Consider the following 132,303-nt stretch of genomic DNA (forward strand, 5'->3'; position numbering starts at 1 on the left):
AATACTGAGCGTAAGCTTTTGAAGCTGCCAGTAATTATTTTTGTTTAGTTCGAGGTTGAGCTGCGTTGCTGCTGGTTAGGAGACGGCGGCAGTGCTTTAGGCTGATTCGGGCGTGTCGATAATTAGCCTCTGAATACTTGATTAGTATCAGCCTAAGTGTCTTAAAAATTAACGAATGTTATTAAGTTGACGCATTGACACATCGACCTGCGGATTTGATTTTCCCGAAAGCGATATTTTTATTTTTTTTTTATATACAAAAATAGAATTAATAAATCATATGTGATTTCTCGGTAACAATGATGCTTAGGGCAATTGAACTATTGTTGTGTCTCTTCGTCGCTGTCTACATACTGGCCGTAAACACTGGTACGTATAGGTATCCAGTCAAACCACATTGCCAATGGAGATTCCCGCTCTGTATGTGGTTGTGTGTTCGTGTTTTTCTACATTTTTCGTGATTACAGAATCTGAAGTGCTTATCAATAATAAAACTGTGTTCACATTTAATTATTCAAACGCATTAAATATTCACCCAGATGTGAATTGTAAATAAATGTGAATATACTAACCGATTCCAACTATTTTCTTCGCCCAACGATACTTTTCTAAACAAGAATCCAGATTATTTAAGAAACCAAATAATTAACTTTCGGATGTTTTTTTCGATTGGTGTGTTTTTCTCAAAATGTTGACAGTATTGAAACATCTTTAGGGAATTAAAGTTATTACTTGATTTTAAATGTCGCTGTGTTGAAAAGAATTTCTATGGAATATAAAAATATTGTGAGTATCATCGCATACCCGGAATCTAAGCAAACCTCAAAAAACCTCGAGAAGATCACACAAAAATATGGAGTAATAAGCAAAGATTATTACTGCAGTTATACCATATATGTATGTATGTACAGAAGTATAAATATCGAAGAATATCGAATGAAGGGTATTGGTAAAACATTATATTTAGCAGAAAATATTTTTACACTTTTTTATATGGCACTCGCACTTAAAAAATATTCTGAAACATTTTTGCATTGAACACCAAGCAGTTGTAACTGAAAACCCCTTTATTACAATGGGGTTTCTATTTTTGCCCACAATGAATGTTTCTCATTGCATGAACAAGTTGGCTGGGTATTTACAATTTTTTTGTTTTTGCTAATAATAAATGTTTTTATGTACGTAATTGAACAGCTAATGATGTACAAAGTTGAGCAATAAAATGAATATACAGATTTTAAGATGAACCGACCTTAAATTATTCGTTGTCTCAACCAGTATACTTATGTATATATATAAAGAATATTTTCATGATATTTTTTTAATATACATACATGTGTACTATATGTATAAGCAAGCTCAAAATGTATTGAATTTAATAACAACTTCTAAAAAGTTGTCGAGTCTCACATTGGCGTGTCAACGGACTGAGCCTGAAGAAGACGACGATGCGCCTGCTAAGACAAATAGTATATACAGGGTTTGTTCGGAAAGGGATAGGACTGATTTTCTTCCGCCGCGGCTGTACTTCGGAGCGTGCGCGCACCGACTAGATTCGGTAGACGGCGTTCCTAGCGGCTTGTCGTTGTCTCCGACCATCTGGAGAGTCAGGACAAACATTTTCGCGCTACGTGTTTCTGTGAGTGGTGTAAGCGGAAAATATAGCGTTCGTTAGAGCAAAGATATCTACGCGATCAAACTCTGTGTGAAACTCGGTAAATCTGCGACAGAGACGTTTGATATGATCTTGCTTTAGCAAGAAGTGGTGTGTCTCAGTGGCACTAGGCCTTTTTGGAAGGCCGGGAAGAGTTCACTGATGAATGAGCAAATCCAAAGTGAAAACGATGCTCATTGTCTTTTTTGTCATGATACATATTTGGATTGGATTAACCGTCAACGCCAAGTTTTACGTAGAAATCCCAAATAGACTAAAAGGAAGAGTCAATCGGGTCCGAAAAGACATCGCAGCCGATTGGAAGTTGCACCAAGACAACGCCCTGGCTCACACTGCCTTTCTTGTGAACAGCTACCTAACTTAGGCCTCCGTACCAACACTTGCGGAGCCGCCCTACATCGCAGAAAAGGCCGATAAAAAGCAAGCATTTTGACACGACAGAGGAGATCCAAGCAGCATGCACACCGGCTCTCAAGGCTATTCCGGAGAATGCCTTCTGTGACGCCTTCCATGCTTGGAAATCGCGCTGGCAGCGCTGCATCGACGCAGGAGCCTATTTTGAAAATTTTAAAGAATTGTAACGTAAAATTGTAAAATTTATTGAAATTTTTTAAAATCGACTCAGTCCTATTACTTTCCGGACAAACCCTGTTTGTATAAGCCAGCTCAAAATTAATTTTTCAAAATTAATAACAACTTCTAAAAAGTTGTCGAAACACACTTTGGCGTGTCAATGGACTGAGCCTGAAGAAGACGGTTTCGGCCGCGTAAGAAAAGTAGCATATGTTAGTTATATTAGTTATTCAAAGCATTGTCCATCTGAACCTATAACATTTTCAACGACATTTTCTGGCAATGCCTATGGCTTGGCGCCCGCTAAAAAGAGGAGTCAAGCCAACTTTTGTTGCTCTGTTCTGATATGAACCATATTTCAGAGGAAGCTTTTCGCATCGACCGGAACTATTGGTAGTCATAAGGGATAAGTTCTAGGCTATAAGGCGAATGAGGCAAACTTCCCAGTCGCGGATTTCCAAATTGTTTTTACCCGGTCTTGCAACATGAGGCCGAACGTTGTTATAATATAAAGCCATTGCCTTGTGTCTATTCGCAAGTCCTGGGAGTTTTACGGAAATCGTTTGCTTCAATTTGATGAGTTGTTGCCGCCAACGCGTTCCCGTTGATTTGGCTCGGCCAGGTTTTATATATGATTTTTTTTTATTGCATTTTGGAGTCTGTTATGGATCCCTTTTACATCAATGGGCCCAATCCGATGACAAAACAATTTCCTTTGTATCGTTTGAGCAACATTTCAAACATGCAAAATCACTTGGGTTCAATTTATTAGGAACCCAATTTACTTGCTTTTGAATCCGCCTGCGTTTAAACGTTTTGAATTAACTGATTGAGTGAATCTTAAAGGTTTTGTGAGCTCTTCTAGTCTTTGGCAATTATCTTCCTAGAGTAATGGACGTTCTTCCTCTTCCAAGTCAAAATCAACACGGTGTTTGCATGTTGCCAACCACTTTTGTCACGTTCGCTAGAGTTTGTTCTTCTTCTTTATTGGCGTAGACACCGCATACGCGATTATAGTCGAGTTTACAACGGCAGGCTGTTTTCTTTTTTCATTGGGGGTATTTTTTACGAGGTCCTAAACCCACCGCACAACCCTAGATCATGAGAACATGTCTGCCATAAACTTCCATCAATATGCGACGACTTTCGGCTGAGGTTTTCTTCATATCGAAGTAAAGAAGAAGAACAGCGGCAATGTCAATGAAATAATAACCAGGTTAAGCCATCTCTTGGCATAGACCTAATATACTCGAAAACGGCTGATTTTAAAATTCCTTTATGAAAGTGGAAGTTGAGTTTTTTCATACTGTAAATACTATGTTAGTGAGCTTTTATTTTTAAAAAATAGCGTTTTCTTTAGTTAATATAATTTTGTATCTTCTTTTAGTGTTGGTGAGTTATGGCGTTTGCAATACACCTTTCGGATTACCAGGTCATTGTGTACCGTTGTCGGACTGCCCAAGTCTATATAATCTACTCGCCCAAGCCAATGAAGACAATGATATCTTTAATCATTTGCGTAATAGCTTCTGCGGATCTGATGTTAATGCCACTTCGGGACCGGATAGGACACGCGTAAGACCATCCTATTTGATGTGAATTCAAAAAAAACTAAAGCCCGTCTACTTCTGCTTAGGTCTGCTGCCGAGATAATCCAAATGCTGAAAACAAAGATAAGGAATCGGGTAAAATGTTGCCAGCACCAGGCACTTGCGGAATCACTTTCAATATGCGAATTTTCGGCGGCGTGGAATCCCAAGTGGATGAGTTTCCTTGGTCGGCACTGATAAAGTATCAGAGACGTAAGTTCTATATATGAATAATTCATTTCTGTAGTTAGGGGAGAAAATAAAGTCATTTCGAATATTTACTGATTCTAGAGCAGAAAGAAAAAGAAACCCGGAGGTGCGATGAATGATGGGGAAATACTTTCAGGTGTTGCAAAACTTTATATTAGAAAATATTGTACAAAAATTCAACTTTAATTATTCGAAGACACCGTGAATGTATTGTAGTCGAATTTGGAATTTTATTAATTTATGAGTCAAAGACTCATTACTTTCATTACTACATTTTGCTTCGAGTCGGTCATTTTGAGTCAATATACCTGTAGTTTATGAGATATAAACTCAACCAAAGGGACTAAATTTAATACATTAGGTGTACAGGGAAAACCTCAATCAAGGGATCCAAAGTAATTTTATTAAGGCTATGTGGGTTCAGACCACATTATTTCAGCGCCAAACCACATTATTTTTAAAAAACTTCTCCACACTATTTACTTACAATATCACATACATATAATGACTGATATAAACGGTTTAAAGTTAGATCCAAAATTCTAAATCACTATAACGGGTGCATTCGGGCTATGGTAAGGTTTCGACTTATTTTCTTTCAAATATACTATACTAGAGAACATGTTTCCCGATAATTTTATGAAGATAACTGACTCTAATCTTTGTATATCTATTTAGCATACAATGCCACAGCACTGAACTGTGCCGGCGTGCTCATCAACCAACGATATGTGCTCAGCGCCGCTCACTGTCTTAGGAATCCGAGCATACCGACCACGTGGAAGCTTGACAGCGTACGCCTCGGTGAGTGGGATACCAGAACAGATCCAGATTGTTATGAAACTGCCGATGGCAATAGAAACTGTGCGCCTCCATTTGTGGAAGTAAAGATCGAACGTATTATCGTTCATGAGAAGTACATACCACATTCTCAATCGGAATTATATGACATCGCACTAATACGCATGGCGGCCAACGTTAACTATTCGGAGACCATAAAACCCATCTGTCTGCCACTTTCCAGCGATTTACGGCAAATGACATTTGTAAATGAATATGCCGATGTGGCTGGTTGGGGGCGCACAGAGGTGAGCCCCTACAGTGCTGTCAAAAGGACAATCTCACTGCTAATTTGGGATACAGACGCGTGTGCGCAAAAGTTTCAAACCATACAAATTCCAGTGAATAAGACTCTACAGTTGTGTGCAGGCGGACAGCCGATGCAGGACACATGTCAGGGCGATTCCGGGGCGCCGCTGACGATGCGTGGCCGTCTGATGAATTCACCACACTTTGTGGTGGGTATTGTATCGTTCGGTATGCAGCCTTGTGGTATGGCTTCTTGGCCAGGCATTTACACCCGCGTCACCTACTATGTTGATTGGATTTTGAACAATTTGGAGGATTAACACTTGTTGGCGCTATATGTGAAGACAAGTCGGAGCATGTGTGTGTGTGTGTATGTATGCATGAGATGTGTGTGTGTGTGTGTTTTATAGATACGCCAAAGGTAGGTGTAAATCAACAATTATGCACTTAAGCACCTCCATCCCCACAGGCATTGTTTGCAGCTTCTCGGTACTGCGCTCTCGGTCTGACAGCGTTTTCATCTTCACGAACCCTTTCCATAATAAACACTATTATCTCCCATACAATATCCATTGTTAGATGGGAAGTGAGCGTAAAAGTTACTACGTCCCTTAAATATATGGGTAGGGGTTTCCCAATTTTGCCTTTCCTTTTGGAACAGCGAACACATTCCACCACTACGTGATCTGCCGTTTCGAAACAGTTTTCGCAGTGCATGCAGAAAGGAGATTCAATATGCTTGAATTGAACTGCCGGAGCCACTTTTCAAAAATTTTTGCCAGTTCTTGTTTATGTTGGCTAGGTGATTTGTTAGCCCTGTGGGGAGTCTTCCCGATATAACATTGATTGCATCATCCGATACTGTTCTGAATGCGCAGCAGGTTCTTAATGACACCAGTCTGTGTACCGAAGCAACTCCTTTCTTGTAGGTGCTATGTCTAGTAGCAGATAACCAAATTGGCGCCGCGTATAGAATTATCGAACTCACACTTGTTAGCAGCTTTCTGACTACTTATTAATACCACTTCATTAACATTGCTAATGCTTTATTATATTCAGTGGCGTATTGAATTTGTCTTATATCTTTCTTAAAAATAGTGATAGAACTTAAAGATGCACTTTTCTAGCTTTGATCGCTGCAAAATCACATATCATTGTAATTTAAAGTTGAAGCAGTTTCACATTCTATTGAGATACTCGAAAGATTGGATAGTCTACTCTGACTCATGGTCGATCTCAAGTAAGATTTAATCAATTTAAGTTTGCTAAAAGATCTTTCACAAGTGGAACTGATACAGGTATAGTGAGTAGTATTCTTAAAGCTGTCGCTAACGTCTTGTAGGCTTCCAGTCCCATTGAAGAAATGTATAATAAAAAAATTTAAAAATTTCCTCAAAAACCGTATTGTGAGAATTTTGGAACTTCAGAATTTGCGTGGCTTCTAGTTTCTAAATTTTTTATACTTAATATCGAAGATATTTTGTAAAAATTCATTTTTGTACGTACTACCTCATGAAACTTGTAGGTAGGTAGATAAAGGGGGGCGGTAGAACATCCTTGGCCCCGGGCGCCCGAAGTTGTAGCTATGCCACTGATAACATTTGTTCCTCGCCTCGTCAAAGGTTTTCGCTATAACTACGACTGCAATCCTAATATCTTTACCGCTTTCGGCAACGCGACTCTTAGAATACCATTGCACATTACGTTCCAGAGTACAGGGCCGAGAACTGACCCTTTCGGAACATCGCCTGTAACTTTGTATGTCTCAGGTCCAAATTCTGTGTCGTATACTAGTACTCTGTTTTCGAAATAGCTTGCCACAATTCGAATAAGATAGTCAGGAACCTCACAGAATTGAAGGTTTTTTTAAAGTCACGTTACACTTTTTTAATATACAGTATATTTATAGCATTCCCTGCGCTTCGTCCTTTTCGGAAACCGAATTGCATAGGAATCTCCTTCTGTATATTTTCATGCCGCTTTCAAATACTTTTCCAGCCGTATCAAGCATACATAAGAGCCGATATGACGAAGTCCAATATTTGGGATAGTTCCCTTCCTTCAGGCAGCTTGTGTATACGTTTTGAAACAAAGTAGGCTTATCTTAAATTATACGTTTAGTAACGAAATTGGGTATTCCGTCGAGATCGGGGTGCTTTACAAATCTTAATTGTTTTCACCGCGTATTGTTTTTCTGCAAGCGGCACTTCAGTGATTTCATCGCAGTTAATTTGAAGAATTGGCACTCGCATCCTTTCGCATCTTGGAAAATAAAATATGGACTATCTTAAGTAAAACTGTGAGAGATACATGTAGGTGGGTTTCTTACTCTATTATAGTATATCTTCATTACAATTCGTAAGGCTTTTCCCCCCAACAGTCGTTTTCTACCTTTGAAATAAGTTGGTTAAATGCTTTTTTTACTGCTGCATATGGATTTAAGCAGTCATTTCCTTTTTTCCGAAAGTTTATAAGGAGTTCCGCGAAGTCATTTCTTCCTCTAGCTCGTTGCTGTCTACGTCGAAACTTGAGACATTTGGCCCTAAGTTGAGTAGTTTTTTCAGACCACCGGTATAGTGTAGCACACACACATGGTTTTGGCTGTTTGCCTCGCTATATCGCAGTCGCTCTAATATTCGCTGCTCTTGAATAACCTTTGCGGCTCAGTGCTTAACGTAGTTTCACAGCTGCGTTTGCCGCAACATGTGTGTCACTATGTTATCTGGCATAATTCTCTCACAAATTTGCGTTTCTAAAATCGTCTTATCTATCTCATACTTTGGATAGTCGAAAAAACATGTACAGCACTCTCTTTTCCATAAACACAACAAGAGCACCTCATCATAACCAGATTTGTAAAGGTACTCCCTAAAACAGGGCTGGCCACGTAGTAACTGCGTCAAGTAAAAATCAACGTCGCCATGCTTTCTGCTAACTCAACATTTCATCATTTTCAATCAACCTGTGCGTCCATCGCCCTTTGGGCGCAGAATCCCATTCCTTTTAGACTCTGCTGCCTTTCTTCCTCGCTCTCTTTAGCTGTTAGGGGCCTGCTTTTATTTTTTTTTTTTTTTTTTCGTACACTCTCTCTAACTCAAGAGTCACCATTTCAGGTGGCAGTATGCCTGAAAACACCCCTGCAGCTTCGTGAGACACCGTACGGAAAGCGCTGGCCACTCTGAGTGGACTACCGAAATAAGGATCTAACTCTTTCCCAATTCGCGTAAGCCCACACAGGCGCTGGATACATGTGTATGTATGTGATGTGTGTGTGTATGTGTGTAAGCTGTGTACGAGTATAAACAATATATTATTGTTTGACGAAAATATTGTATTTATTTTGCTTTATTATACATTCGTAGCTAAATAAAATAAATTAAACTATTTGTGTAAACTAACTTTTATGGACTGTACGCCTTTTTATTTTTAATTTATAAATTGTTTATTTATTTCTAATTGCTTCGTTTAATTGTTAATTATTACACTGTTACCATTTTCGCTCACTTTCAATTACTTGAAGAAGGAAAACATTCTTGCAGTGGCATATTTAGTTGTGATTAAATTTCATTTACGAGTTTTTTAGAAGGCAACATTCTTTGGTATATTTTTCATTACTTAGCTTCACTTCGCTTTCGCTCGATTTCTTTTTTTTTTTCGTTTTACTTTTATGTTTAACACTTTCTTAAGAATTGCAAATTAAGCCCACAACTTTCTGTTGCAACTGTATTCGGCTTCAGTTTTCTGCATAAATACATTTTTATCTATGCTGCTCATAAATACTAACATACAATACATACATATATCTTTGTAATGCCATTTTTAGGTTGGCAAATTATTATAATTAACATTAGTTAACGTTAATTTTAAATTAAACACAAGCTTCGGATAAATGATAGTGCTAAAGAGACTATGGATAACCAAAAATTGCCGTTGCCATTTGACATATAACGGTAGTATCATATGTGAGTGTAATTCAATCTCAAACCGTTACTTTGGCAAAACAACTAATATTAAAATATCAGGTGGTTGTAAACTAATTTCGCATAAATTATAAATAATAATCATCACAATCTCAAATATTCAACAATAACGGTATACCATATTTTATAAATACAATAATGAACAAATAATACTATAAACGGTGTAGTAATGCATACGTAATCTTCTTCCTTTATGAATGATAATAAACAATTTTGAATCCTAACAAATAATTAAGGGCTTTTCGATCATTGCTGCAGAAAAAATTGTGCAATCATTTACGCACCATGCATATACTTAATTATATATAATAGTTTTTTAGAATTACTAGTAATTTATTTTCCATTACAAATGCACAGAGGAGCTTTTTTGAGATTCCAAGAATTTAACAAACTCGTGACAATAATTTTGTATTCGCTTAGTGCTAAAGTATGTTATATTGTTACAATTTAGAAAAACAAATTTTCATAATTATAAACTAACATGCATATTTGTGAGTTTCAGTGTGTGACTTAAATTTATCATTTAATACTTTGCATTGATACAAAAACTAGAGATATACTATATGTTTGTATATAAATATGACAACGTTTAAGCGCATTTAAACAGCAATGCAACTGTGATTTTTACACTAAAGTTTAGTAAACGGACAGCAAGCACCATAAAATAGGCAAACTTATTAAAAGAAAAATAATAGTAATAATAATACAAAATAAATTATTCGTTTTTTTACAATTTTCAATTGTAGCATTGAAAATCTAAAGCCGTTAAGCCCGCAATAGGCACACGGTCCTCATGAACGGCGCTATTATCGCGTTCTATTCAACATTGCGCTCAGTCGCTGTTGCGTCACTTTTCCCCACTGATAGTTTACGTTCCGTTTTTAACGCTAATAATTTGGAATTGAAGGTTTCTAAGAGGCCAGCTAATGTTAAACAAAAGCCACGGCTTGCAGGTACAAGTGGAAAATCGGGTGGCGCGAACATATTTTTGGGTTCTTCAGCGTTGACTGAAATGCAAAGTTTAAATTATTTATCTACGAATCTGAACTTAAATAAGCGCTTTGCCTACCGGCATTCATATTTATTTGCTTCGGCTGGTTTATCTCCTCCGATGCAGTTTTCGCTGTAGCCTCTTCGTTTTTGTTATTTGTCGTGGCCTTGGATAATTCCATCCAACCTTTAATGCGTTCGTACATGGAAAGGCCGCGTTGATTCCAATGTTCGCATATTTCTTCTCGAAAGAGTTCTGGTGGTTGTTGCAGAAGTTTGGTGGATGACTGCACCATTTTTATAATAACCATTTCATTGTACATACGAGAGTTTTCTCTACCTTGCTGAGTGCCTATGTATGCACATTAAATGATTTACAAGCTTGGCTTACATAAGCGAATACACATACCTTTCTGTTTTTCGTAACCAGCCTCGTTGAAGTACGGTTCGGGCACCAATATGAGACCCTGTATGGACACGATCACTTGCAGGAGAGTGCTATTTGCGCCCCAAATCTCAGAGTCGCGCCCAGCCCACGTGCCTAACAAGGAGACACAAACTTTGCCGTCTTCATAAAGGTTCGGATTTAAGCGATCGGAGCAATAGCTGATGTAGTGGCACAATGGCGGACTCTTCGGATATTCGCGACCAAGTTGTATATCGAAGAAAAATAAGCCATCTTCATATGGGGTTTTCTTCGGGCCCTCAATCATGACACTTAGTAAATCCATGCGGTCTTCAAAAACTCTGCGCAGTTAAGACAAATATTACATTAAATTATATATACTTCTTTGAAGGATTGCATGCTTACTTAACCCATACACCGGGCGGCAGTGAAGTCTTTAGCATACGATGCTCACGTTGTACCGCTCTATAGTATTGTTGAGTATTATTGGGATGAAAAATAGTCAATTGGAACTTGTGAGCAGGCGGTGCTTGAGGTAAAACTTGAAAATATTCAGAGTTCGCGATCGGTGTGGAAGTTGCCTCAATCGGTGAACTTAGAACAGAATCCATGGATTTTGTCGATACACATGCATTGGCATCCGCAGGTGCGCTCATATCAACTGTGTCGGGTTTGGCAAGGTTTATCTGTTGCTTATCATCTATTGTGGACGTTTCAGTATCCTGGCCTTCCGTTGACTTTTCTTCATCTACATCTATCGGGTCCTCAATGTGTGCCTCCTCAATTCCCTCAAAACTGAATACTTCACTTAAGTTTATATTCTCGCCTTTGTAGTATTTTTCCCGAATCTGTTGTATGCATTTAACCAATTGTTCCTTTAGTAGAGCACAAAGGCGCACACAATCCATTTCGGGTGCAGCGTCTTCATTGAATTCAATGCTGCTGCAGGACATCGAGTTTTGGTCGTCATTAACTCTCACCGAACCGTTGGTGAGGTCCGAGTAGCTGGTAGAACTGCCATCACAGTTTTCAATGCGCGAACAGTTGCCAGAGTCATCCTGTAAGCACATGTATGTATACGAATTATATGTGTTTATAAATATTCAATACTTATTTATTGCTTACCTGAGATGAGGCCATTGCTGATTTTAATTGACAAGTTTTCTCAAAAGCTCTTTCAATGTTGAGCATGGCGCAGTTAAGCAATTGATTATTCTGTGCCAGTATACTCTTTTGATGCGCCATTATATTGGCGCCGCCGGTAGAGGTCTTGCTATCTGCATTACCGCTGTTATGAACACTTGGCTGTGCTTCAGTGGCATTATTAATGGCTTTCTTTACCACACCTTTTTCAGACAAAGTTTGTGTGGATGGTGCCTGTGTCACAGTAGAAATAGATGTGTTCGATTTTAATCTCAGCACAGGTAGTACTACCGGTGAAGTAATACTACTTGATGCTCCACCACCTATTCCGGACGTTGGCGATTTAAACGGTGTTGGGGAGATGTTGAAGAGTATCTTTGGCGCATATTCCTTAGATGTATTAGTGGTAGTGGTAGCAATGTCGTTTGCGCCGGCGGCGGATTTAGTATCGGATTGTGGTCTTGGCGGGGTCTTTTCTGCACTATCCAAAGGCGCAACAGCCGGATGTTTGACATTTGATGAGGTAGCTTGCACATAACTAAATAAACGATTTTTTCGGTCTTGTGCGCGCTCCGCAATTGATTGAGTTCCGCCTTTGCGTACACGCTCAATCAGACCCTTACAGGGAAAATGTTTTTATTTCATTAGTTTTATTAATCGTTAATAGGAAATTATTACCTGGAAATTGTCTTCGTGGAAGAAGCTAGTATTTAATAAGCGGTCCAAGTAGCGACACCCTTTGTAAACATTTAACAAATTACGCATAACCTAAATATGCGCACAACATGAAACTGTCACTGACCAGCACAAAAAAATATCTATTGAACTTACTTCGATATTTTGCAAATTCGGACTCATATTGAAAATTTCCTCAAGGCGTGCAATAGCTATGCGTGTTCGCTCAATGTTTGTTATTATGTGGGATTCCTCCAGCGCTATCATTGGCGTGCTTCCTCCTAGTTCACTATTTTCAGACTCAGTCTCCCATGAGTCATCCGATTCGTGTCCCCAATCAGCGTGGTCGTATTGACCAACTTCAAATAAATCTTGCGGCCAGCACATACTTATATGTCCGTCAACCCACCACACTTTCGCTCGTCCGTCAATGAAGTTATCTATGATTTGACCTGCGGTACATGCAGCATCCTCACCCACAAAGTTTGCAACGCGTATAACCATAGTTCCAGGACGATATTGAAAATCAGGGTGATCTTTTAAGTCATACACGCTAACTTCTGTCTCGCCATTGTATTTCGGTCTGTAAGTATTCTTATATTGGTATTGAGTTAATGCAGACATGCAAATAAATTCTTACCTCGGTTCATCAGCAGATGTATATGTGGTATACCATTTGACGCGTGCTGTCCGCCCCTGATGATCCACCATTTGTATAACGCCGTAGTCACGATAAGTCATATCACCATCTTCCTTGCCGCATACAACGAAATCCCCAGGGAAAAACTCCTAACAATAAACCATTAGAATTTATCTAAAGTACTACATTGTGCCAGCATACATGATTATCTAAATGATGTATGGGGTACAACTGTGTAGAAGATATGCCCGCCTCCACGGTACCATCTTGCCAAACCACTGTGGCAGTACTGTATACCAAAAGAGCTTCGGTAACTAATTCATCGCCATCTTTCGGTTGAAATTCTGGAATCATCAAAGAGGAACGTTTGGCAGGTAATTTACTTTTCTTTTTCAGTAGATGTCTTTTGCTATGTTTTGGGCTATGATGAGGAGAAGGACTTGAGCAAGTTGTAGTACTGACGCGATCCTCGCAGAAATCTTCGTTGAAATAATCATCTTCATCGTCATCCTCGTCCTCATCGTCTGTTACCCATTCTGGTTCTCCACTGGTCTTTGAGGCTTTCCTTGATGGAAAATTCGATGCATTATGTTCAACAGACGTATCGGTTGCTGTTTTGTCTCTGCTATTTGAACTGCCTAACTTATCTGTTTTTAATGTAGATTTTTTTGGCTTCGCGCTTTTCGTGTCAGCATCTATTAAACTTGACTTCTTTTTGGTTTTCTCTGTATGATGTGAACTATTGCTGCCGGCATTATTTTGACCGGAGGAACTGACTAATCCACCACACTGATTTTCGGTTTTTTGAATTTGCGCTAGCGCTATTTTAAATTTACTAGCTGAAATTAAAAGAAATAAAAATAAGCTCTATATAAGATAATAACACAAACCTTGCTCTTTCTCCCATTGTGATTTTTTTATATAGTTATCGAGTTTGGAGAATTTTAAGTAGTTGCGATCGCTTATTTGCACCATACATGATTCGAAGAGATTCAGGCGCTTTAGGCGCATCAAGTCTTCACCGCTCACACAAGGATTTGGTTGCTCTAACACGCTAGTGTCAATAGCGTTTTCTTCAGAGAGAGCCTTACATTGCCAGTGAACCCAAACCGAATCGGTCTCAACTGATTCAATAGTATACTATGGAAATTGAGTATTAAAAATATTTTCAAAAGTTTTATTCTAAATCACAATGTTATTTCTTTAGTTGTACTCACTTTTGCTTTGAAAGGTTTGCCCTTTTTGTTTTTATGTATCGGAATATTAGGAGTCAGTAGTTTCACTTCATCTAAAGATGGCAATCGACCGACTACAGTGTTGCCGGGATAAAATACATGAGGATTAAATATGCCGTGTGTATTGCGGGAATTATAGTCTGTGAAACCATAGAAATTATGTGATGAGATTTCTATGCGTGCGCCAGCTGTTGATCTGCAAAATAAAAAAGTTTAAGTATTTCTAGTTAAAGATTTGTTTCGTAAGTAACCTTAATACAGCTTTTTCTTCCACATCCTTGGTGCTTCCCACCCATGAATCCAAGCAAACGGCGCTATCGCGTTGCCAATTATTTATCGGAAGCAGTCTTTCTGTCATAACGTTTTTAATAACATACTTTGTACCCAGCACTTTAACATCGGCATGCATACTAATGTCACGACAGTAACCGCGTTGGGTGTCCTTTCCCGGCACCAAACGTCGCACGACATCACCCGGCATTAAAGTACGATCAGCTAATGCAATCTTTTTGGAAGAAAAAGAAACCAAAATTGAAAGTTTTTAATGAGTAAGCAACTCATAATTATAAAATATTTGTAACTGCAATACATACAATATAACTGTAATTCATATCAAAATTTAGTTATATGCCCCTAACCTCATCATACTTTTGTAATGTACATAAGTAAAATGTGTGAGTATATCCGTAATTAATGACGTTGAATTTTTAACTTCTGTTCATACTTTTTATTTAAAAAATGAGTATGTTTTTCTTTTTAATTGGCTGTAATCGATAAATTTATTCCACTTACCGCCCCTTCAGGCTGCACTTCCTCTTTACCATCAGGATACCATGCTACTCGTACTTCACCTTTCAGAAGGACATCATCGAAATCGTCATCTTCATCGCCGGAATATGTTTCAGACGTCTCAATTACAAGGCCAAATTTGACACGTCCCTTCTTATCAACGCGGAAAACTTCATCTTCAAAAAAGTATTGATTGTCCGCAGGCAAGTCGCCGCCAACACCAAGCTCCAACGCAGGAGTCTTTTCTCCTTCAGCATCGCTGTCAGTTGGTTTGTCGGTTGGCATTTGTTCTCGTGTAATAGGTGTTCCAAGTTTTACAGGCAAAAATTTGGATTCAACAGATTCGTCCTCTTGAACATTTGTGCAACCAATGGAATTTACGAAACAATTGTTGGAGTTTACTTCTTCTTTATTAGTAGTTGCTGCACCTTTATCATGAGGAAATTTTTCTGAATAATTAGATTGTAGCTCATGATCATGGATTTTCAACTGCTGCTCATTGTGGTCACTATCTGCATTCGTTGCCATCATATAACAACTTCGTTTTTACGTGCCTTGATCCTTAATTACAACTCACTCTACACCCACTTTACTCTCTTTTGTGTTAATTTTCGTTTTCTGGCAAATATGCACATGGGCGCTTCTTAACAATGTGTTTACCGTTTTTTTCGCTAAAAAGATTTTATAATTTTACTATTTTTTCCCTATTTGCTAATTTTTTTGTTGTTTTGTTCGATTTTTTTGTGCCAAAATTAACGGAATTAATTTTTCTGCCTTCACAAACGAATGAAAATTGAAAGCGAATGTAATTAGCAGCAAAGGGTGACACACATGGTATAACTTCATCACCATGAATTATAACTATTTCTATGAACAGCAATAATTATGTTATTTAGAGGGAATAACGAAATAAAAGTAAAGTTTTATGTTTTTTGCTTTAAAACGTAATAAGTTTTACCAAATTATCTTTATCAGTAAATGTGTGTTTTTAATGTGTAAATTGTCTTAGCAAGAGTTTATAGCATGACATATGTATGTTGTTAGTGGTATACATTTCGTTTTGTTTTTGTTCATTTGGATGGGAAATTGACAGTCAGCTGTTCACAACAAATTCAGTGTTGTATAGTGGACCAAAATACCAAAGTATTTCGGGCAATTAAATTTAAATTATTTTGGCGACAACAATTCAACAAAGGTTCGTTATTTTTCACTCTTTAATGAGTGCTGTGACAACAATAATTACGGTTTTCTTTGTACATTATTAATTTTAATATTGTAAAAAAATAGTCTTAATATCCCAACACTTGCATAGGTTAACACCAGTCTTTCCGGTTGTTAAACGATAAATGTATGTACATATACATACATATGTTTCCGAGTACTAGATATTCTCCAATTGGAATCCTTTCTTTGCCTTCGCAGTTAAAGTATTCCAAATCGTTGTTTTAAGCCTATAAAAATCATTCAAAGAATTGTCTGGTTAATAAAGGAAGTGACAACAATGAAAAGTTCAACAACTTATTTCGGTTTAGTTTATTATTTCTATATAATCAATTGTATAATCTAGTAGAACTTTCAAAACTTTTATCTTCAAAGTAAGTACCAAAATATAAGAAATATGATTTCTTCCTAATATTGCAATCACATATTATCACACTTAACAATCATTGGTGGCGCAAACTCGTTGTGTCGTATACCGAACGAGTAAGCCTGTCCAGATTTGCCGGGACGGTAGTACATTAGATCGTAATAGTTTGGACCAGGGCCAATTTGTTTGTAATAAAAGGGATTTCGTCCGGCAATTGAATACTCAGGACTACGTGGCAGTTTAACGGAGAGATTTCCAGCACCATAAGCAGCTGGTCCAGGAGAATGTTGTTTACCTGATATACCACACCGCATGCCCCTGTATTTGATATAAGTCAATGTATGTGATTACAAGGTATGTTTAGAGATTTACAAATATGTTTATCTCACATGCTGTATGCTGGAAATCCCGGTTTAATTGGTGACACATCCACACCATATGCATTGGGACCCGGTGTAGAGCTCTTGAAGTTATAGGCAGTGCGCCAAGACATAGAATATGCTGGCGCATCAGTGCCCTTAAAGAACGGCTTTAGATGTACGTCATGTGCACCAGGTCCTGGACCAAATCGTTTTTCTGCAAGCACAATATTAACGTACATAAATAATTGAAGGCACTTGCTAAAAAATAGATAAACACACACACCTTTCACATATGTTCTGCCCTGTATCGTAAATTGATTTCCACGACTTATGCCATAACGCGTCAAGGTGTCAACCTTATAGGCTCCCGGTCCTGGGCCAATCAGTTTTTCGTGCTTGTATGAGCGTGTGCCAAACGAGTACTGTGGCATACGTTGCTTACGAGCATCATGATTTTCATAGCCAACATTCGGCGGCAGCATGTAAGCGCCGGGTCCGGGACCTAAGGAGCAGAAAACCGTTAACAAGCATACATTGCAGGAAATGACCCTGCAATTGAAATACTCACCTAAAGGCCTTTTGCTCATGTTACTGTTTTTGCAATGTCAAAAGGAAATCAGATGAAAAATTTAGAATTTCGAATTTAGGAAAGATAAGATTTTTTATATATGTTTTTTAAAGTGTCGAAAACTTATTTGAATCTTTTTTTCTACATTTTATGACACTTTTTTAACCGCCGACGTTGGCAAACTCGACATGAACGAAATAATTTCGCAGGTGGATATACATTAGGAATGCGTCCAGATCGGATCCAACTTGTATTTTAACTTTTAATCGACATTTAAATGATTTACACCTAATGTATTTTGAATATTTACAATATTTTCTAAATAAACGATATAAAACATTAAATGATTTCTAATGCAAGTAGTCCTTCGCTGCATTTTTACTCAATGTCGATCGAATTGTAAAACTGTTTGTATCGAGAGTCCCGTCCGCTGTTCCTAAGCAATAGCTCGTTATGCTTTTCACGTATAATCTGGTGAAAGAAAGTTAAGAAATGTACACTCTTCATATGCATATATGTACAAGTACATAAATGTAGTTAAGTAATACATATGGTGATGCGAACGCAAGCTTCTTGTACTTATAAAAGTTAGACCGCGAAAATATATGTAATTAGAGATCTTGAATTTCAACTCAAGAATTGATCACATAGCCACGAACTGCATTTGGTCAAAATTAACTAATTTTAAGTCCATAAAATAGCGACACTTTTGGTTGACAATTCAAGTAATTGAATGGACTGATATATTCTCCTTTATTTTCTTTTTAAATACCCAAAGAAGCTCGTATTTGTATCACTTGGTGTTATTGCTCAACTATGTATTTGTAACAAAATTTACCGGTTTCAACTTACTTTCGGATTATAATTTTGATGTAGAAACACCAAAACTGGGCCGTAACATATATTGAAGAAACCGACGATGCGCATTAGCCAGGAGAAACCAAAAGTTTGTGCCAACTCCCCGCCTAGTAAAGGAGCTAGTGGGATAAAGTACTGGTATAAAGAAAATATTCCGAAATCCGAAAAGTATATACTTACCCAGGCAGTAAGCTAAGCTGACAGATGTCTGTTGAATGGCATAGACTGTACCATAGCTTGACATGGAATTGCCGCCACCAGTGTCGCCTTGCTCCTCCTGCGCTAAAGTGGCATCAACAAAAGTGGCCAACAGCGGCACCAAGGCAGCGTCAATTACACCAATGCTAAGTCCTAACCCAAAGTGTGGCAACAGTAGTTGTCTGACTGTTGTTGCGCTAGGGATCTGCGAATACACGACTTCATATATTTTAGTATTGATTCATAGGAAATTACCTACCAAGATGGATGATATGCCCACCAACAACAGGGCAATGCATGAAATTTTTACTTGTCCATATTTATAGGCGAATGTGCCAAAAAAGTTGGTACCAATAAAATATCCCACGGAATCCGGTATGAACACCGTACCTAATTGCCATTTGGTGGGGTGAAGATGTTGTAATAACCAAATGGGTAAGCACGGTTCCAATATAGCCATTGTTGAGGTTGAAAACCAAATTGCCACAACAATTGCAAGTATCATTTTACTTTCGAGCAATGGACGCCATTTTGGCCGCTGTTTATCATTGTCAATTGAAACCTAAGGAGGATGTGGAGAACACGTGTACATTTTAAAACATGAAATGCTAAATATTGACATTCGTTTATAAAAAAAAATTGTATTACCTCGGGTTGAATGGAGAGATCCATAGTTAGGAGCTGCATTCCTTATATGATAAGTATTAACAAAAAAAATAACATTATACGTTGACAGCTTGACCGAACTTAATTTCAACAAGTAAACCAGTAAAATCAGTGTCCGTTTCGTAGATCCGACTGCGTAGAAACGGGATTCATATTTAGTTTGACCAAAATTTTATACTAAATAACCATTGTACCGGTCGTACCCTTATACTCAAAGTTCATTTGAGCATTAACATTGCTTATAATTTCATCTTTAATATCTCATAATTACAGCCATCAACAAACTGTTCATTTAAAATTATGTCCGAGACTTAGTGCGGTCTATTACTGATCGTTTTCAAAAGTATGATATTTACGCCTTTAGATTTCGACATGGCCGACGCTTTATACCTAAAACTACTATATTTGAAATTATATGTCTTTCACTTACCCAAATTCAGAAATATCACTGTAGACAGTATTATAAAAGGTGCTGACTTTCCGATCAAATCATAAAGTATGCTGCCGAAAGGATATCCCAGCAACACACCCAAAGCAATGCTACCCAAAATTATGCCCATCACTTTTGAACGACGGTCTTCCTCCGGATAGTGCTACAGCATGAAATATCGAAAAATGTGGTTGCATATACATATATATTCTATTCTTCTGTTATTTACCTGAGCCACGAGACTCATGCCGCACACACCAATGCAAGCCGAACCAACTCCTTGAATAGCACGAGCTATCAACAGTTCTATGTAAGTCTCACCCACCGAGAACACTATGAGCGAAAAGTTAATACAAAATCCTTATTTTTACAACCGAAATTATAATAGCAATATTCACACATACCCAATGAAGAGAGAAGCAGCAGAAATGTGCCGGCCACAATCGGCAAACGGTAACCAAATTTGGCAGTTAGATTGCCGACGATCGGATTGAATATTAACTGCACTAGTGCCTTCATGGACAACAATATGCCAATGGCGCTATTTTCGCTAGTTAAGTTTTCATCTGAATCAGCATGTGCCTTCGTGGCCTTGCCGTCAGGGTTGCTGTCGGTGACCGTGCTTGCTGCAGTGGTACCCAGTGCTGGATTGGCGCCACTACGAGCCGCATCCTCATTAAAATTTGCTTCATCGAATTGTTTTTCTATGGGTTTATCACCGGCGCCTGTGGTATTTCCGGTGGTTGAGCTTTTTGTCAATGTCCCAGCTATAGTTCCAACCCCCGCAGCCGCGTTTGTGTAGCGCAACAGCTTGTGTTCCGCAGAAACAGACGTCGCTTTATCATCGCCATGCGGCAGCGTAAAGTTCACCATCGATTTCCCGGGTATCGGATGTTTCGTCATAATCGTTTGTATGGGTTGGTGTGCGCCATCGATGTACCGATGTGCCAAACTGGGTGGTGCCATGAAAGGACTGGCGATGCCAACGCTGGCAGCATCGTTTGTGTGGTCGTAGCCGTTGAGCATCTCCAATGGAGTGTGATGTGCCCGGTTATTTATAATCGCTAGATAATCGGGCAATATGGGCACTGCGTGTGGATTGTGTGGAGATATGATTGCATTTTGTAGAAAGATAAGATATATGTATGTTCGCAAGTGAAAAAACCGATTTTAAACACATACTATACATGAATATATTTTAGAAACGAATTCGTTGTTGTTTTGAAAACCGAACTTTATTAAACTTATAAAAAATCGTATATGAAAAAATAACGAGATTTCAATCGCTTACTTTTTACACGAACTATGGATTATTATAAGTTCAAATATCGTTGGAAAATATTAGTGAACCAGAAATGTAGTATATAGCACAAGCTCTATAACAGTTATTTGAGATGTATTAAAACAGTCTCTATTCTAACTTCTTTAAAAGGAATATGTATGGGAATTTTAACAAACCAAAGCCTCCTTCTTAGAACATATTTTAATTTCTATACTCAAGCTATTATAATTTTGTTAAAAGTTTATCTCAATTGAAGAGTATAGTATATGAGGGATTACACGTTAGATTGTTCATAAAGATTTTGATTGTAAATAAAATTTAGAAATTTATTGAATTAAAGTAATGCAATTTAATATATTTTCTGTATGCCTTGCTACTAGTGTCATTTTAAAGTTTATGCTGTAATTTATTGCTGTGTAAACTGTTGTAAATAAATAAATAATAAATAATATTTTCTGTAGTTTCCTATACCTAAACAACTAAAGGCTGATCCAAGTAGTAAAGAATGTGTTTCGCGAGCTTCGCTCAACTTATGGTCAACATAATCGGCCTACTGAGCGTACTATTCGCAACACCATCACCCATCTTGAGACCCAGCATTCATTATTGGATAATATGCGATCGAATAGACCACGTCCAGCACGAACTAAAGAAAATATACATATATACATATGTAGCAGCCGTAGCTGAAAGTGTATACGAAGACCGTTCGCAGCACTCGGACTGACGTATGAAACGACTTGGTTAATTTTACGTCGAGATCTTAAATTGAAAGCGTACAAAATACAGCTTGTGGAAGAACTAAAGCCGGTCGACCTTCCCAAGCGACATCGCCTCGGAGCAAAATATCAAGCTTTGGCCTTGGTGCAAAACATCGCGCGTGACATTCGCCAATCACTAGTCGAAATGCTCGAACGAATTATCGAAAATTGAACTCAACGAATGTACCATCTGAGACGTAGCCGCGGCCAACATTTGAAAGAGATAATCTTCGAAAAATAAATGCCAAAGAATGTTCTTTCAAATGACAATATACATTCCCCATTAAATTTAAAGTTTCTGCGTTTTTCTCTTTAAAAAAGTAATGGATCATCCTTTATAAAATTGTATACCCGCTATTTTGATTACAGAAATAATATATAAAATATAAGTTTTTCCAACAATAAAAGAATTGGAAGAGCACAATGAAAGTGATGGCCTACCAATCACAGTTAACAGCACATTATCCAGTAATAACGCCAGATAGACGATAACGGCAATTATACACCGATTTGTATTTCCGAATTTCGGCGCCGACGAGCGTCTCTCAGCTCCCGACGTGTTCAGCGCCGATGCTGTGCGAGCATCATTAGTGTGATCGTCGCCCGCTTCGGCGGATCGTTCTTCAGCCATTTTAGTTTTGCAACGCACTTAGTTGGAAACAGCTTAATTTTCTGAAATTTAATAATATGCCAACTTCAATACACACACATATGTATGTATGTATATACTTTTGTATTCAAACACACATTAATTGCGCGCCACCATGATAATTGGTTTTTATAGATTTTCTGATTGCTGCCATATGTTGGTTGAAAAATTCAATAACGGGTAATTGTTTCACGAACAAAATCACAATCAGTTGCAACAAAAGCAATTCACGCCCGTTTATTGTTACAAACAGCGGTATGGATGTCGTGGGGAAGCGCGCGTTTATCCTTCTATGCTCGGCACTCAACAGGTGTCACCGCTCCGGCTGTGGACGAACAATTGAAAAGCTTCGACACTTTGCCGAGCCATTTTATAGTGACAAGCAGGCGGCAAGACACAAGCTGACAGCCTGTTGCATGCTGCCATTCATTACAGTGCTCAGTCGGGTGTGCTTTTATGGCTTTACCCATTGACATGTTGCGTTGGGGTGGCAACAAAAACCCGTGGCGTGGAAGGAGTGTAGGAGAGTAAAGTGACCGCATACACCATAAAGCGTACATATTTACATCCACATGGGGCATGCCAAAAAGAGTGAAGATGTTTGAATTTCTGAAAATGATTATTCCTTGGCGACAATTGATGAAATTTACATATGAGGCGTGTTATTTCTTTGGGCATGCTTATTGGGCAATTGAAATAAATGTAATACTAATTTGACACTTGCTGACTGAATGCCCCAACTACTCTACATATTGAACTTCACGCCAATAGTTCTAAACTGCCACAATTTCTGTAAAGAAAGGGTTTTAAGCCAGTTTCCTTTAGTAAAAAAAAATCGTTGACTGGTCTTATGCTTTCTGTTTAAATAAAACCACACACTCTTGCTTTGGAATTCTCCTTCTGTTCAGACATACATATTTGCTCTTGTATCGAATTTCACATTAAATAGACAACAATAATCTTAGCACCACGGTATACCACAACCTTGCACTAGGCCCTTATCCTGAAGCGAGTTCATTGTTAACAGCAACACTGCCTTATTGTGTATCCTGAAGAGCAGAGTTTTAGTATTTCTTTGCCATGATTGAGGCTTGAGTAAAAAAATTAGCTGCCTATAAATACCGTACAGCACTTTTCATATCTGTGTCGGCTAACAGGGCAGATAAGTTGCATGCCGCCAGACGCCTTTGACCCACATACACACTGTGCCAAACACACATGTGTATTGTGAGAAGGTATGTGTGAATTTGCTTCTGCTCGCAATGGATCACAGCTGGCTATGGATTTCTAGTCTTCTTTTTCCGAAAGCAATTTTTCAGTTCATTTAATTTTAAAGCGCTTTGTCATCGCTGTGGAAGCAAATAATGTTGGAAAGAAAGAAGGTTATATCCGTACACTGTGGCAGATCGGGTTCTTTAAACGCAATGGAATGTGGAGTATTTTACAGCAAAACTCAACTTAAATAATAATATGCTAGGTACTATATGTTATATATACATATGTACGTACAACATATAATGGAGCTTTATATATGACCATTTTATAACCGATACCCAATTCTTTTTCAATATGAGTGGTTCCTGGTATATCGTTATTCCTTCGCTTGTAAACTTATGAAAAGTGATCTTACGTTATTTTGTATTTTAGGTTACGATATATGTATATATATTATATGTAAACATAATACAAAAACAATTAATGTCTGAACTATTTTCACTAAATGTATGTCCATACATATGTACATATAGCAGGTGGGCTGAAGAGTTCGTGGGCTGATGCTTAGATGGTACTACTAATATTAAATCCATATGATTTTTAAGAAATACATGTAAAAATTTGGCAGCTGTAGAAATGTTAGTTTATGAGATATAGCATTTTGGGTGAAGCAACATGTGTTAGTTAAAAAAATGGATCACAAGAAACTACGTGTGTTAATAAAGTATTGCTTTTTGGAGGAAAGAATACTATAGAAGCCAAGATTTGTATTGATCAAAATTATTGGAACTCTGCATCAGGGAAATCAACCGTTTAAAACTGGTTTTGCTAACCGATAGTCCGTGTAGAAGACACATGATGAACCGACATCATGGATTTTAGGTTGCAAGTGATATAATATTCATTGACTATCATCAAAAGAGAAAACTCACCAATAGTGCTTAATACATTACGTTATTGGAGCGCTTGAAGGACAAGTCGTGAAAAAACGTTCCCATTTGAAGAATTTGAAATTTCTGTTTCATAAGGCCAACGCACCGTATCACAAATCAATGAATACGATGTCAAAATTTCAAAATTATTGGGCTTCAAATTGCTTCCGCATCACCGTATTTCACGGATCTGGCTCTTAGTGACTACGTCTTATTCTCAGACATCTAGAGATTGCTCGCTGGAAATAAATTTAGCAACAATGAAGAGGTAATCGCAGAAACTGAGGCTTATTTTGAGGCTTAAGGCGAAGGTTTGATAAAAATGGTATTTTTTACCGCTATTATTGTTGTATCGCCATCGAAGACAACTATATGTGACCTGGTCTACGAAAAGGGAGCTAACGTGCGAAAACTAGTTTTCTGGGAAACAGCTGTTAAAAATAATCTTCCATCCGAATCAACTAAAAAGTGAAAATTGATTTTTTGACACCTAAGCCCCTTCTTCGTAGACCAGGTCACATATACATATATATCTATGCTAACCTATGAACTTATCAGTCCACGTGTTATTGTATGCTCTTTCATATTTTATAAAAGCATAAGAATATCTCAAATAGGATTTATTGACTGCCCAGGATTAACTGCCGTTTTCATTCACTGTGAGCAGGATGTGCGAGTGTAAAGTCATGCGTGTGTGTTCGTAAAATCAAATTAAATTTTAAATTAACTTAAACTCGAGGCTTGTTAGTGCACACACAAACATATCGATCTGCGTTCAAACTGACGTCATGGGAGAATGTACGCCTAAAAATAGATCAAAGTATTGAGCATGTCGTAAATGTCTCACTTTATTATTGTTGAATTTACCTACCAGGAGTACAAGGCTTTATAACGGAGAGTAAGAGTTACGCCTGCAATGGTAGCATATTCATACTCCACAACAACAACAACATCGAAAAAAATTAATAAACTGGCGAGTGAATATCTTTGCATATTAAATTATACTCAAAATATAAACCATTAATAATAACGTTTAAGGGAACACTTACTACAAGTTAGACTTTATTTTTATTTTTTTAGAGTAAAAACGTTTGAAATTTTGAATATTTGAATTTTAATATTTACACTTTGATTGTATAAAAATTAAGTACAGATTGGGCAACGCAACCAAATAAATGTATATATCGATATAGATATACATATCATACCGATATACATATATAATATATATAACTTATTTTTAAATATATAGAACGGTGTGAATCGAGTGTGGAGGAATTTTGAATAAAACAGCTCCGCGGTAGGTATCTTGAATACCAACATCAACACTAACGGGATTACTGGTGAAGAAATGAAAAAAGCAAAGTAAAACAGTTCAAAATTATCGCTGATATTTGAATACCGGTTTAGGATGATTACGGCCACGCTTTCATCCGCTCTCAAAAAGGCCACCACATCCACATTATCATTTTTATTTTCAGCAGCAATGCGAACTGAACCTCCGGCTATGAATTTTGTGAAATGTCCCATCGTATAGAACAACGGTTGTTTGTAAACCTCAAGGTGATCTGATCAAAGCATATACCAAATGTATTATTGAATATGTTAAGATATGTATTCGTAAAATATAAATAAATATTACTTGTGGTGTTGGCAATCATTGGCGCATCGCCACCTTCATAGTCCAACAAAATGTTGCAGTTTATCGGTTCCGTTTCATTTGAATCGGTGTTGAGGTATTTTAGTAAGGTTTGTGCGAATTTCTCACCACGCTCCCACGATCCAAAAATGGGATCGGAGTCCTCTAAATACTTCTCGCTTACGCCAAGCCCGAGAACGCGAATGAAATCGACGTTAATGCCGTGTTGCGTAAAGAAGGATCTACAAATTGAGAAGCATTCCATAAATTCGACAGAACACTTAAATGTTGATTTTTTCTCACTGATAGATATGTTTTCGCAACGTTCTTGGGAACATCTTTGAAATATTTTCTATTGAGTCGGAAATCGAGCCAATAAAGCCTTGAGTCTTCTGCCAGCGTTGCTCCCGGTCAACTTCTATCTCAATGCTCTCAGCAGTCGCTAAATGTTAAATAATTTATATAAAAGACGAAAACAATCACAAATAAAAGCAACTTACGAGCTTCCATAGATCTGGCGATGAGTTGATCGTAATCGAAAATATAATATTTTTTGTAAAGATTAAACTGGCCATGTGTCGTCGCGAAGCGCAGACCCGACTAGGAACCAAAAAAATAGTTCAGGATATTAAGTATTCCAATATATTAAGCCCAGTAGTGATCTAATTACCTTGGACGAAGAGACAACAGCAAAAACATATTCTTCGCTTGGCGTCGGATCATCCAAATAGTCACAATACTTAGAATTGCAAACACATACGAGTCCTGTGCTGTACTCTTTCAGCGCGCATGGCAGAGTCTCTTGATTGGAATGCGCTAAAGAGGTAACAATACACAGTTTATACAAGATCAATTTAGCAGTAAATATATGTATACATATATCCTTTAGATACTCACAAACAAGCATTCCAATCAAGCTGATGGCCAAGAAAAACCCAATAGAATTCGTATTCTTCGCCATTTGCTAGATAATACGCTGTGGAGTTAAGCGTCTGAGTTGCTTTTTATATATGCCTATCGCCCCCAACTGCCAATAGAAAAAGATTAAGTCTTATTTGTTTTGAACAAATTGGTTAACGTATGACTTTTTCTTAGATATGTTTTATAACTTTTTTGTTTTGCCTCTTGTACTCTACTGAGATAAGTAATAAAGTGCTAAAAAATTTTAACAAACTTATCTGAATGAATTGTTTTCGTTTTTTAATATTCGAGCACCGATAAAAGCACGGACTTATTTCAGCAAATTTTTTAGTCACAATCTCACTTATTATTCCAATCACGCTAGTTTCTCCATAACACACCGAGCTCTTACCACTTTCGCAGCACTATTTCTGAAGGCGAAAACTAAAATGTTTGTATACATGAACCAAATATGAAAGTACAACTACCCTAGAATACCCTGCAAATGGTTGTTATATAAAGTAATTGATAACAGTAAATGTACTTAACTATTGAAGATTTACAACGGTCGAAGTGCCGCCTGAATTGGCGTTGCACCAACTTGCTGGTGAAGGCGATCAAATTATCATCTTCAGTTCACTCTCTATATTTAAGTTCCGGTGTCAGAACAGCAACAACAAAGTTATATAATGTAATAAATATATAACACTTAGGAATATATGAGTAAAGTGACATAATCCTGTTCTAGATTAACTCCTGTTGTTTCATTTATACCAATTTTTTGTTCCATTCACTAAGTATCAAAATTCAACGATAGAGTTATTCATTCAACCGTAACTGCAGATTTTTCGCTCAAAGGCCTTAAGCGCAATTATTAAATAATAAATAAAAAAAGATTTCAGTAGCAGGCACGGCATGTTACCCCCTAACGTTATTTCAAATTAGCAATAAATTCCTTCACACACAGTGCCGATGTCATTAAAGTGTTTAAGTTATCAGCAACTTGTGTTTTTTATTGCCAATCTTTTTAGTCATAAGATAAGCATTTTCTATTTGTTATTTGTTATTATTGAAATGTTAACAAGTTTCTGGTATTTCTCTATTTATAGTTAAAGATTGCCAAAGCCGCAGGGTCGGCCCGAGACAATTTACCGCCCTAGACAAATGTCGAATTCTGCGGCCCTTCTAAGCCTACTTTGCCTTAACAAAAAAATTAATAATTTTTAAAAATGATTAAGGTAATTAAAAAAAGCAAGCGTAGTGGATAAAACATACTGAAGAGGAGCAAAACTTTTCAAAAATCTAATTTTACTCAAAAAGTGTATTCCTAGGTATAGTAGATTGTACCGAACCTTCAGTGGCGTAGCTACAACTTCCGGCGCCCGGGGCCAAGGATGTTCTGCCGTCCCCCTTTATCTACCTACCTACAAGTGTCATGAGGTGGTTCGATCAAAAGTGAATTTTTACAAAATATCTTCGATATTAAGTATATAAAATTTAGGAACTAGAAGCCACGCACATTCTGAAGTTCCAAAATTCTCACAATACGGTTTTTGAGGAAATTGATAGTAAATTTACAAGACATCTTATTAAAAGCCATAGAAAAAACCCATTTTCGCCTATATCTTGTACACTTTTGACACAATTTGCCGCAAATTTTTGCCCGAATTGGAGTTTTTAAATACAATTTTTGAAAATTTGGAGAAATAAAAGTATTTGTTACATTCAAAGCATAGGTTAACTGTGAGAGTGACACGTCGCTAGACAAAGCTAGAAAAGTGCATCTTTAAGTTCTATTACTATTTTTAAGAAAGATGTAAGCCAAAATATATAAGACAAATTCAAAGACTGAAGAGTATTCGAGTAAAAATTAATATTTTTCATTATTATTCAGATTATTTCATTGTGAGTGTACAACTCTTTATCTTTTATAATAAATTTTGTAAAAAAAATTGTTGAAGTATTTTTCTGAATATTAAAAAACAGCACAGCGAAGATCGTTTTGCCACCCCCAAGACGTTGCGCCCGGGGCGACGGCCACCCTAACTTCTAATAATTTAGAGGTCAACCTGCCTATTCGCAAAAATAATTATCTATTTAGAAATATTCGGCCAGAGGTAAAGACACTCCTGTTCAAAATTTAATAGAGCAATAAAGCAATAAGGTACCGTAAGTAGTCATATTTATGTGTGAAGACAAGTATATTGTGAGTACCCATGGTTCAGTGCAATAAAGTGCATAGAAATGATTACTTCGATTTTTTGATAAGATGGTATGGAGATGATTATAATTTTAAGGGATTAAGCATTGCTGGTGGGCTACGATTCGATTAGTAGGTGTGTTAAAGACATTGGGGAAACAAGCAAACTTCCTCTTAATAAAAGCAATATCGAAATGAGGAATGCACAAGGTTCTTTAAAGAACATACTTGCTCTATGCTTTTTAGCTGGTTTTGTGGGTGAGTATGGTATTTTATATACAAGTATTGCATATTGTATGAGGGTACCTGCAGAGTGAACGCCAATAGCTTCTTTCGTTTAACACTCATTAATTTTAGGTAAGACATAGCGGATGTGAGATTCAGCGTTGAATTCCGTGCGTACTTTGCTATTATACTGGTACATGTTTGCTTTTTAATTTGGTCATTTTATTTGTGCTTATGGAAGTGAAAAAATACGTTGATAAGAGGAGAGTATAGAGTACGGAATTCATCTATAAACACAAAAAGGCTTGAACTTGGCTGAATGAATTTCGCCATTTGTAAAAGATGTAAGACATTATCCGTAAAATATTCATGAATATACAATATTTTAGCTATTTGAACAGCTTTGCCCTCTTCTTTGCGCTTATCTTTGGTTAGCATCCTCTCTGTGCTGTACACACATAGTTTTGACGCTTATTTTTCGCTTTCGTCAGCAATGCGTCGGCTCGGCTTTGAACGTCCATTCTGCAAACGCCCTAAGAGCATCTGAAAATTCACACATTACGTCAGAACTAATAGAAGATTGTAAAACTATCCTCGAGTTGCACCTCGAAAAAGCTAAATACCTTAACTAACCTAACTAATTAATTACTAATTAATTCTTTTGAAATATTTAATATTTTTAGTAGCACTAAATTCTAATCTCCCTGTTGAGTGACTCTCAATTAATTCATGAATTAATTTTGTTAAGATTATCTTCATCTCTAATAATTTCAGCACTATCAAGTCAAGCAAGCACTCCATGCGCATTGAGGGAATATCCAGCTGGTCTAGTTTGTGTTTGTAACGCCACCTATTGTGACTATTTAGAGAATCCATCACTGGAGAATGAAAATGAGTTTGTCATTGTCTCCTCTTCAAAGGTAAAATTTTGAAATTTCAAGTTTATAAATTCTTCAATGAAGTATTCAACAATTATTTTACATCACTGTGATAAACAAGATTATGTTTGCTGATTTTATTTTTTTTATCGTTTACATATTATTTTATCAACTGAACTGAATCCATTCCAAAACAATACACAATTCTTTCAATTTAAAATATAATATGGTTACTCGGAGATGAAGCATTAATTCCTATGACGACTTGTCTTATCAACATTTAATTTTTTTTGAAGAATATTTTTCGAGAATCGGTAGTTTCAAATAACTGTAACACACTTCGTCTGTTGTTTTTTTTTCTTAATAATCGTCTGACTATAAGTATTTTTTATACAAACTTAAGCCAATTAACCAAAATAATCGAATCGTGTTACTCGTAAAAGGATATTTGTACAATTTGAAACTAATTTTCAGGGCGGTCTGCGTTTTGACACCACAAGCGGTACAATCAATGCTTCCGACTTTATTCAAGTTGTTGACTACAATGAGAGTCTGGAGAATGCTACTCAAGGGAAAATTGTAATTGAGAAAGGTAAATAAAAACAAAATTTATACAAATAATTTAATGTTTAAAATAAAAATTAATTTTTTTAAAAATAAAAACGTTTCACAAAAATTAGTGGATTACCCCTAGTTTCGGCAGCTCTTTAAAAAACAGAATCCTTCATATTAATTTGCATTTACTTAATATTTTCTCAGCGGCTCCTCGTACGGTGACCATTCAAGTGGATCGTGAAAAGCATTTTCAAAACATCACAGGTTTCGGTGGTTCATTTACCGGCGCCGTTAGTTACATTTTGGATAAATTGTCACAAGATATACAAGATCACATATATAAGTATAAACTCCCACCTAATATAATGTTTTTTAAATTTGTTGTAAAATTATGCCACAATTTATTTATCAGATCATTCTACTCCCCAAACGGTATTGGCTTCAATCTAATGCGCACCTCAATCGGTGGTTCTGACTTTGACCAGGCACCCTGGGCGTACAATGAACTGCCCGAAAACGATACTACCCTCAGCAATTTCACACAATTAGATTCACGTGACGAAAAGCGAATTGAACAAATTAAACGTTTGAAGCTGGTAACTAACGTGGAAAAATTGCGTATCAAAGCCGCTGCATGGAGTCCTCCACCATGGATGAAAACTAACAATAAATGGACTGGAATGAGTCGCTTGAAGAAAGAATACTATCAGACGTGGGCTGATTATCATTTACGTTGGATTGAGCTTTGGGAAAAGGCCGGGCTACCCATTTGGGCCATATCAACCGGAAATGAGCCACTAAACGGTGTACTTTTTATGATATTTATAAAATTCATGAGTTTAGGTTGGACCCCAAGTAGCCAGGTAAATATATCAAACGCTACACTCGAATTAAAACTTTCAAACACGTTCTACTGACAAATTTCTAATTTTGAGAACTCATGTTCTGAAATGTTGATCAGATTTTAGGAAATATTTAACACTTGTTTAATTAATAGGCTGTATGGGTATCTGACAATCTGGGCCCCACAATACGCTCCAAATACCAAGACTTGGTTATATTCGGAAATGATGATCAACGTTACACCTTCTCATTTTGGTTCAAAATGGTGAGTTTACACGCTAAACATCATAAAACTTTTTTTATATGCAATGCTTACACATTTTTTGTTAACAGATGAAAGCCATGCGCTCCGATTCTGTGGACTATCTCACAGGGCTGTCGGTGCATTGGTATTGGGATGATGTTTTCGAGCCTGATTTCATTGAAGTCGCTCGCAAAGAGATGCCAGACAAAATTATGCTTGTTACTGAATCCTGTATCGGTGATAAGCCATGGCAGTCGGCTGTACCCATCTTGGGTTCCTGGAAACGTGGTGAGAAGTTTGCACGTACTTTTCTGCAAAATCTTCAGCACGATTTCAATGGTTGGATCGATTGGAACATAGTTTTGGATGAACAGGGTGGACCGAATTATGTGAGCAATTTTGTCGATGCTCCGTCAATTGCCAATATGACAAGTAAAGTGTCTTTTTGTACTATTTTTGGCGAACAGTGGTTTTCATTAAGTATAATTCACTTGCAGACCTCAACGAGTTTTACAAACAACCAATGTTCTACACAATGGGTCATTTCTCAAAGTTCATACCGGAAGGTTCAACTCGTATTGCGGCGGAGCGTACAAACGTCAATGTTGATACAGTTGCCTTTTTAAGACCGGACGGCAGCGTCGCTGTTGTCATCTTCAATAGGTGTGTAGAATGCATCCATATGAGTCTGATATTGAATGTAGTGTAATGACGTTCTTTTTAACTTTCAGTGGTTATGCCAGCGTCAACGTTGAGGTTAGGGATAAGAAGCAGGGCTCAATTAAGATTAATATACCTCAGAAATCAATTCATACCATTCTTTATAATTGATCTTTTTTATATTTCTCATTTTTATAAATAAACAAGTTATTAGTTAAAGATTATTTACATATACCCATGTATATATATAATTTTATAGAGAATATGTTGTTCAATTTTATATTAGAAAGTAGTATCTCGTGAAGTTAACTCGCGAGAAAGTTAAACCTTCGGTTAAGTTGACCGACGTTGAGCGTTCACGTTAACTCTAAAAAGTTAACTTTAGGCTGTTAGCATTTGGTCAACTTTTTCCAAAGACAATAGCAAAGCTCAAATTTGCTAAATTGCACCCTGGAATAGTTTTATGCAAATAATGAATGGCTAGCAAGTTTCAAGAAAATATACCATATTCGCCACTTAAAAATAAATTCGGTTACAATTGTACTCTTTTTGAAAAAAGTCGAGCAAGAACGCGTTTCTTACCCAAAATATCTACCAAAATCACAGACTTTTTAACACTATCTTGCCGATTTTTAATATTTGTATTAGTTGAAGAGGTCGAAGGTCGTCCAGAAGGAGGCACGTCTTTAACGATCTCTCGGCTTCAAGGCTTTGTGCCACTCGTAAGCTAATGTTTTTGATAAAACTGAATCACCGTAAGCCTTTTCCAACATTCGCAATGGTTCCGCATACGAAATTTAGAAAAATCGCAACGCACTACTGAGTTTACAGTTTGTTTACACTGGTAGATCTCGCTCATATTTGGCATAGTATTAAGGGCAGTACTACCAACTTATCAAAATACATCTTTTTGAAATATCATTTACCCGACGAATTTAATTACTACTTCTGGGTGCTTTTTGTACACCTTGTATATCTATGCTAGCCTATGAACTTTTCAGCCCACCTATTATTGTATGCTCTTGGATATTTTATAAAAGCATAAGAATGTCTCAAATAGGATTTATTGACTGCCCAGATTAACTGCCGTTTTCATTCACTGTGAGCTGGATATGCGAGTGTAAACTCATGCGTGTGTGTTCGTAAAATCAAATTAAATTTTAAATTAACTTAAACTCGAGGCTTGTTAGTGCACACACAAACATATCGATCTGCGTTCAAACTGACGTCATGGGAGAAGGTACGCCTAAAAATAGATCAAAGTATTGAGCATGTCGTAAATGTCTCAATTTATTATTGTTGAATGTACCTACCAGGAGTACAAGGCTTTATAACGGAGAGTAAGAGTTACGCCTGCAATGGTAGCATATTCATACTCCACAACAACAACAACATAGGAAAAAATTAATAAACTGAAGAGTGAATATCTTTGCACATTAAATTGTGCTCAAAATATAAACCAATAAGAGTATCGTTTAAGGGAACATTTACCAAAACTTACATAGACTTTATTTCTATATTTATGTAGGTAAAGAATTTTGAAATTTTTGGTATATTTGAGATTTAATACTTTTTCACTGAAAGGTCTTCAGCATAATTATTAAAAAAAGATTTCATTAGTAAACTATTGTTACCTCCTAACGTTTATTTCAAATTAGATTCCTCCACACACAGTGCCGATGTCATAAAAGTGTTTAAGTTATCAGCAACTTGTGTTTTTATTGCCAATCTTTTCAGTCATAAGATAAGCATTTTCTACTTATTATTATAGAAATGTTAACAAGTTTCTGCTATTTCTTTATTTATAGTTAACGATTGCTAAAGCCGCAGGGCCACCCGAGACAATCTACCGTCCTAGACAAATTAACAGAGAAAGTTAATGTTTTTTTATACCCCGGGAAAGGGGCCGAAATGACTTATCTTCTCTTAAAATGTTTTAAGAATGTCATATATTTAAAAATTATTCTCTTTTTTGACTGAATCATGAAAAAAAGACTTACTGCAGATTCATAAATTATTTTCATTTAAAAATGTAAGTTTTTTTGTTAGTTTTTTTCTAAAATAGATAAAAGAACATTACAACAAACACTCCGTTCCCTTGTTGTCGGTAGTTATCAATAATTAAATAATCTTAACTGGGGCCGGCCGCAGACTGTGATATCTATGGTTGTCATAGGTTCTAAATGTTTTATGTTCGAAACACTTCGTTTAAGTATAAAGTCATTTAATAATATTTGGTGTTTCCAAATTGTAGCTTGCCTTATATAGATGCGTGATTTTTTTAAAAGCCTCAACGAATTTTTCCTTGAATAAAAATCAAACAATTTTAGTAACTTATTTCAACCGATCGTATCTTTGATCTATTGTAGAAATGCAGTATCGATAATGATAAAATAGAAATTGATTTAAACATTGAATTATCTTCCCCGCCTTACTAGAACTGTCTTTTCTGTTTTCTCAAGCGAAAGGGTGCCGGCTCTAATTCGAGCGTACATTACCACTCGTACATAAATATTTGATATTTGATATTTTGTGTGCAAATCAACATACACCAAACAATAACAAACAAAATTAACAATGTTGTTTATAATTTATATAATAGAATAAGAAAATATAAAACTATGACTTCTATATATTACATACAAATAAAATAAATGAAGTAATTTTGCACATAGTTTTTATTTTATTTAATTTAAAAACAAGTAAGGAAGGGCTAAGTTCGGGTGTCACCGAACATTTTATACTCTCGCATGATAAAGTGATAATCGAGATTTCATTATCCGTCATTTACAGAATTTTCAAATACCGTATTTGTGTAAAGTTTTATTCCGCTATCATCATTGGTTCCTAATGTATGTATATATTATACAGAGAAGACATCAGATGGAATTCAAAATAGAGTTATATTGGAGGAAGGCGTGGTTGAGAACCGATTTCACCTATATTTCGTACATGTCATCAGGGTGTTCAGAAAATATTATATACCGAATTTCATTGAAATCAGTCGAGTAGTTTCTGAGATATGGTTTTTGGTCCATAAGTGGCCGACGCCACGCCCTTTTCAATTTAAAAAAAAAGCCTGGGTGCAGCTTCCTTATGCCATTTCTTCCGTAAAATTTAGTGTTTCTGACGTTTTTTGTTAGTCGGTTAACGTACTTTTAGTGATTTTCAACATAACCTTTGTATGGGAGGTGGGCGTGGTTATTATCCGATTTCTTCCATTTTTGAACTGTATATGGAAATGCCTGAAGGAAACGACTCTATAGAGTTTGGTTGACATAGCTATAGTAATTTCCGAGATATGTACAAAAAACTTAGTAGGGGGCGGGGCCACGCCCACTTTTCCAAAATAATTACGTCCAAATATGTCCCTCCCTAAAGCGATCCTTTGCGCTAAATTTAACTTTAATATATTTATTTATAGTTTAGTTATGACACTTTATAGGTTTTCGGTTTCCGCCATTTTGTGGGCGTGGCAGTGGGCCGATTTTGCCCATCTTCGAACTTAATCGTCTTATGCAGCCAAGAAATACGTGTACCAAGTTTCATCATGATATCTTAATTTTTACTCAAGTTACAGCTTGCACGGACGGACGGACGGACAGACAGACATCCGGATTTCAACTCTACTCGTCACCCTGATCACTTTGGTATATATAACCCTATATCTAACTCTTTTAGTTTTAGGACTTACAAAATCCGTTATGTGAATAAAACTATAATACTCTCCTTAGCAACTTTGTTGCGAGAGTATAAAAAGTATGATAAGAAAATTTGCCAAATGCCGCCCTAAAATTCTGGCGTCAAACATTTTTAGAGTTCTTTTGAGTAATTGGAAATTTGCAAGTAAGCTTTGCGATCAATATCGGTTCGTTTATTGCCGGCAGCTGCACGGAAGTTTAATTGTTTTGATTAAATTTATGGAAACACGTAATTCGTTTTTTATTGCTTTTCTGATCAACTTTTAGAACGCTTAACCCCACTTTTCTCTTCGAATTGAAATGTTGAAATCTTGCATTTTTTTAAATGAAATTAATATGTGTGTAAATACACTATTTTAAACATGTAAATACTTATATAGGCCATATATAATTACACAGACTGTGTTTGGTTTACCAAACCCTGGAGAGTAGTGATTCGACGAACAATTGGTAAAAACTATTTACTTACTCTCGATCCATAGCAGCCAGCTAGTATCATAAATTTTGGTTGCTGGGGTTGCCTTATAATGAAGGTACGTTTGGGTAGTAATTAATACCAACATAACTTCGCTGAACTTATAAATTGCTATTTCTTAATTACAAATCTTATCTGCTGGTATGCGATGTGTGAAAACAAGCAGAGACGCCGCCGAAACATTCCGTTCGAAACATGTTCACTGAATACATCTGTACTTTATTCAAGTTCAAACATTAGTTTAACTTTCTACTGGAATATATTTGTGCTATGACTTTATATTCGAAGTTCTACAGAAAAACTTTGTAAACAAAGTTATATTTTTAAACTCAAAAATATAGTCATGAAAGAGAAATCTGAAAGGACATTCAATTACTTTTACAGAATTTAAAATTACTAAAAAAACATTAACTACTTATTTAAAGGCAGGTTATACTCGCAAACCTTCTATTTAGAAAAATTCTACCAAACATGTCAAAATGTTTAAGAGGTAAAAACACACCTGTTCAAAATGTAATAAACCAATAAAGCAATAAGGTACCGTAAATAGACATACATATGTATGTGTGAACACAAGTACATTATGAGTACCCATGGTTCAGTGCAATAAAGTACATAGTAATGATTACTTCGATTTTTTGATAAGATGGTGTGGAAATGATTATAATTTTAAGGGATTAAGCATTGGATTTGGGCTACGATTCGATTAGTAGGTGTGTTAAAGGCATTGTGGAAACAGGCAAACCTTCCTCTTAATAAAAGCAATATCGAAATGAGAGATGCACAAGGTTCTTTAAAGAACTTACTTGCTCTATGCTTTTTAGCTGGTTTTGTAGGTAAGTTTTTTTATACTACTGTGATCAGATTGAAAGGTGAACTTTTAATGTATACTTCGCATGTTTTTCGGATCGGTAAATTCATTTTTCTGTAAGTTGGTAGTACAGTTAGTTACACCTATGCTAAATTACACGTCAAATATTTATTAGTTTTGGGATACGCGTCGTTTTGTGAGGCTCTAAAAGTGAATTCCTCGATTTTTACTATAACTGAATTTATGGGACAAAGAAGTGCGATAATGCACCAATGAACTGCATTGGTTATTCGTGATAATTTTCAACTAATATCGTGACGCAATCACCGCATTCCCCTGATTTACCTTCGTGTAACTTCTGGCTATTCAGCAAATTCACATGACCACTCCGAGGACACCGTTTTGACTCAATTAAGGATATAAAAGCTGAATCGAAGAAGACTCTGATGGCCAACACGACGAGGATTTTTCCAAGTGCTATGATGACTGGGAAATTCGTTGGCATAAGTATATTGCAGCCGAAAGGGATTACTTTGAAGAAGATGAAATGGATAAAATTCAACTTTCAACTTGATCACAGTAGTATTTTCTTATTCGAGTCAAGTAAGTGAAGTGAAGAGCTTCACTTCATCTCCCTGTTGAGTGATCTCAATAAATTCATGAGTTAATTTTGTTAAGATTATCTTCTCCTCTACTAATTTCAGCACTATCAAGTCAAGTAAGCACTCCATGCGCATTGAGGGAATATCCAGCTGGTCTAGTTTGTGTTTGTAACGCCACCTATTGTGACTATTTAGAGAATCCATCACCGGAGAATGAAAATGAGTTTGTCATTGTCTCCTCTTCAAAGGTAAAATTTTAATTTTATAAATTCTTTAATGAAGGATTCAACAATTATTTTACATCCCTGTGATAAACAAGGTTATGTTTGCCAAAACAAAATACAACGTTCTTATGGTTCTTAAGGGCTCTTATATATGTATATGGGAAAAATACTAAAATTAATAAATTGGATATATAATATGGTCATCGGAACTTTTTATCATTTTTAGTCGTCGACTTGTCTTATCAACATTTAATTTTTCTGAAGAATTTTTTCTAGAATCGGTAGTTTCAAATAACTGTAACACACTTCGTCTGTTGTTTTTTTCTTAATAATCGTCAGACTATAAGTATTTTTTCTACAAACTTAAGCCAATTAACCAAAATAATCGAATCGTGTTACTCGTAAAAGGATATTTGTACAATTTAAAACTAATTTTCAGGGCGGTCTGCGTTTTGACACCACAAGCGGTACAATCAATGCTTCCGACTTTACTCAAGTTGTTGACTACAATGAGAGTCTGGAGAATGCCACTCAAGGGAAAATTGTATTTGAGAAAGGTAAAAAAAACAAAATTTATACAAATAATTTAATGTTTAAAATAAAAATTAAATTTTTTAAAAATAAACATTTTGCAATTAACTTAATATTCTCTCAGCGGCGCCTCGTACGGTGACCATTCAAGTGGATCGTGAGAAGCATTTTCAAAACATCACAGGTTTCGGTGGTTCGTTTACCGGCGCCGTTAGTTATATTTTGGATAATTTGTCACAAGATGTACAAGACCATATATATAAGTATGAACTCCCACCTAATAATAATGAGTTGTAAAATTATGCCACAATTTATATATCAGATCATTCTACTCCCCACACGGTATTGGCTTCAATCTTATGCGCACATCAATTGGTGGTTCTGACTTTGAACTGGCCCCCTGGGCGTACAATGAACTGCCCGAAAACGATACTACCCTCAGCAATTTCACACAATTAGATTCACGTGACGAAAAGCGAATTGAACAAATTAAACGTTTGAAGCTGGTAACTAACGTGGAAAATTTGCGTATCAAAGCCGCTGCATGGAGTCCTCCACCATGGATGAAAAGCAACAATAAATGGACTGGAACGAGTCGCTTGAAGGAAGAATACTATCAGACGTGGGCTGATTATCATTTACGTTGGCTTGAGCTTTGGGAAAAGGCCGGGCTACCCATTTGGGCCATATCGACCGGAAATGAACCATCAAACGGTGTAATTTTTATGTTTTTTGCAAAATTTATGAGTTTAGGTTGGACCCCAAGGAAACAGGTAAATATAAAACGCTGCCTCTGTCGATCCGCTTATGGAATATAATAATAATATATGTACATACTAAGTTCGAATGAAAATTGTTACACTGACAAATTTCTAATTTTAAAAATTTGAGTTCTGAAAGTTTGATCAGATTTTAGGAAATACTTGTTTAATTAATAGGCTGTATGGGTATCTGACAATCTGGGCCCCACAATACGCTCCAAATACCAAGACTTGGTTATATTCGGAAATGATGATCAACGTTACACCTTCTCATTTTGGTTCAAAATGGTGAGTTTACACGCTAAACTTCATAAAACTTTTTTATATGCAATGCTTACACATTTTTTGTTTACAGATGAAAGCCATGCGCTCAGATTCTGTGGATTATCTCACAGGGCTGTCGGTGCATTGGTATTGGGATGAAATCTTCGAGCCTGCTTTCATTGACGTCGCTCGCAAGGAGATGCCAGACAAAATTATGCTTGTTACTGAATCCTGTATCGGTGATAAGCCGTGGCAGTCGGCTGTACCCATTTTGGGTTCCTGGAAACGTGGTGAGAAGTTTGCACGCAATTTTCTGCAAAATCTTCAGCATGATTTCAATGGGTGGATCGATTGGAACATAGTTTTGGATGAACAGGGTGGACCGAATTATGTGAGCAATTTTGTCGATGCTCCGTCAATTGCCAATATGACAAGTAAAGTGTCTTTTTGTATTATTTTTGATGAATAGTTATTTTTATTAAGTATGATTCACTTGCAGGCCTCAACGAGTTTTACAAACAACCAATGTTCTACACAATGGGTCATTTCTCAAAGTTCATACCGGAAGGTTCAACTCGTATTGCGGCGGAGCGTACAAATGTCAATGTTGATACAGTTGCCTTTTTAAGACCGGACGGCAGCGTCGCTGTTGTCATCTTCAATAGGTGTGTAGAATGCATCCATATGAGTCTGATATTGAATGTAGTGTAATGACGTTCTTTTTAACTTTCAGTGGTTACGCCAGCGTCAACGTTGAGGTTAGGGATAAGAAGCAGGGCTCAATTAAGATTAATATACCTCAGAAATCAATACATACCATTCTTTATAATTGATATTTTATATTTCTCATTTTTTATAAATAAACAAATTATTAGTTAAAGATTATTTACATATACATATGTATATATATTTATAATTATATAGAGAATATGTCTTTCAAATATATGTTATACTATATAAGCTTACGGAAATTTCAATTAACGTTTTCGTGACTTAAAATATCGCGGAAAATTAGCTCAAACTATTACATGTGCAGCATGTTGAGAATTTCCATATTCGTTAATTAATATTATTCAGAGCAATTTAGTCTTGTATAAATGCTCAGCGTGCGGAGTTGCCTTGTACGTCTGTCTGTCTCTATTTATGCGAACTAGTCTTTCAGTTTTTGAGATTTCGATCTAAAACATTGCACACGCAATTTTCTCACTAAGCAACGGTTCGAAATTTCGAAACACTGATATCGGACCACTATAGAATATAGCTGCCATATAAACTAAATGATCACAATCAAGTTTTTGTAGAGACAACTTTTTTATTTGATAAGATATCTTCGTTCCTCTTCCATTGATCGCGGCCCTTTGCCCCTTGCGCAGCCGTGGGTTACAATATATGTATACTATTATAAAGCAACGCCTTAATCTCCGAATAAATTTTAAGATCGCACCTATGGTATATTAGGCGTCATTCAAAGTGACGGTTCAAATGTGGAAAAATCCCAAAAACAACCATATTTGGTTAATAAGGAACTCATTGCTTGGCGTCTGCGCTGAGCATATGTACATATATGCTCATATTATTTAAAAAACTATAATGAGGAATATAAGTGATGGGAGCGGATATCTTTCTATTCAACAAAAAAACCGAAGTCTGCCCAAATACTTTCCGGCAAGTTCTATAAATTAGCGTTAACATCTCTAATTTATAGACAATAAAACAATAAAATTTTAAAAAGTGGTTTGGTTTGAAGGGGTATTTTACTCTAGAAGCATGAATTTCAGGTAATTTTTAAAGTGTGGTAAAAAAAGGGCAATTAATATTTTTATTATCCATTTTTGTATGGTGTTTTTATTGATATCTTAAGAATACAGAAAAAAATTTTACTAAAAAATATTAAAAATTAAAATAATTAGAGGGCGGGAGAGACAGGTGTAAAAAAATAACGCATCCTGGTGACATTGATCCTGACTCTCTTGGTAGTCTGAAAAAAAATAAAAAAAAAATCTTAATCAGTAAGGATGCTGCATAGTCCCAATTTCAGGGAACACGAAAATTTTTTTTTTGAAAAATGGCGACTCCCTGAAAATAAAAATCATTTTTTATGCTTTTTTTGAAATTCCTGAATTTTTGTAAAATAATTAAAACAAAAAATTTTGACACGATGCTGGTAGGAATGATAAAGGATTATATCAAGGATTTCAAGTAAATCGGTTGCATAGAAATTGAGATAATGCCGGTAACGTGTGGAAAAAAGTAGTTTCGAGAAAAACGCGTTTAAAAAATTCTATACGGCCGAACCGGGCTAGGTACTGCGTCACTAAAGTAACTGTAGCTCTTAAAATAATTTTAATTTTTAAAAATCCTTTAGAGGATATGTTCTTAAGAGTCTAAAATTTAAATATATGAAAAAAAATCGAATTTTTCAAAATTCTAGAGTAGAACAAGGAACAAGTTATCAATGTAAGAAAATTACATAGTTTAGGATTGATTAAAAAATAAATATTTAAAAACAAGCATTATGTGTGCAAAATTAGATTCAGGATGTGTTCTAACTTTCTCGCCATCAAAGTACTCGCCGTAAGTATTTTAGTCGTTAATTTTAAAAAGTATCGCCAGCGTAATGAAACGAATACGAATACCTGCGAACCATATTACTCTCCAGCACGAAAAAGGTTATCAAAACAAAAGCCATTAAAACAAATAAATATGGAAAAGTAAAGGTGAGCGAAGTGGAAAGTGAGTAAAGTAACAATAACAAACGTAGAGATAATGAATTGATAAGCCAAAGTGTAGCCGTCTGAGAGAGCTATGACGCCAGTAGGTATTGAATTGCGAACGAGTGTGGGTTGTACGAATCGCTTGTTCACAATTATTCAAAGATCTACGTTTTTCGAGTGAAGTCGTGTTTGCTCCGAAACTAATGAATTACATAAAAAGCAGACGAAGTGTGAAAATGATTTATAAAATATTTTTTTTATTGGTCTTAAGTTTCAACTACGATATATTTACTGGTAAAAATATTTGATATAGAAGGTTTGATAGTGTAAATATTAAAGTGGTTTTGTAATTTCAGCTAACGCGAGCAGTGATTGTACACCCCGCCGGACCAAGTACGGCTTAGTGTGTGTTTGCACGGTGGATCACTGCGATTATTTGGAGAATCCCCAGCCCAGCTCAAACGAGCTTGTAGTAATTTCTTCAAGCAAGGTACCAGCCAATGTTTATATGAAATTAAAAGAAAATCTTAATTAATTTACTCTCCTTTACTCTCCCACTCTCTTATATTATGTAAAACTTTTATATTTCTTGTACACACCTACCAACCCCCTCGCAGGAAGGCCTACGCTTTGCTGTAAGTAAGTTAAGCTTTGGCGAAATCAATACAAAAACAAATACAGAGACAAGTTTAAATGAAAGCAACGTCGATTTCGAAAATTCAGCGGTGATCGTCGATAGTCGACAAACTTTTGCACAGCTTTTGATCGATACGGGCGAACGTAAGTTTTGCATTTAGAAATTCGTTTTTCCTTTTTTATTAAATAGTGTTCATCACAGTTTTAACTTCCAGATTTACAGCGAACAATCCACTTAAACTACGAGTAAATCGCTCAGTGGAATATCAAAAAATCACAGGCTTTGGTGGTGCATTCACCGGTACGGTTTCACATTTATTGGGACAATTGGATCAGAAGCTTCAAGATCACATTTATAAGTACGCTTCAATTATTTGAACAACTGACCTTTCTAAAGCTTTCGAAATAAATAATTTTAATATTACAATTTGCTTACTGTAGGTCATATTATCATAAGGATGGTATCGGCTTCAATATGCTACGCACCCCAATTGGTGGCTGTGATTTTGATCTTGCACCTTGGGCTTATAATGAGGAGCCTCGTGATGATCCCAAACTCTCAAATTTTCAAAAGTTAGATCCCCGCGATGAAATTAAAGTCCAACAAATGGAGCGTTTAAAGTCAGCATCCGATTTGGAAAACTTAAAAATCATGGCTGTGGCTTGGAGTTCGCCAACTTGGATGAAGACAAACGGACAGTGGTCAGGCATAGGATTGTTGAAGACTGAATATTATCAGGCTTGGGCTGATTATCATCTGCGGTGAGTTGAAATATTATATACACATAATATATATATTTATCTAAGGTTTCATCCAGGGTCATGGTAGTCATAAAAGTTAGTCCTTTATGTTGATGTTGTTATTGTAAGGGCAGAAAACATTCCTGAAGTAATTTCGACGAATGGTGCCAAGTTGACAGTCCTTGGACGGACTTTCGTAGGAATCTAAGGTTTCAGGAGGTTTAAATACCTTTTCCGCGGTCATGGTGGTCATAATAGTTAGTCCTTCATGTAGGAACTCCTGAAGTAATTTCGATGAATGGTGCCAAGTTGACGGTTCTTGGCCGGATGAAAATTCGGGTTCGCCCCGATTATTTAGACCAGAGTGTCGTGAGAATCTAAGGCTTCAGAAGGTTAAATTACCTCTTCCGGTGTCATGGTAGTGATAAAAAATAGTTCTTCATCTCAAAATCGGATTTAGAAATGCCCAAAAATCGAGTTAGTCCATTCTGCTTAAACGATTCAGATACATATACCTATAATTAAATATCCTAAAATGTTCGAAGAAAGGGTTGTTATGCTCAAACATTCATCATACCTGTAAACTTGGTTAAATATTCCTCTTTTTGCAGATTTATAGAGTTAATGGATGCTAAAAATATGCCGATATGGGCCATATCAACCGGTAATGAGCCGCTTAACGGAATCGCCTTTTTCTTTTTCGTCCACTTCATGAGCCTTGGTTGGATACCAAGGAACCAGGTACTTTTTAAACATTTATTCCAAAGACTAACATATACATACAATTTGTTATAAATTGCACTCGTTTAGGCAGTTTGGCTGAATGACTTTCTTGGACCTACAATTCGAAAATCGAAATTCAAAAATGTTCTGATATTCGGAAATGACGATCAACGATATTCTTACCCTTCGTGGTTTATTCAAGTGAGTACGAGAATATAAAATGTTATTTTCAATCGAACTAGACTGAACAATCTTCTCACGAACTGACTATAACAACGAATGTATGCACCAAACAATTTGTGAGAACTTTTATTTTATAAGTAACGTCCAAACTTTTGAAAGAGTACTTATCTCTTTGCTCATACACTCGTATAAAACCGTCATCTATTCAACTATAATCAATAGAAGTCGGACTGGATAAATATCGACACGTTTTCAACGGCGCTTGAACTTTCTTGTATAAAATAATGATGTTCGACCATAGTATTTTATCCATAATATCGCATCGTGACAAAATAATTAAGACCAGTAACTCTCCAGTCTTTTATTCACATATATACTTTGTTTATATTTTTAAACTAACACCTCACTGCTTTATTTCTGTTAAGATGAATCGCACTCGCCCAGGTGTTCTTAACTACCTGGACGGCTTAGCGGTACATTGGTATTGGGATGAAATGTTTGCACCCAATCTAGTAGATTTAACAGTTGCGCAGTTGCCGGGCAAAATTGTGCTGAACACTGAATCCTCAATAGGAGACAAGCCATGGCAAACCCATGGACCCGAACTTGGTTCGTGGGAACGCGGTGAACAGTACGCACGTGATATCTTGCACAACCTGCAACATTCCTACAATGGCTGGATCGATTGGAATATCGTTTTAGATGAGCAAGGTGGGCCGAATTACGTGAATAATTATGTGGACGCGGCTGTGATTGTGAATGCCACAAGTAAGTGCGAATATTTAAATGAACGTTTTTTTTTTTCCAATTGAAATCTGATGTTTTCTTAACAGATCGCGCTGAGATATACAAACAGCCCATATTCTACGGCATGGGTCACTTTTCGAAATTCCTGCCCGAGGGTTCGGTGCGTATTGAGGCGAGAATGCTAAGCGTGGCTGTGGAGGTGGTTGCTTTCAAGCGGCCCGATCAACGCATCGCTGTGGTGCTGCTCAATAGGTATGTGTGTCATCGCATATTTAAGTATTAAAAGATGTCTAGGTACTGTTAAGTGCTTAAAATTCGATTTATATAGCAGTGGGTGTGTTTGCCACGCGTCTTTGTGTTTATATTCAAACGCAATTTATATTCAAACGCATTTGTTGTTCGTTGTCAGTTGTTGTATTGCTACTTAACTCAATGTTAACACACTTTTATGACGAGTTTATTAAAATGCAATTAAGATGCGAAGCATTAACACACTTGTGTACTTATGCAATACACAGACAAACATATATATATATGTATATACGCCTTAATATTCGGCGTACTTACGTGCGCCCTTGATATGTTGGCATGCCTCCATCTATAAGTGCATTCCCTTGTCATTAAATTGCAATATTTTCTTAAGAGTGCTCTCTTAATATGCGTGGTATACATATATTTATGTATATACATATATATGTTATATACGTAAATTAATATATGTACTATATACATATGTTCATACGAGTTTTCGGCAATTCAGTGGTGTAAGCGCTTCCTTCTGTTCACTTTGGTTCGGTTTGTTTTGAATAAAATATGAAGTAAAGCAAAATGAGCGAAGTGCCTAAAGACAGTATTACAAGAGCTTGTTTTCTTCAAAGTTTAACAAAAACTTGAATTCTTGCTTAAATTGTTTTCAATTTCAAATTCAGCGCGGAGATATCAGACATCGGGAGAATACTAAACACTATTTGTTTGCTTTTTATTAAAAAAATAATGTTCGCAATTTAATATTTACATATCTTTGTGGTTTTTGTAATCAGTATTTTGTTGTTAAAAAGCTAAAGTGAAACTTTTGCAAAGTTGAGCATTAGTTTGCCACTTTTTGTTTTAGCCAAAAAAAAAGGCCGCTGTATATTATTAATAGGTTTAAGTGCTACAAGACACGCATCTTGTCTATGCAGAAAATTTGCATTTTATTTATTAATACATTTTTATTTAAATTGCAGCGAAAGCCGTGCCGTCGATGTGCTGCTGACTGACAGTGTGCGCGGCGAGATAAAGATCAATATACCAGCGCATTCATGGCACACGATTGTCTATAATTAAGTGCGCACACAACTACACATACTTGTACATATGTATATGCAAAACTACTTTTTAAACTAAATCATATTTCTAGACTACTTCGGGTTTTACACCAATTCGTTGAGCAAATACTATAAGTTAAAAACTTGACAAATAATTTTTGAAAATAAAATAAAATTAGTACTTAAAATTTTGCAGTTGCCTAGTTCTTATTTCTTATTTTGTTGAACAAAAATGATACTTTACTTCTTATTTATAAAGATGGAAGAAGAATTTATAAGAAAGAGGATTCACATCATTTTATTTCAAACAACACACATACCCAGCGACTTTTTCTGTGCTCAGGTCTCCAGAGAATGGTGGGAGAAAAGAAAACGGCGAAAGTAAAATCTTTTTTAAAGCCAAATTTTTGAAATGTTGAAAGATCGCTTTAACTAAAGTATATATTACTTGCTCTCTATCATCCGTGTGAAAGATAATTTGAAGAGATATGAAGATAAAAAGTGAGTCAAAAAATAAATGTTATTGATCAAGTTAAGAGTTTTTATTCCCATTTACAAGGTGTGTTCCAAAGTAAACAGGACTTAAAAAAAAAACAGAACAAATGGTTTTTTTCGGAAAAATCAATTTATTTTATTCAAAATAGTCTCCTTCTGCTTCAATACAGGTTTTTGCACGGTCCAAAAGCATGTCGAACGCGTGGTTTAGCTCGTTGGCCGGTATGGCCGCCAGTACGCCGGTGCAAGCCTTTTGAATGACCTCTACGTCTGCATTACGCTTTCCTTTCATGAGCAAATGCATTTCTCCGAAAAGGAAGAAGTCGCACGGTGCCATATCAGGTGAATACGGGGAGTGGTTAATGGTTAAAATTTGATTCTGAGCAATTTTTGGTCGTCAGTCAATTTGTGCACACACCTTTCGTAAGACCAAATGTTCGGTCAAAATGCGATAAATATTGGATATCAATGTTTTGGAGACATTCAATTCCATTTTCACGAATTTTAATGACGATTTCGGCTGATTTTTAATGAATTCACGCACAGTTTCGATGGAATTTCCGGTGATCGTCATTTATGTCCTCTTTGAAAACGTCGAAACCACTCGTGCACTCTGCTACGGGAAAGGCAATCATCACCATAAACTTGCTTCATCAACTGAAACGTTTCGGTAAAAGTTTTACCAATTTTAAAACAAAATTTAACGTTGACTCTTTGTTCGAAGCTTATTTTCGCAGCCATAAGACAAACATACTGACACTTAAAACGCCATAACTTCACTTCCAATTAATGAAATATCATGAAATTCTCACTGGATAAAGATGACAGATTTTAACGCACCAGTCAACATATAGATGGCGTCAGATTCAAAAAGTCCTGCTTACTTTGGTACGCTTATCCAGTGAATTTGAGTTCATTATCAAGCTGGAAGTTGAGGTCCATAACTATTTAAACCGATATTTGCATTAACTTAAATAGACATAATATATTTCCGATTCACCCTTTCTATGCTTCTATATAAATATACATACACAAAATATTTGATTATTCATCAATATTTATTTTGTCGCGTTCAAAGTAGTCCCCACCAGATGTAATACACTTATGCCAACGATTTTTCCATTCCTCGTAAAATTTTTCATAAGCACTTTTTGGAATAGCCTTCAGCTCCTTCAGCGAATTTAGTTACATCTTTTCGACCGAGTGAAAACGAGTTCCACGGAGCGGCAATTACAGTTTAAGGAATAAGAAAAAATCACACGAAACCAAATCTGGTAAATAGTTGGTTGATCGGTGGTATACATTGCGTTTTTGGCTTTAAATTCGGTCACAGTCATGGCTTGATGCGATGGTGCATTGTCCTTGTGTAAAATCCATGAATTGTTTTTCCACAATTTAGACCATTTTCGAAGGATGTACTCACGGAAACGCCTCAATGCGGCCAAATTGAAATCCTTATTGACTGTCCGTTCCTCCGAAATAAATTCATAATGCACCACATTACAAATACATTGATTTTTGAGCGCCTTTGTCGTAGTTTTTGTTTGGTTTTGGCTCGTTTTTTCCCTCTATTCCGATAATTATTGACTTTTTTGCATATCAAACCCATAAACCCATGTCTCATCGGCAGTTCTAATGTTCTCTATCTGGGACGGTATTCTTTAAAAAAAAAAAATCCGCTTTATCGGGACGAATCGACCAAAAACACGTTTAATACCCAAAATATACACCAAAATCATTCGAACAGCCATCTTGCCTTCTCTTTAACACTTACTTGACGACTTTTAAACACCATATCCTTCTTTTTTTTTAATATTTTTATCAGTTGGAGAAGTCGAAGATCGTCGAGAACGAGACATGTCTTCAACGATCTTGTCTTTGAAGGCTTCGTACCAATCGCAGGCTTGTGGTTTTGATAAAACATAATCGCCATAAGCATAATATTCGCAACGATTCCGCATACGAAATTTAGTTAGAAATTTTAGACAAATGCTTTGTTCGATATTTTTATCCACTGAGGTGTACTGACTTAAGCAGCTGCTGCAATCAAACGGGGTGACTGAACGCGCTCATATGTAGGTAGCTGCCATAGTAATTAAATACAATCCTACCAACTTAGCAAAACATATTTTTTTGAAATATCATTTACCCGGAAAATTTAATTACAATTTCCATGTTTTTTTCACAATGTATATCTGCATCTTGGTATGCATTCAAGCTTTGCGGTGTGTTTCCATTTCGCCTAAAATAAGCTTCTGAATAATTTTCATTACAGCATAATGAATGTAGCGTGTTTTATTGCATTCCATCCAAGAATGCGCATAAAATGCACACCATTAAGGTCGAATTCCACAGCAAGCTTTAAACTTATTTTTATGATCCAAATATTTATGCGCAAAAGTTTACACCCATAAGCACTATAATTATACAACTAAACTTACACCAAATAATTTATTAAGCTATGAAGGCCTATCACACAGGATATCAAAGAGCGAAGACGCCGCAGAGAAAGATACAGTCAAAAATATATGGAGATTTTATGGTTGAAGGAAATGCATTATTTATTGCACATTTTTCAAAAAAAAATGAAAAACGCTTCGCTCCGCTGGCAGTTGTCGCTCAACTTAATCCTTCTTGGCACACACCGAGCGTGAGATGTTTTAACGATCGCTGCATTGTCACTACTCGGCGCGGTGACGCCTTGATCGTCAAACACCCACAGAAATGAGACAGAATAGTGGAAATTCATAATTTCGTCTTTTCCGCTGCTTCCGTAACGCTTAATTATTTTTCATTGTAAACAGACGAAAGCATTTTTCATACTTACATCACATACACACATAAAAACATGATAGTTCTTAGTGGGGACCTTTTGCTATTCGCTCCCAGCGGTTGTAGGTGCATATTTTTGTTGTTGCCTAGCTTCTCGTCGTTGATATGAATTATCTGTAATATGACGTTTTTCGTTACGCAAAATTTAAAATGTTAAACAAATTTCCGTCACCGCATCTCTATGTATGAATTACATTGGCGTTGTTGTTCTCCCTCATCAATTGAGGCGATCATTTTGAATGACACTCATTCCGCCGCTTTGCTAAGCGAAATGAGCTATACACTCCTTCGGGTACGAGTGTTCTTCATATATATGTAGACATGTGTATACTTGTATGTACCTATAAGTGTATGCACACTCGCAGAATGACTTACTTTGGATGTCATTGCCTTTGTAACTAAAAATACGAGTACTTCCTTTTTCCCTATTTTCGAATATCCCGACGGAGGATATGTTGTTGAGAGTAGTTTTCAAATGCTATTGGGTCATGAGTTATTTAATCCGTGTTTTTAAAGTCATACTTACAAATGACATTGAATACTTCTAGTTACAATAATGTTGTGTGCACTGTTATCGATATGCGAAGTGCTCCTTTGAGACGTGCGGCAGCTGTCAACTCTGTGTCACTTTTCCGATTACAACATTTTTCTTCGTAACGGAATCTATCTGAGTTAGCACGTGATTTTACTTCGCTTGTGTAATAAGGAAGTGATAATTAATTTAATGGGAATTCAGTTCCACCGAACTTTCAGATCAGATCGGAATCCAAGAAATTTTAAATATATGTACATATACTACACTGACCGACATATTCGGCATAAGGTTTATTAGAAAAAGAAATCATTATATGTAGTACTTGCATATGAGAGTTGGGTTAGTATCGAGCCGATTTATCTATTTTGCCCAATACCAAATACTAAAAAACCAATCATATAGAGTAAAGTCAGCAGGATGTTCGAAAATCCTGATATTAATTTTATTGGGGCCAGACCAAGTTTTCGCTCAAAGTAATCTATTTTAGGCACAAAGGTACACTATTATGAATAAATAAGAAGTATAGCTTCAAAAACGTTCGCACATTTGCATTGAGATAATTCACATATTGGTCGATATATGCGGTACAGAGACACCCGGAAGTTCGAAAATCCTGATGTTAGATATATGGGGGCTCCGAGAAGTACTGACCCAATTCAACCCATTTTTGATACACAGAATTACGATTATCAGGAAAGGATTCTGAATTTCCATTATATATCTTACACATTGACCGATATTTTCGATCAAAAGTCAACTATAGGTATTGGGGTCCCAATATTTGGTACCTGGGAGCTTGAACACTTTTGGTTGCATTTGAACAATTTTCTTGCAAAATTTTAATTGTTTCTTGATTTGTGTACTGGAAAGTAAAATAATCAAGTGGAATTTAAAATTTTGCTATATGCGAAGTACGCATGGTAGTAGTCCGAACTCGCTCATTTTCGCAATGTGGCATAAGAATATAAGAAAAATATCAAGTACAAAATTATATTGACATCGGTCGGTCGGGTCCCGAGATATGGGTTTTCATCAAAAAGTGGTCAGTGCCACGCCCATCGTCCAATTTTTACACCGGCTCCCATAAAGCTATTTCATACCATCTCGGAGGTAAAATTTAATGTCTCTGGCGTATTAAGTTATTGATGTATTGCACTTTTAGTAGTTTTTGAGAGCACCGTTATATGAATAACCCCGATAATTCACCGATTTCTTCCAATTTCACACTTTCGGTAAGAGTTCTTATAATATTCGTGCTGAGCGAATTTGGTTATTGTAGCTTTATTGGCTTAGAAAATATGTCCGCTCACAGGTGCCCCTTATTACCGCGATCTCCTGTGCCAAATTGGAGTTTTATAGCTTAATTTAGTCTTTAGTTGGCCCTTTATAGGTTTTCGGTTAATGGCTTTTTGTGCGGGTGGCAGTGCCGCGCTTACGCTCATCTACGATCTCGTAATTGGTTTTTTGTTCTAAGGAACCCGCATACCAACTTTCATCAAGATATCTCAATTTTTATTCAAATTACAGCTAGCACGGGCGGACCGCCGACAGGCAGATAGTCACCCGGATTTCAACTCTTCTCATTGTCCTGATCATTTGTATATATGTACATCACCCTATATCTATCTCGCTTAATTTTAGATGATACCTACAACCGTGGACCAAACTATAGGACTCTATAGCCACAAGTTGGAAGAGTATAAAAATACTTCACGTCAAGGAGTTTAAAGGAAAATATTTCAAAAACTCACCAGTGGCGCGGGGGCGGGGCTTTAGGACATCATTGTTCGTTATATGTTCTTTTGGAAAACTGATTCTTCTTCTGAAGGTAAACAAACTTCTTAAGATCCAATGGTCAATTTAACCGAAACTCATGTGTATGTGTGCTCGTTCATCCGTTTCTTACGAGTTGCACGGTGTGCATGTGTTAGCTTCCGCGCTAGTTCCTTCAATGTATTGGACTTTCGGTAGTCGCGACTTCCTGGGGATTCTTATAACCTTCTGGCAGCAATAATATAGTTATATTGCATGGTTTAAATAGAATTCTTAGCCAGTAATAACGAAGTGCAACTGATATCACTTCAATTCGTTTACCAAATCCAAATTTTGGACCATTTATGCGCCATTTAGGAACGTCACTACTGAAAAATTCTTAAACTTTTACAGCCACTTAAATGCTGTGTCACATCTGATTAGCGCACTAATGTGCTGCAACAAACAAACAACAGCAACAAAAGTAAAGTGGACACATCCGGCTAATGGCAATCAACCGGGACACTTAGCACCCTCACATTCGAAGCGCCGAAAAACAGTGTGTGCAGTAGCGTATTTGGAGAGCATTCGGCGCATTAAGAGAGTGCCAGCGATATAGCGCCGTTGAGGAAATATACTATACATATATTTATATTACTCTTTTGTGGATGCAACAGCGCCTTTGAAATGTGATCGGCATTTTATGCTTGAAATGCAGCTGACAATTAAGCGAGTGAGCGTGTAAATGTGAGTGAGTGCGCGTCAACTCGGCAGCTTGACAGTGTGTTGTTGAGCACTCAATTTACGATTCGACATGGGAGCACTCGAAAACCGTGGAAAAAACAAAGTCCAACGTTCATACATACACATACCCTGTAGTTTGTAGACGCATCAGCGGCGCTGACAAGTCTGCATATCTACTTGTAGGCGTACAACCCAATGCTTTCACAAATGTATGAGTTATTGTACCAGCATATACATATACATTGGCTTCCTGAGTGGCACACCTAGGGCTTGAGTCGTAGAGACGAACATGACACGGGCACAGTCTCTGCAAATTGGTCTGACAGAATGTGTCAGCTGTTGACATGATCTTGTTGCTGTCGCGATGATTAGTGATTGCTCTTGACAACAGCAAAACGAAAACTCTACAAGCGCTCAGAGAAATGTTTTACTATATATACATATATATTGTATATACATATATATATATGCACATTTAGTTAAGTGGCAATTTTTAACATTCTGTCAAAGGACATCGCTTCGCTAGACTATCACGACCCCGCTTTATCCTCCCAACTCGAAATGTTTTTCCGTTCGAGACTTGTCTTGTTTTGCGTGCTGCGGTAGACACTATTTGTTATTTGAAATAACCTAAAACAAATAATGGAAACATGCTTTGATCTCGCTGAAAATTTGCACACACAACCGCTAAGTACATCACCATGCACTCACGCCGCATAGCACCCGCCTCTCCTGCCCACAGCGCACAGAATGCGCAGAATGCCTCCAGTGAAGTGCGACGACAGCTCATGATACTCGTATTCGGGTGTAAATTATATTAATGATGGCTCATTAGCTCCTTTCCATTCCCCTGTATGTACACATGGAGCTTCTTAGTGTTGCTCTGGTTTCTTTTTGGCGATCACTATGTGTTATTGCAGCTATGGGAGCTCAATTGAAGGGGGTAATTGACACTGCCACTACTTGTAAACATATAGCATATATTTTTTGTTATTGTTACTTTTTAAAAGTTTATTGTTGTTGTCGCTACTATGTAAGCAGAATGTTAAAGTGTTTTTTGTCGTTGACAAGTTACATTTAACGGGAAATATATGAGCATTACTTGTGTGTTCCATATGTTGGCGGTATCTTTTTACATAGTCGCTCGCGATCGGTGCAGAGATGATCTCGTCATCAGCGAAATGCCACCAACGTTTAGAGAGTTTTGAAGAAATATAAGTACATAAGTATGAAGAGGAAACAGAGGATTTGTAAATTTACAGAAGAGTGAAAAATTATAACGAGTTAGTTCGTTGTAAATATGTACATATGTCTATACTTTTACAATTGAATTTTCGAAAATTTAATCCTGAGTGCTTTAATAAAAGTTAAAATTTTTTTTGTAGTATTTTATCAATATTTATAGTATCATCGATAACCAGGAATAAAGTACAACAATTTTCTTGGTTTTATATCTTCTGGTGCTGCTTAATCGGCGGGCGGGGCCCTGCTCTATAATAAGTTTAATCAACATATATCCTAAACCACTAAACCCTAACAACCAATTTCGCTTAATGCAAATATTATAAAAATTACCAGCGACAGTGAGAAAATGGATGATTTTTAACAGTACCGTTATATGAAGAGTGAACTGCTAAAAGCGCGATAAATCAATAACTAAACACGCTAGAGGCATTAAATTTTACCACCGAGATAGTATAAGAGGGCTTTAAAGGAGCCTGCGACACCCACTTTTTGTTAAAATCACATATGTAATTCGAGATTTGCCTGACTGAATTCGGTATGTGACATTCTTCCCAACTTCGTATGTAACAGTGCGAAAATTGGAGAAATTTCTTTCGCCTTCCGGTGTTTCTTATCAATTAATATAACGAGATAACACGTTGCCTTTGCAGTGCGCCAACTTATCACAAAAAATGGTCCAAACCGAATCAAAACTGTTCAAGCCCTTGGATACCGAATATGTGGACCCCAGAACTTAAAGTTGACTTTTTACAAAATTAATAATTGAAATTCGGACACAATACCGTCCTAATGTCTGAATGTCAAAAATGGGCTTAATAGGGTCAATAAACCCATTAGCCCCATTACAGGGTTTGCCCTGAAGTAATAAGGCTGAGTCGATTTAAAAAAATGTATTGAACCAATTATTACAATTCTTTAAAAACTTTCAAAATAGGCCGTTTCTGTGTCGATGCCTGGTGTCTCCGAAACAAACTACTTCTTGCTAAAGTAACAACTGGGTAAGCCTGCTTGGTCATACCAAACGTTTATGTCGCAGATTTATCGAGTTTCACATAGAATTTAATCGCATATCTCTGCTCTAGCGAACGCTGCATTTTCGGCTTGAACCACTCACAGAAACACGTCGCACGAAAATGTTTGTCTTGACTCTCCAGGTGCTCGGAAACAACTGGCTGCTCATTCGTTAGCTAGGAAAACTCTCTACCGAATGAAAGCGGTCCCCGAACGCTCCAGAGTACAGTCGTGACGGTGGAAAATCAGTCCTATTACTTCCCGGACAAACCCTGTATACCTAATATAATATAAAATTTTTCTAATTTCCTGGTGACCATGTATCGCATATATTGGCCAATAGCCTTCCTTACTTGTTTCTGCATAGTTTTTACTTATTCTCATGGGTTTCTGCGATTCGTAAAAAAAACTTATGTCTTGAAGGCCTACCAAAAAATATTGGTCTAAAGTATGGTAGTATTGATGTTATTGAAACCTCTATATACTACTATAACGATGACTATGTTAACTATTCGACTGCTGTTTACTTTCAGGCTCATACACATAAATTCACGACTCATCTGTCACCTGTCACGATGTCATGGACATGTTTCGAAGCACTGTCATCGTATTTTTTAGCATTTTTCTCTACCAATCAAGCCGAGCCTGTTTTAAGAATGACTCGGTAAACACATTTTTTAATATTTGTAATATTGAATGTGTGCTGATCGCAAAAAATTCTTGTGATTTAATTCCATTTTTGGTCAAGACGAATATTTTAAATTACTGAAAATAACGCAACTGGCGCTCGTATTTCAAAAAGTGTATTTCTAAGTGTGTTCATCACCAAAATGTTAAACTTTAAAAACACTAGGGTTACTAAATACCGAAATGAAAAGGCAACCTTCGTACCAACAACGGGCACTTATTGGTAATGACAGAGTTGAACATCCATTTTCGCATTTTTTAGATATGTACATACATATATAGTGTAACACATACAAATATACTTATGGTACGCTTAGCTAATACGGAGCCTTAATTACATATGCGCAATTAATACAATTTTCCAGATAAATGATAAGAAGAATTATTAACACAAATTCTGTGTCAGTTTCATCATTACAAAGTTGTCATGAATTAGCGGTATTGTTATCAGTACACTAACCGAAATCATAAATAATATGCATAAACGCTTTATCACGTTAATTAGTTAATAATAGATATTGGAAATTAGTAGCAGCCCAGTTTTAACAACGTTCAGACACGCGACGATCAGAGCTTAAGCATAAATAGTAATTGGATTTGCTTTGAAATCTGAAAATTCGTCCCTTGCCACCGGAATTAGCGAAAATCGCGCGAGAGGAATTGAATGAGATACCGGAGCGTCTGCAACAAGACTTGGTTATATTGCGCACCTGGATTTATCAGCAGCGTTATTTGCATTCGCGTACATCGACGGACTTCCTGATTGCCTTCCTCAGGCGTTGTCGCTATACTTTGGAGCAGACAAAAAAGCGCATTGATGACTTTTTCACATTTCATACAAAGTGTCCGGAGATAGTGTCGAATCGGCGTGTGACAGACAAAATGTTAACCATTAATCGCTTGGGGTAAGTATCAAAATCATTGCCAGAGATACTTCTCAATTTTTCTAAGTGTAACTGGGTATATTTTTACAAATAAAGTGTGCGATCTCTATACTGAGTTCTGAAGCTCATTTTTAATAGCATTCGTTACTTGTATTTAATTAAAAATTTCCATAAAAATTTGAAGTCCCACATAAAGCGTCTCAAAAAAATTTATTCTGATCGAAAAAACATGACAATAAATGTAGAATCAGACGCACATACATACATATATACATATATTTGTAACATTTATTTATGTCTATTCCACAGACTTCAATATTTCCCGGAATTTCCTAGATGCAGTGACCACGCTGCAATTATGATTACCCGACTCAACTGTTGCCCCAAACGTTATCACATGCGCGATGTTATGGCTTACACTGCGATGGGCATGGAACTGATAGCACTAGAGAACGATAATGCTGCTATTGTCGGGGTTATTCAAATATTCGATTTATCTAATCTGGATGTTGAGCATGCGGCTCAATTGGGTGGCGGTCTCTTCAGGAAATGGTGGTATTGGATGAGCGATTGTTGCCCCTTGCGCATAAATGCAACCTATTGCTTGAACGCGCCCAAGGAACTGCAAAATTGGTTAGGTGTCTTGAGAACACTACGCGTCAAAATGCGTCCGGTAGAGTATTTGTAAAAATATCTATAAAAACTTACATTAATAAAGAAATGCCTTCTCTTTCAAGCAGCAATTCTTTATCCTGAAATCGTTGGAAGAATTGTATGAACACATACCACAAAAATGTTTACCTGAGGAATATGGTGGCGCCAATGGGCATATGCATGAGTGTGTTTCGTACATGGAAGATTTGCTAAAGAGCTATCGTGACTATTTTGAGGACGAAGTAAATTACGGCACTGTTGAACATTTACGACATGGTGAGATTATGCCATATGAGGCCGAGTTTGGCGCAGAAGGCAGCTTTCGTCAATTGATTTTCGAATAAAAATTTTTGAGATAGGTATAAATATATATTATGTGCATATGCAAATATAAAAACATATTTACATGGAAATCAAGTATTGCGAAACGGTTAACTTAAACCGTTGAGTCATTAGCAGTCAGCTTTCACTAATTGGCTCCTTATATGTATGTATTGATTAAAGATCTATTTGTGAGTTACATTAAATAAATTTTATAAATAAAAAGAAAAACCATGTATTAACTAATGTGTTTATTATATAGATTGTCGATTGTTTATCGAAAACTGAAGGCAAAGCAAGCAATATGTACAATTGTTAGGTTAGATGTCAATTTTAATGGGAAACTCACTTCAACAGCTTTGAATGCCGGTCTGTAGGGGTACCTAAAAATCATATGTAATTGTCATAAGATCCTTTTAAATCGAAAACGAGCTTTGAACCTATCATAAATTTGTTGGGGCCGGAAATCATAGTTGCGGCTAGGTCCCAAGGTTCGCTGAAATTGTGACGGCCAGGATATTATTCCTCAGTCTTGCAAAGAATGGACAATGGACAATGGAGGACATTTTTTCTTCCTAACCGTTTTCCATACAACTTTGGCAACTTAAGTACGTCCGACTAGTATGCCTACCGGATAGTGTTCAGTAAGAACTTCTACGACTGCAGCAAGATGAATTTTACTAAGAGTAAATTGATCAGTAGATTTCTAGATTAAAAAGTTCTCGACAAAAAACTGCTAAGTGCGCGCGGGGTCTATAGGTCTAGTGCCAGAACGCAAGATGACAACGGAGATTCAACTCATCCCCACTACAACGTGATCTTCAGCTCTTCCAAGCTTATCAACTTTGCAGTTATCAGCGATTCCACTAAGACCAGACACCCAAACGAGTCTGAAATGAGGACAAACACTCTTGAAATGACTCGGTTAGTAATACATATGTGTATGAACAATTAGCTAACTAACTAAATTTATTCTCAGTCCATAAATATTACTGATCGATATAAATATACCCAGGACACGTTATGTATTGCAATCTCGAAAAAAATCTAAATTTTACGAATCAGGTAGACCAATAAGCCACGCATAAACTGCTTTTGGGCCTTTGCGATAACAAATGGAGTTCATTTGCTAGGTTCATGAGGAGTAGTCATACTTTAGGATGCCTGCGCTTGACGCAAATTTTAACAGAATCTGCGACCTCACTATCGATACCTCCTCCAATCTATCATACCGTCGAGACCCCAGATGCTTACAGCGTAGACTTGCCAATGCGGGACAAGTGCACAACCAATACTCCGTTGTTTCCCAGCACCAGCCTTGCTTTAAACATTCCCTGCAGTCTTCTCGACCTGTCAGCCCCATTCTACGGACGTGTCTCGCCACCGGACAGTGACCAGTTAGTACTCCGTACACAATACAAGTATTTCTAAATATTTTCAATATTAAATGTTCTATGTTCACTATGTACTTAGCCTAAGGCGGTCTCTGTAGGGGTGAGTGTAAAAGTTTATCACAGAATAGGGTGTCATTACTAGGCGCAGAGATAAGATTAGAGAAATCGCTACACATACATACATCATGTATCTTTAAAATTGACATTCCTACGCCCACATGTATCCGACAATGTTTGCCACATTAGCTTGAAGGCGACAGTATGGTTTTAGTTGCGCGGAAGTAACAACATATGAGAATAGAAACGCATCGATCATGGGCGAAATAACTATACGTGAACTCGATCCGGTGCTTCGAGAATTGGCGCGCACAAATTGTAATGAAAATCCAGACACAGTCGTTGAACAAGTCGAAGTGATACAAGAATGGATTAGAAAGTCTCCACATCTGAAAGCATCTAATAACCCACAACTGATTTTGGCTTTCCTGCGTCGGTGTAAATTCAGTCTCGAGGAGACAAAAAAACGTATCGACAATTATTATGCCATGAAGAATGAATATCATGATGTTTTGTGTGAACGTGAATTGAGTGATGAGTTAATTGAGTTCTATCGAACAGGGTGAGTTTCAGTCTAGGATAAAAAGGAATAAAAAGATCTTTATAATGATTCGGATCGGTCAATTTATGTGGCAGCTATAAGTATAGTAGTCAGATTTGTTCGGAGATTGTAGCATTCCTTCTGTGTTTTACAAATGTTGCCAACTTAATATACCCTGCCCAGAGAATAATGAATATTCGACTACCATAGTTTTGTAAAATAAGTAAAGCTCGTGATTTTCAATTCTTTCTTATGATGGTGGAAATCTAAGAAGAAATATTTGGTGTTTTCGTGAAATAGAATATTGTAAATAACACAGATTTTATGAATTAAGATATCATCTTACTAAACACTTAACATAATCTACTGTTCCAGCATACACGTTATTCCCAACAAACCGATCGCAAACGATGGGCCTGCTGTAATGATCTCACAGTACTGTAAAATCGATTCGAAGAAATCGAACCCACGCTTAGCATTCAAATTGCTTTTTATTCTGTTCGAGACTCTGGCTATGGAAAGCGACAATGCCAGTATAGTGGGTCTAACATATATAATAGACTGCCGGGACGTTGGTCTCCATCTTATGACGCAATTTGAACCGTTTCTGCTGAAGAAAGGCTACATAGTGGCGGAGAACTGTATGCCCTTGAAGCTGAAAGAAGTCCATGTCATAAATATGAGACGCGAAGGAGTATCAGTTTTCAATTTCATATCATCATTCATGCCCAATACAATGCGTTTCAAGGTGCTTTATAATGTAAGCACACCAAGCTAGAGAGTGTTTAAAAAAGTTTTCTTTTTTTACCCTTACAGTTTGTGGCGCACAAAAAGGCAGAGGATTTGCTCGAATGCATCCCACGTGATGCTGTTACCGTCGAATATGGCGGAAACAATGGCTACCTAACGGAGGCTATCAAATCGTTTGAGACAAAGTTATTGTTATATAAGGAGCATTTCAAAAACGACGGAAACTTTGGCACAAATGAAAAACTGCGCATTGGACGTAAGAGGGAATGGGAACTGGTCGAATTGAGCGGTGCTATTGGGTCCTTCCGGAAATTAGAAGTGGATTAACAAGTTGTAAAAATTCAAAATGAAATTGTTGTTGTTTATATATTTATACAGAATTTATTAGCTAAAAATTGTACAACTTAAAAATAATGTGTTTTAAGCAACTTTAATCTAAGTAAATAAATAAATTTATTATTTTTAATATAAATTAAAAAACCGACAACTGAATTTTTATATTAACTGTAAATAACTAACTGTTCTTTGGCCTTAATTGTAATATTAAAATATTATATTTATACTTCTGTATAACCGCTGTATCCTTTACTAGTTTTTTGTTAAGCAAACGCTGTAAAACTGTGCATGAGTCATTTTATGATACTACATACACACGCACATGCTAATCAGATTTTACTGTCTATGTAAATATAGCCCTTTCAAAATAATTAATCATTTAATTCAATTTCACGTTGTGCACTTTTGCTTAAAGGTCGCATTGAGCGATGACTGCGATGAGCTTTGCGATATATTGCTGTTAATACTTGCTGCTGATGGTGAGGGCGTCACTGGCACATTGTGTGGGGCATTATGTGTATTGTTGTTGCTGCCTGCACTTAAGCTGGCGCAACTGCTAACCCCACTGCTGCCGCTACTCGTTTTGCATATGTTGTTGTTGGGCAGATTATTATTGCTTTTGTGGTTTCCCGTCACCGCTGTTGACGTGTTTTGCGTTGTAGTTCGACTGATATTCTGCACAATCAAATTCAGGCAATCCAAACTGGAACCATTCGCGGCCGACGAATCGAATTCTGTAAAAGAATTTTAATAATGACTTGAAAAATATCCAACACAATAAACAAACTCAATTAAATGTCGACAAATATTTGCGTATAAAATACGGTCCCCTTAAATATAGTATCCTCCCTTAACGGGTTACATGGGTTTACGGGTTTCAAAAATCGTTTGTTTTATTATCTTATTAAATCCTACAACATCTCTAGTACATTGCCCTAAAACTTCAAGTATCCGAGTAATAGTTTCGGAGATACAACGTTGAGAACCTATGCGCTCGAGGCTATAGGCTAAGTGCGCCGCCTTTAAACGCGTTTTTCTCGAAACTGTGTTTTTGAAATCGGTTGACAAATTTGCACAGGTCGTTGAGATACAATTATTAAAGACTTGGACAAAGGATTTTTTTCGATTACAACTATTTGAAAAAAATATCGCACGATTTCTATTTTTTTTTTGTAAAAAATTCAATTTTCAGTTTTTTCTTTCGTCCAAGTTCTGAGTTAAGGTTTTAACTAAAAGACGTAATTTTTCGCTTGAGATAATCCTGTAAGGAATTATCCTGTTAACTCGAGCGCATTTTTTCCGAGAGGTTATCGAAAATAGCGTCGAAATGTCCGGGTTTAAAGTATTTTTTTTTCAAAAATTTCAGAGTTTCTTTGATAATTGTGTAAGTTTTGAGCAATAAAAAATTTTAATAAAATATTTCATTTTTTATATGACAAAAGAATTATTGAAAAAGGACTGTTTTTTATCTGAGGTACCCCCCTAAATAAAAAATGTTGCAATGAAAAATAAAAAAGGGCTCAACAAAAAAGAACTCTTGAGTTGCATTATTGAAATGTTGAATTGAAATTCTAAAATTTTATATAATCATTTTCTGATCAGAAATATCCTCAGTTCGTTGTTTCTTTTTTTAGTTTCTTTAGTTGTTAACAGCTTCTGCATATTATGCCATACATTCAAAAACCACAACTACTTTGCAATACTTTATATAATCATTCTCTGATCAGTTCCTTCAACCACTAATATTATGCTTTGAAATTCGCCTCTCATCAGTTACGAATACTTGATTCACTATATCTCTACAGTTATTAATGCCAATGATACCCATAAATTTATCAGTGTTTTAGGTGTATTTGCATTTACTTCCAATGGCAACAAAGTGTAATTTAACCGATAAGTAAACATATATACATACATATGTAGATAGGTATTTTACTTTCGCCTCGATCGTAACACCTGTTGTGCCTTATCTAAAATCAATGACAAATTTTTTAGTGAAATAAAATAGAAAAAAATCACCGAGTCTAGTACAGGGTGAGACAACTCGTAGTTACTAGTCAAAAAATTCAAAAATATTTTAAATTCGAAATTTTTTGTTCACTAAAGATAACTGTTAAGCTGGATACACTCTCCATCAAAACCCCAGACAATATCTAATATATTTATATCTCCTTTTTCAAAAATTATGCCAAAGCATAGTTTATCATAACTCAACAATATTTTTTGATAGAGTTGAAGCTTATTCAATATAAAAAATAAAAAAAAGAAAGAACGTTAACTTCGGATACCGACCGCAGCTATAATGCCGTTGACAAATACAAAAGGTTCTCTACGAAAACTTGAATCTATTGCTATAGAAATTTCAAGGGTTAAAATGCATTTCCGACCCTATCATCAATCAAGTGCTACCATAAAATGTGAACTGTAGTAAAATACCGCAAAATGTTAAAACTTAGTGCAATCTTGTTGAACTTTGAAGTCATAAAATAATGGTCATTCAGATTTTATCAGCATCAGGCGCAAATCCACTGCCGATTTTTTTTAAGTTTGTATTTTTAAAGCTAAATTTTAATTTTAGCATATATGATTGCTTTTCTATTTTTGCATATAAACAAAAGAGTGAAGGCATTTGCCGTTTTATAGACCATACATAATTAATACCTGTGAAAATGCCGAATCTGTCCAAATCATTGTGGAAAAAATTTAACTTCTGTCGCAAATACGCACCTGAATACGAGTTCTGCAAATAGAAAAGAGAAAACAGTCAATATAAAACATTTGTGATTTTTTTAGGTAAACATACTTCTTCTTCTCACTTTTTGGCGTAGTATAAACATCTTTACATATATAAAATTACTAAGTCTATATTTAAGCCTATAACCCATAGATCTCGAACGCCAGCCCTAGTGGCACATAACTTTCTATTAGCTAAATCTACATAGCACTGCACGAACGTTTGCCCTACGATTTTGTCTGCGTTTTTGTCGGCGAGTGACAATGCAAATGACAACGTCAAAAGTTTAGGCGTCTGTGTTGTTGTCATTAGGAAACATGGCCTAATGATTGGGTTGGCAACAATGTGCACAAATTGTTGTCATTGCGCGAATTGTTTTGTGATATATACATACATACCTAAATACATAACAAGTAGCGTTGCAGCAAACATGCAGCAGCTCCTAGTGCCACCCTTTTTCGGTCTATAGCAGCACTAACAACAACAATTTGCATTAAAGCAATTAAAATGCAATGAACCTCAAAGGCTAATTATGTTGAACCGGCGAGATCGCGAGTCCAAGGGAGCACAGACACCCATCAGACTGACACGAACAACTTGCAAATTGTTGCCATTGTTTAGACGGTTGCAACAAGCGTAATTAGGGGAACCGAAAAATAAGCATTCTAATTCAATAATTAGTATAAGAGCTGAGAATAATGAAAACAAAAAATATTTAATGCGTGGCTAAGAAAGTTATTTTAGTTTTTTGGTGACACACAACCGATTTCCCAGCATATTATACCCACTACGAACTTACATATACTTATATATGAAACAAGTGAATTTTTTTGGAGTTTAGAGAGTAATCCTCGTAAGCTGTACTTTAGAGTGCATTAGCAATGGGCTTAACGAACACCAAAATCGCTTAAAATCAGGGAAAGAAAGACACAGTTATTGTAGTTATTGTATAATATTTGGTTAAGGGGTTACATGGGTTTACAGGTTTCCAAAAATCATTTTTTATTGTCATATTAAATTCTACAACAACTCTAGATTATTGTCCAAAACTTTCAAGTTGATCCGAGTAATAGTTCCTGAGCAACAGCCTTGAGAACTTGTGCGCTCGAGGCTGACAAGGCTAAGTTCGCCGTCTTTATATGCGTTTTTCTCGAAACTGTGTTTTTGAAGTCGGTTGGCAAGATTTCTCGAGAACTACTCATTCGTTCTTCACGAAATTTTACACAGATCTTTGAGGTTCAATTACATTGCAGCTATTTGTAAAAAATGTCGCGAAATTTTCCGTGAAATTTTAATTTTTTTGTAAAAATGTCTGCCAAAAATCCAATTTTCAGCTTTTTTCCTTCGTACAAGTTATAAGTTAAGGTTTTAAGTGGGTATTCTAGTCTAGAATTTTGAAAAATCGATTTTTTTTGCATATTCTTAAAGACTGGACCTTTGAGAATATATTCCTCAAAGGAATTTTTAAAATTCCTATTAGTTACCGACTTATAGCTATTTTAGTGACGCAGCGTGCAAACCGGCTCTGCCGCATGAAAATCTTTAATCGCGTTTTTCTCGAAACTACTATTTTCAACACTTCTGACATGATTTCTCAAGTTCTAATGAACCGATTAATTTGAAATTTGGTGTGGACTTTCTTTATATATCTCTCTATGGTTGGAACTAGGATTATTAAAAAATTTTGATTTTTACTATTTTTAAAAAATTTTGATCTTTGCCAAAAAACGGGCAAAAAATTCAAACATCCTAGTTCAGACGATAGCGGCATTTGTAGTGATTCAATTTTTTTTTTTCTCAGATCACCCAAAGTATTGGAATTGTGTGAGGAAGGGCGCACCCTTATTTTCAACCCCCGCCACCACGCCGCAAATAATCAAATTATCACACATTTTTGTTTTTTGTATTCTTAAAATATCAATAAATATCTGATAAAAAATTGGATAGTAAAAATGTTCTTAGTTTTTTTTTTATTGGACTTTAAAAAATGCCGTTAAGTAGCATTTCTAGACTAGAATACCCCCTTAACTAAAATACGTATTCTTTCACTTTAGATGATCCTGTAAGGAGTAGTCCTGCCAACGCGGGCGCATCTTTTTCCACCGGAACGGCGTCGAAATGGCCGAGTTTAAAATATTTTTTTCTAAAAATTTCAGAATTTCTTTGTTTATAATGTATGTTTGTAACAATAAAAAATCTGATAAAATATTTCATTTTTTATATCAGAAAAAAATTTTTGAAAAAAGCTGTTTTTTAACTGAGGAAGCCCCGGTAACAAAGCAGTAAGCAAATTGTTGTCCCCTAAAGTTTTTGAGTCATACGTTGTGAGGTTTTCCATAAGTTCTAAGCATAAAATGGCAATGTGTACTCTTAACAGACGCAATTTTTTGAAAGAAGAATAAATGATAAGTTTACTGAATCGTTTCTTATTCGCGTGTTCTGGTGAAGAGCTCGGCCAACACTGAAAGAACTGATTGAAATCTACAACAATAACATGGGTACTTTTTCTACATATTTTATCACTGATAATATTTAAATTTTTGAGTCATCGTATAGCTTGTAGACATACAAATATTTACAGGGGTTTTTTTCTTTTTATACATTTGTTTTCTTAACTTTACAAATGTCGGCTTATCAGTATTTCTGAATTGGTCAGAATGTGTGAAAAGATTGGAGGGAATCAATCATCAATTATCTACCAGACCAACACAATCACTTTATGGGAGAACTGCTATGAGAAAAACAGGCGAATTGTTTTCATCCATTTGATTTACCCAAAGTTTTCAATTCCGAAGTGCACTGTGCGGCTTGTGTATCATATGCACTGCACTTATTAGTAATTAAAATAATTTGGCTTAATTTCTGCACGCTTTGCGCTGAAGAACTTTGACATACCCAGACGATATGACAACCGCATAAACATTCGCACGACTTGCTGCGCGTTCTTATACTATAAGTATGTATATAGGGTTGTATATTTGCATATAGAGGCATCAGCTAAATAGATTTACGCACTTTCATAAAGTGAGAATGGAGATCTATGCATAAAATGATAAACTAAACTCTATTTTTGGCATTTCATTGTGTACGAGTCCTATTTGTGTAAATTCGAGACAAAGTGCTCTTTCCGGCGACCATAAATCTGCGCCATTGAAATGTTGTCTATGAATTCTGGGTGGTTCGCGGCTTGAGTGCTGGAGCCGCAACCCCAAGCACACACGTCTACCGGCTCTCCGGCTACTTTTTATTGCAGCGAATATGTGTGCACTTTGTAAGCCCCACTGCTGGCTACACCCGGCTATATAGACGCCGCTGCGAGTTGACTTACATAATCCCGCTGCCACATGCGGATATTTATACTGTCGCAGATGCTTTAATTGCATTATAATGCACAAGTGACTTTTTTAGTGCTGCCGTAAATGTTCACAGGCACAAATAGCGCATATATGCGGTATGTGGGTATGTGTGAGGGCACATGCAGCCGCTCAACAAGTGCATTAACAGCTTGGAGCTGCGTTCGCGCACATTAAAGGATCGCATGGCTGCACATGTGGTTCGGACTTTTTCAGAACGCACTTTTTCTTTTATGCGTTTTTGTTTTTCCAAATTCTTCAATGAATTTACAAATGGACTTTTATAAAACCATTCATCATGTTGGGCTTTCTGTCAGTGTTATCGTGCGCTTAACTTCCTTAGTTTACAGACGCATGATTAATATTATAAAATCTTATTTAAGATGGGTATGTTCGACAAAGTTGGTTGATATAAATTTAAATATGCCTCGGAAGGATTATTGGGATGTCATTTATTTAATGACAACGAAGAAATGTACAAGAGATGAACTAAGCGCAGCTCTTCCATTTTTTCTTTGGAATTTCACATCGTCATTGATAAAATCCTCATACCATAATGGCATATTCATTATGTCTGCGCGTACTTATTTCACGACTTTTGAATTTTAATTATTTTTTCGAACTCAAATACAAACAGCGTAATAGTAACATAAAACAGAAATCAATTCAAAATGTCAATTTTCATGAAGATATACAAATAATACAGTCTAAAAAAAATTCTATACAAATTCTTGATTTTGATCGGTGAGTTTGTATGGCAACTAGATGCTGTATTAGTCCGATCCGAAACCTGATAGTGATCCACTGGAAACGTGCCGTCCATCTATGACAACATGATGGATCTGGAACGAACTTTTCGATCCGGAGACAGCCAGGTAGCTTGATGAATTTTCTTGTGCAGGAACTAGTACTACGGACAACCATATTTCGGGCCCCTGCGAAGTCGATCAGTCTCAACCTATTTGGAGAGGTTTCGCCAAGGGGGTTGAATTTTCCGACTGATGCAACAAAGATGCCTTCTCTGCCCAACCTGGCGTTAAAGTTCACAAGCGCAATTTTTACATCTTGGCGAGGGCAGTTGTAAAATTAGTGTTATTTTGAAATTTTTTGCTGTGATGCGAATTTTGGCTAGACGCTCATCCACCGGGGTGAACGCCAAGACTCGACGACTGAGTCTTTCTCCCACCACGAATTGCTGTTGTTCCTTAGCATTGGGAGTGGGTTCTACGTGGCGGGTCCCAAACCCAGCACGCAACCTCGCGGAATGAGCAGTATAAAGCTTTATACACATTTATATAGATACACAGCCGAACCTCTGGTGAACAGACGCTGCAATTAGACTTCAACGAATACTTTAACCGAATATGTCGGAATGGCTCTCCTGAAGCTTCCTCTCTTTTAGCCGTGACCCAAGGCTCCACACGAGTTGGCTTTCGCATCTTACACAAGGGTTACTGACGTTTCCCGAGTGCGCGGCGGGAACGTAAGAGTAGAAATTTGGTATAGTTCTACGACTGCAACTGCTTACGCGGAAGCATAACTAGATCTCATTACAATCTGTAGTGTTTCCTTGGGCAATAATTTTATATAATTTTTGAAGTAAAAAAGTTTCTCATACAATAAGTGCGATCTGTTCAGTCTGTTTGTTTCACACAATAGCTATATTTGTCCGGCCTGAAAAATTTGTTCAAAAATTAGAGCTAAATTGTCAAACAAAAAAGTTTCCCATACAACAATTTAATTTTGATCGGTCAGTTTTTATGCCAGCTATATTCTATAATGACCCAATACGATGGTTCCAACAAATCAGCAGATTCTTTGTGATATCAATAACTCAAAACTGAAGGACTACAGATCACTTGCGAGTACCATAAACAAATACAGAGAGAGGGAGAGATAGTTATACAGGCAGTGATGTTGAGGTGGTATTTGGCATCTAATCTTGCGACAAAAAAACCTTAAAGTAGAGTTTGCTGCCAGCTGGCGACTCTACTCAAGGCAAAGCTTGAACGTATTTCTATCATAAAAATAGACCAATCATAAAATCGATCAGTAGTTCGAAGGCAATCAATATGACTCTTCGCTACCCGAATGGGTATAATTGCACTTCATAAACAAGAAAGGAAGTGGATCGAAGCATCTAACGCTGATATTAGCGCGACTTATAAATATACTACTGTTAGTTTTTTATATTTATGAAATGCTTTCCAAATTCTAGATACTCAAACTCAATCATGTACCAAATCCTTGCACTTAAAAATCTCAAATTAGTATCAGCAAAACCATTGAAATTGCTTTCAAAATTTAAATTCAATGCAAGAAATACATTATAGCTCATAATTCCATAAATGAAAATCTAAATCCTTAAGTAATTTGGACGACCCCAAATGAATGCTTCGTTGCAGAATGCATTTCACTCTGGCGATATGCCAAAATTCAATCAAAATCATAAAACCGAAACCATTACACTCGTATATGAATTCAAATGCGTGAACCCCTTCGGTTTCATTAGTGTTTCACCCTCCCAGTATTTGCACGCGGAATCAAACGTTTTATGGTAAATTAGCGAATTTGTACATTTTCTAATCTGAACACCAACATCCACTTTGGCAACGCGTAGGAAGTCATATGCGGCACGGGACCACGGGCTGTCGTTAGCGAGCGAATTCATGGAGAGCCAGCAATCGCTCAAGCATTCATTTGCTGCTGATTTCATTGTAGTGGAAATTTCTTCTAGTTTTTACACACGAGTGGGGCAATCTTGTGCTGCTTTGTAGGTAAAGTTCCCGTTTTTTTTTTACTTTTGGTGCCGTTACTTAACATGTATTCCTTGCTGTTGTTTTTTAAGTGCAGTCAACATTGAAAAATTATCACTCAAATGTAATTTGTAAAAGCTTAAGTTGGAAAAGGTGTGAACTGCATTTTGCCGCCCGAAAATAGCTGCTGTGTGTGCGACTCTTACTTTCTTCAGAATTAGCAACATGTTTTAATTGCAAACGATTTGTTCAGCTGTCAAATCGTCAGAGTGTAAATGCCGTCGTGCAACTGCTCGATCAATGAAGTCGTCGGCGTCTAAGAGCGCAACTACTTACAAGCACACGATTGTACACGAGCGCATGCGGCAAGTCAGAATAGGCACCGGCACGTAGGAAACATGCGTTGAGTTTGCTTGTTGTGTGCAATGTCCCATGCACAGTTACATTTCCATTTTCGGTGTCATGTTTTTCCTGTGCAATTTGTCATTAACACTGTCGCCCAACACGCCCCCGTTTCGGCATTGTCTCCTCACCGTTGCAGCGACCGAGCAGCCACGCACAAATACACATGCACTCTGTACGAGTGCGTTAATGATTGCCGACAGGCGACGCTATGCGGCGCGTTGATATCATCGATATGCTGTCGGGCGCTCAACTGTTTGCCGCAATCAAACAACCCAAAGCGCATTCTATGAATTCCGACACACTAATGTACCTTCGCGCCTATCTTTTGGCCTCCCAAATGAAACTACATGCACACATTTACACATAGTGGACGTAGCACGCGACACAGCCCATTTGCCGTGCATTCATTCAGGTCGCTCTGTGCGATGTAGTAAAATTATTTTGAACCATTTGAATTTGTTAAAATTAATTTACGGCAACGCATTTTTGTCACAAATTTTTATGCTTTATGGGCACTCCATTCGCATGCCATCAAAGGGGAGTGAGACATACACATATACATGTATACAAATGTATGCAGAAAAGCGTGAACTCGGCTCCAAAAGGTAGAAACGCTTGCTTGCGTAAGTAAATCGAGAAATAAACGCCTTAAAATATGCTTCCATAATAATTCAAGTGTTCAAGGGTTAAATCGTTGGATAGGAATGAGATATTACAATTTTCAGCCACTTTTGTAGGCAAGGAATAATGCTTACATGTTTAGGGGACTTCGTGATAAAAAGGGGTGAGACGTATTTTTATACCCTGAACAGGGTATATTAAGTTTGTCACGATGTTTGTAACACCCAGAAAGAAGCGTCGGAGACCCTATAAATTATATATATACATATAAATGATCAGTATGTTGAGCTGAGTCGATTTAACCATGCCCGTCTGTCTGTCTGTCCGTTCGTCCGTCCGTCAGTCTGTATATATACGAACTAGTCCCTCAGTTTTAAAGATATCCTTTTGAAATTTTGCAAATGCATTTTCTCTTCAAGAAGTTGCTCATTTGTCGGAACGGCCGATATCGGACCACTACTGAACGATCGGAATCAAGTTCTTGTATGGAAAACTTTCACATTTGACAATGTATCTTCACCAAATTTGGTATAGATTATTTCCTAAGGCAACAATGTAATCTCCGAAGAAATTGGTAAGATCGGTTAACTATAGCATATAGCTACCATACAAACTGAACGATCGGAATGAAGTTCTTGATGGAAAACTTTCACATTTGACAATGTATCTTCACCAAATTTGGTATAGATTATTTCCTAAGGCAACAATGTAATCTCCGAAAAAATTGTTCAGATCGGATTACTAAAGCATATAGCTTCCATACAAACTGAACACATAGTTACTAAAAGAAATGCACTTGTGAAGGGTAAATTAGCTTCGGTGCAGCCGAAGTTAACGTTTTTTCTTGTTAATTTAAAGCTTTTGAAATATTGAAATTTCTAATAAAATTCTTTTATATAAAGGTAATGGCTACTGCTAAAACATAAATCTGTAGAAATTTGTTCCAGACTGAAAACAGTGTCATGTCGTTAAATAAAACCCTTTTGAGTCAAGGGAGAATAGAAAATTCTATGCACTGCTTGTAGGCTTTGTCTAAGATTGACATTAGTTCGGGCAGTAATTATTTTTTATGATCCCTAAAACTAAAGGGAAATATCACAGATAATTCGATTGGCAAATGATATGGCTGAGAGAGGACTTTACTTCTATTTCCAATCTTCTTTACAATCTGTATTTGACCGTTAAGGACTCGTTAAGGACGAAAACACCGCAAAATTTTTTTTCATCCTTAACGCGCGAAAGATATACGACTAGCGAAAACAAAATTATTCATCATACCCAAATACTTGTGTTCTTCGCACCAGTCTCCAATTGAAAACCCAAACATAAGCAAACGAACTGAATTCTGCGCGTACCTTGCTATTATACTCGTACATATTTGGTATTTAATTTGGTCATTTTATTTAAGCTTAAGCAAGTGAAAAGAGAAGACATGGACGGTAGCAGCTCTGTGCTAAATATTAAAAAACAATATCGAAAACATCGATAAATGCAAATACGGAATAGATTTTGCAAATAACACCATTTACATAAAGATTTAAGACGTTATCAGCAAAATTTTATTTGAATATACATATGTGCGCCATTTTAGTGTGGAGCAGAGCCAAAAAACGCTTCAATACTGTTTTCTCGCATTCATCAGCTTTGCTTTCGGTTGAGCTGTCAGCATCCACTCTGCAGGCACCTTAATTCTTTAGCACCCATGTAACTAATAGAAAGAGGCTTGAGCTTCCGTGACTTTATTTCGCATATATCCGCAACAGTGAGTTATCTCAATGAGAATAAGAGAGCGTGTTTTTCTATTATCGGTGCATCCTAGCGTCTGACCTGGGGTGAAAACTTGACCTAAACCCAATATAACTTACATCAGGATTTTCAAATATCTAGTTGTCTTTATTTGCCTTAAAGAAACTCATGAAGCATCGGTTTCTCTTAATAACGTGGAATAATGCCGAAAATAGATAAAATCGGGCTTTATACTTTAACCTCTCAACTTTTGCGACGTAAGCTCGATTTGAAGTTGATATTACGTGATCAACTCATCCTAAATTGAGGTACTTGTATTAATCTGTGTCGATAGATATGCGAAATATGGAATATTTTCGCTACTTAACATACATTGGTAAGTTTGTGTGTGATCGCAAATCAATAGACTACAAATAAAGAGATTAAGAGAAAATAAGAAATATCAAAGAAATACATTCTTAGATATCAATATTTGAAAAGTATTCACACAGCCATTGATTTCTAGCAGAAATAAGCAATCATTGAAGTTGAGCAATAAATAAGGTGCCAACAATTGTAACAAGCGAAAAGAACAAGCGCGGACCGCCCAGGCGTATCGTATGCTCTATGCAAACGCTGGCAAGACGAGCGCTTCGTGCTTTCCCCAGACGTGCGTGTGCGCCTTGCACTGACACAGAAATGCCTTCATATCTTCATACAAATATATTTATAAGCATATGTACATTATTATTAGTATAGTGTGTTTGTATGTATAGGCGTTTGAATGTCCCTATATCTGGCACAGAAATAATTCATAGTTAAATGCAAACAAAAAATATCTAATTCATAAATAGGCGACACGACGATTATTAAATGTGAACGTCAGCGTAAACATAAATATTTTCCAATTGCTGGATGTTTAAATACTTGTACGATGAGGGAGAGGCGAGGGAGATGTCGGGTGTGTGAGGAGTCCAAATGGGCGGCAGCAAAACAAATTGTTTGCTTTTCCGCATTGACACCAGAAAATTTGGCAGAAAAGCTAGAAAAAAGATTATATGCTCTCACATACATACACACACTTTCACATATAATGTATAGATATTAGTTATTTATGCATTCCTGGCTTGTTTATTGTTAATGCAGCCGAAATGTTTGATAAATGCGTTTGTTTCGCAAAACATAAAGCATTTAATTAAAAAAGAAAGCGTTTATAATTTTGAGTCTATTTTCATAAATTTTAGTCATCTTTAAACGTTAATTTATCGCCTGATTGCAGTTTTCTTTTTGAAGCAACATGATCAGCTGAATGGCTGAATGGTCTGTATAAATAAAAAGTTTTGATCGATATGGGATATTTCGTGACCTCTGACACTGAACGTTTTTCTCGAAATAATGCAACGGCATGCAATAACGGCAGAAACTTTTTTCGGAAATCCTTTTCGAGATCCACCACGGGATCCAAAATTTTTCAAAATGAATTGCCGATTATTAAAGACTTCCAGAATATTCTCAAGTTCAAAACTTGTGCGTTCGAGGCTAGCCAGACTAAGTGCGCCATCTTTAAACGCGCTTTGCTCGAAACTGTGTTTTCGAAATCGGTTGGCACGATTTCTCGAGAACTACTCAACCGATCTTCATGAAATATTACACAGGTCTTTGGGATACAATTCTTAAAGACTTGAACGAATAACTTTTTTCGATTACAATTATTTGAAAAAGATTTTGAGAAATTTTCACTGAAGTTTTAATTTTTTTGAAAAATATCTGCCAAAAATTCAATTTTCAGGTTTTTTTCCTTCATACAAGTTCTAAGTTAAAGTTTTAACTAAAACACGTATTTTTTCACTTTAGATGATCTTTTTTCCGAGGGGTCACCGGAATTTGGCGTCGCAATGGCCGGGTTTAAAATATTTTTTTTCCAAAAATTTCAGAATTGCTTTGTAAATAGTATTTGTTTGTAACAACAAAGAAGTCTGATAAAGTATTTAATTTTTTATATGAGAAAAAATTTGTTTTAAAAGGCCTGTTAGGAAACCCATGTAACCCCTTAAAACACTGAAGACACTCGTCATTCAATCTCATCCCACCAAGTATTATAAAAAGTCATAATTAACTATTTTTTTGCTTAAAAGATCAACGTGTATCATCTATTCAACTATTCATCTGCATGTCAGTATTGTAAATTGAAGGAATATTTGTGGTGACAGTCTATCAATTATTTCCCCACTCATTCTATACTCAGGCAACCGAAAGCCAGGCAATACAAAGGCCCTCCGCCTCTTTGCTCTTCAGCGAAATGTGCGTGTAAGTAAACAATTGCGTATATTTTTTTGTTTTCACCAACACTCACACGCACACGTCATTTTAAGAATCAAAATAAAGAACAAAGCAACGTCAACTGAAATTAAGTAACAGAACTTACGACAACCTGACAATAAAGACTTAAAATCTTCACATTATTCGCAGTTCGGCGATGAGCTGATAGGAATCGTAATTCAGTAAACACTAAATAAAAAGACCTTAAATTTAAACATACAAATAAATAAGTTTAGAATAATCCGACAAGCATAACAATTCATTGTAGTCATTCATATACATTTTATTGTTATTATTCGCGTATTTCGTAATGTATTTTATTAGTAAATATCACTCACCAAATAGTCCTGTTGACACGCTTTCCCACTTATGCCTTCGCTAAGACAATCGATCGAACGTGTGGGTGAAGATTCCTAAAATAGAGAGAAGCGACAAAAAGTGGTCGTTTAGAACTTCGTCTGCTTAAAAATAAACTGCCATTGAAAGCTTCGTCGCATTGTGGATTTCCCAACAGCAACGCTTATGGTACATTACCTGCAACAGATCTTCGAGACTCTCAATATACTCGATGGCATTGCGCAGTATTTCAACTTTCGGTAATCTTTGGTTTGGATTCGTCGACGTGCGTCGCTTCAGCACCTCAAAAGCCTCATTTACCTGTAAAAAATTTATTATTTTTGTTAATTGTTCAGTATAAATTATTATCAGACTGAAATGTATGTAAATTCTCACATACTATGTAGATAATATTTACAAAATAATATTAGAATAAATATACTATATATCACATTGCTGGATATAATTTGCAAGACGGATAGAATTAGAAATGACGATTCGTTCCGTTTTTGGAGAGCGGTTGATTAAACATTAGTTCATAACTTCAGGGCCAAAGTAAGGGAGACAATGATTATTATGTGAATATAACAAAGCTTATCATACACTTATATTTTGACATTAATTAATCATGAATATCGGTCTTTTCATCAGCTGTTAACCTATTTCGGTAAATTTGTATATTTCGAGTGAAAAAAGGCTTCCTTGTAAAAGGTGTTTCTGGATTGCTCTGCCTTTTTTGTATACATAAATAATCCTTATTTCTTTTTTATAAATCCTTGAAAAATTTTATCTTAAAACCCGTTTAAAAGTTTAACTTTATTTTCTATGCGCATTATCGAAATGTCAAGTGAAATTACAATTAATAATACTCTGCTGAATTTAAGCGTGATCGTACAAAACTTGAAGTGACATCCAAAAAGCGCATCAACACCAGAAATCATAGCCAAAATACAGGATATGGCTTTGGAAGCTCGTCTATTGATTGAGAGAGACTTAGTAGAGGCTCTACACATCTCATTAGGCAGTGTGAGCCATATTTTAGGTGAAATTTTCGGTTTTAGAAAGCTGTGTGCACAATGGGTGCCATATTCGCTAACAATGGAACAAAAACACATTCGAATGCGACATTCTCAGCAACATTTGGAGCATTTTAAAAAGGATAAAGTGGATTTTGTGCGTCGATTCATAACTATGGAAGAGACGTCATTCGGAATATTATTGCAACCTTTTGGACCAGTTGAAGGAAAAAATTCGTGAAGAAAGAAACGGTTTGCAGAAGAAAAAATCGTTTTTCATCAGGACAATGCACCGTGCCACAAGAGAATGACAATGGCTAAACTCCATGAATTAAAGTTGGAATTGTTGGAGCGTCCACCGTATTCACCAGATTTGAGCCCAAGCGACTTCCATTTGTTTCCAGAACACAAAAAATGTTGATCTACTGAAGACGTCATAACGGCTGTTGAAGCTTATTTTGCAGACCTTCCGGATTCTCACTTCAAGGATGGGATCACAAACTGGAGGATCGTTGGTGCAAGTGTTTTAATGTTCAGGGAGATTATACTAAATAATAAAGTGTATTTTGAATCATAAAATTGTGTTTTTCTTATCAAACGACAAAACTTATTGAACAACCTGGTACGGATCACCTAAAACTAAGTGAGATAGATATAAGTAGGGTTATGTATAAGTATATCACGATCAGGATGACGTTGGATGACCAGAAGTTGAAATTCGGGTGACTGTCTCTCTGTCCGAACGTTCGTGCACGCAGTAACTTGAGTCAAAATTGAGATACCTCGATAAAACTTGCTGCGCACGTTCCTTTCTCAAAATAATAAGTTTAATGTACAAATCTCCTGAACTATTAACGATACAACAATCAAATTTGTTTAACGCAAATATTATAAGAACCGTTCCACCGACAGTGTGAGAATGGATCGGATGATAACCACGCTCACTCCTCATATAACGGTACTGTTAAAAACTACTAAGTGCGCAATAAATTAAAAATACGCCAGAAACATTAAATTCTGCCCCCGAGATGACATTACAAGACTTTAATGGAGCAGGGTTCAAAATTTTATGATGGGCGTGGTGCCACACACTTTACTACTCTTTGCTACAAATGAATTGAATCGGGTCAATACTTCCCTGAACACCTATCACCTAATATAAAGATTTTCGAACCTCCGAGTGAATATATGTACCTCATATATCGATCAATATAATCTTAATAAAATTAAGAGAAATTGTTTTACTCATAACAATGTATCTTTGTGCCTAAAATGGGTAAAATTTGTCGAAAACTTAAACTTGCCCCCATATAACTAATAATCTAATATCGGGAATTGTTTGTGAGATACTTTATGAAACCCAGAGGACATTTTTTAGTATAAGGCATGTTCATGGTATGCGGTAAAAATAGAAAAAATCGGGTCGATACTTAACATATAGTTTTAGCAGCACCTGAAGATTTACAAAATACAAGAGTATTATTATCACAAAGATTCTCGTAATTAATTTGTCAAAAACAAAATTATTCAATTTTTGTATTAGCAGAGCTACTTTAATCAGCGCCTAAGCGTTCGAAAATAAGGCGACATCGTAATTATGGGACGAATCTTTCTAGCCTTACACTGAGGCACTAAATCACAACAAAGTAGCTGCAACAGTAATTAAACGCGCACATAATTCACCTTAAAACAAGCATTAAATTCAAATAATAAAATTAACATAATTGCCGCAACACTAAAGACACTTTCGTATTAGTAAAGCCTTTCCCACAGATGCACAAACACTTACGCACACACACACTTACACATAGAGGGGAATATTTAAGGTTTCGGATAATTTCTTGCTTTATTGCCGAAACTCTCCCTTTCATAAATGATGGAGAAATTTCCCCCTTCACCATTTGTTGTATTTTTATGTTTATCCGAACGAGTTGCCCAATTTGTTTTACATTTCCTTTAGCTTGTTTGCAGCGTTTTCAGCGCTTGAAAGCAAAATCCATTAATTCATAAATGATGGAAATTAACGGGTTCATTCCATTCCACGCGCTCCACTGTTTATTGAGGACTTGTGGAGGTATTTCGGCGCAGTAAGTACTTTCCTAAAAGCGCATGTTGTTGTTGGCTCTATTTTATTACTCTTGTGGTGACTCGTAAAACTTTTAACTGTACATTTGGAAAATCGCTGACAGGAGTTTTACTCATTTGCGGTGCTCCCACATGAGCCGCCCGCCTCGCTAGTTTACATGTGTATGTGTGTGTGTGCGTTTGCTTTGCGGTGACAAGCACCGCCAATGCGGTTTAATGCATTTCTATAATTGCCTCAATTGCAATGCACTACTTAGGCTGGCATGCGCATCTCTTTACTGGCGCAAATAATTTGACAACATTGTAGCCGATTTTTCAAATTCACATAAATAGTATAGCGTTTGTGTGTGTGCGTGTGTTATGGCTCAATAAATGAAGTGCTGAAAAGTTGATGCGCTGCAAATTTTCATTAAATGTCGCGCTGACTTTATCACCCAAAAACAACGATTTCTATTTAGAAAATTGTGTATTCTTTTACAAAAACACATAAGCACACAGACGTACATACATATTTGTATGTGAAAGTTTATTATAGGCTTTTATACAGTGACATAATGTCCTTATATCTCTACAAATAGAAGATTTTATTGGACGTTTAAAATAAAGTTTTGAGCTATGCTAAATTAAATGCTTTAACTAAATAAATTTGGACTAATCAGAACAATTTGCGCTTTTAATTAGCTCGACAAATTCCCATGCGGTTCTCTAATGTGAATTAATAACAAAATATTCTAAAAATTATGTAATAAAAGGGTTATGCAGATTTCATTTAACTGGATAATATTCGACCGGATAGACGACGTCCAGCACGCGGTGAAGAAAATATGCCAACCGCAGCAACCCGGACTGACGTACGACTTCACGCATTTTACGTCGAGATCTTAAATTGAAAACGAATAAAATGCAGCTTGTGCAAGAATTACAACCGCTCGACCTTCCCAAGCGACATCGCTTCCTTATATGCGTTCTTGAAAAGTTCCAAGAAGATTCGATGTTTCCGAGCCACATTTTTTTGGCTCAAAGGGTATGAAAACAAGGAAAATTGCCACATTTCTGGACGAAAAACAAGAGTTGCCATTTCATTCGAAAAAAACAATGGTTTGGTGTGATTTGTGGGCCGGAGGAATTATCGGTCCATATTTTTCAAAAATGATGCCGTCAAGAACGTAACCGTCAATAGCGACCGTTATCGTGCCATGATAATTTCATGCCTGAAATTGAAGCTTGTGATCTCGGCAACATTTGTTTTTAACAAGACGGCGCCACTTCCCACACATTGCATCAATTAATGGATTTATTAAGAGAACGGTGAGCAGATAATTTCACGCTTTGAGCCGGTGGATTGGTCACCAAGATTATGTGATATCAATCCTGCTTCAGGCTTTGGAGCAAAACATCACGAGTGTGATTAGCCAATTACTAGTTGAAATGCTCGAACGAGTTACTGAAAATTGGACTCAACGGTTGCACCATCAAGGCACACAGCCGCGGCCAAAATTTGAAAGGGATAATCTTCAATAAATAAATGCCAAATAATGTTCCTCAAAGTCGGTGGAGAGCTCATTCTGGGCGACCTTCGACTCTTCAACTGATGAAATTATTAAAAAACATTTAAATCATCAGGAAAGGTTAGAGAGATGGTAAGAGAGTAGGATTGTGACCGAATTTAGAGCCAAAAATGCAATGAGTACCAACACTCAACCACCGTATTCACCCGATTTGGCTCAGTGTGATTTTTTACAATTTCCGGGTACTTTCTTGCCACAATATAAACTCAATATTAAACATATTCCATTCGTTGAATTTTGCTCTAAAAACTCGATTTCTGTTGTTCCCTTTTCACTTGGAACTTCCCCCAGCGGAAGCAGGGAATGAAACGCAGATTTCTCGGGGAAATTGCGCAATAAAAGGTAATAACTTATTCCAAGTTATTGAATTTTTTTTTAATCACTGAAAACTTTTTAATAATAATTCTGAGCGGTCTACAGAAGATTACTTATTTTCGCCCTTAATGTTATGAAAACAGTACGGTTATCACCTCAGTTACATCGGTTACAGGACATCTGTCTCTATTTTACAAGGTGTAGTATTCTTAAAAACTCTATCCAGCACTTACCTTCCTCAAGCGGCGACGTTCCCGCAGTGTTGCTGCTTTTCTGCGATCCACTGACACATTCTTCTTTTTGCAGGCCTTGCAGGCCCACGTCAGACACGGGCGCGATGTCTGAGCCGATGAACAAACCAGAGGTGCAAAAACATGCTCTTCCGAGCTCAAACTGTTCTCATCATAATCCGTAAAGATTGGTGACGGTGTCAAATCGGGCTTATCGCTCTCACGCGAAATGGAATAATTACAAGCAGGACCGTTATCCGCCAGAAAAGCAGTTGCCGCTACCCGATTGGTGGTGTCTCCACCAAAGTTCAAACCGACTCCAATACCGACGGCGGCGCCATAACGGCTGAAGAGTGTATGTAAATGTTGCTGGTGTGAATGTTGTTGTTTCTGACAATGCTGCTGATGTTGCTGCAGATGTTGGGTAGTTGCGCGTTGCTGATGCGTTAGCGATATCTGTTGTTGACCCTGAAGCACAGACGCATGTGGAAACGCGGTATGTTGGGCGAAGCTGCTGAATTCCTGCTTAATGCTGATGCGTTCCATGTTTGCCGAATTTGAAATACACTTATTTTTGTTTAGAAGAGAAATAGAGCTGGAGTTCGTTGATGGCACTGCACTCGAATTGTACTTCGTCATTACAATAAAAACAAAACTCGAAAATTTTATCTTAATTCAAATAAATAAAACTATAAATTCTTTTGGTTAATACTTGTTGGCACTTTTTAAACAATTTACCATAGAGCACGAGTCAACACTTTCACAAATTCTACACTAATTAGTACTTGATATCGTTGCTGGCACAGCGTAGGAGCCCTTTCGGCGGCCCAGTGTCACCTTGTGCCCGCGCGTTTTTCTTATTCATACGCGCCGATCTTCAAATTCGTTCTTCCGATACGCAAATTCGCTCCGACAACGACGGCATCCACGACACTTTTAGTTGACAAAATTTCAAAATTTTCATTTCTCATTCGCTTGGCGTTGAGTTGTTGTGTCTCGAGATCGAGCGACGCTCTGTCTTTTCATGTAGTCAAACACATTTGTACCATGTGTCCCTGCGTTGATGTCTTTTTTGTGTTTCTTTTTGAGTACTACACTCAAGATGCTGAGGAGCTGTAGTGTTTTCGAGTGGTATCTATTTATAAATCGCCGCGTTATTAGACGTTCTCTAATATGACAGAATGCAGGATTCGAGCCAATGCAGTTAGGCCACGCCTACCTTTTTAGAAATACTATATACTTAGGCATATTTATGTTTATACGTGTGCAATTAGAGTGTAAGTATTTAGAAGAATATTATGTCTTTTACTAAATATTTGCATAGATTTTGAGTGGAAACTCGGTGGTCTTCCATGAGATTTCAATGAATGAAAATTTTTGTAAAATGGTGGACAATTTAGATGAAGGTCGAAGAGTTTAATAATTAATTCAGAAGATCAAGAAATAAGCAGAGCAAAAACAAAACAATAAGTAGAATGCAAAGACATTGGTTCCGCCAGACTATTATGGGGATTTGCTTTTTGGATCTAAAACTTTATTTGGAAAGAACTATAACCCTGTTCATTTGGTATAATACGATGTTGGATACCTAACACATATTTTAAAGATAAATTATTTAGGTGAATCTTCTCACATTTTTACGAAGACTTATCGAAAAGTATGAGGAAATTATATTTTTAAGCAGAAGTGAGACTTCTTCAGTGATAACCTCTTTCACCGGCGAAATTCTCTTATTGACGAGGAGGATGAGGACTTTATGTTCATAATATAGTTCGAGAAGAACTTCTTAAGGGTCAGACTTTAGTTAACTAGAATGGCATAAGAATGAACATCTCAAATCATATTAAAATGCAAAATATATACATATGCAAAAGGTCAATTTCGAATTTATTCCAAATAATTTTTCCATTGTTTCACTTTTATTCACATTTATTCACTTCAACTCATACTGAATATCATATTCATTCGTTCGTCCAAATCACTATATTTCAGTCTTACATTTTTATAAGACAGCGCCATTTTTGAGTTCGAATATGCCATTTCTTTGCACTCGGCGTGTTGTTTTCAACAGAACAGGCTGATCATCATCAGGAAAGGTAGGCATACTAATAAACCGGAATACTTCAAGTGGTATAATACCAAAATCCACCCTATATTGACCCACACAAGCATTTCGACAACTAAAAAGCGATGCAATAAATCGTTCAGTTCTGATCAATGTGCCGCCAAAATTTGTTTTGACAAAAACCCATCCGACGCCATTTATTCAAGCATCACAACAATCTTCTTTCCAATAACTCACGACCGAGCAGAAGGCGCACAGGCAAGTATGTGTATTTGTGCAAGCAGCGACTTCTCCGAGCTTCGCCTGTTGTAAGGGCACCTGTGGAATCGCTGACGCATTACGCCTTAACATACCTAGCCCCAATCGCTGCCGCTGCTTCGATTTTTTCTCGTTGTTTGTGTAATAATTTTTACTTCGAATAAATTAAGAAAACAAAAAAGGTAATGTGACATTTTTAATGGAGCCAGCGACGGCAACTGAATGCCAGCGTTTCCGTTCCTCCAACATCCGTCAACATGATGCATAGCGGCTCTACGCCCCTGGCCCCTCACAACAGCACCCACCACCGCCCGCGTAAAGCAATCAGTTGTGGGAGTGTTGCCCACACACACACACACACCCATCTACCTAGAAGAATATACATTTCTTCCTAATAATAAGTTGGTGGATATTTATGCGCGAATGGATGTGTCTGCCGCACACTTACCGTTACACACGCGCTCATTCAAATTGAGACACTCAACCGCAACGAAAATCTCCGTGTCTGAAAATAATTTGTTTATTTATCGTTGCTCAAACAAAAAATATATCTTTGGAAATCGCCTTTAAATCTTTTCGAATCGAATTGTAAATCTTTTCAACTTTGCGACGATTTTCGGTGCATCATAGCTTTCGTTTGGTGTGCGTTGTTGCTGTTTTTGCATTTCGTTATCTCTGTCACATAAATTCAAAATGGTCGTGATAAATGTTTTGTTTTGATTGTGACAAAGTTTTCGAAAATTTCGCCCGCTGAGGAATTGGAAGAAGGAAAGAAAGTACTGAGTATTTTTTATAAAAGCTGAAGAACCATAGAAGTATGAATAATTCTTTTTGGTTGGCAATTTCAAAGGTAAGATAACATATTCAGATATAGCTCCTACTAATTATGTTAAACTTTAATTATTATCAACAAAATTTTGTAACAAAAAAAGTAAGCAATACTTTCGAAACATCTACCTAACCTCTCTACAAAATCATACGTATACTGATTTGATTCTTGTACTTAAAGTTTAATGTTAATCGTCTTTTCCTTATTATTTTTTAATTCAGTGCTTTATTTTCCAGAAAAGTGGTTGCATTTGTGTTTGCTGAGTGGAGTGACTCTTAAATAATGTTAAGTTTTGTTACATTTTTGTATCTCAACGAAGAAATTTAACACCTTTAATAAAAAAATTGTATGAAAGTTATTTCGGTTTTCCTGTTGGACAGCAAGATAAAGTGTGGATTCCACACATCTGTTGCGTTACGTGTGTAGGACTTCTTACGGGTTGGGATCTCGATCTATGCCTTTCGGAATTCCGATGATTTGGATGGAGCCGACAGACCATTCAACTAATTGTTATTTTTGTCTGACTAATACAAAAGGCATTACAATTAAAACTAAAAAACAAAATAAGTACCCTGATGTGTCATCTGCCAATCAAAACCAATTCCTCACAGTGAAGAACTACCTACACCAAAACCACCTCAGCGCTCTAATCTTTCAACTGAATCAGAGGAAACAGATAAAATAAGTACTGATCCTGATTTTCAAATTGCTTCTTCATCTATCTGTCTCCAGGAAGAAACGCCACACTTACTATCTCAAGGAGATCTTAATGATTTAGTTCGTGATTTACACTTGTCTAAACAACAAAGAGAACTTTTAGGATCTCGATTAAAAGGATGGAATTTATTGCAACCAAACACAAAAATAACTTTTTTTCGGCATTGAAATGAAGAGTTAAAAAGCTTTTTTCACAAGATAACGATTTGATATTTTGTAACAATGTCTGTGATGTTATAAATATTTTGGGAACACAACACAAAATTTAAGAGTGGCGTTTATTTATTGATTCTTCAAAAACAAGCTTGAAGGAAGTTTTGTTACATAATGGTAATAATCTTCCCTCCGTACCGGTAGGTTATGGTGCTAACATGAAAGAATCCTATGAAACAATGAAATTTTTTTAGAAAAGATTCAGTATGATGAACATAAAACAAAATTTGCGGAGATTTAAATGTTTTTGCACTTTTATGAGGATTGCAACTTGGGTATACAAAATGTTGTTGTTTTTTTTTGTGAATGAGACAGTAGGGATAGGAAGAACCATTGCGTAAAGAAAAATTGGTGCAAAAGATGATCTCTTGCTTCAGGAATAAAAAATGTGAAACATTCTCCATTAGTACAACCTGAAGATATATTTTTACCACCTCTCCATATAAAACTTGATCTGATGAAAAACTTTGTAAAAGCAATGGACAAAAATGGCGCTGGATTTCAATATCTAAAAGAAAAATTCCCTAAATCAGTGACGCCAAGATTAAAGAGGGCGTGTTTGTAGGTCTTCAAATCAAGCAAGTGATACAAGATGATTTATTTAAAAACAAGCTCAATGATCTGGAAAAACCAGCTTGGGAATCATTTATAAAAATCACTGAACATTTTCCTGGAAATCACCGATCAAATGACTATGTATTAAACTATTGTTGAGGAACTTCTAGAGAATTATAAAGCATTAGGCTGCAATATGTCCTTAGAAATACATTTTTTACATTCACATTTAGACTTTTTTCCACCAAACTTGGGTGCCGTTGGTGATGAACTCGGGGAACGATTCCACCAAGACCAACGATACCAGGGAAAATGGAGTCCAACTTTGCTTGCAGATTATTGCTGGGGATTACAGAGGGCCGCCCCTGACGCGAAATACAGGAGAAAATCATAATAAAGTGTTTATTTTAATCTTATAACATTGATAATAATGTAATTTTTGTTAAAATAATTTGTAATTTAATAAAAGTAAAAAAAATCATATTACAATAAAACTATTCGTATCTAAAATTTTAGACTACTAATTCTACTCTACTTGACCTTATTAATTATTAAGAAAAAAACAGTTGTAAGGTTTTTGGAAAGCGTTCTTAACTGGTAGTTTTGATATACACTTAAAAAATTAAAATCACGCAAACAGGAAAGAAACTTGTAATATTTTCGACACAGAAATTTGTATGCACGATTTTGGTTTGAACCCGGTACAAGTAGAAAGCTGGAGGAAATGGAATCGTCTTTTTGGTTTGTTCGTTGTAGTTTGTTTGAAACAGATCTGCTTAAAAATTGCTAGGGTTTATCTTTTAAAAAATTCCAAAAAAGTAACAACAAATCCAAAGGAAAAATTTGCGACTGAAGTACTAAGGGGTCTATGGGGTATTTAAGGTAACCTAATTACGAATTTGAGTTAAAAAAATTATTGTCATTTTAGTAAATGGGGGTGATTTGACCCCCCACCCTTTCACAACAACCAAAAAAGACTTCGTCGAATACTCTCAGAGCTGTAGGTTTTCATCCATTCAGACGACATGACCTAGCCAGCGTAGCCGCTGTCTCTTAATTCGAGATTCGAGACAATGTCGACTAGTTGTATGAGGTTAGTTATGATCGTTCCATCGATCATAAATCTTCCGCAGAACCTTTCATCGTCCATACCTCTGCACCGTATAGCAGGACAGGGATGATGAGTGACTTGTAGAATTTGGTCTTTGTTCTTTACTTTACTTCTAAATTGCCTAGTCGATTCGAAGTAGCACCTGTTGGCGGGTTTTATTCTGCGTAGGATTTCGAGGCAGACGTTGCTCTTGGTATTAATGCTGGTTGCAAGATAGATGAAATTATCTAACGAAGCTATGACTGTCAATAGTGACGTGGGACGACTGTTTGTTTATCTTCGTTCACAACCAGACGCATATGCTTCGCTTCCTTATCCAGTCTGGAGAAAGCTGACCTAACGGCGTGGTTGTTGAGGCCAATGATATCAATATCATCAGCGTACGCCAGCAGCTGTACACTCTTATAGAAAATTGTACCTTCTCTATTTAGCTTTGCAGCTGGTATTTTTTATCCAAAAGTAGATTGAAGAAGTCGCACGAAATGGAGCTTCCTTGTATGAAACCTCGCCGCTTCTGAAAGAGTTGTTGTTTACACAGACGAATTATTTCTTAATCTTCGGACCAAAGTAATTCAGTTGTACACCCCAGGGATATATACTTATCATCATATTAACAAATTTTCTTGGTAATTTATTGAACATGAAAAAATTGTTATAACGTTAAAGGGAGGGTGGGCATTTTTATTACCGAATTCCGCCCATTTCGTGTCATGGCTCTATTTATTTGAAATAATAATTTGATATACCTATAAACCTCTGAGTGAATAATATGTCATATTGGCATGATTTGGTACCAATTTAGACTTGGACAACTTATTTGTTACCCCGATGTTCGTACGAAACGGCACATATTGTCCTATTTCTATATAGTATATCTCAATTATTTACATTGCGAGCAGAAATATAGAGTTTAGAGAGTATTTGGGTATCCCAAAAACTGGATATTAATTTCTCAAAAAAAAATTACCTTTTAAAAATTATACACGCTCACTTTCAGACTTGAAAACAATTTCTCTTTTCTTAAAATGTCAATGTTAAGAATACAATTTCATTCTAATTTTCGGTGTGCTAACAGCTTCAAACTTCTTCCAAATTAATTCTTTTTTACACATACAAACATACTTGTATTTCTTAAAAGCAATCGTTGGAACAACATGAGTAGGAGACCGTTGGGTAGGTTGCAATGTGCAAAGAGTGCACAAACCTTTTTGAATTAATGTAAATTTCTTTTCTATTGATTTTTCGATTTTCTCGCTTCTCATAGGCCCCGGTCCAGGTGCTTATATGCTGCCCTCAAGCTTTGGTTACAGTAACAACGAACCAACTGGTCGACGTTCGCCTGGATACAGTTTCGGCTTACGTGGTCCCGATGACATCAAGAAAGCCGGACCAGGACCAGGTGCTTACAAAACCGATGCATTGACACGCTATGGAAAGAGTCGATATTTCAATTATTCCTAGATGATTTAAATGGTATGTATACTCGTATTTTTAATTGAAATTTCGTTTTTCGGCCGCTTTTGAATTCTGCCTTTGTATTACCAGTTGATATGCCGTAAACGTTTGACTGACTAGCCTGATGCTCTTAAACATGGATTTCTACCACAAAAGCAAATACCAAAAAAAAATTTTAAATTGTAACATCTTTTTTAATAAATACTACCGCAACTTTCTTAAAAATCTTACGAAATTTCAATTTCGGAATTTCTAACGGATTATTCAACAAATTTGTTGGGTCCCGTTATATAGTCATGAGCTCTTCCGCATGCCAACATACATATGTATATACTTAGATCACAAGCATGCACTCGTCCATATGCATGTGTGTGAATATCGGTAATTACGCACGGCCTAAAAGTATGCTACACACTTCTAACCTTCGTTCGTGTTTGTTCGATATTTAAAGTTCGTTGCCTCTGAAGTATTTCGAAATATTAGCAAAGGTATTAAGCAAGTGAAAGATAACACATAAATAACAACAACATAAATTGTGCAGAAATTGTTGGCGCATTAATTTTTGCAATCGACCAGTAGCACTGCTCTCTTAATCTTTCTCTGTCATTCGAGAGGAAGTAAGAGAAAGTGGCGTAAAAGGAGTATCTGCAAATGACATTTCCCACAAACTTCATGTTTATGTTGAAAGCTGAGGCAAGCATTGCATCAGATTTTAGTGACCAACTTACTTTGTGTTGTTGTTTGGCATCTTCGTGAGGTGTGAGAAGAGCGTAAAAGAGCAGATTTTATGCTGCACGTGTTAGTAAATGTTTGAGCATGAGCATTGCAGCTTGTAAAGCTTGCTATTACTCATGTAGTGAAAAAGGCAGCAGAAAAGCGTATTTCTACAGAACTGTTCAGCCTCTATAGATACTTTTTGAAAATATTTATAAAAGTAAAAACTAAATAAATTAAAGCATTTTTGTTAAAGTAGATATATTTTTTCTTCGTTTATTATACAGTTCTCAGTATTCTTATATAAAAAGGAGAGAGACCATTTTAATAATAATTAATGGTAATAAAAATTTACTATAAATAAAAAGATTCGAAATTTTTTTGTTTCCATTTATTTATATCTTTTTTTTAATAAATATTTCCAAATCAGAGTTCCAAAAAATTTAATTTACATATTAATTATGTTTTTTTTTTACCTATTAATCCCAAAAAGCTTTGCTAAAAATAAATATCAAATTTCTAATAATTAAGCTTTCTTTAACCAAAAAAAAAATAAATTCGGGGAATTCGAAAAAAAGTTACAGCGCTTCAAAATAGAGTGAAAATAATGAAGAAATTCGCTATATTTGGAAATTTTTGTATAAAAAAGGGAAGAATGCCAGGCAAGCCACCAATAAAATTTCTGAAGTTTACGGAGACGATGCTGCATCAGTTCGTATAGCACAACAATAGTTCGCTTGCTTCCGTTCTGGAAATTTCGAAATTTCGATTCACACTGATAAAATAATGTCACTAGCGGAAAAATGGCAAAAAATTGGTCTAACAAAAAAATATACATTTTTTTATTTATTTATTAGTATAAATATAAATAAAATAAGTTGACGTTTCATTAGAAATACGAAAAGACTTTTTCGACTACCAATAGTATTTTTAATTTAAAAAATTTTAATTAAAAACTTTCACACTCTGCTTTAAATTAACAGTAGTACATTTTGAACAAATTATTTCTCCTACAATAAACTACTAGGCGTTTTATACATTTCTATAAAATTTTAATTTAAACCTTAGTCGGAAAGTCTCAATTTTAAAGCTTAAATGTATTTAGTAGTATTTGCTACTATTGTAACACAAAGGCAAGCCGCTGTAGTCGTCGCTCTTATAACTGAAAACGCTCTCTTTCACCGGATACAATGCTCGCCATAACGCTGTCACAGTAAAAATACATAAACAACCACAAGAATATGCGAAAATTGCTGAAGAAATTATAAATAAACCATTGCGGCTGAGTGTAGAGAAGGTTTAGCGGAAAGAAAACACAATTTATTTTATATCGAAATATAGTTAAATAAAAATGTTTTTAATAAACTAGAGATGGAGCAAAATACACTACATAAAAACGCATTATTATATATGTAGTTTGTGTTCGTATGGGCATGAGTGAAGTCGGGTTGACGCTTGATATAATGTGAAAAGCGACGACGCCAAGTTTCAGTCACCACTTGGCCATCACAGTGAACACATACGAGGCCGAGAGGCGCCTAAAATTAACTGCTCTAGAACGAAAATTGTGCGCGCAAATATTTATAAACAAATTTTACAAATACATACATATGTACATATAACATTGAGATCAGGAAGAGCAAGTGAAAAGCGAAAGACACACACAAAGTGTTATCTGGCAGATTTAGCGTCTGGCGGTGAAAATTAAGAAATCCATGACAATGTGTATAAAAACACCGCTGTATTATGAATAAAATTTAAAGCAAAACTATAAAAGACACGTGTAACAAATAACAAGCAGCTGAAGAAAATTATGCACAAGTGAAACAATGAACGAAACAATAATACAAACTCAACTATGTATGTGTGAAAACTAAAAAACTAAATCTGCAAACAGTTGAGGAAATACGTCATTTCATCATTTCGTCGCATCAAAATTAACATGCAGCAGTAAAAAAAAAGTTTCTCCTATGGAAGACTCTGCGGGTAAGTGAAGAGTAAAAGAAAAGAATAATTTTTATTGAAATAAAACCATGTGCAAAAATCTTCTTGTTTCTGCGTAATTATGTGTAAAATCTTTTAGTTCCGAAAGTTCAATGATTCTTCGCTACTGGGGAAACATGTGTCACCAGAAAATTTCGCTTTTCGGCCACTTCTTGTTTTCAATGTCGTCAGCACATCTGTACCTGCTATAGTGTAAATACAACGCATTGTTGTTTATTTTTGCACATGCTCACAGCAGCTTATACATATATACACACGACCGCTGTTTAGTTGTCAGTTTTGACACTAGCTCACTGCCACTGTCATCAATGACAACATACATTGTTGACTTGTTTGAAAGTCATCAACAAGTGCAATGGTAACAGAAGTGCTTGCTCTCTTCAAATTAAACGCTTTTGTTTATAGTTTCCCACAAGTGTCTAGTTGCATTTTACGTACTGCTTTGCATACTACTGCGCACATATGCACATACATATGTAAGTACCGCATGCTGCCAAGTAAAGTAGTCGACGGGAGCAAATCATTACAATGCACGTGAACGACACATTAACCTACATAATCTCAAGTAATCTACTTATTGAAGTCAGTAGGCGACGGCACAATTATCATTATTTTTAATGAGCGCTTTTAAATACGAGTACGTAATAGTTGCAAGTGTGGTGGATTTGTGTTGCGCTTGGGAGATTGTTATTACCTGAACAGGGTGTATCAAGTTTTTCTCAAAGTATCTAACACCCTGAAATAAACGTCGGGGACGCTATAGAGAATATACATATAATTGACAAACCCGACGAGCTGTGCCAATTTAGCCGTGCCCGTCTGCCTGTATATACGCGAACCCCCTCCGTCCCTCAGTTTTTGAGAGATCGATGATGAAAATTTTTACAGATCATTTTCTCCTCCAGAAGTTGCTTATTTTTCGGCTCCATCGAAATCGGACATTATAGAATATACATAGCTGCCACTCAAACTGGCCGATCAAAATTAAGTTGAATATATTTTTATACACTTTTATGCTATAAAAAATGAACTTGTGAAGGGTATTATAGCTTCGGTGCAGCCAATGTTAGCTTTGTTCCTTGTTTGTCTTTACTTTTAAATTAATTTTCCAATTTTTACAATTAGCTCTTAGCTCGGCCTTGAAGTATAAATTTCTTGCTTTTATACATACATTTATGCATTTTTGCCTCTATTACTCAATTTACTTCCACTTAGGTCATTTCCTTCGTATTTCCCCTAATTTATCAAAATATAAAATGCCAAGTAAAATATTTGCGATTCGCTCATTGCTATTTAGGTCACAATTTGTTTATACTTACTATACTTACATATAGTACATGCACATATGTATGTATGTAAATAGTTCATTAATTTAGCGATTCCCTGTAGATAGGCAGCAGCACTGTTGTGGAAAACTAAAGTCTAGCCGATAGCGTTTTCTAAGATGTTCAAGGTTAGATTATTTTTGAATTTAGAAAACTGATAATGACGTTTTTATTGGCAGATAAGCTGCGAAAACCAGTTACTTCACATGCATTGCCAAGCGTGACGACACATTCATTTCATGTAAACAAAAATATATACTTACTTACTTACACCTGTTACTGGACTTGGTTTGTTGAACTTGAAAATCTTTTGAGCACATACATACAAACATATGTATGTATATATGTAACTGGTTCCGAATTTTATATGATCAGTATACATACATACGTACATATTATACTTATGTACGCAAAAGTAGAGATATTTGATAGAATGAAATGCTCAAATCTAGTTATTATTTGGTGTTTAAGATGTCATACCAAATTTTTTTTTAATTTTTGCGCCGAGTTAAAAAACATCTTTTAAGATTAAGATGTCATATAATATGTGAAATACCGCCAAACTTCAAATACTTCGGTACTACGAAAGCTTAATGCTTACATTGATTGAATTTGTTTTTTTGTTTCACTCGCCTGTTGCATCATCCAATCATTTGAACTGAATGAACCTGACCACTATTTTCATAGCCTCAAATATCCGCCGGTCTTGCAACGCCCCACTTCGAAACACACATATTCACATCTAAATTAGTACTATAAGCCGACTTCATCAATGAAAACACACCATTAAAAACACTTGTTCTAACATAGACATGAAATTTTTTCATCATATGGATATATGTATGTACATACATATGTATTTTTCGGCATATTTCACCATACTGCTAGCCTTTACATTTGTTTAACGCAAAATACACACATACTGCCATACAACTATCTGTTAGTATGCTAGATGGAATTGTTTATTCAAGCCAAGCTTATTTATTAGCTAGAGAAGTAATAATTTCATCAGACTCATTGGCGGGGCCATAATGCTTTGTAGATCGAAAGAGGCTTGACAGAATCTGATTTGAATATTAATGAGTTTGCTTCATCTTTCCTTTTGTTCGTGTGCAAGATGCGTTTGAAAACATGAAATAGCTTTTATTTGCAATTTTTTTACGATCAAGTGAACCAGTTCTAATACTAAAAATGTCAAGTTAGTTCACAATTTGTTATTTTCTTCTCCTTTTCTAACTGCCAAACATGCCTTTCTGATTTGGACTGTAAAATGTTTGGCATTATTACAGTTCGATCATCAGATTAGGTTTTGTCACAAGGAAAGCCATTTTTCCTTAAGTTACTGCATAGAGAATAAAATTTCAACAACATGTTTGGCTTCTCATGATTTAAAGCGTTTTGGAAAGTATTAAGTTCTAAATCGATATTAAAGTTAACTTCACTGGAACATGCTGAGTTCAAAAAACGATTTTGGTTGCCAAATAAGTTGTATCCGATTCTTCCCTGAAAACATGTTTACACCTCTCTTTTGAAAGCTATATAAGAAGACTCGCCAACATAAAAAATGCTCTACCAAAAGAAAACGCTATTTGCCTTATCCTTTGTAAAGAAAATGTGTGTTAATAAAATTAGTTTGCACTATCATGAATAATTTTAACTGATAATCAATAGCCAATTTCCTTAATGCTTATAGTTTTAGTTTACAAAACACTGTACAAATATTTGTCAATCACTTTGTATTCTCTTTGGCATTCCCACCGTGAAGTAAAGATAATATTTACGAAGGCATTATCTAATGAAAGTTTTCTCGTGGCATTGCGCTCTTTAAGCTTTTGCACGTGTGCTCACGAAAGCGAAGTGAAATATTTGAAATAAAATATTGATAAATAAATATATGTACATACATACATAGTTATATGTACATATGTATGTATATGTGCCAACTTAGGCTCTTTACTTTCTTGAAATTTGTTTGACAAAAACAGGAAAGACTTTGTTAAAAATTACTATAAAGTTTGACAGTTCGTTTTCTTTATGGCATTGTATTCTTCTCTCAATCATAAGAGTCTATCACACCCACTTTCTAATAATATAATGGAGAGATTTACAATCTTAAAGTGCTTCAAACTGCTGCTTTCATATCAGCACATTTCATTTCTCTTATGGCAGAGCTCGAAGATTGCCTGCTTGGCTGTACTACAGTATTTTAGCTTGAGCTGCACCGCTAAAAGTTAAATTAATTTATAGAACAAGTTGTGTGCATAAATTTAAATTTTGATTATATGATTAAGATCGATGCCTTGTTCACATTTTATTAGACAATAAAAAATTGATTTGAAAAACAGAAAGTAAACAAAATATTCTAACGCCGCCAAGCTCCCTCTTTCTTATAGCGAATTTCACGCCAAACCTCCTTACATATGCATAATCATCTATACTTGTATAAACATCTGTATGCCGTGTCTACACATAGCAAAGTATTTATGTACATATATACATATATACATACGTATGTACGATTGTAAACTTGTGCACTTCTGTTTACTATTCGCCTTGATTGCGAGCTTCCGAACACATGCAAACCGAAACGAAATGAAAACAAAATTGTTTGTGCGAATAATTCGGCGGCATACTTTGCAATTTGTGTGTAAATATACATATGTATGTATGTACAAATGTCTAGTATATTTTTATCACTTCTCTGTTTACCCATATACATATAAAAGTTTTATTTTTAATTTCATTGCACTTTTTCTAGTTGATATTCCTCTTACTTGCCCATTGTACACACATACAAACACACACAACGTCTACTTCTGTTAAGTTGATAAGTTTTAACCGTCCTTCATTCATTAACTGACAAATATACATACTACACAGGTGTATAAATGTTTGTGTGTGCAAAGTTAGTGACTGAGGTCAAATTAAATACATGTTTTAACAAAATTTCTTTTGTACGTATGTATGTATGTAAGAAATTAGTATTAGCCACTGACGTCCATACTTAACTGAGTCAATTTTTTATTTATTTATTATTCGACTCTTTTAAGTTCAGTACGCACATAAACGAACTTTAGTGCGTGATATCTTGGAGTTCATTTCTATGCAGACATCTTATGTTTCAGCGTTCGGTTTTAAATATTTCCTATTCGTGCGCATGGCACCCACATTTTTCGCCTACTCTCGCACAAGCACACATTAGGGCTGTTATTAACTTCGTTTTTATATTCTTCCTTACAAAAGGTTTTCTTTCTTTTCAGGTAATAAACTAAATTTTTGAAGTTCTGTGAATCTTGAACTGAATAATTAATATAATAAACAATAACTTTGAAAAACTCGACGACCCAGCAAGAACTTGATTGCCTAACAGTGAACGTTTTTCATTTTTTACAAATTTTTACTTTGATTTTTTTTTTGGTTTACATATCGATTCAAATATCTTCTCTATATATTAATACATACAATATTCTAGAAGTTACCAATCTAAATATTCTAAAATTTAGGTTGGAAAGGAACTCAACAGATTGGATATACGAGCATTCATGTCGATAGAGTGGTTCTTAAGTTATGAATGGTATAACCGATCTGTTTCGGTAATTGCAACTTTTTCAATTTGAAACAGCTGATTAATTAAGGTTTTCGAGTGAAGATTGTTTATTCAAAACTTCTTCAGAAACTGGTGATATTATTTAGGAAACGACAATAAAACTGTTTAATGAAATTTTCGGATTAAGTTCCGTCAGTTTCGATGAGACCGCAAAAAGCGGCGTTTGTGAAACAGACCACCCTTTCTCAGAGCTTAAGAATATGTTACATACATATATTTGTTTATGCATATACATAGGTACATGGTTCCGATCGGTCACATGTGGTTAGAGCGTGATGATGATGCAAATACAGACCATACACACACTTTCTACTCAAAAATCTACACCTAAATATTCTATGGGTGTGTGAATAATAATATTATTAGCAAATACAAATTAAACATTGTTTAACTTTATGGCTGCTGGCTGCTGAAGCGCACAAATAAACATCTCTGTGTGTATATAGGTATGTATGTACCTCGACCACATCACGTAATGTGATAATCAAGAAAGTGCGAAAACACAGCAAAGCGACATAAATTGAAAAGCTAAGCGAGGTGCCTATAGTGAGCCCATAGTTGAATGCATTTATGAGGAGATTTGAAATTCGCTGTTAAGCTGATATCAACAGATAGCAGATTTGTACAGACATACAGACATATGTACATATGTATGTACATAAGTACATGTGATATAGTCAGGGTAATTGACTGATAGAATAATTTGAAGATTGCCGATGTGTGAAAAATGAAAAATGAAGCAGGCGATTATGCTCGTTTGCGTGCCAACTAAAACGAAAACGCTTAACGTATTAAGCCAATTTGCGGCAGGAAAGTGGTGAATTGCTCTCTGCTACGCCGCTCAACTAACTGGCGAATATTTCAATTTGCGTAGCGCTGCCGCTGACGTTTGCAGAAGCGAGGCATTTGAGCAAACCACGTTCAGAATGCGCTATTAGCTAATGAAGTGTGTTATGCAAATATTTCATGTGCGCAAAAACGATTTAGCTCACTTGAAGTCTATAATAATGTCGCAAAATAAATTGCACAAGTTCATCCAAACTTACATTTTTGCATATATTAATAATATTAACAATGTTTAAAGCGGCAGGTTTTCATTAGGTTATATAATAACCGAGCGTTGTTTACATTTGACGACTTGTGCCATTCATGATATCGGTAATGTCGCCACATTTCTATATTTTTAGTAGCACAATTATTTTAACATTTGCGAATATTTTATCTGTTCTTACATAAAGGTTCAGTATAAAGGCAAAGCGAGGTCGTTGTCGCTTGCGCAAAGAAAGCGAAATTAAAAACAAGGTAGAGAAGTAGTTAATAATATAAACACTTATAAAGTCATATACACATAGATATGTATATGTAAGTATGTATGTATGTAAATACATCAGTGTTGGAACATTATTTGTTATTCTGATTTAAATTTTTGAAGTGCAAATTTTCAAATAGCGACAGTAGTTCCAACACGGTCAACTTTATAGAGGGCCAAAACAATGAAGGGTTAATTGCTCTAAATTCAAATTGTGAGGCGTTGAAGGGGTTACATGGGCTTAAGGGTTTCAAAAAGACACTTCTAGAAAATTCTATCCTACATTTTCAAGCTTATCCGAGTAATAGTTTCGGAGATATGGCCTTGAGGACTTGTGCGTTCAAGGCTAGCTAAGCAAAGTGCGCCGTCTTTAAACGCGTGTTTCTTGAAACTTTGTTTTTGAAATCGGTTGGCAAGATTCCTCGAACACTAATTAACCGATTTTCATGAAATTTTTTGAGATACAATTCTTAAAGACTTAGACGAAGGATTTGCTCAATTACGACTATTTGAAAAAAAAATGTCGCGAATTTTACATTTTTTTGTACAAATGCTTGCCAAAAATCCAATTTTCAGTTTTTTTCCTTCGTCTAAGTTCTAAGTTAAGATTTTAACTAAAACACGTATTTTTTCACTTTAAATAATCCTGTAAGGAGTTATAATGCCAACGCGGGCTCATCTTTTTTCCGAAGGGTCACCAGAAATGGCGTCGCTATGGTTGAGTTTAAATATTATTTTCCAAAAATTTCAGAATTTGTTTTCGTAAAACAAAAAAAAAATATTTTTTTAATAAATAATTTAATAATCTTTATCACCTAGAGAAGTTTTACTTCTATCGTCTTTAGTTGTATAACCGTATTTTGCGATATACAAATGCAAATTAAATTTACAGTACCTTCCATCAAATGAGTAAATTTTGCTACATATTTCGAGTTCAAAAATAGCTGCTTCACCCAACTGCAAATACTAGAACTCGTTTGCAGTTCGAGCACTTATACCGCCAGTACATCATATACTTTCACGAATACATTCATATTTATGTACATGCATGAGTGTGTGTATGAGTAGATTCCTTTCTTTCAGAAGTCATATTCGCATTTGTGCGTGATAAAATTTTCACAGCCTTTTGCGCATATAAATCGTGCTTCAGTGTTATATATGTACATACATACATATATACACATACACACGTAAATGTAGCTATCTTTGCGTGATTTACTTCTATATTTTATTAAATTAGGCCATACGTTTTCTTCTTTTTAGCAAACGTCCTCAGACAAATATTTCCACTGTTTATGCTCATGCGAACAGTTGTGTTTGAAAAAAGAGCAGACCCTATACGAAATGACTGCGAAAAACACAAAACACTAGAGTACGACATTTAAAACGAAACAAAATTTTAGTAACTGGTATGAGTGATTTATGATGTTAGGCACTAAAAGCACCGAAAACATATAAAAAAAAAGTTTTTTTTAACCCTAACGTATTTTTTTAACATTTTTAGCCTTATTTACATTCTGTTGTTTGGTCTAGCTCTGAAAGTAATTTGTTTACTGATAACAAATTGTGAATGTCTTTCAAAACTTTTATCTTATCTTATATGTTTGAAAGTGTGCCAGTTCTTTGCGCATTTATGTGAATTTCAAGTTAAAAGTAATGCACAAACACATACATATGTATGTATGTATGCGGACATAAGGATTTTGCGCAAGCAAATACAAGCCAAAAAGCGAAAATGCAAAAAAAAAAAAAAATCGCTTGCTTTCGTTTTTTTTCAAATTCAAATGTCGCGCACGAGTTTATGTGTTCAAAAGCGAAATAAGCACACATAAATAGTATAAGATATAAAAACAGCCATACCTACCAAATGGTAAATATTTAGAGTGACTTTTAGTTAATTTGCATACTTATGTACATACATACATATATATATGTATGCCTTGCTATCTTTGGACAGCTTTTTGGGAATAATAATATTTGCATTGTTTAAAAACTTGGAAATTTTTGGTAATTCCAGCTTGTGCCTACTGTACACATTTAGGATATATACTTACATACATATGTATGTGTATGAATGTCCTATTCGTTAAAAGCCTCCAAATTCCATGGCTTCTAAAAATCATACGAAAAAGCGGTCTATTTGTTGTTTATTTCTGCTTCATAAGTAGCTTGCGAATATAGAATAACAAACACAAATGAAAGTGCCAATTTGAATTGTTGATTTTTTTCGAAAAACCGCACCGCCAATATTTACTCGAAGTTAGAAATGAATGCATAAGACTCGAAAAAAGATGTTTACGATATTTTGGCTTCGTTAAGACATTTTCCGAAGAAAATAAATGGTTCAAAAACCGTCTTATCTATTTCCATCACTCTTGAATAATGAAAAATAAAACGGCTATAAAATTTTACGAAGTCGTTTTGCTTCTTATAAGTTATATACATATTATTATTTAGCAAAACTCACTTTCCAACACTTTTACATACATAAATACATATGTGCTGAATGAAGGCAATAATTGTCAAAACGAGAAATTAGAAACAAAACTCAAACATTCTTTAGCTGCTCTAACTTTTCTTTTTATTTTCTTTAAATTCCAGCAAAACTCATAAAGACGCCAAATTCATAGACGATGTAAACGGTCGCAACACCCTAACACATTTCGGATAAGCTAAACCAAAACAACAAAACAAAATTACATATAAACACGCAAAAAGTGAGAATCGTCCCAAAAACAAAAAAAAATGTTAAATATTTAAGAAATCTCACCTGTAACTCCAAGCGAATGACGAGCTAACAACTAACTGCATTCTCGCACAGCTCATCATAGAAAGCCGCAAGAGAGCACGCACTTCCAAAGCTATATAGTACAGCCAGAAACATCGATGTATTGCGTGCAACACACATCACAGCAACAACAAGCACTACTACAACAACAAAGTCAAAGCGTACGCGGCCTAAACGAAGCTTGGAGCGAAAACATCAAAGATCACACAAATCAACGCCAAAATCTCTCGAAAACACGCGCACTACATACATACCCCGGAATAGAAAGGTGTTCAGCCAGTGTTAGCTTAAAAAACTGCGAGTGCAGTTAACACCAGTAAGGTAATCTAAACTCAGCTGGCGCTCCACAAGCTTCCGGCAATCCCGACAGTTAACATTTGCGGTTAACGGTAAAATCTAGTCGTCACTATCAAATTCTACCACACCAAAGATGGCACACAATCATAGAGTTCCATACAACAACAACGACCCCAACAACATTGACAATCTAAATGAAAATCCAGCTGCACGTGGCGCCCCGGAATATTTTGAAAATCTTTTCTTGAATGGAAATTTCGCAGCAAACGCTGATGAGGAGATGCTGGATGCCGCGGGAGCACTAGCAGAGCACAACAACTTGGCCGAGAATGCCAATTATGAACCGTCATGTTGGGTCTTTGGCTACGGTTCGCTCTGCTGGTATCCCGGCTTCGAGTATTCCAAATGCATAACGGGCTACATTAAAGGTTTCGTGCGGCGTTTCTGGCAGGGTAATACCACGCACCGAGGCACTGATGAGATGGTGAGTATTGGGGCATTATTTTTGTGGTCCATAAAAAAACCTTAAAGCATAAAGAACGAATTTTCGAAAGTTTACTTGGCAGCTTAATTATTTTTCAATAACTACCCTAAAAGAGTTAGCGCCTTAAAGAAAGAATACAAGAAATGTGCTCTTAACTCTGAACGATTCCCATTTTCTTTTTCGCAACAAAAGTTAGCCAGTCGATTTCCGTATATGGAAAAACATTATGGTCTTACCAAAGTAGTATCGCCTACTATTATGTAACTTTTTGGCTGTATCAGTATACAAAATGTGAGTTGTTTGTTCGATTCGCCACACCTTCCTCTCACAAACAGCAGATAACAGTTTGGCGAGCAAAGAGCACTGATAAAGTGAAAATCATTTACAAATTTTCCATTATCTGCTCATTATAAAGATATCTGTATATAATTCCAAGTAAATTTAATTAGTAAATCATTTAATTAGTAACATTATAGTATACCATCAATAAAGTGGCACTTAGCCACAGCTGTTAAACTCAATTAGCGCCGTGCAATTCGATTTTGTGCTAATCAAAGCACATACACTCGCCATTAAAAGTGTGCCTACGAGACAGCAACACAAATATTTCGTGAAATGAATGCTATTTATAAAATGAATTGCTGTCTTTTAGTATTATGAAAATAAAGTACGTAAGAGATTTATTACAAGAACAAAACATTCAGGTAATTAGAAGGTGCATTCGAAGGTCCTCGAACATATAATAATACAATCTTTTTTTGTGAAATAATCGATTCATCCAACAAACTGACTGAAATAACGTTAGCTACATATTTGTCTCTCAATTTTTCTTTTAGAAAACTTGTATTATGAATTTATCGTCAAAAAGGGCTATCACATTGCCTTAATCTTAAAAGTCAGTAAAATAAATAAATAATAAAGGAATACCTTTTTGCCGGTGAATGCATTTTCAAAAGAAGACACATAGACATTTAGCAAAATGCAGTTAATAAAACTGGTTAATAGAAACGCTCACTGCAAAAAATTAATGAATATGCAATAAAAATAAGCGGCATTTATAATTGTATTATAATGTCAATGCTAATATTTACGTGAAGTCAACTTATCTATCAGACAGCAAAGCACTCCTGAAATATAAGCATTTCTACAAACATACATGTACATTATTTACATTTAGGTCCGTATATAGACACATATTCTTATATATGCAGATATTTTTATTTTTAAACACGATTTGCTGTCAGATAGAGCGAGTTTGTTTAGCACGACTTTTTTGCAAAAACATATGCATACATGCATAAGTAAATAAATAAACAATTACCGACTTCTCTTATCTCTTTCGATAAATTAACAAAACAAAGCGCAGTTGCGATTACTTTCCTTATGGACTCGAAAACAAAACAATATTTATTTCGAATAATCAATCCTTTGTGAGGTTGAGGTGTTTTGATTTTTTCGGTCTTTGTTGTTCTGCACAAATATTGTTCGGTTACTCCCTGCCAGACGATAGTCATTCGCTTCAAGGCCGTGCGGGTTTAGAGGAAAACGCCTGCTTAAGGTTGTAGAAGTGCTCGTAAATCGAAAACTAAGAAAAAATATAAATAAAAGTGCAAGCAAAAGTAAAAATGACAGGCAGCTCTTTGTTTAAATCGCACTAAATGCCTGATTATGACTGCATTTTAATGCCTACACGAGCACAAATACCTGCGCATATACAATATAATACATAAGCATTTTTAATTACACAATAAATTGTGATAAATTTGCAAAAAATATTTATTTTAATTTTATTCTATACAATTCATTACAGCCCGGCCGCGTGGCGACACTCATTGAAGACAAAGAGGTGAGTGGCGAGAATAATGTGAGTACAGCAAATATTTACACATACATATGTATGTATTTAAATAATTTTAACAATATATAGTGGAAGCACAAACAATGAGAAATCCGTAATTTTTTACTGTTTGTGTGAAAATTGTGTCAATTTATTGACATTAAAAACACCAATATTTGAGAATGCAACACTGGAAGAAAATGCTGCCTGTAAAGAATGTCACAAAAAATATAATTTGCAAAAACATGTCATTATATTGCCTCACCAAATAAAAATCCTCGGATAACACACCTTCAAACATTGAAGTGAACTAATAAAAATTGAAATAAAGTACAAAAGCACGTTGTATCAATCACAAAGACTACAAAATACAGTTCTTTGTGAACCAGAAGAAAAACTTCTGCATTTTGCAGTCTTAAGTGTGATCCCTCGGCAACTTTTTTGTGATCAGCCACCTAAGCTAAAGTAACCAAAACCATACATTTATTCAATATTTCATGTCTTCTTCATGAGAATTTTTAATGGTACGGTGCTATTCTATAATATTGCTATAATCTAATTATTATCCCTAATATTTTTTTATAATGAGAGTCTTTAGTAATTCGCGAAAAGTTGTATACGATTAAAAACAATACATAAAATACAAAAAATGCAATCTAAGTAGAATAACAAAAGCTGCCAAAATACTTTATAATTTTGTTTATATTTTTTTCTTCAACACTGTATATCATATATGCAAGCGAGATGTGTTCAGGGAAAATCTCCCAACACCCACACATACTATATTTTGAACTTTGCACAGCCGCTGACACGTGTTCGCCGGCATAATATGTATGTGTACATAAGCATAAACATAAGAAAAACATGAAACGAAAAAGAAAGAGATGTTGTGGCACGCGTCCAAATTTCCCAACGTAAGCCCCATTTCGTGTAAGAGTGTGGAAACACACTCAAACTTGTTTATGTCTAATAATTCTCTGGCACGTTTCCGTGGACACCGGACGCACGAAGACTCGATTGCTCTCTTTGTCTGTGGCGTCTGGAGGATTTCCTCGGAATAGAGGCGAAGTGCAATTTTTTACGTTGCACCGGTTTTACGCCTTGATACTTTCTATCCTAGACCCGGGGACTTTCCCCAGGGTAATATATGAGAGTTACTAAGAACTCGTGTGTGACCCCGAGAAACATGCATGAAAGATTCGAACACCCACCCATCCCTACACGTCACGCAGCACTAACTGTATTTCACACATCAATTTGCGAAAAAAGCATCTGTGAATTGAAAGATTTTCTGTTGTGAATGAAAAACAACAAAACCGTGACACATACTTCTAGGCGCCGTGTAATATACATAGAACTGTGCAGCATTAACAAATTTCGCTAATTAAGTTTAAGGACTAGTTAAAATAATTATTATAAAATAATATATACATATTAATAAAATCAAACTGCCTTTTACAAAAAGTGTCTCTTTTATTTTTATTGCAGGGCATCACTTGGGGTTGTGCCTATAAAATTACCGGCAGCACGGCGTTGGATTACCTCAAACAACGCGAATGTAAGCTAGGTAAGTCTTACCTCCCGACTATTCTCACTTCTCTACTAAATAAATGCAATTCTTCTCTTAGGCGGTTACATTGTGCTCGAAACGAAGTTCTTCCCTCGCGTCGCTTCCTTTGATACACCGTTTAGTGGTGAAGCAGTTCCTGTGTTGGTATATGTGGCTACGCCTGATAATTGCCATTGGCTGGGCGAAGATACAGCTGACAATATTGCTGAACAGATTGTGAATTGCCGCGGCCCGAGCGGGCACAACGTCGAGTATTTGTTACGATTGGCTGATTTTATCCGCGAGGAAATCCCCGACGTTGTGGATACACACCTGTTCGAGCTGGAGTTTCTGGTGCTGGAAAAATTGCACAAACGCCAAATACCTCTGTGGTCTGTGATGGGTGTGTCGCCGGAACGCATACGACGGGACTCGCACGAGGAGATCAAACGACCACCGACATTCGAATTCACTTCTCGCATTGCGGAGCGCAAGTTGCGTTGCTTGAATATTTGATTGGGGATCAATGGTATTGATAAGCGTCTAACGGAACACAAGGCTGGCTGTAATAAATTGTTGTTTTTTTGATACATACATACAAAAATTCATATGTGTATAAAATATATATAAGTTCTAGCTGAGTGCGACGATTCAAGTAGTGAGGATTCACGTGTTAAATTATAAAGAGTGCTAAAGAGTACATACATATTTATTATTATTAACAATTGGCTTTCGATGTATTCATAATGTATTTTGTTAATTTTTTTTTACTTTAGAACATTAAATTTTATAATCTTAGCAATCGTAAGAGATAAGAGAAAGAATCGAAACAATTTAATGTAAGATATGGCTTCCACGCACATTGTAATATAGTTGATATATATTTTATAACATCGCGTTTAGAAATTAATAAAAATATGATTATAGCACAACAAATTTGTACCAAATAAAACAACTAAAAAACTCGATTGCCGACTCTTTCTTAAGAAACAGAACAGGAAATGTTAACAACGTGGATTTTCATGGACGTGAAAAATATAAGACGGTTTTGCAATATAAAATCCGTTCCCACGATAGTCGGGGTTCCGTAACCTAAACGAACACTGATTTGCATCATTAATCTCAACTGAAATTTTTAACCAGATTATCATGGTTGCATCCATATACTGTTTCGATAATGAACAAAATTTCCCACAAATGCTTTCACACTCAAATATATCAGCATGTTTCGATAATATAAAATTCACATTTGTATAAGGTACTCCACAGCTATACTGCCAATGTACATTATCTTATTTATTTTAATTTTTTTTAATCTAAATTGATGTTAAAAAACACTTCAAATCGAGAATTTAATTTGTTAAGATTTCTGCGGCACGCGTTTCCATCAATTTCTCCATTGATGTTATAGACGCCATCCAATGGTCTAAGGTCGTTGCCATTCCAGCTATTTGTTTACGGCCCAATACACGCGGTTGCACCTAAAATTAGATATTGCCCATATTAAAATTTCTTTTCAAGTTCAAGTTTTATTTAAATTTTTAATACGCACCCATGACATATTCACAACACCTGCAACTTGATCTATTTCTCCGCGAACCAAGTCTTGTGCTAGTGCTTTCATTATCAGTAATTCCACTTCTTTCTGTGGCAGTGTTGTCTCTTTTGCGATTTCCTCAAATGATATTGAGCGTTGAGTGGCTGAACGTTGGAAAGTCATTTCCATTAGACAAAGAAGTGAGATTTTTTGTCGCAATTTAACTTCTTGAGCAGCCAAGTCAGGAATTTTAGACCAAATCTTTTTCATCTCATTGAATCTGTGGAATAAACAATTTATAAGGCAATATAAGAAATTTCCAATTTAATTACTTACTTCGGTATGTTGCCTGTATTGAAAGCTTTAAGTAACTCAACAAGCCACTCGTTATCTGTGCCCTTTAAGGATTCCAGGATAGGATGAGCCAACTATAATAAATAAAAAATAATTTAATTAAAAACTATTGATACCAATTGTTAATGATTCTTACCAATTCACCGATGTTATAAATGCCATCACCAAGCAATGCTGCTAGTCCTAAGAAAAATGCTTGTTGAGCCCATTGGTCTTTGGGATAATCATCCATAGAACAACCAAGGAATTGTAAACCACAACGGTAATAGTCACTGTGTTTGCCCACTCGTCGGTAGTATTGGGAAGCGAGCATATAGAATTTACCATGAACCGGTGTCACATTGCCAGCCTCTTCCAAGACTTCACGCAGCTCTTCAATGATTTTTTTCGTGGCATCCAAATCATTAAGGTTGGTTAAATAAATATTACCTTGCATCACCTAAAAAATGCACACATTTTATATTTAGATTATTAGTTTCGATTCACAGGTTTACAGGTAATTATTTCACCTTAATATACCACACCGCCTCATCGCATATATTCACTTTATCCTTCAGTTTATCCAAGAACTCTACAGCTTCCTTCTTATCTGAAATATGTTCCACAACGACTTCTAGTATTTGCACCAGCCCGTATGGATTTATTCTGTAAAAAATAAACAGTTAGTAAATTAAGTTCTCACCTCAACCAAGTCCGTATATTTATATTGACTTACTTCATTTCGAATGTAGCAATGAAGTTCTGGTACAACTGCAACAGCGCATCTTCATCTTGAAGGGCAGGATTTCGAACAAAACGCGTAAGCAATATGGTCAATTCGTTCCACAACCTGCATGTATAAAGTATTCGAAACATGAGTTAAAAAAAACAGCTAGCTAAAAAAGCCAATAGCGTTTTTTCGTTATTACTTCTCATTGTACAAATCCTCGATAGTAGTCCACTCATTCGCAAGTTCTCTGTTTGTTGTTTTCTTCTGTATTGCTAAATAAGCAGATACATTTACAGTAGGCGCTGCCATTCTTTAAATATATTTAAACTTTTGTTATCCTTTTATAAAAAATTGGAAATTTGTTCAAAATTGTTGAACAGAAAAATTGCAAATCACATATTAAACGTAATTGTCAAACAAACGTCAAAACTCGGCGATACCGCACTTCGCTTGCGTTTCGTAAAGTTCAGCTTCTTGTGGGCTTGTCAATTTCAGCTACCAACCGCGAGGGGAACACTATAGTTTATTCATTTATTAACAACTGCAAAATGTTATTATATATATTCTCTGTATAGTATTTAAAATATTTAGTGATTAATACAAACAGAGATCGCTTAAAAGTTATTGGTTAGAAGTAATATAAAGATAAATTGTTAGCTTATATTTTTCAGTTGTATCTATTGTGAATGGTTTCATTGTACAATTTCACCTAAGTTTTAAATAAATCTATCGTATATACTACTTAAGTTGGAAAATATTTATAAAATATCCTTTTAAGTTTTCTATTAGCTTTTCTTTTATAATTCCACAAGACAGTGAAAACTTTCGTAATAAAAAAGTTTAAACAAAAAAAATTGTTATCGTTATCGCACTAGTAGAATCATCTGTTTTGCGAATGACTATTCACAATGTTAACATTTTTCATTTCTCTAATTACTGCTATTCGTAAATATATTGTCGTACTTTGTGGCTAGGTTAGGTGTTGAATTCCAGATATATTGTAGTATAGTTGGTCCATTGTGCTGGCTTAAATAGGTGATAACTCGGAAGAAACAGTGTATTGAACATCCGTGGAGAAAGATAACATTTGGTAACACGTTCAATTAGCGAGCTAAACAAAGTGAAGTGAAATTACGTGTGCCGCGCGCTGAAAACGGAAGCAGTAAAAAGTGAAACTATTAGCTGTGACGACTGGCAACCAGCAAATGTATAAGAGAAAAGGCGCACACATAATAATAAAAGAAAATAAAAATTAAGGAATTTTCGCAGTCAAAATATTAATTGATAAAAAAGGCAGTGGAAAGTGTGCAAGGAGTTTTTACCAATCAATTAAGACAATAATTCAATATCGCTGTGCGCTGCACGTTCGGTCGGTTTTTAACCAAAATTTAACTTTTAATTATATAATTGATTTTTTATATTTGTTTTACAAACAATTAAAGCAATAGTTTTTCACAAGGACTTACAACGAACTTGTTTATTTGTAAATTCAGAGCGACTTCTTGAAATGACTTTTAAATGCTGTGACTGAAAGTGCAGTTCTACAATTTCTATAAGACAATCCACGGTACAAGACTTGGTGAAGTATGAACTAAAAGGACTTCAGAGCACCTGCGGCATATTTAAGTGAATTGGAACAAAAGGTTAGTAGTTCGTGTTACCACAAGCGTACACTTTTATGCACTTGTAGTGCATTTATTCACATATGTTTAGCCAGGTCAGTAGTGTCAGTCGTTGACACTAGTCCTACACTGTGCCATGGACAATGGTTGACTATTTATCAATTGAATTTTTGTCGTATGTAGCTGCTCCATCCCTCCAGACGTTTTTAAAAATATCCAATGTTTGCTATATGTTGATCCACCTTCTTCTTATATTTGCAATTTACCAAAATTCCGCTCGTATTTATGTATTTATTTTTTATAAGCATATTTAGATAGATTTAGATTAATGATTCTGTTCTGAAAGTGCTCACATTGATTTGTAGACATTGAAATCAGTAAAAACTAGTGCAAAATATGAATATTTATTTTTCAATTAAATAAAATGCGGAAAAATAACGAAAACACTAAAAAACATATTTATGCATAAGTAATGATGTATTAATTGTAGTGTTATCAATTAGTGAAAACAGACTTGAACCGTAGTATAAGGTCGGAAATCACATTTTCCATAAATTGGTTTGCACATAACGGATTTCCAAGTAAAAAATGGCGTAACTACTCCCATTGAGATTGTGGTTTTAATTTCCAGGTTTATTTTAGACTCATTAGCAAAATCCTCATAAGGATATTCGGTAGCAGCAAGGCGAAATTTATGTGGCTCTCATTATCTTAAAATTTTAGTTATGTATGTACATGAAATTGAACTTTTAAAAATATCAAGGTTTTAAGGTGATTCCTTACTTATGCTGTTTTTAAATAGAATATGTTGACATACATACATATGTACATATATTTATAAGTGCATATCTCTGTTTGAGGGTGTATACAATTCTGAGAATCGGTTAGATTAAGGAAACGAGTGATATTTTGAACAAACACAAAAAAATTTTAAATTCTGTTCCGATAAATCAGCAGCTTCTTAAAAAAATATGACGTGCGCAAAATTTCTGATTGACATCTCAAAATATTAGGGACGCACATAGTTGTTGGTATTACAAACTTCGTAGCAAACTTGTCTTTACTGTGTTTCTTCTTCTTTACCGTGTTTAGGGTTTAAAAATTAAAAATTATTTTTGATGTCAAGAATTTTTTTAATTCTTATAATTTTATACTAATACCAATTCTACTAAACATAAAAATTTGCATGTTGAACTTTTTAATGAAAAAAATCGAATTTTACTGCACATACAAAACCATTAATAAAAAAATTATACACGCAATTAAGACATGGATGTGCGACGTATTTTTAGAAAAACGCTTTCTTAAAAAAATTGATAAATTTTTGATGCATGCAAAACGGGAACCAATCCAATTTCTTGTTTTCATCACCAAGTGTTCATCGAAATGTTAATGTGTTTGTTGTTGTAGCTGCAAAAAACATTACTGAAATAATATCAAGTCATGGTGCCGAGTAGACAGTTTTTGGTCGGATAAAACTCCAGACCCGTTCCGTTTACTTAGACTCGTCTGTCATGGGAACGGAAAATAATATTAACTTCATTGCTCCTTAATGTAGGCGCAAACGAATTATTTATCAATACTCTATTGCATCAGCATAAATTGATTTGAAACTCAAAGGTGTGACATCGTTGCTGTTTTGTTGGCAGAGACACCTACCTGGGGGACTAGTGTGCCATTGCATAAATTTGTTTTCAAAATAATTTCATGTAAATATAGGCGTTATGTTATATGCATGTGTGATGTTAAGCAGATGTCTGATTTAGCACGAAAACATATGTAGAAGCATACAAAAGTGCATAAGTAATATTCCTGTACATACACGTGTAGCTATGTATGCGTGTGTATGTTTGAATATTTTTCCAACAATTTCAAGATTCTGTGTCGACTTATGGTACTATGGTATATTTACTATCACCCCTGCAATATCAATCCCAGTTCCCAAAGTACCAAACATTAGGTAGAACCACTCTTAACCTATGACTTTCATTGACTAATTTATTTTGTAAAACTTAAACGTTTTAAAATTGGTGGATATTTGGTTAGTGTCGTTTCTTTAATACCAGAAATTCTTCTAGTACGAAAGGAACTAGTAAGTAAATATGTGACTACCACACTGCTAACTGCGGTGAAGTCACTCACAAACAACAACATATGGTGACTTCCCTCCCACATATTCTTACATACATATACACCTGCACACTTACAAATGATAATGTCTATCACCCGAACTCATCCTTTGACAGCATGAAGCCAGAAATGTTCTTCAATTTCCAGTAGCGCCACGTTTCTGTCGCCTGTGCTGCTTGAGCTAAGTTGCGTTTCCGCTCTGATGTGTAAATTAAATTACGAACATCTGGTGCAGCAGCAAAGCGCAAGATAAAAATTCTTCGAGAAAGCAAATGTACAAATAAAAATTAGAAAGACAAGTGGATTTAAAATAATACCATTTAAGGCATTTAATCCCTTGTGGTTGCCACAACTGAGTGGGTTCTGATATTGGTCGATCTTATAAACTACACATTCATATGTATGTATAGGCATACATAAAGACAGACTGTTTGCTTTAATCATATAGAAATATGTATATGATTTCTTACAAGAATTGTACACGCTCTTTAGTAAATATTATGTTCGAAATATATAGTTTTATAAAAAAAATATCCAATGCTTTTCAGGCCCGCTAAAATTTATTCAATCGTTACCTTTTCCCTGTGGTCCATACATGTAAAAATAACGCATTTCTTAAGGTTCCGTTAAACGACTACAATGAGAACTGGTAATTTTTATCAATAATATTGGTTTCGGTTGCAGCTACAACAACAACATTGAATTGAGCAGAATAATGTCGATAGATGATTGAGCTAGTCCATAATACAGGAAAAAGGTTATATGCCACATTCCTTCGATTGGCTCAAGCTTTGTACATTGTTCAAGTATATTTTACTTTTATTATTTTTGCCATAATATACACTTGTGCGCCCTTTAGAGGGCATTATATAATTTATTGCTAAATACAAATCGAATGCTTTCATGAAGGTAACACAAAACATAAATGCGCTAGACTACAGCAAATTTAAGTGCATAAAACTTTACGCCATAGGACGGCTGAAGGATTTTAATGATGAGCTTCTTCACGCCAGAAAACTCCCGGAGTTTATCACGTAGTCCTATGAGCATGTTTGTATATAAATAATTTTTATATCGCATATTTGAGGAAAAGTAAAATTATTGAAAGCAAAAATGAGCTCAAAATGAAAAGAAGAGGTCATTAATAGCAAAAATTGCCAAACATATATACATATACTTACATATATATGCACATACATATGTACATACACAGTCATTTGTGCCAGCCTGTCTTTTCTCCTTTTTCTATTTAAGCATTTAATGTTACATCCGACTAGTAGCAGTAGATTTCCGTTCGCCAGCAAGTTCATCATTGGCAGCTGTGGCAAAGTATTCGCTGTTGGTGGCACGGCAAATACCTAGCCGATAGACCATGGCGCTCCAACTGCTCGACTGCCAGCGTACATGCACACATACACGGCCAGCAGCACCATGTTGAAACATCGGGTTCCGCTAATTGCAAGAACTTAATTTCCGACATTCTGCGATTGCCATGCCACACACAACGAGAAAATCGAAATTAAATCGCTGTAAGCGGAAACAAAGTAGCTGATAGCGAAAATCGATTTTCGGTGGTGTTAAATTTCAATCGAAGATATTAAGATATTTGATCTTAAACGTTCCGCGAATAAAAAAATCAATGCTAAAATATGCTTTTGAGCTAAGATTAAGCTTCGCTCTTTCGTAAACTCTTTTTTTAAGCGAATTGCCTAATTTATTTACATTCATATGCAAATATGTGATACATAAGTGGAATGTAAAGCGCGACAGACGAGGAGAGCATATCAAATAATGGAGCTTCATTGGTCGCGAAAGCCACAAGTGTTCACACAAATGTTCGTTTGTAAAGTAACTATTTTTTAAATGCATGCAGCCTCCTCAATATTACCAATTCTCACCAACACTTTTATTATTTTTTTTAACGAACGCACCCATACGTATCTTCAGGTTCGCTGAATTCCTCGTTTATGATGATCAATTTAAAAAATATTCAAATTCCACATCTTTGCGGCCACGATTTCGTAACATGATCATACTACAATCATACATACATAGTTATGTATGTATATGGATTCATACTATATGCATACGATCAGCTAGTGCCGCGCTGCCGTGGCGCAAGCAGCCGCTGCGTCTGCGATGGTTTGTCTTGATTGCTGACGTCATATCAGCGTCAGCTGTTGGTTAGTTCACTGATTGCCTACTCTTTTCTTTATGACCATCGAGAGTGCCGGCGCCCTGGCGCTTCGCATACGGTGAGTACGCCACCCACTAACAATTTATAGCGACGAGTGTCTTCAGCCGCGTGCTATAATGAGAAGTTTCAGCTTTCAGCTTTTGACTCAACATAACTCAAAATTTTTCATTTTGTTTATTTTTATTCTGGACTTCGTTACTGGATTTGAATTCGCTGATTGTAATAGTTCTTCGTTGGCATTTGAGCTAAAAATTAAATGAAAAATCACTTCATTCATTTCGCTCACTTTCTCCTTATGACGTGTTATGATGGCTCTATTGCCAACGTAAGTCCAATAGTTTCCCATCTCTGCTTCTGGTAGTGTCGTTCGTTACACTCTCCGCTAGCGCTGCCGCACGCGCCATCATTGTCGGCGTTCTGCTGTGCGACGTCGCACGCGTGCACGCTTCGATCGCTAGCACCAGCCATGTACTTACTGCTAGGCTCTAACTGTAGGCCGCGAGCGTTATCGCTGTCGTCAGCGATCAGTTTAATGGCCAACAGCTGTTGGCGCTACCGCAGTTAATAACCATAGAAATTCGAAACCGCCGTTGGCATTCGTAACGTGGTTTTTAGTGCCAAATAAATTGCAAATGTTAGCATTCGTATGCGCACGCCACAAACGCCCCTTGGCACTTGCAGTACATGGCCTAGGCTTACACAATATGTTTCTACGTATTGCAATTGTTTTTGTAGCACAAAAAAGCAATTGTTTTTGCGGTGGAAATAAAGCAAATGCAATTGTACTTATAAATATGTTATGTACATACAAACTTGCCAGCAGGAAATTCTAGCGACAGGCTTTTATATTACAGCAATATTTTAAAATGCTTTTATCTAGCAATATACTCCTATTTTTCCAATTCGTTCGTTAGAGCTGAGGTACGCGACCAGACCTTTTTGGAGGGCCGGGAAGTGGTCGCTAGACCAGAAGAATGAGCAAATCCAAAGTGACTTTGAAGTTTTTGACTTCGAAAGCATCGTCCACCATGAATTTGTTCCTCCTGGACAAACTGTCAACGCCAAGTTTTACCTGGAAGTCCTCAAGAGACTCAAACGAGGGGTCAATTGGGTCCGACAAGACATTGCAGCCGATTGGCAGTTGCACCACGACAACGCCCCAACTCACACCGTCTTTCTTGTGAACAGCTACCTAACCGAGGCCGGCATCCCAACGCTTCCGCAGCCGCCCTACAGTCCAGAAGTGGTCCCACGGACTTTTTTGTTTCCTTGCCTGAAAAAGCCGATGAAAGGCAACATAGGGGATCCAAGCAGCATGCACCTCGGCTCTCAAGCCTATTCCGGAGAATGCCTTTCGTAACGCCTTCAATGCTTGGAAATCGCGCTGGCAGCGCTGCATCGACGCAGAAGGTGCCTATTTTGAATAATTGTAAAGAATTGAAACGATTGGTTGATAAGTTTTTTTTAAATCGACTCAGTAAAAATAAAAAAAATGTCTGAACTCTACGTACCTTTAAATCCAGAAGTTGCAATTTTTGTAAAAAAAAGTCATTAACAAAATAGATTTATGCGTGAATTCAAATATATATGTATATAAATCATATAGAAATTTCTCGCAGGGTGCGCACACAACTCCAATTCAAAGCAAATTGTAGGAGTGTTTCAAACCCAGAGTTGTGGCTTATGATATCAGTGTTTTCTTTGTTATTCGTTTTGTGGTTTTTTTACCAAGAGTTTGTGCGCATTTTTTAAATAAAATCGCTTCCCGCTTTTTACGAATTCAAAGCACTCGTGCTTTGGCGTTGCGCGCGCTCACTTTTTTAACTACGATATGCTGACCTGCTTTGCTAAGTGCTATTAATTGTTTGAATTTACTTGTCTGCCCTTTCTTAATGACATTATTTAATTAGCTGCTTCTCTTCTTTATTTAAATGTTTCGGAATTTAAATTGTTTTGTTAATCATATACCATACATACATATGTACATATGTACAGTTATTGCAGTTTTCGCAGCCAACTCTTTTCGCTTCATAAATGTGCACATATTTTTATTTGGTCTGTTTAAATGCCTTGCACTGCCAGGATTTGCATTTTTATGGCCGATTTCCTGGCGTTTTCCTTCAAGTAATAATTATAATAATTACAATACTCATTCCAAGGTAATTGACCAAGTTCGCTTGGATTGTGCGATTTCGATTTCGAGTCTCCAAGTGTACCACGCAATATTATACTAATGAGACAAAGTATGTAGATGTATGAAAAACTGTCTTTAAAAAAATTCAAAAAGAAATTTCCAATAAAAATGTATTCCTTTTTGCCTGCATTTTTTGGTAATATACTTTCGCAATTATTTTGCTATGTACTTTTTAATTATTTAATAGAGAAAGTCACGCTTTATACCAACATTTGTTAGTGAGTGACGGAAACGTACTCAACTCAGATAAAATTTCTCTCAAATTATTTAATAACACTGACAACAGCTCAGCTGTCAAAAGTATGTCAAAAAAATTGATTGTTGTTGACATTTTGAGATATTTAGATATATTTTTTTGTTGCTCCTGTATTTATTTCTTTAAGGGACTCACCTTGTGTGACAGCGTAATAAAGCAAGATATTTGGGAATTAAAGAAAAAAAATACTGTATCAATTGTTTTTCAATTTTACAGGCTGAAAATTTTGAACCCAAAAATTTGAAATATTTGTCTTACCCGCGATCTCGGATGGCACTAAAAAAGTCCTGCACTGCTGCAATGATACCGGTCTTCTGAATAAAACCTAAACAAAATCTAATGTTGATATTATCCGTACAATGACGCACGTTCCAAAAAAATCAAAAAATTGCAAAATCGCGTATTTTAAATTTTTTTGAATTTTACTCAAAATTTTGGTCGTTTGTGGCCAGCTAAAACTCGATTTTTGAGTTTGGATATCAATGAACTGGTTGGAACATCTCTTAGAATCTTAGTCCGGGCAGAATTAGGACACCCTGAAGCCTTAATCGGACATGACCAAATTTATAAAAATTGTCTCATTGTAGGGAGAACTAAATGTGTACAGAACATGCACAATTCGATAATGATCGGGCTAGGTTTTTTTCAACGAGTAATCACTCAAGCAAATCCGATAAATGCTTTTCAAGAAAAACGAGCTTAAAGATACCCAAACTGAATGAGTTGATTAAACTGAGCGGCTACACTTAAGATGACTTTAAATCAAAAGCAATTTGAGATATCGATTTAAAATTGTAGTGTATTGCTTTTGACCAGTGTGCCGAGCTAAATCGAGTTAGTCATGTCATGCCTGTATATAAGTATACGAACTAGTTGGTCAGTTTTTGAAATAACCATCTGGAAATTTTTAGCCCCTCTTTTCAAGAAGCTGCTTGTTTGTCGGAACCGCCGATATCCGACAACTATAGAATATATGTAGATGCCATATAAACTAAACGATCGGAATAAAGTGCTTATATGGAAAGCCTTTTCATTTGACGAGATATTTTTTTCTAAATTTGCCACAGATTATTGTCAAAGTCAACGCTGTAATCTCCGTAGAAATTGTTCATATCGAGTTACTATAGCATATATCTGCAATAAAAATTATCGTTGAAAGTTTCTCTAAGGATCCTTTTGTTTTTTTGAGCAGGGGATTATAGTTTCGGTGGATCCGTTTTTTTCTTCTTTGTTTTTGCTTTGAGTTAAAATTCCACATGAAGTTGTTGCAACACTAAAACTGACTTTCCTCCTAATACTTTGTATTTTTTATGCTTTATTATATTCTTTTTAACTTTCTAAAGATCTGCAAATACTTAACTCTTTGCCTAATAAATTAAAGTTCCGTTGCTTTATGAAATACAAACTGACATATTTGTCTGGCGTGTTAAAAAGATATCTTAGCCCACATTCGATAAAAGCTGAACCCTCAGATTTCTTCTTTGCACTGCTTTCTCCTCTGCTCCCACCCGTTTTCTCCAGGCCAAGCGCTTGAGTGGGCTGATGATAGACGCAGCGCAGGCGCGCATGCACCAATTTCCCGAATCGGCGGAGCAAGAGCAATGCACTTGGGAGCTATGTAAATGCACATAATAAACGAGCACAAACTGAACCATAAACACACATAGTTGTCTTTTATTTACATATTTATGTATTTACATATTTATGTATGCATGCAAGCGATTTTGCCCAAAACTTCAAGCACATAAACCCCAAAAAGCATGGACAAGTACTCGTGCTGACGCTCACGAATGCGACCACAGCCCCAAAACAATCTCAAAGTTTACACAAACTTTATAAAGCATTTCGGTGATCTGCAGTTTGCTTATTTATTTATTTGTATTTTTATTTTTTTTTTTTGTATTTTTAGTGTCTTTAAGAATGTGTGTTTAGATGCAATATTGTGTACTTTTATTAGGTACCTATTGCCCGCCTGCCACTCACTTTGTTTACACGAATTCCAAACCAGTAACCAAGCAAATAAAACCAAAAACAGAAATGCGAAATAAGTAAATAAGTAAATAGAAGAAAAATAAAAATGCAGCCATGAATATTGAGGCAGGCAATTCCGTAGCCGTAGCCGTAGCCGCAGCCATAGTCCAAGTGCTATTTAGTTGGCTTCTGCATTGAGTAAACATTTGACTGGCGTTGCGTTAACAATTTTCGAGCAAAACAACAGCGACAACAAAGCTAAAAACGAACACAACAAAATTTAACCCAAAAACAATGATTGTTGGTAAAGTAAAGGCAATAGCAACAAATGACAAACAATAGACCGAAGACAAGAGTCACAGCAATTGGCGCACACGCCTCCAAATGCAAGCGACCGATTTGAACGGCGACAGACAAGCGAACAAACGGACAGACAGGCAGATAGTGCGTGAGGCCAAGCGACAGACGGCGGCAGCGCATTGATGGATGCATTTTGTCGCTGCACTGTTGGCCCGCTTGGTTGCAGCAACATGTTTGTCGTATCGTCTGCTGGCCTAAACCATGTGGGCTGTCTATTGCGGCCAACTTCCCAATGATGTTGATGTTGATGTTGACTGAGTTGCAATCGTTGTTTGTGGCTTGTGCGTTGGGCTGTGTGGGCCGCGCATACACCTATAGACTGGTGTGCTTTGGGCTCTACTCCCAGTGCGCTCCATGCCACCACTCGACATCTAGCAGTGACATCTTAATAATGCGCCGTAAATCCTCGTTGTCATGAAGGCTGCATACGCACACACACACACACACACACCGTCATGCTGTTAATATGCATTTGTGTGTTTGTGTGTGGCTGTGCGCTCGGCGGACGTCATCATTTGTTGTCATTTCTTATCGTCATGGCAGTTGGTGTATCCGGCACATTGTACTCCCATCCGCACATACTTACACAAGCACATAATTACAACGGTATGTTTACATCCAAGCTTGCTCTTGGCACAATGGGAGTAGCACAAAAGATGCAATTGCGTTTTGGCCAATTCCAGGATGCCACTAATTTGTAAATGTTGCTGGTTGGGTCTAATTGAAATATCGCAAGATGACAGTCCAAACTCATATCCATAAGTGTACTACATTCACACACCCATGTGGCTGTGGAAGTACGGAAAATGCTAGAGAAAAGCATGGAATTAGAACTCTACTTACTCTCTTTATTATATTTTAGTTGAGTTTAACCACAGGTCTCATTTAGTACGGTTATGAAATTATTTGGCACCAATGACTTTGTGTGAATAACAGTTTCCACATCAAACTACCAAGATTTCATATTGCTATCGTCTATTTGTGAATTGAAAATTTTTAATAAAGAAATTGTACGCATTTTTACGCCTTATAGTTATTAATTTCACGGTATTGTCTTAAAATTCAGAAGAAACGGTTTCCATTGTCAGAAATTAGTAAAACGTTTGATATTGATTTGTTTATATTTCGTTCGCTATGGTATTCACCATATAATATTAGAAAATATCATAAACAAAATTGACTCAATGCTACAAATTTTCCTCTTCGCACAATATTGACCTCAGTGTTAATGAAAGCTCTGCCTTTATAGTCCTGATACTCAAAACTTATTATTATATAGTACAGGACTAGAGGACTTCGATTCGATTTAAGTGTCTGAGTTCATAAGTTTTAGTTCGAGCTATGCAAACGAAGTTATTAGAGTGCGTCATATCAAGAGTCTTCTTTTTCAATTTCAATATTTTGTATCCGCAACCTCTCCAAGCCGTTTGATGTTAAACGACTTTTTCAATCTACTCCAGGAGAAAATAACTCGAGCTGCAGAGCTGAATAGAGAAGGTACAAGAGCGTACGCCGATTATATTGATATCATTGGCCTCAACAACCGCGCCGTTAGTTCTGATTTTTCCAGACTGGATAAGGAAGCGAAACAAATGGGTCTGGTAGTGAACGAGGGCAAAACGAAATGTCTCCTGACATCAAACAAACAGTGGTCGCACTCGCGATTTGGCTTTCACGTCACTGTTGATAGTTATAACTTCGAAGTCATATATGATTTCGTCTATCTTGGAAACAACATTACAACGTCAGCCTCGAAATCTAACGCAGAATAACTCTTGATCTGGCTACACTTAGAATCTCCAATTGGAGCCAAACAGAGAAAAGCAAGAAAGACTGGCGCGCTATTATAAACTCGGCTATAACCGCGTAAGCGGTATCTACACCAAAGACGAAAAAGACGAATTACTGAGTTTCAGTTACACAACAAAATATTTTTTGGTCTATCTGAAATGAATTTAAAATCTAAGTATTTTTTTAAGTAGTTGACAATGGAAGTTTTTAGATTTCGCCGACAGCACTTGTAAAACAGTCCACTCTTTCGGTGACGCACAGTCGCTGTGCATTTAATTTTAAGGCTTCCTTTCGCCTTGCAAGTACAAATGTACCGACCGATACTTCAGCTGATCATGCCATTTGGGGCAGACACAAAGAAACAACTTGTGTATACACTTGTCGTGTTGTCTGGCAATCGTACACTTGTTAAACTAGTCCCATTTACTTGGTTAATATCGCCATTTGTGACGACGGTCACGCACTTCCAACCAATATGACGGACGCCAAGGCAGCGCTCCGCATTTTTGAGCGCGGAATTGCATTGAGTCTTTTGCGGCGCGACACAGAGTGCGGAACGCCTGAGCGTGTGACTTCGAATGTCGAAAATTGAAACCAAAATTTATGTAAAAATAAAAAAAAATAACAAATGCGAAAATGATATAAACAAGAAACGAGTACGAGTTGCTACCAAGAGGCAATGTGATATTTCCCATTTGCAAGTGAAAAGCGAACATCCAGACATGCAGGCAACTATTCAACTTTCAAGACCACCGTCCAACAACTGCTGTTACGGTATGCGTCTTCATTTGCTGCCAACAGACGCTCTTTAGTGGACATTATTTAATACCTTGTGACTGCGGTGGCCACTATGGCGGCTGCGGTCGCCGTCACTGATGATTATGTGATCATGCGTCTGCGTTGCTGCGCAGCGCCGGCATACAATAGATTGTTGGTAACAACAGAAAAAGCAGTTGGTTGATTGGTGCCTCGCTTGGCTTGCTAGCTTGCTGGCAGTTAGTTGCTGATAATCTCTCGGTTTAACTCACAGCCGCGACCTGTTTGCCGAAGTAGTTTGGTTTAGCTGCAGATTTGCGGATTTCTTATGCATACCCTGTGCTGCCGACTATTATGCCTCTTAAAGGTGTTGTTGTTTTGTTTTCGTTATCAGTTTTGTCATACTTTGTACCATCGCGCCCGGATATTACAACCACTTTGTGTTTGGCAAGTAATTTGTGGAAGAAGCCTGCATTTGGCGTGCGTCTGGGTACGAGAATTATGCCGCGCCGCGTTTGCCCCCCGGTTGAGTTATCTGCTGCAATGGCAACAGGCTGGAAGTCTGCTAGTCGATCAGTCGGCAAACGTCCCACACAAGCTTCGCAAACACGCGCTTTGTTGTGGGCTATTCGTAATGAAATTTATGACTATGAATGTATGTACAACGCAAACATTTGTATCTGTGTGTATGTGTTCGTGTAGTTATTAATACGATTGCCAGCGTGCGCCTTTGTCGTCCGCCAGTCTGTGCGATGTTGGTGGCTGATTGGCTGCTTGTGGCCGTGCCAATGACCATGTAGTCGGTGTAGTCGGCGGTCGGTCGATCGGTCATCATTTGATCTTGCATTCATAGATGTTGCCAATCAGGTGTGTCGTTTACTCGTCACATTGGAAAGATCACATTGTGTGTCTGCATTTGCATAATAAATAAGTCTATTTACATAGTTTTTAGATATTTCTGGGCATAACACCTTTGCAGCGTGTATCGGTTTTTAAGTTTTAATTCTTTTTTACTGTTTTGTAAACTTCTTTCTTGCATAAAGAAGTTGATTAAGGTTTTATTGCTTGCCTCGCAAACTTTTGGCGGGATTCTTCAATTTTTCCCGGTTATACAAAATTGGTATGGAATTTTTTTGTTTATATTATTGAATTATCACATTAGTGTGTTATGTTATGCTCGGGGAATTTTTGTAAATTTGCATAAACAATGATTTTTTACTGCTGTCGGCAAGCAAGCGTGGCAATTAATGGGTTTACAAGTTAACTTGAGCATGGTTTTCCATATTCCTGCTAATTTGTACCAATATCAGAAGAAACGAAGAAATTTAGATTTTTACATATACAGGGTTTGCCCGGAAAGTAATAGGACTGATTTTCTTCCGCCGCGACTGTACTTCGCTCCGAATGCGCGTACCGACTGGATTCGTTAGAGGGCGTTCTTAGCTAACGAGCGAGCGGCTGGTCAGTTGTCTCCGAGCACCTGGAGTGTCAGGACAAACATTTTCGCGCGACTTGGAGCAAGCCGAAAATACAGCGTTCGTTAGGCTTACCCAGATGTTGCTTTAGCAAGAAGTGGTGTGTTTCGATGGCACCAGGCCTTTTTGGAGGGCCGGGAAGAAGTTGCTGATGAAGGCCGTGCTGGGAGACCTGCGATTTTGACAAACGCCGACAATGTGACTCTTGTGCGCAAAGTTATGAACTGAGATCGTCCACCGTTTAATTGCCCAGATGTTGAATTTATCAAAATCTGTGTTTCATGACATTGTGACGGATCACTGGAGCAAGCGCAAGGTGTTCGCGAAATTGATCCCAAAAGTGCTCACTGACGAGCAGAAATTGCGGCGAGTGGAAGTGTGCCAAGAAACTTTGAAAATTTGTGTGAAAGTGACCCCCACTTTTTGAATAACGTAATCACAGGTGATGAGTTAAGAGATAAAGAGGCAATCTTCCGAGCATTTTGAGACTTCAGAGGGGATCGGCTCTCAAGGCTATTCCGGAGAATTCCTTCCGTGATTCAATACGTGGAAATCGCGCTGGCAGCGCAACATCGATGCAAAAGGTTCAATAAATTTTTTTTAAATCGACTCAGTCCTATTACTTTCCGGACCAACACTGTCAGGTAAAAGCACGTGTGCGAGATTTCCGAATTGACTAATATTTCTAATCCAAAGTACAAATATTTCATTATAAAAAGCCAATCGAATACTATTTCGACTACTAATATTAGAAAGCATAACTGATATAAATCACATTGATTACAATGTGAACAATTTTTCCACATACTCTGCAGTCATTTTTTGATAAGAAAGATAAGCTGGCTCACTCGCACTTTTGAAAATGACGAATCAAAGGCCGCTTATGTAATTTATGGAATCTAGATAGTCTCTCAGTTAAACCACTCTGCTTTCTAATCTAAGTGTTTAATGAAAAAGCCCAATAATCATGATTTGCCTTTTGCATTTGCATTACACATACCATTAGTACCAGTGTGCACTTCTCCGTGGCTTAGGAGTAATCAGGAGGAAACTGACTAAGCCGGAAAAATTGCACAAAATCGCTGTAATATTTTCGGCACGAGTGACTTTTTGTGTCACGAGTCAACCTAATGCAGAAGACAGATTACGCGATCCATAACGCATAGTCCCGCAAAGCAGAAGTCAAAGCATAAAGTAAGCAAAACCGCTTGCTAAAAGCGTTTGAAAAAAAGCATTAAAAATATGTTGCCTAACAAAGCGTGAAGTCAGACAATTTAGCAATACTTTTAGTTGGTTTTTCGCACATGACATAAATTCCAACCGCTTTGGGACTTAGACCCACGGGGCAGAGCGCATGAACTTTATTGCAACTAAAGGGGTACCCATGCTAATTAAAATGTTTTTTTCGCGATATTTCGACTTATTAAATTTGCGCGTTAAAAACTTAACTCTAAAGAAAGACGAATGGCAAGAAAAACTCTTGTAAATGTTTAAAAATGTTTAGCGCTTGATATTTCATTAAATGCCTGCGTAATAAAGACTATTTGCCTCTATATTTCTATTTATGATTTCCATTGTGCAATTCGGAAACGAACAAGCGCACAACAAAATGACAGCAGAATACATTGTATTGAGACCCGAGTTGACTAGACGAATGACCTTTGTGACGCCAATTAGGAAAAAACAAATTTCCATAAAATGTGAGTATCAATAGAGGAGGGTCTTCATGGTCGCCTTTGGTCCACCATCAGGTGTAGTTTATCAGCGACAATCGCGGTTTTCTAATAATACCGCTTGGGATGGATGGGGGAGCATACAAAACTTGTATTGTATATTTCTAGTTACTTATAAAAAATATGCACTCTAAAGGCTACATAATTCCTATACAAATGTACAATACATAGGCACTCCAGCGAACTCATTTGGGTTTGTGACTTTCTGACCCAACTGTATGCATACAGTAGTGCACATAAGTAGACAACTCTCCAAGGGCAAATAGCGCACACAAATCTCGCCTTTTCATATCGCTCAAATATTCGAATTTCGTTAGCCAATGCAAATGTTTATGAATTTTGACAGCAGATCTACGTAAGACTCATAACTCTTTATATGTATGTATGTAACTCAGCTGAACTGAAGCTCATATGAAAGTGAATCTTCAACGAAAGTTCATTGCTGTTTTCGCACTGTCTTTGCCAGCTCTGTGGGCAGCCTTCGGTGTATCCAAAAACATACATACAAACAAATATACAAATATGCATATAGTATGTATTAATGTAGGGGCGTAAATATCTCATAATCGCCGAACGCAATAAATGTCTTTCAAAATAACTGCGCTCAACTCGTTTCTTACTCCCTTCAACTCTGCAGCTCGTCTCCCCTCGCCGCCGTTCCAACACGCATTTGGGTTAAGGTCAGTTATTGATATCGGCCATCGGTTCGGTTGATCATTTATTAGCATTTAAGATTGCGTTGTTATTTCCAACGTCTCATCTTCATTTTAATGGGGCTCGCTTGTGGCAGCGATAGCGCTGTGTCACCCAAGTCATAGTTTCGTTATCGGCAAGTTTGCTTCCAACAAGTTCACATTTAACGGCGTATCCAAAGTGTCACGCTTAAAGTTTGTTGGACATAAAATGAAATGTTTACCTTTTAGTTTGTAGCTGCTGTTTCACATGCCCGCTCGGAGCCATGTTGACAACTGAACTTTGATACAAACACACATACCAACGCATATTAAATACGAGTGTTATGTCGTCAAAGTCAACTGCGCAACGCATCTGCACGAAGAGTTGACTCGTATATCTTTAAAGGTGCCATCGCATCTCGCCCCTTCCTTTGCCTCAAGCCGATGTTTTGCCAACAGCTTTGACCCCCTGGCCCTTGTCGATTTAATGTTGTTGTTGCCGTTTAGCAGGCATTGAAACTTAACTTTAGAGCAATTTATAGTTGATGCCCTTTATTAACTAAGTTGCTCGCTTAAATTTTTAATGCCAACGGTTGTTCGGAAAGCTCACAAGATGGGCAAAATGTAAATGACAAAGGGGTAAACATTAAACTATGAAGAAGTATGAAGGAATGCAGCAATAAGTCTACGCGAAGCTTGGGGGTTGAGAAAACGGAAATTTGTATTTGAAATATACATAAGTAATTGCATTTAAATAGCGGTAATTTCTTAATGAAAAGTATTTCTTACTTTATCGATTAGAATAGATGGTCGGATGTGCAAAACATGAAGGGACCTGAACCGAACCCAGACTTCTACTAGAGAAATCTTCACCCAAAACTAAACGAGATAGATATAGGGTTATATACATATATATACATAAACGACCAGGATGACGAGAAAAGTTGAAATCCGGCTGACTGTCTGCCTGTCCGTCCGTCAGTCCGTGCAAGCCGTAAGTAGAGTAAAAATTGAGATATCTGGATGAAACTTGGTAAGTGAGTTTCTTAGTACAAAAAACTTTTAAAATATAACATTTTCTGGTGGCGCCACCTATTGGTGGGTATATGAAATAAAAAGTTTGATCTCTTGTTGACATTTCGTAAAAATTTTATGACAATTGGATAACTACACTCGATGTTATCGATCAAAAAGTGACAGCAGCTTTTGGTCATCGGTCGTAAAATGCAAAGAGCAAATATTAAATTTTGTTTTGAACTTGGGAAAACGTTTACTGAAACATTTCAAATGATGAAAAAAAGTTTATAGTGATCAGTGCCTATCCCGTAGTAATGTGCATGAGTGGTTTAAGCGATTCCAAGAAGGTCGTGAGTCGTCTTCAGAAGTCAAAAATAAAGACAATGCTGATTTGTTTTCACAATTCCGAGGGTATTGTAGACCGAGAGTTCGTCCCACCTGGCCAAACGATTAATGCTGTGTTTTACCTTGGTCTTATGAAGCGTCTTTTGTCACGCATTCGTCGTGCTCGACCACAATACCGTGAGGCAGGGTCCTGGCGCCTGTTTCCCGATAATGCGCCGTGTCATCGGTCGACGCTTGTCTCTGATTTTTTGACAAAAAACTCGATATTAACCATTAATCACTCACCCTACTCACCTGATCTGGCACCTTGTGATTTTTACCTATTTGGAAAACTTCATTTGCCCATGAAAGGACACTGGTTTCAGGACATTTCAGCTATCCAAAAGGCGACGACCGATATTCTCAAGAGCATTCCGAAAAATGACCTTAAACACTCATTTGAAATGCTAATTGACCGGGCTAAACGCTGTATCGAAGCACAAGGAAACTACTTTGAATAAAAAAATATAACTTTTGCAAAATATTAATTTTTGTTATTTTTTTTAACAGTCCTGTTTCTTTTGCGACAGATCTTGTATTATTGCTTAAGTCAGATTCAAAGCGCCTGATAAATATCATTTGTCCATACATATATTGACTTAAAACAATCAAAAAGGAAATTGGATGATGTCTGAGTAAAAAATCCACTTTCGGGGACGACATTTTTCAAAGAAGATTTGAAAACTGTTTCTGCACATTTTTGGGCAATAATTGACGGTTTAATTGCTCCAAACAACAACATCAACTTTTTCGCTTTTTATTCTGAAACTTTACGCGCGAGAATATTTGAAATTTATGGCTTTACCGAATAATATTCTTTACTCAGAAGCGTTTAAATGCTTGTATGTATGTAGATATATGTATAAATAATATTTAGTGCTTCGTAGGAAATATTTAATTGACACCAAATGACACTCCTTGTGCTTCCCAGAAAGCAAAAAGAAGCCTAACGCATTTTCATTATCCATTATTTGAAGCGAGCACACTCAATTGACTTACGCGCTCAAGTCAGTGAGCTTGTCCAAACAGTAGCGAGCATTGCCAGCGATGGTTGAGCGTGTAATTGTAAGGTATGCCGGAAGACGACGTGCCCACTGGAACGACGCAAGTCTTTGAGCGCCGCGCTTTTGAATACAAATTAATTAGCAATCATTTTAGAAAGTTTTTGCTTTCGTAGGTTTTATTGTGGATGGTACCCACTAATTGCCAACTTGCCACTCGCACATGCCACACACTTACATATGCATACATACATACATATGTATATGTATATGTACAAATACTAAGCCATGTACTTATTTTCTCACTTTTGCCAAGCGAACGCACTAAGCCGCTCTTCGCTTTATTTTAGTTTTTCGACAACTTTTACTTTTATACACTTCGAAATGCACAAAATCGCATACACATGTATGTATGTGCATATATGAGTGTATGTATGTGTGCATATTTAAAATTTTATGAATTTTGTGTTACAAGTATATGTGTGTGCGTGTGTGTATGTGTGGTAAGACTGACTTTGTATGCTTGGCGCGTAAAGTTTTATTGCGAGTTTTGCCAAACTTGATTGTTCACTTTAATTAAATTGAGTTAAACTGATTAAATTCAAAGCGAATTGATTGTGCAACATTGCAATTTTATGCTGGCAGTAAACAGCAAAGAGCACAATTTTAAAATAATTAATTTCCAAAACAAATACGCAACTTCAGTAGGGGTCAGTAGGGGTGCCCAAATATTAGCAGACATGCGTAGATGCATACATATGCACAAGTTCTACTGTGATTTGTGTTGTGTAATAAGTGATTACATGCATATGCACAGCTGCGCATAAGTAAACTTCTGAACGTTTGAGGCAAGTAGTTGCAAAGGCTGATAAAAGGCTCGTTTGATGATCTCCAAATTAAAAAAGTTTGCTAAGCGTCCTACTAGTTAAAGCGGGTTTGGAGCTTCCAAAAGTTTGTTTTAATTGAAAATTTACCACTTGAAAGTTTTCGTTTTTGTACTCGTCATGTTCAGTTTACATGCTGCTCCAAATTTTATTAGCAAACGGTGTTTTTATTAATTTTGATCAAAATTATACTGTACTTCTATGAATATATACATATATAGTATATGTATGAATGAAGGTAAAAATCTGCCCTATTATATTAACTAATTGTATTATAAGCGTTTCTGAAGCTGATGTTTATATTCTACGAAAATACACTTATTGTAATATTAAATATAGTTTGATTTAAAATATTTAATTTTATAGTTTTTTCTAAACATTAATTTTAAAAACAAAGCACAGTAATATTAAAGCTTCGTTTCTCTTTCTATTACAGGTAAATAAATGACGGATTGCTTAGCAAAACTTGTAACTTGACGCATTTGGTATGTACAAGCCCATCCTTGCTTGTTGCTGTAAAAGAAAAAGTAATGAAATTACACGATTTATAACTCTGATTTCCTAATAATTTAATGCGCACAAAATTATGACCCATAAATATTTTTTTTTTTTGGAAAAAAAACTATTAATATTTTTTTTTTTGGAAAAAAAAACTATTTAATACAATAAAAACAAGAAAAAACGCTACACGTCGCCTGACCCAAAGCTATAGAGTGATCCATTTTGAGGTTTCCTACTTTTTTAAAGAAAAAATACAGAAACATCAAATTTAGAGAGGGAATTTATTATTATTCGAAAGAACGTTCTTTGGCATTTATATTTTGAAGATTTTCTCTTCCCATTCCTTCGTCTTCGATGGTCGATCCGGTAACTGGCGAATAACACATGTGATGTTTTTCTCCAAGGCCTGAGTCGAAGCGGGATTGTCCGCATAGACTTTACACTCTATAAATCCCCACAGGAAAAAGTCTAAAGGTGTGATATCACACGGCCCAAAACCAAAAGCTTCTAACCAAAATGTTCTCTCAATAAATCCAGTGATTGATGCGATGTGTGAGAAGTGGCGCAGTTTTGTTGAAACCAAATGTCGCCGAGATCTCGAGCTTCAATTTTAGACATGAAATAGTTGGTTATGGTGCGATAACGGTCGCAATATTTCTTCAAAAATGATGCCGGTGACAACATACCGTCATTATTTTTGAAGAAATATGGACCGATGATTCCACCGGCCTACAAGCCACACCAAAGCGCTGTTTTTTCTGGCTGAAATGGCAGCTCCTGAATCTCTTCAGGTTGCTCTTCGTCCCAAATGCGGCAATTTTGCTTGTTTACGTACTCATTGGGCCAGAAATGGGCCTCATCGCTGAACAAAATTTAGATCGAAAAGGTTGAAACTTTTCAAGAACCCATAGAGCGAAGCAATGTCGCTTGGGAAGGTCGAGCGGCTTCAGTTCTTGCATAAGCTGTATTTTGTACGCTTTCAATTTAAGATATCGACGTAAACCGACCGAGTTGCTGCGAACGACGCCGAATCGACTCTACACGGTCTTCGTGTACACTATCAGTTACAGCTGCTATATTTTCTTCACTGCGTGCTGGGTGTGGTCTACTCAGTCGAATATTATCCAATAATGAATGCTGGGTCTCAAGATGGGTGATGGAATAGTAAGCTTAGTAGGCTGATTATGTTGACCATAAGTCGAGCGAAGCGCGCGAAACACATTCTTTACAGAACGTGAGTTTTCGTAATAAAGTTGAACGATTTGAAGACGTTGTTTAGCCGTCAGTCTCTCCCATTATGAAATGCCAAACAATACTGAACAAAAATAACATGACATTTTGACACGACTCGCGCGTGATTTGTCCAAAAGAGGCTATTGAAAAAGGTACCCCTACTTGGAACACCCGTTATAATAGTCTTCAAAGGTGCATTACGCATTGCATAAAAGGCCATAGAAATATCTTTATCTTGATTTTGATCGATCAGTTTGCATGCCAGCTTTATGCTACAGTGGTCTGATATCGGTTGAGATATTAATATTTTGGGACAACTTGCTCGCCTAGAATTCTCGTTGACAAGCAAAAATAAATGAAAATATTAAAATTAATAATAAATTATACAGATATTTATGATATTCATGCATAGTATGTATGCATGTCCTTACTTTGAAAAATTGTTTTTGTTAACCAAATGGCAGCAATCAATTCGAAATATCGAAAGAGTGATTTCAGCTGTTTAAAATAGTCCAAATTCATGTGTGCAAAAATGTTAATTAAATACCAATGCGAACTGCCAAACAATCATGCATTTGTTGCGCGCCAATATTTGGCAAATATACAATCGTTTGGTTACTTGCGCTCACGGAATATTACACTTTCGAAATAGGTGCTTAAACCGAAATGGCACAAATAAGCAAACTACATCCGCTGAACAAGCACCAAATTTCGAGGCCATGGCTGCAATGGAATCGCTGCAAAGTCCTTGACATTTGTCCATTTGTTAGCTGGTGCAATGGAAATGCATTAAATTTTTCGCTCGCTTGAAGCCAATAAAAATACACAAACCACAAGTGAACTATTTGATATGCGTGTGCTTGTATGTGTGCGTTAACAATTTATAGAAACATAAAATTTCTTCGCGAATTATAATTTCGAAACACCGGGGTACCGCTTTCTACCGATCCAAACGCACACACACACACACACATGCACGCCAGTGTATGATTATTTTTCACATTTTTGGCGAAGCAAAGAAAATTCGAAACACATGTAAACAAACAGAAATTGGAAATTGTTGAATATTTTGCAACAACAAGTTTGCTTAAAATACAAAAAATCGAGACCACGAAGTGAGAGAAAAAAGAGGAAACCCCATTTTGGCGTAGCGTGTGTTCAAGATATTGGCAATATGCACCGTATGATAATGCCGTCATTATTGGCAGCCGACGCACTCACCTCTAACCACAAGAGAGTTCCCGCCAGCGCCGGCCCAACACCACGACAAACACCCGCTGTGCGACCGAGTATGTTGTTTAAACCAATTGCTGTTGTTGCCGCAAGCCCCCTGTCGGAAGTTCGTGCCTATAATAAGTCCATTGTTACAAGGAAATTTTCAATGGATTGACACTTGATTTGATTGATTGTTGACATTTTTGCCCTACGTTTTGAAGTGATCTTTCAACAGGGTTGTACTCTATCTATTGGGCAATAATGGATCAAACTGCAAAGAGAGTTATTTGGAAGAAGTAAGCAGCTTATCTCTATGCTCCGAAATTCCTTTTTGAAGATCAGCAGCTTGCTTCTCCTAAGGAAGCTAGGGCGCCTCTTCTGCTTCCATCTGTGTTTTGCGATCAGACTTCCAACTGGGTATCTTCAATTTCATGCATACCTATGTTTATTTATTTCTTTGCAACATACATTTGTATATATGTATATATATATGTATGTCTATCACAAGATTGAAGGTGAGCTCCCAGCTTGCTTTCTTCCAGCTGATCTATTTGTCTGCAGCGAGCGAAAAACGCAAACAAACAAAGCTCGACCAATACATATACATACATACAAAGGCACAAACATGTTTACTTGTAGAAATCGTGTGTGCAATTTTGTCGAAATCTAATTTCATTCACACTTAATAGCGCACTTTGAATTATAATTTGAAAAGTGTTTACCTAAATGTAGGCAATTAATTTGATTTCCAAGAGGAAGGCAACAACACAACTATTTATTTTTGTTTTCTAAATTTGCGGAAAATGATCTAAGAATGTTTTAACGCAAAAGGCCAACACAAACACACTTCCATGCGAAACATTGACGTGCTTGTGTGTGTGTGTGTGTGTATGTAGGCATACATACATATACATATATCACAGGTAAATGTGGCAGGTGCGCAGTGCAAGCTGCTGAAATAAATTACACGCGTTTAAATGTTTACTTTCGAAAGAAAAGTTCTGTGGAAATTTCGCGAAAATACAAATATTAAAATTAAGATTTGCTGAGTGATATGAAAAAGTGCTTTAAATACAAATTTCACCTTGCGAACCATTTATAAATTTACATACATATGTACATTTTACAAATACATAAATATGTAAGTAATAGACAGACAACTTTTTTGAAGTGCTGTAGACTATTTTTAAGAAAGCTAACGCCGCTACTCCACGCTTAATGATATATGATGCCCCCGATAGTTTGTTCGATCGATGTTATAACTACCTTATTTTTCCCAACTTTTTTATTTTAAAAGTTATTACAAAATAACTGCTCTGAACAGAGCTACTTTAGACTGAGTAGGCAATTGAGAAGTAAAGTTCTTTCTCGACGAACAAAAACCAAACTCTATAAGTCACTCATTATTCCCGTCATGCTATATGGGGCAGAGGCATGGACGATGACAACAGCTGATGAGTCGACGTTACGAGTTTTCGAGAGAAAGGTTCTGCGAAAGATTTATGGTCCTTTGCGCGTTAGCCACGGCGAATATCGCATTCGATGGAACGATGAGCTGTATGAGATACACGATAACATTAACATATGTACATATGTATGTACATAGTTCAGCGAATTAAGATACAGCGGCTGCGCTGGCTAGGTCATATCGTTCGTATGGGTGAAAACACTCCAGCTCTGAAAATATTCGACGCAACACCCGCCTGAGGAAGCAGAGAAAGACCTCAACTTTGTTGAAAAGACCAAGTGGAGAAGGACTTGACTTCGCTTGGAATTTCCAATCGGCTCCAAGTTGCGAAAAGAAGAAACGACTGGCGCGCTGTTGTTAACTCGGCTATAATCCCGATAGCGATGTCTACGCCAGTAAAGAAAAAGAGGAAAATTATTACGGACAATTTACAAATATTAAAATGAATTTAAAAACACACAGGAATGTGCAGCGGTATAGTTTTCTAGCTGTTTTATAACTTCACGTCATATTTTCGTATTAAGTCACGTTTTTTAAATGGTTAACGAAATTTTAATGAAAAATATTTGATTTGTTATTTGGAATTTTGCACTCTCTTAGGAAATACCATCGAGGCGTTGTGCTAATAAAATTGTTTGCTTTTGTTGTTTACTTTTCACAAATAAACGAGCGTTACACTAATGCAAATTCTATATACTTGTATATACATACATATGTATGTATGTACTTATGTATGTTTGTATGTCAAGTTAGTTAAAAAATTTATGGAAAAAACTGAGCTTTTATTTATTTTCCAAAAAATAGAGCAAATCATGGCTCTTTCGGTATAAAATTGTGACTCATAAAATTCGGCATAAATTTTCAATTCGATTTTTGTTGTTTAGGTCTGCCTGGATGTTGGGCAGACGTGCCTAAATGCGTTCACAGATTTAATCTAAACATAAAAAGATTAGCGC

The 132,303-nt window shown here is 36.3% G+C and overlaps 14 protein-coding genes and 1 long non-coding RNA gene across 23 annotated transcripts; 9 read left to right on the plus strand and 6 right to left on the minus strand.

The window, feature by feature from the left end:
• Nucleotides 1-67: 67 nt before the first annotated feature.
• LOC120766392 (serine protease easter-like) lies at nucleotides 68-5,990 on the plus strand. Its single transcript, XM_040091834.1, has 4 exons — nucleotides 68-369; nucleotides 3,636-3,823; nucleotides 3,885-4,050; nucleotides 4,726-5,990. Exons 1-4 carry the CDS (start codon nucleotides 300-302, stop codon nucleotides 5,454-5,456), a joined length of 1,155 nt encoding a protein of 384 aa, XP_039947768.1. The 5' UTR covers nucleotides 68-299; the 3' UTR covers nucleotides 5,457-5,990.
• Nucleotides 5,991-8,740: 2,750 nt separating this feature from the next.
• LOC120782484 ((E3-independent) E2 ubiquitin-conjugating enzyme) lies at nucleotides 8,741-15,708 on the minus strand. The gene is made up of 13 exons (XM_040114787.1): nucleotides 14,998-15,708; nucleotides 14,457-14,710; nucleotides 14,188-14,401; nucleotides 13,861-14,110; nucleotides 13,172-13,809; nucleotides 12,971-13,119; nucleotides 12,487-12,913; nucleotides 12,334-12,423; nucleotides 11,638-12,273; nucleotides 10,918-11,570; nucleotides 10,516-10,853; nucleotides 10,186-10,458; nucleotides 8,741-10,123 (listed from the first exon to the last, which is right to left on the minus strand). The coding sequence occupies exons 1-13, from the start codon at nucleotides 15,523-15,525 to the stop codon at nucleotides 9,933-9,935; spliced, it is 4,641 nt and encodes a 1,546-aa protein (XP_039970721.1). The 5' UTR covers nucleotides 15,526-15,708; the 3' UTR covers nucleotides 8,741-9,932.
• An 804-nt stretch (nucleotides 15,709-16,512) lies between these two features.
• Nucleotides 16,513-17,621, minus strand: LOC120766258 (outer dense fiber protein 3-B). Its single transcript, XM_040091644.1, has 4 exons — nucleotides 17,513-17,621; nucleotides 17,228-17,446; nucleotides 16,972-17,158; nucleotides 16,513-16,900 (listed from the first exon to the last, which is right to left on the minus strand). Exons 1-4 carry the CDS (start codon nucleotides 17,529-17,531, stop codon nucleotides 16,636-16,638), a joined length of 690 nt encoding a protein of 229 aa, XP_039947578.1. The 5' UTR covers nucleotides 17,532-17,621; the 3' UTR covers nucleotides 16,513-16,635.
• Nucleotides 17,622-17,728: 107 nt separating this feature from the next.
• LOC120766256 (synaptic vesicular amine transporter) lies at nucleotides 17,729-22,706 on the minus strand. Of its 2 annotated transcripts, none has more exons than XM_040091643.1 (10): nucleotides 22,455-22,706; nucleotides 22,149-22,379; nucleotides 20,069-20,752; nucleotides 19,894-19,997; nucleotides 19,665-19,827; nucleotides 19,217-19,257; nucleotides 18,828-19,130; nucleotides 18,551-18,773; nucleotides 18,365-18,489; nucleotides 17,729-17,983 (listed from the first exon to the last, which is right to left on the minus strand). In XM_040091643.1, the coding sequence occupies exons 2-10, from the start codon at nucleotides 22,336-22,338 to the stop codon at nucleotides 17,891-17,893; spliced, it is 1,926 nt and encodes a 641-aa protein (XP_039947577.1). In that variant the 5' UTR covers nucleotides 22,339-22,379; nucleotides 22,455-22,706; the 3' UTR covers nucleotides 17,729-17,890. The 2 variants fall into 2 exon arrangements, with proteins under 2 accessions (XP_039947577.1, XP_039947576.1); XM_040091642.1 differs by having other exon boundaries at nucleotides 22,437-22,706.
• Nucleotides 22,707-25,708: 3,002 nt separating this feature from the next.
• On the minus strand, nucleotides 25,709-53,131 carry LOC120777209 (lysosomal acid glucosylceramidase-like). 6 transcript variants are annotated; one of them, XM_040108396.1, is made up of 9 exons: nucleotides 53,024-53,131; nucleotides 52,681-52,930; nucleotides 27,040-27,169; nucleotides 26,813-26,958; nucleotides 26,643-26,742; nucleotides 26,446-26,584; nucleotides 26,146-26,384; nucleotides 25,906-26,071; nucleotides 25,709-25,843 (listed from the first exon to the last, which is right to left on the minus strand). In XM_040108396.1, the coding sequence occupies exons 3-9, from the start codon at nucleotides 27,101-27,103 to the stop codon at nucleotides 25,744-25,746; spliced, it is 954 nt and encodes a 317-aa protein (XP_039964330.1). In that variant the 5' UTR covers nucleotides 27,104-27,169; nucleotides 52,681-52,930; nucleotides 53,024-53,131; the 3' UTR covers nucleotides 25,709-25,743. The 6 variants fall into 6 exon arrangements, with proteins under 6 accessions (XP_039964330.1, XP_039964338.1, XP_039964346.1 ...); XM_040108404.1 differs by having other exon boundaries at nucleotides 52,681-52,751; nucleotides 52,836-53,129; XM_040108412.1 differs by having other exon boundaries at nucleotides 52,681-52,927; nucleotides 53,024-53,126.
• On the plus strand, nucleotides 29,389-32,818 carry LOC120777202 (lysosomal acid glucosylceramidase-like). The gene is made up of 9 exons (XM_040108376.1): nucleotides 29,389-29,500; nucleotides 30,242-30,387; nucleotides 30,820-30,937; nucleotides 31,105-31,243; nucleotides 31,313-31,763; nucleotides 31,898-32,008; nucleotides 32,077-32,419; nucleotides 32,485-32,650; nucleotides 32,719-32,818. Exons 1-9 carry the CDS (start codon nucleotides 29,437-29,439, stop codon nucleotides 32,816-32,818), a joined length of 1,638 nt encoding a protein of 545 aa, XP_039964310.1. The 5' UTR covers nucleotides 29,389-29,436.
• Nucleotides 37,559-40,875, plus strand: LOC120777196 (lysosomal acid glucosylceramidase-like). Its single transcript, XM_040108364.1, has 9 exons — nucleotides 37,559-37,659; nucleotides 38,339-38,484; nucleotides 38,900-39,017; nucleotides 39,116-39,254; nucleotides 39,314-39,764; nucleotides 39,930-40,040; nucleotides 40,108-40,450; nucleotides 40,516-40,681; nucleotides 40,750-40,875. Exons 1-9 carry the CDS (start codon nucleotides 37,596-37,598, stop codon nucleotides 40,847-40,849), a joined length of 1,638 nt encoding a protein of 545 aa, XP_039964298.1. The 5' UTR covers nucleotides 37,559-37,595; the 3' UTR covers nucleotides 40,850-40,875.
• On the plus strand, nucleotides 42,850-47,255 carry LOC120777187 (lysosomal acid glucosylceramidase-like). Its single transcript, XM_040108359.1, has 10 exons — nucleotides 42,850-43,024; nucleotides 43,087-43,220; nucleotides 43,348-43,510; nucleotides 43,569-43,725; nucleotides 43,808-44,128; nucleotides 44,719-44,848; nucleotides 44,918-45,031; nucleotides 45,439-45,781; nucleotides 45,847-46,012; nucleotides 46,987-47,255. The coding sequence occupies exons 1-10, from the start codon at nucleotides 42,934-42,936 to the stop codon at nucleotides 47,084-47,086; spliced, it is 1,719 nt and encodes a 572-aa protein (XP_039964293.1). The 5' UTR covers nucleotides 42,850-42,933; the 3' UTR covers nucleotides 47,087-47,255.
• Nucleotides 53,132-56,974: 3,843 nt separating the features above from the next.
• LOC120779427 (alpha-tocopherol transfer protein-like) lies at nucleotides 56,975-58,410 on the plus strand (the record flags this gene model as incomplete). The annotated part of the gene is made up of 3 exons (XM_040111685.1): nucleotides 56,975-57,273; nucleotides 57,562-57,925; nucleotides 57,993-58,410. Coding segments are annotated over 3 exons (921 nt in total), but the record flags the coding sequence as incomplete, so codon positions are not given.
• A 1,525-nt stretch (nucleotides 58,411-59,935) lies between these two features.
• LOC120766796 (alpha-tocopherol transfer protein-like) lies at nucleotides 59,936-61,427 on the plus strand. The gene is made up of 3 exons (XM_040092497.1): nucleotides 59,936-60,240; nucleotides 60,595-60,967; nucleotides 61,036-61,427. The coding sequence occupies exons 1-3, from the start codon at nucleotides 59,936-59,938 to the stop codon at nucleotides 61,294-61,296; spliced, it is 939 nt and encodes a 312-aa protein (XP_039948431.1). The 3' UTR covers nucleotides 61,297-61,427.
• Nucleotides 61,428-61,456: 29 nt separating this feature from the next.
• LOC120766795 (myogenic-determination protein) lies at nucleotides 61,457-81,687 on the minus strand. 2 transcript variants are annotated; one of them, XM_040092496.1, is made up of 5 exons: nucleotides 80,772-81,687; nucleotides 75,753-75,875; nucleotides 75,557-75,631; nucleotides 64,033-64,045; nucleotides 61,457-62,039 (listed from the first exon to the last, which is right to left on the minus strand). In XM_040092496.1, exons 1-5 carry the CDS (start codon nucleotides 81,405-81,407, stop codon nucleotides 61,696-61,698), a joined length of 1,191 nt encoding a protein of 396 aa, XP_039948430.1. In that variant the 5' UTR covers nucleotides 81,408-81,687; the 3' UTR covers nucleotides 61,457-61,695. The 2 variants fall into 2 exon arrangements, with proteins under 2 accessions (XP_039948430.1, XP_039948429.1); XM_040092495.1 differs by having other exon boundaries at nucleotides 63,967-64,045.
• A 5,841-nt stretch (nucleotides 81,688-87,528) lies between these two features.
• On the plus strand, nucleotides 87,529-88,131 carry LOC120766389 (outer dense fiber protein 3-like protein 2). Its single transcript, XM_040091830.1, has 3 exons — nucleotides 87,529-87,689; nucleotides 87,781-87,989; nucleotides 88,062-88,131. Exons 1-2 carry the CDS (start codon nucleotides 87,671-87,673, stop codon nucleotides 87,975-87,977), a joined length of 216 nt encoding a protein of 71 aa, XP_039947764.1. The 5' UTR covers nucleotides 87,529-87,670; the 3' UTR covers nucleotides 87,978-87,989; nucleotides 88,062-88,131.
• Nucleotides 88,132-90,025: 1,894 nt separating this feature from the next.
• On the plus strand, nucleotides 90,026-104,853 carry LOC120771760 (glutathione-specific gamma-glutamylcyclotransferase 1). 2 transcript variants are annotated; one of them, XM_040099952.1, is made up of 5 exons: nucleotides 90,026-90,671; nucleotides 99,532-100,499; nucleotides 102,310-102,345; nucleotides 103,825-103,903; nucleotides 103,965-104,853. In XM_040099952.1, exons 2-5 carry the CDS (start codon nucleotides 100,149-100,151, stop codon nucleotides 104,399-104,401), a joined length of 903 nt encoding a protein of 300 aa, XP_039955886.1. In that variant the 5' UTR covers nucleotides 90,026-90,671; nucleotides 99,532-100,148; the 3' UTR covers nucleotides 104,402-104,853. The 2 variants fall into 2 exon arrangements, with proteins under 2 accessions (XP_039955886.1, XP_039955880.1); XM_040099946.1 differs by having other exon boundaries at nucleotides 90,027-90,671; nucleotides 102,310-102,363.
• Nucleotides 104,854-105,122: 269 nt separating this feature from the next.
• LOC120771753 (26S proteasome non-ATPase regulatory subunit 13) lies at nucleotides 105,123-106,883 on the minus strand. The gene is made up of 7 exons (XM_040099934.1): nucleotides 106,685-106,883; nucleotides 106,492-106,605; nucleotides 106,286-106,421; nucleotides 105,913-106,215; nucleotides 105,759-105,850; nucleotides 105,438-105,702; nucleotides 105,123-105,366 (listed from the first exon to the last, which is right to left on the minus strand). The coding sequence occupies exons 1-7, from the start codon at nucleotides 106,792-106,794 to the stop codon at nucleotides 105,238-105,240; spliced, it is 1,149 nt and encodes a 382-aa protein (XP_039955868.1). The 5' UTR covers nucleotides 106,795-106,883; the 3' UTR covers nucleotides 105,123-105,237.
• A 571-nt stretch (nucleotides 106,884-107,454) lies between these two features.
• LOC120782313 lies at nucleotides 107,455-108,102 on the plus strand. The gene is made up of 2 exons (XR_005706244.1): nucleotides 107,455-107,854; nucleotides 107,979-108,102. It is a non-coding gene; the product is annotated as an uncharacterized LOC120782313 (long non-coding RNA).
• Nucleotides 108,103-132,303: the final 24,201 nt, after the last annotated feature.

This window comes from Bactrocera tryoni, chromosome 1 (genome assembly GCF_016617805.1).
Source record: "Bactrocera tryoni isolate S06 chromosome 1, CSIRO_BtryS06_freeze2, whole genome shotgun sequence".
NCBI lineage: Eukaryota > Metazoa > Arthropoda > Insecta > Diptera > Tephritidae > Bactrocera > Bactrocera tryoni.

Coding starts and splice junctions, on each gene's coding strand:
- LOC120777187 (XM_040108359.1), top strand. CDS start 42,934: ATGAATTACATAAAAAGCAGACGAAGTGTGAAAATGATTTATAAAATA. Junction 43,726..43,807: donor CTTCAAGATCACATTTATAA/GTACGCTTCAAT, acceptor TGCTTACTGTAG/GTCATATTATCATAAGGATG. Junction 46,013..46,986: donor GCTGTGGTGCTGCTCAATAG/GTATGTGTGTCA, acceptor TTTAAATTGCAG/CGAAAGCCGTGCCGTCGATG.
- LOC120766392 (XM_040091834.1), top strand. CDS start 300: ATGATGCTTAGGGCAATTGAACTATTGTTGTGTCTCTTCGTCGCTGTC. Junction 370..3,635: donor CATACTGGCCGTAAACACTG/GTACGTATAGGT, acceptor ATCTTCTTTTAG/TGTTGGTGAGTTATGGCGTT. Junction 4,051..4,725: donor ACTGATAAAGTATCAGAGAC/GTAAGTTCTATA, acceptor ATATCTATTTAG/CATACAATGCCACAGCACTG.
- LOC120766795 (XM_040092495.1), bottom strand. CDS start 81,407: ATGACGAAGTACAATTCGAGTGCAGTGCCATCAACGAACTCCAGCTCT. Junction 75,632..75,752: donor GTCTCGAAGATCTGTTGCAG/GTAATGTACCAT, acceptor TCTCTATTTTAG/GAATCTTCACCCACACGTTC. Junction 62,040..63,966: donor CAGATTCGGCATTTTCACAG/GTATTAATTATG, acceptor ATTCTTTTACAG/AATTCGATTCGTCGGCCGCG.
- LOC120766258 (XM_040091644.1), bottom strand. Junction 17,159..17,227: donor GGGCAGAACATATGTGAAAG/GTGTGTGTGTTT, acceptor TTGTGCTTGCAG/AAAAACGATTTGGTCCAGGA. Junction 16,901..16,971: donor GGATTTCCAGCATACAGCAT/GTGAGATAAACA, acceptor TATCAAATACAG/GGGCATGCGGTGTGGTATAT.
- LOC120777196 (XM_040108364.1), top strand. CDS start 37,596: ATGAGAGATGCACAAGGTTCTTTAAAGAACTTACTTGCTCTATGCTTT. Junction 37,660..38,338: donor CTTTTTAGCTGGTTTTGTAG/GTAAGTTTTTTT, acceptor TACTAATTTCAG/CACTATCAAGTCAAGTAAGC. Junction 40,041..40,107: donor TCTCATTTTGGTTCAAAATG/GTGAGTTTACAC, acceptor TTTTGTTTACAG/ATGAAAGCCATGCGCTCAGA.
- LOC120766796 (XM_040092497.1), top strand. CDS start 59,936: ATGGGCGAAATAACTATACGTGAACTCGATCCGGTGCTTCGAGAATTG. Junction 60,241..60,594: donor ATTGAGTTCTATCGAACAGG/GTGAGTTTCAGT, acceptor CTACTGTTCCAG/CATACACGTTATTCCCAACA. Junction 60,968..61,035: donor CCAATACAATGCGTTTCAAG/GTGCTTTATAAT, acceptor TTACCCTTACAG/TTTGTGGCGCACAAAAAGGC.
- LOC120771760 (XM_040099946.1), top strand. CDS start 100,149: ATGGCACACAATCATAGAGTTCCATACAACAACAACGACCCCAACAAC. Junction 102,364..103,824: donor AGGTGAGTGGCGAGAATAAT/GTGAGTACAGCA, acceptor TTTTTATTGCAG/GGCATCACTTGGGGTTGTGC. Junction 103,904..103,964: donor ACAACGCGAATGTAAGCTAG/GTAAGTCTTACC, acceptor TTCTTCTCTTAG/GCGGTTACATTGTGCTCGAA.
- LOC120771753 (XM_040099934.1), bottom strand. CDS start 106,794: ATGGCAGCGCCTACTGTAAATGTATCTGCTTATTTAGCAATACAGAAG. Junction 106,606..106,684: donor GAGGATTTGTACAATGAGAA/GTAATAACGAAA, acceptor TTATACATGCAG/GTTGTGGAACGAATTGACCA. Junction 106,216..106,285: donor AGGCGGTGTGGTATATTAAG/GTGAAATAATTA, acceptor TGCATTTTTTAG/GTGATGCAAGGTAATATTTA.
- LOC120777209 (XM_040108396.1), bottom strand. CDS start 27,103: ATGGCGAAGAATACGAATTCTATTGGGTTTTTCTTGGCCATCAGCTTG. Junction 26,743..26,812: donor CTGTTGTCTCTTCGTCCAAG/GTAATTAGATCA, acceptor TTTGGTTCCTAG/TCGGGTCTGCGCTTCGCGAC. Junction 26,385..26,445: donor TTGCGAAAACATATCTATCA/GTGAGAAAAAAT, acceptor CTCAATTTGTAG/ATCCTTCTTTACGCAACACG.
- LOC120777202 (XM_040108376.1), top strand. CDS start 29,437: ATGAGGAATGCACAAGGTTCTTTAAAGAACATACTTGCTCTATGCTTT. Junction 29,501..30,241: donor CTTTTTAGCTGGTTTTGTGG/GTGAGTATGGTA, acceptor TAATAATTTCAG/CACTATCAAGTCAAGCAAGC. Junction 32,420..32,484: donor GTCAATTGCCAATATGACAA/GTAAAGTGTCTT, acceptor ATTCACTTGCAG/ACCTCAACGAGTTTTACAAA.
- LOC120766256 (XM_040091643.1), bottom strand. CDS start 22,338: ATGGCTGAAGAACGATCCGCCGAAGCGGGCGACGATCACACTAATGAT. Junction 20,753..22,148: donor TGTGCTGTTAACTGTGATTG/GTAGGCCATCAC, acceptor ATCCACACGCAG/TGCCCATATTGCCCGATTAT. Junction 19,131..19,216: donor ATCTCTCCATTCAACCCGAG/GTAATACAATTT, acceptor CATCCTCCTTAG/GTTTCAATTGACAATGATAA.
- LOC120782484 (XM_040114787.1), bottom strand. CDS start 15,525: ATGATGGCAACGAATGCAGATAGTGACCACAATGAGCAGCAGTTGAAA. Junction 13,120..13,171: donor TACATCATTTAGATAATCAT/GTATGCTGGCAC, acceptor GTTTATTGTTAG/GAGTTTTTCCCTGGGGATTT. Junction 10,124..10,185: donor GCAAATAAATATGAATGCCG/GTAGGCAAAGCG, acceptor TTTGCATTTCAG/TCAACGCTGAAGAACCCAAA.